This window comes from Acomys minous, assembly GCF_964271855.1.
Source record: "Acomys minous genome assembly, chromosome: 2".
Lineage (NCBI taxonomy): Eukaryota > Metazoa > Chordata > Mammalia > Rodentia > Muridae > Acomys > Acomys minous.
Genome location: NC_140484.1, coordinates 47,134,891 through 47,245,872, shown reverse-complemented (window position 1 = coordinate 47,245,872; position 110,982 = coordinate 47,134,891). Strand labels below are relative to the sequence as shown.

General features: G+C 40.8%; 4 protein-coding genes across 16 annotated transcripts in view; all 4 read right to left on the bottom strand.

The window, feature by feature from the left end:
- Positions 1 to 4,855: 4,855 nt before the first annotated feature.
- On the bottom strand, positions 4,856 to 36,435 carry LOC311588337 (uncharacterized protein). 6 transcript variants are annotated; one of them, XR_014776158.1, is made up of 9 exons: positions 36,040 to 36,435; positions 26,882 to 26,990; positions 21,322 to 21,437; positions 16,068 to 16,211; positions 15,281 to 15,334; positions 15,063 to 15,182; positions 12,383 to 12,497; positions 5,957 to 6,111; positions 4,856 to 5,839 (listed from the first exon to the last, which is right to left on the bottom strand). XR_014776158.1 is itself a non-coding variant. In XM_084765921.1 (7 exons), exons 2-7 carry the CDS (start codon positions 26,939 to 26,941, stop codon positions 6,068 to 6,070), a joined length of 537 nt encoding a protein of 178 aa, XP_084622047.1. In that variant the 5' UTR covers positions 26,942 to 26,990; positions 36,040 to 36,435; the 3' UTR covers positions 4,864 to 6,067. The 6 variants fall into 6 exon arrangements, 1 of the variants encoding a protein (XP_084622047.1); XR_014776161.1 differs by lacking the exon at positions 21,322 to 21,437 and having other exon boundaries at positions 4,868 to 5,839; positions 36,040 to 36,150; positions 36,271 to 36,435; XR_014776159.1 differs by lacking the exon at positions 21,322 to 21,437 and having other exon boundaries at positions 4,865 to 5,839; positions 36,271 to 36,435.
- Positions 36,436 to 38,726: 2,291 nt separating this feature from the next.
- LOC311592211 (membrane-spanning 4-domains subfamily A member 12-like) lies at positions 38,727 to 63,468 on the bottom strand. Of its 5 annotated transcripts, none has more exons than XM_084772295.1 (8): positions 62,875 to 63,433; positions 62,691 to 62,759; positions 60,423 to 60,514; positions 56,936 to 57,085; positions 52,656 to 52,712; positions 48,656 to 48,772; positions 39,611 to 39,664; positions 39,108 to 39,233 (listed from the first exon to the last, which is right to left on the bottom strand). In XM_084772295.1, exons 3-8 carry the CDS (start codon positions 60,474 to 60,476, stop codon positions 39,123 to 39,125), a joined length of 543 nt encoding a protein of 180 aa, XP_084628421.1. In that variant the 5' UTR covers positions 60,477 to 60,514; positions 62,691 to 62,759; positions 62,875 to 63,433; the 3' UTR covers positions 39,108 to 39,122. The 5 variants fall into 5 exon arrangements, 4 of the variants coding, with proteins under 4 accessions (XP_084628424.1, XP_084628421.1, XP_084628422.1 ...); XM_084772296.1 differs by having other exon boundaries at positions 63,008 to 63,433; XM_084772297.1 differs by lacking the exons at positions 39,108 to 39,233; positions 39,611 to 39,664 and adding exons at positions 42,740 to 43,389; positions 44,842 to 44,957 and having other exon boundaries at positions 62,875 to 63,081.
- A 4,091-nt stretch (positions 63,469 to 67,559) lies between these two features.
- On the bottom strand, positions 67,560 to 99,004 carry MS4A13 (membrane spanning 4-domains A13). 4 transcript variants are annotated; one of them, XM_084772290.1, is made up of 8 exons: positions 98,800 to 99,004; positions 93,604 to 93,720; positions 91,477 to 91,617; positions 86,964 to 87,020; positions 82,420 to 82,539; positions 79,253 to 79,319; positions 73,997 to 74,092; positions 67,560 to 68,142 (listed from the first exon to the last, which is right to left on the bottom strand). In XM_084772290.1, exons 2-8 carry the CDS (start codon positions 93,652 to 93,654, stop codon positions 68,105 to 68,107), a joined length of 570 nt encoding a protein of 189 aa, XP_084628416.1. In that variant the 5' UTR covers positions 93,655 to 93,720; positions 98,800 to 99,004; the 3' UTR covers positions 67,560 to 68,104. The 4 variants fall into 4 exon arrangements, with proteins under 4 accessions (XP_084628416.1, XP_084628417.1, XP_084628415.1 ...); XM_084772291.1 differs by lacking the exon at positions 79,253 to 79,319; XM_084772289.1 differs by lacking the exons at positions 67,560 to 68,142; positions 73,997 to 74,092 and adding an exon at positions 78,152 to 78,786.
- Positions 99,005 to 106,698: 7,694 nt separating this feature from the next.
- LOC311609525 (membrane-spanning 4-domains subfamily A member 12-like) overlaps positions 106,699 to 110,982 on the bottom strand; it is a gene marked incomplete at both ends in the record, with an annotated part of 7,452 nt that continues 3,168 nt past the window's right edge. Inside the window, 3 exons of the mRNA XM_084802700.1 lie at positions 106,699 to 106,729; positions 107,377 to 107,447; positions 109,585 to 109,641. Of these exons, the coding sequence (XP_084658826.1) occupies positions 106,699 to 106,729; positions 107,377 to 107,447; positions 109,585 to 109,641 (159 nt within the window). The remainder of the gene's footprint in view (positions 106,730 to 107,376; positions 107,448 to 109,584; positions 109,642 to 110,982) is intronic.

Below are 110,982 nucleotides of genomic sequence, written 5' to 3'. Positions count from 1 at the left end.
GCATGGGAGATCTTTCCATCTTCTGATATTGTCTTCAACTTCTTTCTTTAATGTCTTACATTTTTTTCTTTGAATGCATGAGTCTATTTTACTAAGAGGAAAAGAAAGGTATCTTATTACATTGCATTGGTCTTATAGATGTCAAGACAGTCTCATAAGCCACCCCAGTGCTTTGACTTAATGGGGAATTCCGGTGTTACTCTTCCCTTTACGCTGGTCTCTTCTGAAACCATAAAGTCCTCTCTTAGGAGGGGAGTAGTGCATTGTTAATCTGCCAGTGGTGAGCTTGGTGTAAATGAAGAATAAGGAGGACATGTGTAGCTTAGATGCACCTCAGGAGCAAGTAGAAGGGGCACTATGACATGCCATAAAATAAAGAGCTGCCCACCAAGAAGCGCGCAGATGCTGGTTCTTTTCCTCGGTTTGGCATGGGCTGCCTGCTTTGGTAGGTGATACAGGTCTAAAGTTTGACCTCCTTATGAGAGGAGTCAGCTTCTGGTATAGCCTTTTAGAATCAGCATCTCCAAGTGACATTTCTTCCTTCTCAGAAGCTCATTTATAGATTTTCCTGCTTGTGATCTCATTCTATAATCTCTTTAGGCAAATGCGATGTAGAGTAGACCCATCTGGAAATGCATTTCAGCATTGATTATGCTGGGGCTATGTGTAGCAGGGAAGTTAAAGCCTTCCTCCCATCAGATCAAAAGCTACTGAATCAGCCCGGAGAGGGGACTGAACACAAGGACTCTGAAGACATTCTTGCACTTAGCACCTCTATGAAATGGCACAAGCTTTTCACTGGCTTGGTTAGAGTTACCCAAAGATATTTTATATTATTTGTGGCTATTGTAAAGGGTGCTGTTCCCCTGACTTCTTTCTTAATCTGTTTGTCATTTATGTATAGGAGGGTTATGGCTTTGCTTAAGGTCTTTATCAGCTGTAGGATTTCCATAATAGAATTTTTGGGGTCACTTATATATACTATCATATCATCTGCAAATAGTGATACATTGACTTCTTCTGTATCTCCTTGATTTCTTTCAGTATCTCATTAAACCCATGAGTAAACGGAAGTTTACTTTTGTTTTCTTCTAGCACTTCTGTGAGTTTACTACTTCTTTTTAATTGCAGACCTGGGAATGGAACCCAGGGCCTCATACATATTGGAGGAAGTGCTCTACCACTTGAACTACATTGTAGGTCTCATTTTCATTTTTTGCATTTTGATTTTCTTGAGAAATATTTGATTTCTTGAAAATAGCATAAGCTGTAAGTCTAATTTTATACCTTTCCAAAAGTCTACTTGGATATTCTAGAACATTCTATCAGCCAATTCATTTTTATTTCAGTGTACTAAAATGCCACTTTAGTAACAGCTCAATTTCTATGTAATTTTTTTCTCCTATACCATTGATAGGATTGCCTATGCAGGTGCAACTTCAATTGTGTTTTCATTACAGAGGTTTTATACTATGCTTTAATGTTTGGAAGGATCAATCTTCTTTGAAATTAAACACATTTTTCTTCATTTTTCTTGCTATTCTTGTGAATTTGCTTTTTAAAGAGGTTTCCTATAATTTGCGTATCTCCATAAAATAACTTAACAGCCTTTAAAAAAGATAAATGACATAAACCATGTGTACTGAGGGAAGTAATTAGAAATGTAAGAACTGGCCGATGTAAATGACCAAGCGCTGGGTCACACAGGTTAGGATTTTCTCCCTTTTATTGACTTCCTGGAAATGGTGCCAAGTGTCTTGAAGGGACCAGAAACCTTGGGGGAAGGAAAAGACTCAGAAAGGGTGGAGATATCCAAACCAATGCCAGCAAATGCACTGGGCTGGAAGGGAGGCTGAATACCACGGCAGTAAGAGTGCATAGGGGAGACTGTTCATTTCCTGGTGTACAGAAGGCGTGGAGAGATAGGAAAACGGCCGACCAACCGAGTTTTCAACACACGAACCCATAGAGACAATTCATGTTCAAACCATGACTTCTCTCAGGGATGCTCACATCTCTGCCAACGCTAAACATTTTCAGGGATAGAGAATTCGCTGGCGATGTATGTGAAAGAGTCTTTGGAGAAGCTGTGTGATGGATCCTGGAAATGACATCACAGCAAAACTGAGAAGCAACAAGACAAGCTCCAAACACAAACCTTATGTATGTAGTATCCAGAGTAGTTTTTGCTGTTATAAAATATTAAATAAGCATGTTTTTAAATAAAAATGAGACATGAGATATAATATAAAATAGGAAATACGTGCCACACAACAGATATAATATGGAGAAGTTATTATATGAGCATGGGGAGAAAAGGAAGAGGAAGAGAGGGATACCACAGGAAGAAAAAGATAGAGACAGAGGGAGAGAAGAGAGAGAGGGGGGGAGAGAGGGAGAGAGAGGGAAAGAGAGAGAGAGAGAGGGAGGGAGAGAGAGAGAGAGAGAGAGGGAGAGAGAGAGAGAGGGAGAGAGGGAGAGAGAGATAAGAGAGGGAAGGGTAGGAAGGAGAGAGGGAAGAGGGCTGAGAGAAAGAGGGGGCCTGTCCTTTTTTTAATATAGTGAGCAGAGCCATGCCCAGTGGCAGGTAGGCAATGACATCATAGGTAGGCAAACTGGGGCAGAATCCTGACACATGCTAAATGAAAGACATGAATATTTTTTAAAACAAGTTTTTTTTTTAAAGGGCTAGTGGAGATAAATGGGTTCCTGTGGGGTTGGAGCGATAGCTCAGTTGGCAAGGTGCTTTGCAAGCTTGAGGATCTGAGTTCAAGTTTCAGAACCCAAGCTGAAAAAGAGTTGGGCGTGGTGGCATGTGCTTGTAATCTCAGCTTTGGGAAGGGACAGACAGGTAGACCCCTGGGCTCACCAGCCAGTGAGCTTGGCACACTTGGTGAGGTCTAGTCCAGTAAGAGATCTTGAATCAAAAAACAAGGTGGATAACATCTTAGAAATGACACCTGATACTGTCTTTTGGCCTCCACACTCATGTGCACAAGAGCACATACAGATTTGCACACGTATATGAACTCTTAGGTCAGAATATGGCCTTCTTCCCATATACTGTAAACCTCAATCTAGGTGGGGTTATGGAGCCTTCTAGGGGCTGTAATATTAAAGAGCTTCCTCATTCTAAAGAGTTGTTAGTGGTGCTGGTAGCATTTTTGGTCACTTGCTACTTCTTGGTGCTGAGCTACCATGCTTTGTTCTGCCTGCTACAGGGACTCTCAGGAAACCCAAGGCTTCTGGACTCATCTTCCACCAGTTCTCCATAGTGGGGGCCTGAAAGTAGGAGGGAGTCCTTTTTGTCTCTTGTAAACTCTGAATTTCAGGCTGGCCCATGAGCCTCCTTTAATGATGGGACGACAATGCCTTGAAATCCACTGATCTTGTCATGACTTTTTTTAGAGGTGGCCAACAAATCTCACCTCTATCTCAAAGCCCAACAGCAGGAAATGACATTCTCCCATAGAACCCGCAAACTTTATAGATTTCCGTCTCACCCAACCTTGGAGAATAGAGCCATGCAAATGCCACTTTCCCATTGCGGAATGTCCAGGTAATCTCCATTTGTAAATACCTGCCCATCTGGAGCCAGCATAATAATGCAGCTTAGAGGGAAAAGGTGCCTACCTTTGCCTCTGGGAGCTCTTCCACAAATTGCCACAGACTGAGTGACTAAGAACAAAGGAATTATACTGCCGTACTGTTTTGGATCAAGATGCTATCAGAGTCAGGCTCCCTCTGGAAACCACTACCAACATGTTCTGCAAGCCACATGCATCCCAGGATAGCTATAGAACTTGGCCCAATGTATTTGTAGATGGCAATGCCATGTTGCGATTTTCAAAAGTTGGACATTCTGCTAGAAGGTTCCTTTCTACATCTCTTCCTGGATTCTGACAGTTTTCTGCCAATCTTGGGCATTTCTTGACTAGTAGATGCATTATCCCAATCCTTCCCTTTCCACAGCTCCTTCCCTTTTGTGCTCTTCCATCACCTCCTTTCTCTGTTTTCCTAACTCTGTGTTCAAATCACCACTTCTTTTATAAGAGAAACTGCCATGCTGGATTAGGTCCCACCCTCATGAAATTTTACTTCATTCCCTCTGTAAAGATTTTATTTCTATTAAAATTATTTATTTGCTGAGCATGTGGCACACACCAGTGCTGGGAGGATATCTGTGGACATAAGGGCAGCCTGAGACTACGTTATTGCAGTATATTTAACCCCTTGCAAACACCAAGATTGTGAACTGTAAAAACCTGGTTTTTGTCTGGTGTGGTTGAACCCTAACATACACCTTACATCCAAGAGCTTTCTGTTCATTATGAAGAGGTAATAATGGTGTCATTTCACACATCTTTAATCCAAGAGCTTTCTGTTCACAGGATTTAATAAAATTAACCCTAGGTCAAGAGGCAGAGCTAGAAAGCAGCTGACAGGGATTAAAGAGTAGGAGGGACTTTGAGTTGAAGGGTATTTAAGACAGGTGGACAGGAAGAAAGGGCTTTTAGGCCCTTAAGCTTTGAGTTGGCACATCTTTGGCCTTGGCCTTGGTTTTGTTTTCTTGTTTTTTTTTCCCCTTTTACTCCTGGGCTATCAGCTGAGCTGGTGAGTTTTTTGGTTTTTTTCTTCTGAGATGTGAGCTGAGTAGGAAGGTCAGCTGGGTGCCTTCTCTGTTTCTCTGAGCTAGGAGGTTTTCTCTTTAGCATCTGGCTCCTGAATCTGTTTTGGTAAAATCAAATGGTTGGGATTTTCATTTTTTAAAAAAACAATGCTACACAGTGAGACTTTGTCTCAAAAACAAAACAAAAATTATTTATTCTGTGTTTGTACATTTAATGGGTATGCTGTTGTACACATGCGGAGGTCAGAGGACAATTTGTAGTAGGTCTTTCATTCTATACCATGTGGATCCTAAGGATCAAACTTAGATAGTCAGACTTGGCAGTAGGTATCTTGATCTACTGAGCCATGTTGTTGGCCCCAAACTTTACTTCTAAATCAAGTCATATTTTGAGATACTGGGTGATAAAACTTCAACATTTTTAAAAAAAATTTTTTTTATTGAGGGATACAGACACATCACAATCTCTTACAGAAAGCTTTCAGGGACTTTTTTGGGCTTAAAAAATTACTAAAAATGATCATACTTTTATCTCTCAGAGATGGGCTCTGGTCATCAGTATTGGGAAATAAACATTCCTTCCGTTCTCCTGAGTCACCATGTTTACAATAATGCCAGCTAATAAATGATGTCAGCCTGTTGATGGATTGCTAAGAGTTAGCAATGAATTGTCCTTAGCTCTTTTAGTGACAAACTATAATGTAACCCTCTCTTCTACTCTGTGGGCGAGGGACCACTCTGCTTTATAGGTAAGATAGCAGTACCACAGACAAACAGTGTTGCTTTCACCACAGCAACATTATGCCTCTTCCAAAGCTAGAATTTTCTTCTCTGTGATGAAAAGGTCGCTTCCTTCATAACGTTTTCCATCCACTGAGATAAGCAGAAGAGTCACTCTACTTCCTTTTGTGCCCCAAATATTAGGGGTAGAGGAGGCTGGTAATCTACAGTGTGTGTAGTGATTAAAGTAAGAATAGCCCCCATAGACTCATACATTTACATGCTTAGGGAGTGGCACTATTTGAAAGGATTAGGAGGTGTGGTCTTGTTGGCGAAAGTGAGTCACCTTTGATGTTTTACAAGCCCAAGCCAGGACCAGTGAATTTCTCTTCCTGTGGATCTGGTTGTAGAATTCTCAGCTCCTTCTCCAGCTCCATGCCTGCCTGTGTGCTGCCATGTTTTCCACCATGATTATAATGGACCAAACCTCTGAAATTGTAAGCAAGCCCCAATTAAGTTCTTTCCTGTATATGAGTTGCCACGGTCATGGAGTCTCTTCCCAGAAATAGAACATTGACTAAGACAGTGAGGGAAGAGCCAACTTACGATCAGATTGCATCCTTTATTAAGGAACTAGGAAAAAGAACTGGCAAAGGATGTCATTAGAGTACATGCTCTGTGAGGCATCTTGTAAGACAGAATTGCAGGATTCTTCACTTAGTCACATTCAAATTCTGATGAGGATTGTGAAGATGAGAGACCTAGGGAAAGTTGAGTGACAGCAAATTGGTTGTTAGTATCATCTTGAAGATAAAAGGCTTGTTCTGAGTTATCAGGTCAAACCTAGACTAAACAACAATTACTTAAACATAAAAGCCTAGAGCATGGTGAGCTGGAACTCTGGAAAGACAGCATGTACTGTGTCCTGAGGGAGACGTCAAAGGCGTGCCAGACCCATGGACCTATGACATATGAGGTATTGCTGAAATACTTATTTGATTAACTTGCTTTTAGATAGAGTCTCACTATGTAGCCCAAAGTTGCTCTAGAATGTATGCTCATTCTGCCTCAGCCTCCTGAGTGCTGGGAGTACACGTGCATGCATAGCGTTTACCTCACAGGTTTCCGCCAGTTGTAGCCAACACATTATCCTAAACCATTACACTATTCAAAAGGACTTTAACCTTCCACTCTATTCTGGCAGCTCTATCAGCGTCAGGAGTCCTAGATGCCACGCAGAAGGCATCTTATGCCGGCTAGTTGTAACTGTTAACTTGACACAACCTGGCGTTACCTGGGAAGAGACTTTCAGTTGAGGAATTATCTAGATTGGTCTGTGGGTGGGGTGGGGGGGGGTTGTATTGATCACCATTTCATGGGCCAGGCCTTGGGCTGTGTAAGAGTCAGGCAAGCTGGTTGAAATCAGCAGGCACACAAGAGCCCACCCTTATTATCTCTCTACTTTGGACTGTGGACCTAGTGCTTTAGGTTCCTGCCTAGACTTCTGTACAACAACGGGCTGCAACCTTTAATTCTAAACCGATTAAGCCCCTTTCTCCCTCTTAAGTATCTTTGGAGTAGGGAATTCTTATCAAAGAAACAGAAGTTGAGACTAGAACGTCATCCTAAGTGAGATGGCGTTACTACTGTTTTCCTGAGCAAAAGTTTTAAGCTTCCTTTTCCCGTGTTCTTTAAATGCATTGGGAAACATGCTGAGTAAGGGCATACAAAAATTCTCCTAAAAACATGAGCACTTAAGAAACCCTCTCCTAATCTATAATCTACTGTAATTAGAGTTAAGTATTCAAAACTATGTTCAACAACTCTTGAATGGGAACTATAAACAAAGGCCAAGCAATCTATAGGCCCTGTTGCCTGAGGAAATTGATTATAAAACTAGTATACATAATGTATATAAACCTTCGGGCTGTCTGTCAAACTTATTTTCCTTTCTGTCTTCTGCATTGCTTAAGTTTAGATATGCATCACTTGGTCTATGGGGTTGCTTAACTGCTTCTTCTTGTTTGATGCCTTGTTTTCTTTTCCTCTTCTCCTTCTAGAATGGCCTGGAAACAGGTGGGTTCCCTCAAAATCACCTTGCCACTGTAATTCGTCTAACCCCCTTACGTCAATTCCTTCCACTTTGCTCTTATTTAGTTCCGAGATAGCCTGGGGGCAGTTGCATTCATGAGAGGGAGAAAGAGGTTTCCTGTTTCTCCAGAAGAAGAGCCAATTTCTGAGGAATGTGACCAGGAATTATATTGCCAGAGCCATCTTGGGAGGACAGAAGAAAGTCCTGTATCCACCATGCCTAACGTCGTTCTAACTTTGGAACTGTTGTTGTAAGAGATGCAGTCTTTCCTGATGGGCTGAGTAATTTGAGTCAAGGGTGGGCACCTGTAACTTGCTATGGAAAAATATTCTAATGAATGTAATTACATTAGGGAAAAGTTTGACTGAGACATATTGCTGCTAAAAATCCTTCCAGGCCCCATGGTCCCACAGTCTAAAGTAGACACTTTTTAGTAATTTAGCTAATCCCCTCGGGATCTGGTCTCTAGTTACTGTTCAGCCTTACTTCAGCAGTTTGTTTTCATATAGTACCCTTCAGAATCCTAGCAGCTGTTATTCTTCTGCGTCCAGGCAGAATTTTAGGCTGGATATAAGGATATAAGAATGCAGATATTTTTTGAGATTAACGATTTATTTTGAAAAAAAAAATAGGCACACTGAACAGATATTAAAACTATCACCATTACAGCCTATGTACACAATCTATTATCATTTTCAGTGCTTAGGTTTCTGCTCTTTATCTAACAATGCAGTATGTTCTATTAATTAATTTTTGTAAGATTTCTTAACTTTGATTTGATTTGGTAATTAATGAATTCAAAAAATAATTTATTTTTATTTGCATGTACCTATGTGTACCTGCTTGTCTGTATGTGCACCATGTGCATACATTGCCCACAGAGGCCAGAAGAGGATGTTGGGGATACAGGTGGTTGTGAGCTGCTGTGTGTGGGCAGCGGGTAGTAAACTGGGTCTTCACAAGCAACTGTCTTAACTGCTGATCCATCTCTCCAGCCTCTGCTTTGGGAGATATTTTTATAGGTGGTGGTGAGAGTTCTTGTAACTATATTCCTCAGATTTGCTGTTTTCTTTCCTTTGCCAATCAATTTATGCATTAAAATTTTGTGCTTTTGATATTGTAACCCATAGACCATTACCTAACCTAGGTGACAAAGAATTATATCTAGAGTTTCGTAGTGTTAACTCGCAAGCCACGATCTGTTTTGCATTTTCAATTAACTTGTGTAGGTTGTGTGGGGTAGTAGTTTAGTGTCACTCTTTATTTGGGTTAGCCTTCCTGCTCAGATGAAAAGGTGTCCTGGGACTTGGAAGCCTGGAAGCCGCACAGCTCGAAAGGGAGGGTATCCCAATGGAAGGGCATCCTGAGACACAGGAGCCCACAAACCACCCAGCTCTGAGGCGAAGCCTCCTCAGCAAAGGTATTGCAGCTCCCAGGAGAGTGTACCGGAAGCTGAGCCGAGGAGCTCAGGAGCCTCAGCCCCAATCCACTTCTTCGCCTTTCTTCTTCGCTTCATTGCTTCTTGGCTTCTTCCGATGAGTCACACCAGGCAGCAAATCTCATAAAAGAGATTCATTGGGAGGGTCCAGGGGGTGACGGGATGAATGCAGGGCTGGCTGCCCCTGCTCCTGGGAGAGGACAGCAGGGATTTCTTAGGGGGCGGAGCTTCTCTGGGCAAAGATTTCCAGGGTAAGGTTTGGTGAGTTTTGAAGTCCCGAGGTTGGGGAGCTTAGGGATTGGTGGGTTTTCCTGCTTATGGACTGGTGGCTTTTCTTTCACCCCTCTTTTCCCTGCGTTGAGCCCATGGGTTAGGGCAGGACGATCTTCCTGGCCAACAAGCAGTTTTGGCGGAGATGCCATCGCTGTGGACCTCCTCTGGGAGGCTGGAGAGGAGGCGCTGCTGTTTTTGACAGGCGCTGCCATTTTGAGAGTTCTTGTGGTGGGGTACGTCGGCTGCAGGCTGGGGCCGGAAGGAGATGCTGCGCCTTTGACCAGCCCCTGCAGGCGTGCTGCTCAGGGACTACAAGTTGTCCCAGTACTATTTGAAACGTATTCATCAAATTGGTCAGTGTTTTTATCACAGCAGCAGAAGGCAAACAGCTGTCTTGCTTGTTGGCATGCCATTGTTCCTAATAGTCACTTCAAGTGTAAAATGCCTGTTTTTTTTTTCTCTTTAAAGTGTTTCTTTTAATGTTCTTTTTTCTAAAAAACAGTGATCAGTTTTCTTAACCCCTGGGCCCCAGCCCCTTCAAACGTTTCTCCCAACTGTTCCTCCCTTAGTTCCCCAACAACCTACTTAAACAGGCCCTTCTCCCAGCTTTCCCAACACTAGCAGCTCCAAACTATAACAACTGTTCTAGCCTATTTGCTCAGCTCAGCTTTGCGTGCCTCAGCTGTCACCAACGGTCTTGTCTTCTCACGCTGTAAGCCCAGCTCACTTTCAACTGTCTCCTATTTTCACTCTGCTCAGTATTTTCTCTTCGCTAGCTCTACTCAGCCGTGTTTCTTCGCGCACCAACTGTCTTCTCTGACCGTGCTCTTCTGCCACTGGAACCTAGACTATTCTCTCTGAGCCACTGCTGGCTTTTTATATCCTCTCCTGTTCCCAGAAGTCCAAGAGGCAACAGACACTGAAAGACACAGGGTCAACTGGGGATCCTTTAAAGGGCTAGACACACAAAATAAATCCCAGTACACTTCAGTACTTAAAAAAAAAATAGTTATTAATGCTTATTCGTAATGTAGCAAATTAAACTTGACCTTTTCCATTTTGTCCATATAGCTAAAGGTTTGTTGGTTTATTTTTATTTATTTTTAAGAGAACACATTTTCTGGTTTGTTTTTCTCTGCTCTCGTTTTCTTATGTATATGCGCATATTGTATGGGGGTATACGCATTTATTATTTTACTCCAGGCTGTTATTTTCATTAGCTCGCTGTAAGCTTGGTTTACAAAGTCATTTTCTATTTTTTTCTCAATAGCAGAAAGTTGTGTTTTTGATTTGAGACTTTAAAAGTATATTATTTACAGCTACAAATGTTCTAAGAGTTCTTTAAAATTTTTATGTCCTTTCTCCTTTCCTTCCCTCTCTTCTCCTTCTGAGACACTCCATCATGCGCATTTTGGCACCCCTAGTGGTATTTCTCAGGTGTCTAATGCTCTGTTCATTTTTCCGCATTTGTTTTCAACCTGTGCCAATGATAACTGAAGCTGACCTACCTTTCTTCTTTCAGTTCAAATTGTCGTATTAAAATTTTCAGTTTTACTGTTGTAGTCTTCTACTCTGGGATTCTGATTTTTTTTTTTTAAGAGTTTCGGTTTCTTTATTTTATACTAGGTATATTGCTATACTTTCAGATTTTTTTGAAGATTGTTTTTGTTTTTGTTTTTAAACCTGAAAATAGAGTCTTCTCTCATACAATAAATCCTGACCAGAGTTTTCCCTCCACTTCTCCCAACACCTCTACATCCTCTCTCCCTTTGATCCACTCTCTCTCCAATTCTCTTCAGAAAAGAGCAGTTCTCCAAGAGACCACAACCTATTAGAATGGCTAAGAGCAACAACAGAAGTGACGGCTCATGCTGGGGAGGATGTGGAGCAAGGGAGCACTCCTCCATTGCTGGTAGGAGTCCAAGAGTATACAGCTACTCTTGAAATCAATATGGCGATTTCTTAGAAAACTGGGAATCAACCCACCCCAAGATCCAGTTATTTTTGTTCTCTTAATCCACTTTTAAAGTAGCTGAATAAAGAATTGTTTAAGTCTAGAGTCTAGGCTCCTTTAAAAATTAGTTTATTTTTCTCCAATGACTAGATATAGAATTTTTTATTTGTCTTTTTTTTTTTTCCTAGATAGGGTTTCTCTGGAACCAGGAACTCGATTTGTGAACCAGGCTGGCTTTGCACTTACAGAGATCCACCTGCCTCTGCCTCCCTGAGTGCTGGGATTTCAAGTGTGTGCCACCTTGCCTGGCTGGATACAGGGGGACCTCCTCCTCCTCTATATGGTCATAGGCTATCAAGTCTCATCTTCGTAGCCTGCTATCCTTCCTCTGAGTGTCACCGGGCCTCCCCATCAAGGGAATGTGGTCAAATATGGGGCACCAGAGTTCATGTGAGAGTCAGTCCCCACTCTCCACTCAACTATGGAGAATGTCCTGTCCATTGGCTAGACCTGGGTAGCGGTTTGATGTTTACTGTCTGTATTGTCCTTGGTGCAATAGGTCTGGATCCTTCTATTTCCCCATTTTCCCATACTTCTCTCACCGAGAGTCCCAATAGGATGTCCTCTCTTCTATCCCAATTTCCTGGTAAGTAAAGACTTTCATGGGACATGCCCCTTGGCTTAGTGTCCAGATATAAGTGAGTATATACCATTTGAGTCTTTCTGCTTCTGGGTTAACTCACTCATTATGATCATTTCTAGTTCCATCCATTTGTCTACAAATTTCGGGAATTCCTTGATTTAACAGCTGAGTAGTATTCCATAGTGTAAATGTACCACAGTTTCTTTATCCATTCTTCTACTGAAGAACACTTAGGCTGTTTCCAGGTTCTGGCTATTATGAATAAGGCCACTATGAACATGGTGATATAGACTTTCTTAATTTCCTTAAGCCAATAAAATTTCCAGTCTTTGTTGAGGGGTTTTCTTTCTCTTCAGGCTCCTATGGTGGTCAGAGGTTGATATTGCGATGTTGTTCTCCACTTTGTTTGTTTGTTTGTTTATTTATTTATACACAGGGTCTCTCATTAAAGTTGACATTGGTGTTTCATCTAGATTGGCTGACTAGCCATCTCTGTCCCCCAGGAAGGGTCACAGACACATACTACCACACCCACCTTTTTCACATGCATGTTGGGATCAGAATTTAGGTCACCATATTTGTGTAGCAGGCACCTTACCCTCTGAGCCATCTCCCTGGTCTGAATTACTCACTTTCATCCCAGGAGTCTCTACATGCTTTTATGAACCAGTGGACCATTATGATTGCAATAATCAACTCTGAGATGGTACTTATAATGGAGATCTGTAGAAGCATCATGCCAGCCATCTGAATTAGAAAAGAAACATTCCTGACGTGAATACGTCATTTAAAAGCTGTACAAGAAAAGCATCTCCGGGTCAAGAATACATCATTTATCCTTTCAACTCCAAACAGCTATGATTATTTCAAGTTAGTTGCTTCCTTCTCCATGAAGTGAATTTCTTGCTAAATACTTTAACTCTGTTAACAGCTCCCCAGCTTTACCCATGAGGAGACTGGAAAGTAGAGAAAGCCAAGTGGTACATAGTTTGCCTCCCTTTTTCTCAGTCCTCCCCTTAATTGTTTTTTTTTTTTTAATTTTATTTATTTTACATCTGGACTTATTAACATCTCTCCTCCCCTCCAAGTTCTCCCTGCCTCCCCTTCCCAACCCCTTCCACTAATCCTCCATTTCTCTTCAGAAGAGGGCTGACGTTGATGGACATCAACTAGCAGTGGCATATCCAGTTGCAATAAGACTGGCACCTCCTCTTCTGTTAAGGCTAGACAAGGCAACTCAGTAGGAGGAAAGGGTCCCAAAGGCAGGCAACAGGGTTAGAGACAGCTCCTGTTCCTACTGTTAGGCTTCCCACAAAAAGATCAAGCTACACAACTCTAACACATGTGTGGAGGGCTATACTTCTAGTTTTTTATTTTTATTTATTTATTTTTTTACTGTGGGTCTCTGTATTTGTTTCTGTTAGTTGTTGGGTAAAGTCTCTCTGGGCTAGATGACAATTTATGACTCTCAGTCCCTTTTAATGGGGCTGATTATATGGTTGTGGTTTATGTTCTTCTATTCCGTGTATTTGGAATTTGTTCTGTTTTCTTTATTGCATCCTGCTCTAACTATTACTGCATGAATTTGATCTCAGCTCGTGGGAAGAATGAGATCTTATCCACTGGAATAGGTCATTCTGATAGAGGCAATCAGATTCCTTTGGGGTCCCCCTTTCTTTCTTCCCCTCCCCAGAATGAATTGTGTTTAGAACATTAGAACATCCTTTCTTTTTTTCAATAGCTAATCCTTGTTTGGATTCCAATAGGGAAGCATTTAGTCTATTGTATATTTTAAATAGGTAGATGCATTTAATCCACAGAGATCATTGTGCTGGTTAGTTGTGTCAACTTGACATAAGATAGAGTCATTGGAGAGGAGGAAGCCTCAGCTGAGAAAATATATCTATAGAATTGGGCTATAGGCAAGTCTGTATGAGATTTTCTTAATTAGTAATTGATGTGGGTGGGCTCAGGCCTTTGTGGGTGGGGCCACCCCTGGGCAGGTGGTCTTGGGTTCTATGAGAAAACAGCCTGAGCAAGTCACGGGGAACAAAACAGTGGGCAACACACCTCCATGGCCTCAGCATCAGCTCCTGCTTCCGGGTTCCTGCTGTGCTTAAGTTCCTGTACTGACTTCCTCTGATGATGAACTGTGATGTGGGAGTGTAAGCCAGATAAATTAAACTCTTTCCTCCCCAAATTCTTTTAGCCATGGTGTTTCATTACAACCATAGTAACCCTGACTAAGATATGTTCTGTCCTTCTTCAGTGTAACCTCAGTTTAACTTAAACTAATTATATCTGTAATGACTTCATTCATTAAAAAAGGTCACATTTGCATATATTAAAAACCATAGATCAACCTATAACTTTGCCTCGAGTCCTTCCAAATTCATGTCCTTTCGATGTAAAATATATTCGCCTCATTTCAACGCCTCCCCAGATTTAACTTATTGCAGCATCAATTCTGAGTCCAAAAATCTTTCTGAGTACCATCAAGTCAAGAACCCCTAAAAGCTTCTTGAAATTAGTTTATCCCATAAGTATATATGTTGTAAGAGCCAAAGGACCAGGACCTTGCTTTGCTGTGAGACAGTGTCTTCTAGAAATGATGGAGAAGCTGCAGCCATGAAGTGTCAGCAATATGGTTATCTAAAAAGACCTGAAAAATGATGACACCAACTAACATGCCTATGAAGATGGAGGACATTTCACAAATCCAACTCCCGAGAGGCAGCCGATGGCTGTTGAAGGAGGAAAAACCAGTTTTCTCTGGAGATGGACCCCTTGATAGATCATCTAGTCAGGTGGTCAGTCCTAAACACATGTATGAACTAGTGACACTAAATGTACTTAATAATTTATAAACAATAATAACTGTAGGAGAAGAGGTCATGAAGCCGAGAGGAAAGAGGAAGAGAAGAACTGGTGTAAGAGGTGGGGTAGATATGATGTAAATATAGTGTACTCATGTGTGAAATTCTCAAAAACCAATTGTTTTTGAGATAGGGGTCTTGATGTAACACTCAAGTTGCCTCTAGTCTCAACTCTTTCTGCTGCTATATGGCGAGTGTTTCATTGTGTAAATATTATATTATTTTATTATGATATCATAATAACTTTTAATACGTACTTTAGCAAGTTCTTTGCCTTTTACCAACAATTACGTGACTTCTAGACTTTCTTGGCAATTTCCAAACTATAATTCTTCTATCCATATGTATTTTAGAGCACTTTCATCGTGCCATTCATAGTAATTTTTTCATTTATATCTAATGCTAATATTGAGTTGTTATTAAAGTCAGTACTCACATTTGACCAAACGTAATTAATTCCTATTGATTCAAAAGCTGGAAATTCAACTCCAAATATAACTAAGCCAATCAGAGTCATGAAGATACTTAGGAAGTTCACTACAATGGCGGACACAAGCTGTAATAGATGATTAAAGAAGAAGGTCACGGACAGGATCAACAGGCTGAAAACACTGTTTACTGTGTGTGTACACACTGAGTAGCTCTCCCACGTACCTGACATGATGAAACGTTACCCTGGATCATGCTGGAGCATCCTGAGTTGATGAACTGTGGGAAAAATATTATATTGAAACACCTAGTGCTCAGAATGACCCACCCCCCTCAGCAGATTCTCCTCCTAATGGCGGTGTCATTCTGATGTTTAGAGGAAAAATAGTGGATCCTTGCCTTGTTTTGACGGTCAGTCAATGACCTGAAATGTTAGAAAATAAGGTAGCTGGTATGGCAGCTCGCATCCACAGGAACATCCTTTTCCCAGAAATCAACACATTTCTTCTAGATTGAGTGCATCTGTGAACTAAACTAGCTAGTGGGAAGTCATGGCTTTGGGTGTCCCTGAGTATAATTACTTTTAATTAGGCATGTTCCTGGTAGGCACTTTGGTAAATATACTTCTTGGACCCCAGGGCTCTTCTTTTATTTTCCCTTATGTAGCTTCTTCAAAAATTGGTCTATTTCCCTAGACATTAAACTCATGCTTTTGGGGTTTCATCCTGAGTGGGAAGGCTTTACAGCTATTATATACCAGCCATGCTCTTTATGAGTCTTTTGAGAAATACTCCTTCCATATTTTTTCTACCTGTACACCCAGCATGTCAAGGCATTTATCAAAACAGGCAACACACACACATGCACACATACATGCACACATGCACACAGCTCTTCCAGGCTCAAATGAGCATTGTCAATCACTGATTGAGCCTAGTATACTGTTGACCACAGCATAGTTAATCAATTAGAATCAAATAAATAGAAATGAACAATGCCACAGTTTACTCACAAATAATCCAGACAGAAACAGGTAACATATGGTAGTCACCATAAGGGTACGACCAACACTAAAGGTGTCATCTTCTAGAAGGAACAAAAAGATCCAGAGAGTCCCCAGTGCACTGTGTATTAGGCCAAGCATTATTTGTGCAGCCTGTGAGGAGAGAGAGCCAGTGTTATTATTTGAGGAAAATTTACTAAGGATGGTTTCAGCCTGGGTAGCCGGGAACTCCTAAACATATTCCATATGCTCTGTATATTAGTATTTTAGTCAAGGATCTCCAGAGAATAATAAGATGCAGCTCTAGTCTCTGTAGGATATTGATGTAGTCATGGACACACTGTATGCCATTTCACCATGTTGCCAAATCTTTTGTTTCAGGATGGTGAGTGTTCATTGTCTCTGAGCATTGAAAGAATTACATGTCAGGGAGGAACCAAGGTGGAGACAGATGCGACAGCCACTGCTGAGTGGTTTGGGTCTTCTTTGCTTGAGCATGATGGATTTTATTTAATAGCAGCCTTCAGGGATAATCATTTTGATTTTGTAAGTGGGTCTTGTTAAGTGAAAAGCAGAGGGCTATTGATCTGCCTTTCTCAGAAGGATGCCATGGCTAAAATGAGAACCGCTGGCCACAGGATCGGAAAGTCCTTTCTGAGCCCTGTTCTCTTTTCTATGGCTGGTTCCATAGGCAGATGTGAGTCATAACATTTCTGTTTTTACTGATGAAACCAACTAGGGACTTTTGACCTCCCCTTAGTTCTTTCCCTCTTCTCTTCTGGTCTGTGACTTGCACTTTGGTTTCTCCTTGTTCTGTCCATTTCCATATCTGGTGTTAAGCGCTGCCATTGGAGACTGAACCACCTTAGACCTTACTTAAAAGAAAAAGAGATAGTATACATGAGGTTCAAAATCTAGCCAAGTACCTACTGAACAATGACAAAGATGGAGAAAGAGGTAGATCGGTATTGGGCTGGTCAGTTTTTTTGTCAACTTGAAACGAGCTGGAGTCTTCTGGGAAGTGGTACCCTCAGCTGAGAAAATGCCCCCAACACATTGGTCTGTATGCCAGCCGTTGGCATTTTCTGCATTTATGATTGTTGCAGAGAGACCACCTCTGAGCAGGTGGTCCCAGGAGGTATAAGAAAGTGTGTTGCATGAGCTGTGAAGGACAAGGCAGCAAGCAGCGTTCTTCCATGGCCTCTGTTTCACTCCCTGCTTCTAGATTCTCTGCCTTGCCTTTTCCTGTTAATGAATTGTAATCTACAAGCCAAACAAAGCCTTTCCTCCCTAAATTGCTTTTTGTTATGGTGGCTTTCTTCCTCTGCAGCAATAGAAAAAAAGAAAACCGAGGCAGGTGTCTACCACCTGAGTCATCCTCATCCTATCCCCTTGATTGCTAACATCCTTCTCTACTGAGAACGAACTTTCTTGGTGACTGACATGAGGTGCAAATATATTCTTTTTTTTTTTTTGCTTAGAGATTTATTTCAAATAATGCTTCCCTAGTGTCTTAGTTACTTTTCTTTTGTTGCTGTGAAAAAAAAATACTCTGACAAAAGCAACTTAACAGAGAAAAGGCTTATTTTGTCTAACAGCTCAAAGGCATGGCAGGAAAGCCAAGGAGACAGGAACTCAAAGCAGCTGGTCACATTTCACCCCTAGTCATGAAGCAGAGAGAGAGAGAGACATGAACGCATGCTTTGCTCAGTCCCCTCTCTCCATTTATACAGGACAGAATCCTGCCAGGGAATGACTCAACTCACAGTGGCCATGTCTTCTCTTCTTAATTGACGTAATCAAGATAACCCTCCACAGGTGTGCCTAGAGGTTCCCCTCCCCTCAAGGTGATGATTAGTACGATCTCACCTAGACGTGTTACCAGTCTTACTTCCTCTGAGTTCCTGACCAATCTACTCAAACCGTTAGCTGTAGCTATGGATTAGTGTCTGATCACACATCTTGCCATCTAACCTATATAAAATAAGCAAGCAGGTGCAATGCTTGAAATTGTACATCTTGGGAAGGATTTCCTTCATGTTTCTTCTTTAGGGGCATCCCAGTCAGGGACTGTAGTACTGCAGTTACTTAATTTTTGGTGGTTTTTGGATATTGGACACAATCATTTGTAAACAAGAGATCAACTACATTTTTCTGTTTTAACTGATCATAGTGCCATCAGGCTTTGAGTGGGGGCTGGCTGAGAGGAAGTAGTAAGAGCAATAGGTATTTGGGCTGTTTCTTCATGTCTTGTTTGCTTAGATCTAAATATATATATATATATATTTGGTGATGGAGTTTTTGCTGTGAATGTCCAACTTGTGGCTTGGTGGATCAGCTAACATCTCATTCACAAAGAACAACTTAGGTTGTGTGGTAAGTTGGTGGCCCATGTTTAAACATTCAGTGTACATTTAGGTGTAGTAGAAGACCAAATGTTTCTCAAAAGGACAGGAGATATATTCAGAAAATGGCAAGATTTTGTTCCATAAAATGCTATAATAAATTTGTGGGAGTCTGCCAGAGGCATCAAAAAATACTTCAGTGAGCCACTAATATTTCAAATACTACTGGAACTACTGGATCCAAAGGGATGCTGGAGCTTGCACAGACAGGCAATGCTAGTAACCCCTAACCCAGGTCATAAAACTCATGTATAAAATTTCCCTCTAGGACCACTACTGGTACTGAAATCTGTTATTTAATGTTCTCCAGAGGAAGAGAACCAGTAGGTTACATATATATATATATATATATATATATATATATATATATATATATATATATATATATGGGATGGCAGATTGGAGACCCAGGAGAGCCAGTGTTCTAGTTCCAGTTTGAAGGTCAGCATGCTGGAAAATCAGGAGGGTGCAGATGGTTGAAGTTCACAGTTTGGCTGCTGGAAAATTCTGCTGGCTTTTGAGAGTTGAAGAAGTCAGCCTTCTCTTCTATTGGAACTTTCAGTGGGTTGGACAAGGCTCACACAATGGAGGGAAGTCTGCTTTACTCAAAGCCCACTGATTTAGGTATTACTCATACCCATTAGTGTACTCACAGAATAGCCAGGATGCTATCTGACCCAATATGTGGTCCCCCTGTGACTAGTCAAGGTGACGTGTCAGAGTAAACATACCAGAAAGACAAGAAGATAAGAAATCCTTTTTTTCCCCCCTTGGGGATAGCAACAACCTGCAGACAATATAAAGCCACTGCTGGCAACTTCTGTTTCTGTCTGATATAGAAATGAAGGCGTGAGGTGGATTTCTATGGCTTGCCTACTCCCATGATTTTCAGTTTTAGCTTCTCTTTGGGGCACAAGCCACTGGCTTGATCTAAGTTCAGTGAAGGACCAACAGGAGTTAGTAGGAGGAACTAATTCAAGATTCTAACCCCTTGTTCCTCTCCGAGGTTGTAGATCTCATTGGTAAGTCAGTCTACATCTTTCCAGAAACACTGCAGTATCCATTCTCAAGGTCATGGAAAGAGAAAAGGAATAAGCTGTCATGACCTACAATAATATGGGACTGGAATGGGGTAGGGAACCACCAGTTCTCTGGCCTTACTGTATTTATGCCCTGTATTTTTATAATATACCATCCAATTCAGAAGAGCTGAAAACGGCCACATGTTTGATATGTTTGTATTTTCTAGGTGCAAGTTCTGATTATTTCTTTTATTTTTGAGATTATAATATACTTACATCACTTCCCACTTCCCTTTCTTCCCTCCAAACCTTCCCATATAACCCCCTCTTTCTCTCTCATTCAAACTCATGGCTTCCTTTTTGTTTATTAATTGTTGCTACGTGCAAATACATACATGTATATATGTATATATTCATAAGTATAACCTGCTCAATCTGTATAGTGTTACTTGTATATATGTTTTCAAGGTTGATTAACTATTACTGAATGACCAGCTCTTCTCTGGAGAAGCTCACCTCTCCCATTCTCAGCATCCCTTCATTGCGTCTAGTTCTTGGTGAAGGGCTGAGACTGTGTGGGCTTCCACACATCAACATGACTATTGGCGTCCTTGCTCTGCTCCTGTTTACATAGCCATGTTGGTGAGACTGTATCAGTGTATCTTCTGACATTACTAGGAGACCCAGTCTCACAGAAAACTCCCGGGTTCCTCTGGCTCTTACAATCTTTTCACCACCCCCCCCTCTTCCGCAATATTCACTGAGCCTTAGGTGTGGGAGTTGCTTTGTAAGATCCATTGGGATCTTTTCTGAATATCCTTTGGGACAGGACTCCACAACTTTCATTTTGATTGATTATGGTTTTCTGTAACGGTTTCCACATGTTGCAAATAGAAGATTCCTTGATGAGGGCTGAAGACTAAACTGTGGGTATAAGGACAAATATTTGGAATGTAATTAGGGATTTAATAAAGTTGCAATATATATTCTTCTTCAAGATCCATGACTTTATTAGCCCCAGTAGTTGCCTAGATTTCTAGTACTAGGCACGATTCCCCACTTGTTGAGTGGGTTTTTAAAGTCCAGTTAGAGAGCTGTGGCTACCACCAAGGTATTTATGCCAGGACTGCATCCTTGGCTGCTGGACATTGCTGTGATTTATAGGTACAATATCTAGGTAGGACTGTTGGTTGCTTCCCTCCTTTCAAAACTTGGATAGCGTCTTCTGGTGCTGTGAAAGTAGCCCTCAGGGAGGAGGCATTCAGATCAGTTTCAGCTCAGGGGTCTCTGGCCTTGTGTTTGAAGTGCACTGGATCTCCTGAGGGTAACCAAGGGCGACAGCAGCAAATAAGAGTTTCTTGTGCCTGGTGTTGGGACTTTTGTTAGATGGTCTTTGGCTCTTGGAGAGTGCATTATCAGTTCAGGTGAAAAAAATTTCATTTAAACTATATTATATGTATGTCTATACACAAACTTATTTGCATTACAGCTTTTGTTTTTGGGCAAATAGTTATCTGTATGATTTCTTGTGATGCTTTCTGATATCATAACTGTTATTTTACTCTATCCCCCTTCTTTTCCCTAATTAGAGCCCCCTAACTTACATCGTTTCTCTAATTGGAGCACTTGGACCCTGTACTCAATATAGAGAACTCTGTTGCTCCTTCCGCTCCCATCCTTTCTTAGTTTTCTGGTTTCTGCAGCTACTCCAGGATATGCACTCACATCTGAAGATTTGAAGCTAGGAGCCTCCAATGAGAGAGACCGAGTAACATCTGGTTTTCTACATCTGTATCACCTCACTCAATATGATCTTTAGTAGTTCCATCCATTTACCTGAAAACGTCAAGATTTCATTTTTCTTTACAGCTAGATGGTATTCCACAGTGTATATGCATCACATTTTCACCCATTGGTTGGCTGAAGGACATTGATTGCTTTCAATTCCTTACCTATTGTGAATAGAGCAGTAATGAGCATGGCTGAGCGAGTATCGATGGAGAAGAATATCAAGTCCTATGGGCATATGCCAAGGAGTAGTATAGCCGGATCAGATGGTAGATATATTTTCAGGGTTTTTTTTTTTTTGAGAATTTCCCAGACTGATTTCTATAATGGCTGTGCCAGTTTGCAACCCTGTCAACAGTGAATGAGGGATAGAGGGTCCCCTCCAACACTGCCCTCCTGCCTCCAGCATTTTTTTTTTTTGCTTGGTTTGTTGATTTTTGCCATTCTGACTTGGGTAAGATGAAATCTCAGTGTTGTTTGGATTTGCATTTCCCTAACTGCTAGGGACAATGAACATTTTTAAAGATTGTTTTTTAGCTTCTCTGATTTTTTTTTTCCTTTTGAAAACACTCTGTTTGGGTCCCAGGCTTAGTTTTTGAATGGGTCATTTGATTTTTATGATTCTTTTGCTTTTGAGTTCTTTACATATTGTGGATATCAATCTTTTGTCAGTTTATAGCTGGCAAGGACTCTACCCTGTTCTGTGGGCTTCTTCTTTGCCTGGTTGAGTCTTTCTTTAGCTGAACAAGGGAGTTTTTTAGTTTTATGAAATCTCACTTGTCAGTTGTTGGCTTTATATCTCAGGCAAATGGAGTCCTATTCAGGAAGTCCTTTCCTACACCTGTACCATGTAGAATATGCCCTGTATTTTCTTCCAGAAGTTTCAGTATTTCAGGTTTCATGTTTAGGTCTTTGGTACACTTACAGTTAATTTTTGTGCAAGGTGATAAATATGAATCTAATTTTCATTTTTTTTTCTCGCTGTGGACATCTCTCTTTCCCAGAACCATTTATTGAAGATGACTTCTCTTTCCAGCTTATGTTTTTGTTGTCATTATCAAATATTAAGTGGCTGAAGTTACATATACTCATGTTTGGGCCATCAGTTTTGCTTCATTGTCCTACAGGTCTGCTTTTGCGTGAGTACCATATTGTTTTTGTTTTTTTGTTTTTCAATTTTTACTATGGCTCTGTAATATATCTTAAGATCTAGAATGGTTCTTTTGCTCATGATTCTTTCAGCTGCCCAGATTCTTTCGTGGCTCCAGATGGATTTGAGAATGGTTATTTCTATTTCTGTGAAGAATGAGATTTTTTTCCCCCTGAGACCGCATTTCTCTGTGTAGCCTTGGCTATCCTGGACTCACTTTGTAGACCAGGCTGACCTTGAACTCACAGAGATCCACCTGCCTCTGCCTCCTGAGTGCTGGGATTACAGGTGTGCTCCACCATGCCTGACTTGTGATTGTATTGAATCTGTGCATGGCTTTTGGTAAGATGGTCATTTTCACATTGTTAATTAGTGATCTGTCAGCATAGGATGTCATTCCATTTTCTAGTGTCTTTCTTTCTTAAGAGATTTAATGTTTTCTTTACAGAGGTTCTTCACTTTCCTGGTTAGTCTTTTTCCTGGATAGTTTATTTCCCTTGAAGCTATTATTAATGGGAATGTGTCCATGATATCTTTCTCTATATGCGTGATGTTGGTGTACAGAAAAGCTACTGATTTGTGCAAGTTGATTCTGTATCCTGCCAGATTGATGATTTGTTTATCATGCATGGAAGCTTTTTGGCAGAATTTTGGGTATCTCTAATGTATGATATTATATCATCTATAAATAGGGGTAGTTTTTACCTCTTTTTTCCCCTCTATTTGTATCTTTTTAATTTCCTTTTCTTATTGGTCTAGCTGTAAACTTAGGGTATAACATTGAAAATGAGTAGGGGTAGTGGACACACCTGTCTTTTCCCTGGCCACAATAGGGCTGCTTCAAGGTTTTCTTCAGTTAGGATGATGTTGGCTGTGGGTTTCTCATATGTAGATTTTATTATGTTCAGTGTGTTATCTCTAGATTTGCATTCTTTAGGGTTTGTAATGAAGGCATGTTAGATTTTTGTCGAAGTCTTTTTCTGTGTTTATAGAGATGATCGTATGGTTTTGTCTTTAATTCTACTTATGGTTTATTTATTGCCTTATATATGTTGAAACACCCCTGCATTTCAGGGATAAGGTCAATTTGGTCATGGTAGCTAGTCTTTTTGATGTATGTATGAATTTTGTTTGCAAGTATTTTATTGGGCATCTTTGAGTCTACGATTATTAGAGACATTGGCCTGTAGTTTTCTTTTCTTTTCTTTTCTTTTTTGTGTCTTTGGCTGATTTTGGTATTAAAGTGATATTGGCTTTGCAGAAAGAGTTCAGTAGTGCTCCTTCAGTTTCTTTTTTTCTTTTTCTTTGACTAATTTAAGAATTTCTTTGACTAATAGTTATAGATATATATTTTTGACTGTCTGGTAGCATCGGTAGAATCCAGCCCTTGACTTTTTTATTTTTATTTTTTAACTTGAAAGGCTTTTTACTACTATTTCAGTCTTTTCATTTGTTAAGGGTCTACTTAGTTTCTTCGCTTCTTGGTTTAATTTGGTAGTTTGGATAACTCTAGACATTCTTCCATTTCTTTTAGGTTTTCCTGCTTAATGGATGACAGGTTTTTAAAAGAATTCCTTATAACCAATCTGAATTTCTTTCTCATCTGTTGTAATGTTTCCTGTTCATTTCTGATTTGGTTATCTCTTTCTTTTGTTTAGCTGGGCCAAGGGTATGCCTATCTTCTCAAGAAAATAGGCATTAGATTCATTGATTTTTTTGTTATTGTTTTCTTTGATTCTGTTTCATTGCTTTATGCTTTGATTTTTATTGTTTCTTGCCATTGGCTTGCCATTTGGTTTGTCCTTGATTTTCCAAATTTTTGGGTTGCATCTTTTGGTCATTTATTTGTGGGCTTTCTGTGGTTGTTGTTGTTTTTTGTTTTTTGTTTTTCAAGACAGAGTTTCTTTGTGTAGCCTTGGCTGTCCTGGACTCGTTTTGTAGACCAAGCTGGCCTTGAACTCACAATGATCCAATTGCCTTTGACACCCTGAGGGCTGGGATTAAAGGCGTGCCACCACACCTGGTTTCTTATTTTTTAATATAAGAGGTATACATTTCCTTAGTAGGATTGATTTCAGTATGTCCTGGAAGCATTACTGTGTTGTCTTTTCATTTTCATTTAGTTGCACGAACTTAAAAAATTCTTTCTTGATTTCTTATTTGACCTATTATTCATTCAGCAATGAATTGTTTAATCTCCATGGTTTGTGTAATTACTAGAGATTTTGTTGTTGTCAATTTAAATTTTATTTCATTGTGGTCTGATACAAGGAGTGATTTCTATCTTTTTGAATTTGTAAATATTTATTTTGTGTTCCAGAATGTGACCTATTTCAGAAAATCTTGTGTGCTGCTGAGTAGAATGTATTTTCTTTAGTGTTTAGGTGGACTATTTTTATAGCGATGTAAAACAGCAACTAATTTTGATGTTATTCTGTTTATTTTTTGTACAGATACTTGTCTACTGGAGAAAGTAGATTATTGAAATCACTTACTATTGATGGATTCATGTTTATCTGTATCTTTAAGTCCCATCACTCATTTTTTAAAGAGTGAAATTTGGTGCACTAGAGTTTGGTGCATATATTTTTAGGATAGTAATGTCTTCTTCATTATTCATTCCCTTGATTAGAATTAAATGTCCCTTTTAATCTTTTATTAGTTTTAATTTTGTCAAATATGATAAGCAATGCCTGCTCACTTTCTGGTCCTATTTGACTGGAGTACTTTTATCCATTCTTTTATTTTAAGGTGGTGTCTAGCTTTAAAGCTAAGATATATTTTTAGAGGCAATGGATAGAAGGATTTGTTTCTTGATCTATTTGTCTGTATCTTTTGATTGGAGAGTTGAGTCCATTGATGTTTAAATTTTTTATAGAAACATTTGTATTAGTTGGTGTTGCTGTGTTCTCAGTGGTACCTAATTATGGCTTTATATTTTTCCACAATCTCTATGCTATGCACATTCCTATTATCAGTCCAAAATATTACTCCCCATTTTTTAAAGGTTTGACTTGTTAGATATAATTTTTAAAGAAAGTTTTTTTTTCTCTTTCAATAATGGCAGGTAGTCTTACTGGCATATTAATATAGACTGCATGTTATGATCTTTTAGGCCTGTTATTCTGGTGCATTTTTCTTTATATGTGAGTTGTTTTTCTCTTTAGCTTCCAACTTGCTTTCTTAGATACTTATACTTACTATTTTAATTATGATATGCTGTAGAGATTTTTTTTTCTGTTCTTAACTCTTTGGTGTACACTTCTTGTATCTGTATGGATGTGTCTTTAGTTTGGGGAACTTTTCTTCTATGATCTTGTTGAAGAGCTAGTCTATTCCATGACTCCTTTTTCTCATCTCTGCTTATAATCTGAAAGTTTTAAAAATGACATTACACATTTCTACAGGTCTGGTAGGTTTTGGAGAGAAGATATGGATTGGTCTTTCATATTGTTTGCTTTTTTTGTGATGAGATCTGGGCATGAGGACTTCTTTTGTTAGCTCTAAGTCTTATATGGGCAGAACAGGTTGGGACAGAGGAGATGATGTATGTATGGGTTGGGTCTAGAAGTTGAAAATGTCTTGGGTGGAATGGAGTTATGTGGATTCAGGAGAATGGGCTGGTGTAGAGGATGTGCCTTCTGGTCTGAGCCTCAAGTGTAAGTGTGGATCTAGATGTAGAAAGTTTGGATGTGGTGTGGGAGAGACTTGTGGACTGAGGGTTAGCTGGAGTAAGTTCTGGCGGAGCCGTAGAGATTGGTTATGGCATGGGTAGGGGTGGCCAGATGCAACCCAAGTGCTGGATGTGGGACTCAAGCTAGGTCTGGTGAGTTGGGGAGAGTACTTGTATGGGGAGTGTCACTGGGCTAGATTCTGGGGAAGGATGAGGGTGATCTGGCTGGGGAGAAAGGTAGGATATTGATGTAAGTTTTAGTGCTCTTGGCTTGGACCCAAATGTTGTTCAAGGTTCCATATATATGGATGGGTATTATGTATAACATTCTAAATTTGATGAAAACTGAGAGGGATTCTCCCAGGGATGAGTGTCGGGGACCACGTTGACAACACAAGACGTCAGAGGATATACAGCTTCTTTCGGCTTTGCATTTGAGATCACTACCTGCCTTATTGTTTTATCATCTACAAACATTGTTTGAAAGCATTTCAAACAAGGGTTGCCAGCAAAGGCAGGAAACAACCTCTTTAACACCTGTGACCTCAGAGTATGTTTCCTAAGACCCTGGGTAGGCTGGGATAATGCTGAAGTATTCAGGAATGGTGTGTGCATACATGTTCTGTAGGTGCAATTAGCTCTGCTCTAATTGTCTTCATTTCAAAATACATTTATCCACATTTTGACCCTTAAGAAGCTCATTGTGAATGCCACCAATGCTTCTCCATGTTTTTATTAGTAAAAAGTGACACTGTTTATTAATCAAGATAAGACTTAGTGCTTACCGCCAATGCTTTTGTCTCATCTCTTAAGGTAAAAGTTATTGGCACTGCAGTTCTTGGCATGTTGACTTAGATGTGGCATAAAACTTATAGAGAATGAATAGCTCCTTTCCTGTGAAGAGATACAGAGAAAAAGTAATGCTAATTAATTTTGAGGAAGGCATTTAAAACAAAAGTCCCTATTTGACTTCCACATAATTTAAAATAGTTTTATTTTTAAAAACATAAATCAGTTGACATAGTTATATAATATGTAGTTAATTATTTTCTAGAAAAAGCCAAGAGCTACTTCTCAGATTCTTCCTTCACTGCGATCTTTAATGAGATATAGCAGATACTTTTAAAACTAAAGAAAAACAACAACAACAAAAGCAGAAAAGTGTGTGTGTGTGTGTGTGTGTGTGTGTGTGTGTGTGTGTGAAATTCAAAGGTTATCAGACTTTCTAGATATGGGTCCTGAGAACTAAATTTAGGTTCTATCCAAGAGCATCTTTCATCTCCAGAGTAGATTAAAACAAGTTATTCTACTCTCATTGTCTTTATCTTTTCTAGGCGCTGCCTGTTCTCTCTCCTAAGTCCATTTGGGTCTTGGGTTCTTGACTGCTCCTTTTTCTCTCTCTTAAGAACATGCCCTGTCCATCATACAAGTAGATAGCCAATTCTAACTAAGCCAGTGGGTGTTCCATTTGCAGCCAACTGCGTTTAATTTGAAGGTAACCCAGTCTCATTCTTGACTTACCCCTTGAACAAGAAGCAGCAGAGCTACCACGCTGCCTTGTGAAAGAAGAACAGAAGGAGGGCAGTATGTTGTATTTGGCATCAGTGGTGAAGTTGCTAAGGATGAGGCTAGGGGCTTTTGACAGAGAGAAGCTGCAACTAACTTCATTATAATAACCAGATAGTCTCTCATCTCCATACCAGACAGATTTATACCATGTCACCTGTAGAATCTCCCTTCACTCCATGAGAGAAGTATATCTCTCTATCTCATTGATAATGTGTTGAACCATGCATGTGATATGCTTTGACTGAGAATGACGTGTTATTCCTGAGGCAAAGCTTCCTTCCTTCCTTCCTTCCTTCCTTCCTTCCTTCCTTCCTTCCTTCCTTCCTTTCTTTAAAAACAATACTGGGAGTTTATTTTACCTGTTTTTCTCATTTCCCTTTGCTGTGAAGATATTACTTCTTGGAATTTTCCTGTTCTTTTATGTGGATACCAGAAAGAGAAAACGAGGAGAAAGCCCTCAGTCTACCATCAGCATTGAGCAAAACTCTAGCAAGTGGGGCAAGAAGTTTTGGCTTTTCTGACCCTGAAATAGCAACACTGACTAACACTTTGGTACTAATGTTCTAGGCCATATGGAAGGATGACCTATGGAGAACCACATTGTCAAGAGACTGTGGAATTCCAGGAAATGAACACTTAGAAAAATAGGGGTTCCAGCCAGGTGCAGTGGCTCATGCCTGTAATCCCAGCACTCAGGGAGGCAGAAGCAGGAAGATCTCTGTGAGTTCGAGGCCAGCCTGGTCTACAAAGCAAGTCCAGGACAGCCAATGCTACATAGAGAAATCCTGTTTAAAAAAAAAAAAGAAAGAAAAGAAAAGACAAGAAAGAAAATAAAAATAAAAATAAATACGGCTCCTTTGAAAGTACAACACTAGCTGGTGAGGGAAGCAGGTAGATACCGTCTACAGATCTTCTCCTTCCTCTTTTCCAGATCCAATCCCCAAGTCTCATGCCTTACCCTGCAGCGGGACACTCATAGTGACCACCCTCCTTCTCGGCTCCCATCTCTAGAAGAACACATACATCTTTTCCTACAGCCTGTCTCACCACCCCATTCCTTTGTCTCAGGAGCCAGCTTTAACAGGCATTCCCTGGGGACCCGCTGGCCACACCAATCCAGGGAAGCAGGTAGCCAAGCTTCAGAGCTTCACTCTCCCTCCCCATCTCCAAATCCAGCCCCCTCCCCAGTCTCAGCTTCCGCTCTATAGCTGACTACCTGCTGTGAACCCTTGTTGTCTACCTCCACTCCCAGGGGACTAGCAGATCCTTGTGGTACACCTACTTTCCTCACTCCTGTTAACCCCTTCAGTACCCTCAGTGCAACTCTATTCTTACCAATACCTAGAAATACATTCTACCTGGGACCCCCAGTGGCCACACTGGCAGGATCCCAGACCTTCCTACCGGGTAACCCACAGCCATCACATTCTCTTAAGAACTGTAGAGGGCAATAGCAACCGAGGAACAAAACACCCAATGAACAAAGAGAAGACCAGATATCAATACTTAGAAATAGGATCATCCCAGATTCCTAGATGCCAGCATAAAAACACTATCAATATGCCTCTACATAGACATCTATAGAACTCAGCAGCCATACTACAATGGGCCCCAGGAAATGGAATATAGCTGAAACATGAGGCAAGGACTTCAAACTAGCCAATATGAATATATTAGGGGGTTCTTAAGGAGGGAATGAATAAACCCATTAAGGAATTTATGAAAATAAAAACAGTGGAATAAAATTAAGGAAATAGTTCAAGGCTTGCAAGTAGAAACAACATCAATAAAGAAAACTCAAACCAAGGGAAAACTGGAAATAAAAAGAAAAACTAGAAACTTGAATAAGAACCTTAGAGGAAAGCCTCACCAGCAGAACATAAGATATGAAAGAGAAAATCGTAGGCACTGAAGACAGGGTAGAAGCAATAGACTGAGCACATGTAAATTTTGGAGAAAGTTCTACAGGCTGCTGAGAAGAAGCTTTCATGTTTAGCGAAATATTCTGTAAATGTCTGTTAGGATGATTTGGTTTATAACCTCAGTTATCTCTACCATTTCTCTCTTTAGTTTTTGTCTAGGTGACCTGTTATTGAAAAGACTTGGTTATTAAAATCTCCTACTATCAGTGTGTGATATGGTTTAAGCTGTGGTAGTGATTCTTTTACAAACTTGTGTTGGTGCACAGATGTTAAGAACTGCAATGTCCTCTTGGTGGATTTTTCTTTTATAATTATGTATTGTTCATCTCTATTTCTTCTGATTAGCTTTGGTTTGAAATTTACTTTGTCAGATTTTAAAATGGCTACACCAGCTTTCTTCTTGGGTCCATTTACTTAGAATATATTTTTTCTATTATTTTGCTTTGAGGCGATGTCTATTCCTTGATGCTATGGTGTATTTCTTGGATGCAGTAGAAGGACAGATCCTGTCTTTATGTCCATTTTATTAGCCTGTGTCTTTTTATTACGGAATTGAGACCACTGGCGTTGAGAGATAAATAGGAACATTGTTGGTTCCTGTTATTTTGTTGCTGTTGTTGTTGCCCCATGTGGGCATGCACTTGCGCGAACACACACACACACACACACACACACACACACACACACACACACACACGTGCACTCATGTGTGTGTGTTTCTCCTCTTTTGATTTGCTGGCCTGCGATTATATTGACCATATACTTACATATAAGGCAAGTCCCAACAAATACAAGAAAATAGAAATAACACCCTGCATCCTTTCTGACGACAGTGGACTAAAGCTGGGCATCAACAACAGGAACAGGAACAACAAAAACCTTACAAACTCAGGCAAACTGAATGACTTTCTCTCTCTCTCTCTCTCTCTCTCTCTCTCTCTCTCTCTTTCACCCTCTCTCTCTCTCTTCGAGGCAGGGGGTTTCTATGTTGCCCTGGCTGTCATAACACTTGCTCTGTAGACCAGGCTGGCCTCAAACTCAGAGATCTGCCTGCCCCTTTCTCCTGAGTGCTGGCATTAAAGGCATCAGCTATCACTGCCCGATGTGTCTCTGTATTTTCAATTGTTAATTCTGTGCAGGAAGAAAGCTAAGTGCTGGTAGGATTTTGGTATTGTAATTTCTATGACCCATCACTAGGTTTTCCATTTGTAAATGCTTCTCCTTCCATTCCTTCCTCAAACATGAAGCTCAGGCAGACTGCAATGCCTTAAGGCAACCAAAGAGGTGGGCCAGGCATTGTCTTACTGCTGATGGGTTATAATAAAGGTCTGATGGCCAATATCTGAGGCAGGGAATATGGGGCTGGAACTTCCAGCCATGTGAAGATGCAGGAAAGATTCAAGGATAAGGGGAAGAATCAAAGAGGATGCAGAAGAGAAGAAAATGGTTGGGAACAGGAGCAGTGAGATAAAAAGTTAGCTATGTGACAAGACACAATACCAGGAGGCCAGGTTAAGCTAGAAGTTAGCTGAGGGTCTGCCTCAACAAAAGCCTAAATCTTTAAACTTTATAGAAGTTTCTTCATCTTTATTATTAACAGCTAGTGGGTCCTAGAAAGTCCTGCAATAGTCTCTACTGAATAAAAAATGGGTCAAGACAGAAATAAATAAATTTAAGATTTTTCTAGAATTTAATGAAAATGAATACACAACATTCCAAACTTAAGGGCACAATGAAAGTGGTGCCAAGAGGCAAGTCCATAGTGATAAGTGGCTACATAAAACACTGGAGCCATTTTATACTAGTGACTTAATAGCATATCTGAAAGCTTTGTAATAAAAATAAAAATAAAAAAGAAATCACACCTAAAAGAAGTAGACAGCAGGAAATAAACTAAGAACTGAAATAAACAAAATAGAAACAAGAACAACAACAAAACAATATAAAATTAATAAAAAGATTTTGTTCTTTGAGAAAATCAATTAGGTTGACAAAACTTTATTCAGATTAACTGAAAGCTGTAGAGAGAATAACCAAATTAACAAAATTAGAAATGAAAAGGGGAACATAATAATAGACACTGAGAAAATCCATAGACTCATAAGGACATACTTTAAAAGCCTTTACTTCACCAAACTGAAAAATTGCAAAGAAATGAACAATTTTACCAAAGTTAAATCAAGATAAGATAAACAATTTAATTAGACCTAAAACCCATAGTGAAATAAAAGCAGTCATTAGAAGTCTCCTAACCAAAACCAAACCAAACAAAAAACAGAAGCTGGATGGTTTTAGCATAAAATTCTACCAGATTTTTAAAGACGACTTAATGCCAACACTCCTCAGAGTATTCCACAAAATAGAAACTGAAAGAACACTGTTAAACTCATTTTACAAGATGACGGTTTCCTTGATACCCAAGCCACATAAAGACCCAACAAAGAAAAAGAATTACAAACTAATTTCTCTTATGAAAATATATGCAATTTCTCAATAAGGTGCTTTCAAGCCAACTTGAAGATCACATCAAAAAGCTCATCCATGATGACTGAGTAGACTTTATCCTTAAGATGCAGGATGGTTCAACAAACAAACATCGATAAATGTAATTGTCCATATAAATGAACTGAAAGTAAAACCCACACAATCATTTCATTAGATGCAGAAAAAGTTTTTTTCTAATGGCTGAGAAACACTTAAAGAAATGTCAATATCCTTACTCATTAGGGAAATGCAAATCAAAATGACTCTGAGATTCTATCTTGCACCTATCAGAATGGCTAAGATAAAACATACAAGGGACATCACATGCTAGCAAGGATGTGGAGAAAGAGGAACACTCCTCCATTGATGGTGGGAGTGTAAACTTGTACAACCACTTTGGAAATTAACTTGGTGGTTTGTCAGAAAATTGGGAATAGTTCTACCTCAAGACCCACCTATAGCACTCCTGGGAATATATGCCAAAGTTGATCCACCATACCACAAGGACCCTTGGTCAACTATGTTCATTGCAACTTTATTCATTATCACCAAAAACTGGAAACAACCTAGATGTCCCTCAACTAAAGAATGTATAAAGATTGGTACATTTACACAACTATTAAAAACAGTGATGTCATGAAATTTGCATGCAAATGGTGGAATTAGAAAAGATCATCCTGAGTGAGGTAACCCAAACCCAGAAAGACACACTTGGTATGTACTTACTTATAAGTGGATATTAGCCATAAAGTACAGGATAATCAGGCTACAATCTACAGACCCAAAGAAACTAAGTAACAAGGAGGGGCCAAGGGAAGGGGTACTCTTTTTTAAATTTAATTAATTTATTCAGATTACAACTAAATTGTTATCCCATCACTTGTATCCTCCCATTCCTCCCTCCTGCTTTCACCCTATTCCCCTCCCCTAGGTCTATGACAGAGGGGAACCTCTTCCCCCACTATATGGTCATAGGCTATCAAGTCTCATCTTGGTAGTCTGCTTATTCTTTCTTTGAGTGCCACCAGGCCTCCCCACCAAGGGGAGGTGGTCAAATATGGAGCACCAGAGTTCATGTCAGAGTCAGTGGGAAGGGGAACTCTTGAATCTTACTGAGAAGGGGAAATAGAATAGACATCAGGGCTTGATGGAGGGAGGGATCTGGGTGAGGGTCAGGGAAGGATGGAGGGAGAAAGTATAGGGAGAGAGAGCTGGTATCTCTGAGATGAGCTAGAAACATAGGACAATTGAAAAGCCCAGGAGTTTATGAGTCTTAGCTAAGACTCCTAGAAATGGGGGATATAGAGCCTGAAACAGCCATCACCTGTAACCAGGCAAGACTCCCAATGGAGGGGCTGGGACACAAAACCTTAGACCCACAATTTCTCCTGTGAACAAAATATGCAGGGGTAAAGATGGAGCAGAAATTGAGGGGATGGCTAGCCAATGAGTGGCCCAGCTTGAGACCCCTGCCCTGAGAGAGAGAAAGAGCCCACCCCTGACACTATTAGTGATATCCTGTTATACTTCCAGACAGGTAACTAGCAAAACTGTCGTCTGAGAGGCTTCATCCAACAACTGATAGAAACAGATACTAAGACCCACAGCCAAACATTTGGCAGAGTTTAAGGAATTACACGGGAAGAGGGTAGAGAGGGCTGAAGGAGCAAGAGAGGTCAAGGACCCTACAAGAAAACATCCAGAACAAATGAACCTGTTCACATAGGGGCACACAGAGACTGAACCACCAACCAGAGAGCATGTATGGGACAAACCTAGGCTCTCAGCACATGTGTAACAGTTGTACAGCTCAGTCTTCATGTGGGACCCCTAACAGCAGCAGGAGCTGTAGCTGACTGTGTTGCCAGCCTTTGGATTCCTTTCCCCTAACTAGGATTCCTTGCCCAGTCAGAGTAAGAGAAGATGTGCCTAGTCCTACTACAACTTGATACGTCAAGACAGGTTGATATCTATGGGAGCCCTCCCTTTTTCTGATCCTCTTCTGAAGAGAAAGGGAGGACAGGAAGATGATGGGTAAATAAGGTAAGAGGGAGGGCATAGGAAGTGAGGAGGGAGGGGAAGCTGCCGTCCAGATGTAAAATAATTAAAAGATGGAATCTTGAAATTCACAAATAAATGGGTGGAATTAGATCCCCCGTCATCCTGAGTGAGGTAACCCAGACCCAGATATGTTATGTATCAGCTTATATGGGGGATGTTACCTGTTAAGTCTTTGATAAACATGCTACAGTATGTAGAACCACAGAGGATCCGTGTATAGTAAGGGACTAGTGAGGAGATATGGATCACCCTATGAAAGGGAGGCAGAATAGTTTTGATGAATGGGGGTAGCCTGAAATGAAAGAATCAAACAGGGAGGCAGAAAGGGTTGTTGGGGATGGAATATAGGGTGGGACAGCTAAAACTAAGGATTGTTTGAGGGGTGGTATATCAGCCTAATACAGTAGAAGTTTCCTAACACATATACATATATACGAAGGCAATTTAAATGAAATAGCTGAATAACGGGGGAGACAGAGCCCAACTGGGCATCTCTCATCACCAAATGAAGCTTTTAGTACTGGGAATGGGCTACACCTAATTGAGTTGTTGGCTGAAAGGATCCCATGGGAACTACCAAGGCTGTTGCTTGCTTTCCACAAACTGACAGTAAGATCCTATTGCTGAAGACAACACTACACAACCCATTGAACATGGGGAAGTCAAGCTGGTGCCTCCCTAGAGTCTTCAGCCCTGTGTTAGCATCTTTGGTACAGGAATGTAGTCTGCATACCACCAAAGAAGAAAGGCAAACACTAACCCAGCCACAAACCCTTCAATCCTCAATGGCGACCTGCCTGCAAGATATGCTGGTGCAGTAGTGGCACAAGGTTGGTGGGAGTAACCAACCAATATCTAATTTGATTCAAGGCCTACTCTATGCTGATGAGATAGAACCCACACAGGATTCTGCTTGGGTGATCAAGAACTTGAGGTTAGATAGGTCAGGGACCTATTGGAAAACCAAATACTCAGATATTACTTATTGTTCTATTAAAAAAAAAACCAAAAAGCAAAACACAAACAAAACAAAGCAAAGCAAAAATGATTACTACTGACATTTCACTATACTCATAGATCAGTGACTTATTTAGTTGTCATCAGAGATGCTTCCTCCCACAGCAGATGGAAACAAATCCATAGACTCACAGCCAGACAATAAGCAGAGTGAGAGACCCTGGAACACTCATCTCTAAATGACATGTCTTCATCAGATCCTTCCCTTCAGAGCTCAGGGAACACTTTGGAAGAGGAGGAGGCTGAAAGTGTGTATGTAAGAGCCAAAGGGGAGGGAGGTATCAGGGCCTTTAGATATAATAGGGTGTCATAAATATGAACTCACAGACACTATGGCAGCATACACAGGGCTTCTACAGATCTGTAGCAGATGGGTTCCTAGAGCTGAAGAGGACACATGCTTCCATTCCTAACTCTGAAGCAATCTCCAATTGATAACCACTTACAAATGAAAAATTAGTTTGTCCAAGTGGGTTTCATCAAACTTGGATGGTATGTGTGGAATGGTAATGTTTAAAATCTAAGCTATATGAATATATGTCTCTATAAAAGAGAGAGAGAGAGAGAGAGAGAGAGAGAGAGAGAGAGAGAGAGAGAGAGAGGGAGAGGGAGAGGGAGAGGGAGAGGGAGAGGGAGAGGGAGAGGGAGAGGGAGAGGGAGAGGGAGAGAGAGACGGGCGGACGGACAGACAGAGAGAATTACTTTAGGGATCCTGGTGATGCAGACTCCCAGGTTCAAAATCACACTCTTAAGGGTGGTTGAAAGTGTTAAGTATAAGAATAAACAGTTTCAGACCAGAAGTCAAACCTGATGGATCGTGTAACTTGCAGGTCTTAGTTTGTGATGGTGTGCACCCAGTATGGGCAACTTTCCCACTGTTGTTTACTTACTTAGATTCTCCCAGATAAAGCCGGACTGGCCGCCTAGATGTCTGAATCTCGCCCAAATGCATAGATGAGCTTGGATGTCTCAACCCAACTGCTGTTACCAGAAAAACATTCCTAGCGATGGGAGAACTCAGGATGAGAGACTCAAGGGGGCCAGGCTCTGGCGACCCTTGCCCTCTCTGTGTGACTCTGTCTGAGTCTTAACGGCAGCTGGGCCAAGGCTCCCACACTCACATCATGCCCTGAGCCCAGGGCCAGGGTGGCGTGGTCTTATGGGCAGCGCCCTCTGTGAGGGGCTTCGCAGCCTAGCAGCCAGCGGAGCCCGGTGGGCGCTGCTTCCTGGGTGGTACCCCTTCATCCCCGACTCGCGAGGATCTAAAGCTGCGGTTGTGGTCAAGACTGTGGTTACCAAGGCACTGCACGAGAGGCCCACGTGGGTACCAGGGACAGGGGCATGACGGAGTCCTGTGGATCCCACAATTCGTCTGAGGATAAAGGGAACAGATGCACAGCTTTCCTGGCAGAGTGAGCATCTTATTCTGTCCTTGTTGACCGTGCACATCAGGGATGGGGGGCGGGGCGAGTGAGGGAGCAGTTGTGTTAGCCTCCACCACTGAGTGGTGCCAGTGCCGCTCTGAGAAGTCCCTCTTTGAAGGGCACTCTGTCACTGCATGGGAGAAATTTGGTTTTCCCTTTTCAGCAGGTATCAGTTGCAAATAGTTTTTTGGTTAGGGATGGAATTTTGCGCTCACTTCCCCTCTTGTGTGCTGGGAGTTTGTGTGGCTTGAATTTTGTGCATGCTTTAGTTGATTAACACAAAATGGACTCCGTGTTTCTCTCTCTCTCTCTCTCTCTCTCTCTCTCTCTCTCTCTCTCTCTCTCTGTGATGACTTGGCGTTTTTTGTCTTTGTCTTTGAATGTTTTTCTTTTCAGAGGAAGAAAGAACATTAAGTTGGGTGGGTATGGAGTTGGGGAAGATCTGGGATGACTTGGGGGAGGGCATAGGATGTGATAAAAATCTAGTGTATGAAAAAGTGCTGCAAGCAATTAACTGCTAAGAGTGGAAGATTAATTTTCCCAAGGATGAGCCCCCTTCCCGGTTATCCAGTACCATGTGGTCACCCTAGAAACATACATGTAGGCAGCACTAAGGGGACTCAGAAGGCTTATTTCTGTTTATTAATTTATATGGGAGGGTTCTGGGGGAGAGAGTGGTAAGGACATGGGAGAGGTGGAGAAATTATGTAGTTATATTTTATTTATATAAAGACAATTTCAGAAAGCCCCCAGAAGAATCTTCTAGATGTGGTAAACATAACCTTTTCAGTGTTTTCCACTTAATTTTTGGTTGAACAGTTTCTTCTTTGACAGAATGGGTATGTCACATATTTGTGGTACAGAAGTTTGAAGATCAAAATTATTTGACAAACCCACTCCCACACTACCTATGTCCCTCATGGGGAGCTTTATATTAGTGCTTTGACATATACGGTAGGAACAAATAGTTATTTCCAACAGATGATGAGTCATCGATAGTAGCTGGGAATAATGTCTTTGGTGTTTTGGCAATTGATAAATTTGACAGATTTTTAGATAGTATTTTAAATTTATTATTTGAAAATTTCATACATGTATGTGGCATGTCTTGATTGTATTCATTCTCTCTCTCCTCTCCAACTCATTTGAGGGTCCCAACATATCTTCCTTCAAACTTCATTTTCCCCTCTCCCATATGACTTCCTGAGTTCAACAAGTGCTGTCTATGCTCATATGTATAGGGTCATTTACTAGGGCATGAGCATCCGACCAGTGTCCACATCCCCAAAGAAAAATGACTGTACTTCCTTCAGCCACCATGAACTGCCAATATATCCTCACTTAGAGGCAAAGCCATGGGAGTGCCTCCCAATTCATCCTGGGATTTTAACTGGCTTCATTTTATATAGACCTTGTGTGGATAACCATAGCTGCTGTGAGTTTGTGTTTAGCCGCCCTGTTATGTCCAAAAGATAGTATTTGGAAGTTTTTACCCATATCCTCTGGCTATTAACACTCTGTCCTCTCTTCTGCTATGTTTGATAAGCCTTGCATAGAGGAGGTTAATATGGATGAGCCATATCCAGCTGGGCATTCACAGCCTCTTATTCTCTGCACTTTGATCAGCTGTGACTATCTGCATTAACTTCTACATATTGCAAAAAGAATTTTTCCTGACCAAGGCTGAGAGCAGTTCTATGGGTATAAATAGAAATATGTAGAAGGCAGTTGGATAGCATGACCATTTCGCAAAAACAACAGTGGCCTCCATTTTAGGGCCTAACAGTGCATTTTCATTGAGGACCTGTATGTGGCCGGCACTGGTCTCAAACAACAGTGAAGAAACACAGGTGGAATACCTCTTTGGAGAACTTCCATTAGAGTGAAAACAATAATAATTAAGTCCAACAAGAAAACTTTATGTCAGAATTAGTACAAGCTAAGGAGGAAAATATGAAGCTTAGTAGGGAGACACATAGGGTGCATGGGAATGGGAGGTGCACACAAGGGCCTCAACTGTGAGGAGGATGTGCGGTCAGAGGCATAAACAAGTGGAAGGAGAGAAGACTGGGGATACGGGGGCAATCAGAGGGTAGTATCCAGTCTGTCAGGAGGACAGTCTTCCAAGGCATTCCAGGAGGAGGCCCATGTAGGGAGTGAGGACAGGGAGGCAGGGAGTGGACATCTGTCAGCTGTCGATGTAACAGCAGTAGCTGCAAAAGACACAAATCCTTGCCACATGAAAGGTCGGGCTTAACAGTCAGAGTTGGGAGAATTAACAAGCCAGAAAGAGCAGGCAGAAGCTGCCAAAGATGACTGTAACCACTGGGAACATCCACAAGTTTTAACAGTTTGATAGCCTTTCTTTGGTAGGTCCTAAATTTTACCTTGCTTGCGTGCCCACATTCAGCCAACTGGGGGCCACCTGGGTTCTCAATAAATTCTGGCATGCTCAAGGCTTCAAGGTACACTTTAATCATGGAACTTGATGGAGAAGGAAGGCACTGGGCTTCAGAGCTGAGATGCTGTCTCTGGCTATGAATCATTCGTTAGTAGCTCAAGACTTGAAGAAGATGGAAACAGGAGATGGACTCAATGGTTTCACATGCCCAAGGCAGGAAGTTCCTGCAGAGTTCTCTTTGGTGAACTGCAGTCTTGGTCTGTAAGAGTTTGCTTTAGGCTGGCACCCCAATGCCCTTTGAACAGCATAGACCTGTGACATGTGTAACTTCTCACCCCAAGCCTACTGCAGACTTAGAGATGGAACACTGCTTCTTGGTGAGCATCCTTTGCCACTGACGAGTCTTGGAGGTTTTTCTTTTTAAATTGCTATTCCCTTCTTGCACATAAAGTTATCTTAGTCTCTCTGTTATTGTATGGCACACTCCATTCTTGGAGAGAGGGCAGACAAGAACTCAGTTGAGAATAGGAGACAGCCTCTACCTGTCTACTGCTTCAGAAAGAACTATTAAAGTAGTCTAGAAGTTTACCCCATTGATAACCAAGTTAGATAAGAACTGGGTGTGGTAATTCATACCTGTAATCCCTGTACTTCGGAGGCTGAAGCAGGAAGATTGCTGTACATTTCTTCCTGTGACAAACAAACACATAAATCAAAACATGTTAGACTCCCTACCCAAACTAGATGAATTTCTTGGATGAGCATAGGGGTAATTTTTCTTTGTTCTGTAGATTAGTGTTTTATTACGTGGTGGGAGGAATTTCTTTTCTGGTCTAGTCTATTTGGTGTTCTGTAAGTCTGTTGTATGTTTAAAGGCATCTCTTTATTTAGGTTGGAGAAAGTTTCTTCTATGAATTTCTTGAAAATATGTTATGGTCCTTGGAGCCTAGAGTCTTCTTTTTCTTCTATTCCTATTATTCCTAGGTTTTATCTTTTTATGGTGTCTTTGATTTCTTGGATGTTTTCTGTCAGCAATTTTCTTGATTTAATATTTTCTTTGACAGGTGTATCAATTTCTTCTATTGTATCATCTGTGCCAGAGATTCTCTCCTTCATCTCTTTAACTCTGTTGGAGATGCTTGCCTCTATGGTTCCTGTTCTCTTCTCTAAGTTTTCCATCTCCAGGATTTTCTCAGTTTGTTTTCTTTATTGATTCTATTTCCATTTTCAGGTATTGAACCATTTTTATTAATTTCTGTTGCCTGTTTGTGTTTTCCTGAAAGTATTTGATGGCCTCTGTTTGCTTGATTGTGTTTTCCTGTATTTCTTCGAGAGTTTCATTTCCTCTTTAAAGGCTTCTATTTGTTTAATTGTATTTTCCTGTATTTCTTTGAGGGATTTATTTATTTCCTCTTTACATGCCTTTATATTTCCAGAGAACACTTACACTGGTCAATAAACACATAAAAACATGCTAGACTCCATTACTGATGATCTAAATGCAAGTCCAAGCTGCACTAATACACCACATCAAGATACCACTTCATACTCACTAGGGAGAACATATCAGGGAAAGAGAGACAGTAGCAATTGTTGGTGAATATATTGAGAGCTTGGAACCCATAAACTTTGTTAGTAAATTGTGCAGATACTTTGGAATAAGTTGATGTGAAATAGTAGATGTTCTTTCACAGGTTGCCTATGTTTTTCTTGTATCATGTGATTATTCTCTTTGGCATATATCCATATAAAATTTAAAACGTAACTCCATAGAAACATGTCCATAAATAGTTATAGACACATTATTCATCACAGCTCATTTTAGTTCCTTTTTTGTTTTCTATGATAAAGCACCCAGACAAAAAGTAACTTCTGGGGGAGGGGGAGGGGGAGGGGGAGGGGATTATTTTGGCTTACAATTCCAGAGGGATGGAATCCACTGTGGTGGGGAAGGCATGGTAGCAGGAGTTTGAGACTGGTCTGGAAGAGGCACAGAGAGAATAAAAAAATGTGGCCAGGTTGTAAAGCCTCTACATTCACCCCCAGTAATGTACTCCCCTTAGCAAAGCACAGGCTCCCAAAAAGTGCCACACTGGGAACCCTGCATTCAAACATGAGCCTATGGGACACACTTTATATTCAAACCACAACAGCACTTCAAACGAGGACAACTGGATAAATAGCAGTTAGGTTCTGGGGATGCTCTTTTCTCTGTCTCCTCACAGGAGAGCTGGAGTGACAGATGTGTGTGCTACCATTTCTAGCTTTATGTGGGTTCTGGGAGTTAAAACATGCTCATGCTTGTATGGCAAGGACTTTACCTACTGAGCCTTATTCTCAGCTCACATCTCCCTATTTTTTTTTTTAGATAGTTTTCCTTTTGTTTGAAAGACAACTCAAAGGCCTTCACATTCTTCCATCATCTCTCCCCAGGGTATGTTCATTCATCATTCACTACTTTCTTGCTTGCTATGAATTAAGTGTTTTGTTGGCAAATGTCTGCATTTCTACATTATGAACCGCCATTCCTTCCGTGGGTTATGGCCTTTATCTCATCTATTATTACTTTATCCTCCATGTGTTCAAACATTGTTCCTCACTCTGTATGTAGTTCTTGCTACATTTGTTTACTCACTTCGCCTCTCTCAGAGCTGTGGTTTCCAGTTTATGAGGAGCACAGAACAGATGCTAGTCATTGTTGTGCAAACTCCAGTTCAAAGAAGTAAAAAAGAAAAGAAAAGAAACTCTTGCCACATAGGAAGATCAGAAGCAACACTCCTGGGTATCAGAATCTGAGAGTACGTAAGAGATCAAGAGAATACAGAGTACATTGTAGAAAAAAAAAAAAGCATGCAGCATCAAGTAGCCTGCAACAGAGCAATGGTGTTTTCCTTAAACAAATGGTCTCTCTCTCTCTCTCTCTCTCTCTCTCTCTCTCTCTCTCTCTCTCCCTCTGTGTGTGTGTGTGCTTGCACATATGTGTGTGTTATGTACACATATATATCAGATACCCTGCTGAAGAATGGATGTCCCAAAGAAATTATTCAAGGGGAGAAAACAAGGAAACCTACACGTCTGTTCTTGGAAGACGGGATATACAGATATGCTGACATAGATGCCACAGACTATCCAGCCACATTTAAAATCGACTGATATATGAGTAGCAACATAAGTCTATCTTAAGAGTGTGCTACTGGGAAGAGAAAGGTGTGTGCATATATGTTCTGCTCAAATTACATGCATGACTGTAGTAAAATGCCATATACTTTGCACCATGGATCAGTTGTTTATGAAGACAGGGAAATGGGAGCAAGACGTGGGATTCAGAGAATGTAGGTGGAGGGAAGGGGTTTTGGCTTAGGTTTTAAGTGTCCTCTAATGGTCCATATGCTAATCAACCTGTGGTGACTGTGAGGCGGCAACATCCTGGTTGTTGTTGTTCTGTCTTTTTCCTCTCCCTTTCTCCTCTTCCTTCCTTCTTCCCGCTTTCCTCTATCTTTCTTCCTCCCTCCCCTATTTCTCCACTCCACTCCCTTTCCTCCTTCCTTGGCTTCTGTGAGCAAGCAGTCTTGCTCTGCGACGTTTTCCTCAGCATGGTGCTCTGTTTCACCACAACCCCAAAAGGAATAGATGTATCCAAATGTGGACTGCAGTCTCTGAAACTGGGCGCCCAGATAAACTTTTCCTTTCTAGAAGCTGTCTATCTCAGGCATTTTGTCACGTAAATGGAAAGATGAGCAACACAAAAGGTCTTTACAGATGCAACATAATGCTGCTAGAAAGATAATTTATCTTAAGTTTATAAAATTCAAGGCGTAAATGAGTAAAAGAGAAAAGCCGTGGGAAAAAAGACAAAACATTGCAGAAGATGGACTTTCTAGTAGAGGAGTTCTGTGGGCATTCATTTATGTAGTCTCAGTCGCACAAAGCTATATCTAATGGCACTATACACTCCACACTATAGATAAATTACGGATCCTTTAACAATGGCTAAAAAGGTGAGGGGTGGCTTATTTTCCTTCTCACCATGAAGGTGCTTAGAGTCAGCATTACTTCACCTCATCAACATTAGGTGCAGGGCCCATGCTAGGAAATTGGTGTCCTTTCATGGGATTCTTGGGCATAGAAGAACCCTTTACCTCACAATGGCCAGATTCAGCCCCAGATTAGTTTATGACAGTGAAATAAATTTATGCTGAATTTCCCACGTGGAAAAATAAACATATTCATTGCTATCAATTTTTAATAATGAAATGGAGGACAGGAAATACCGAGACAGACTTAATACAATTTCATTTTCCAAGATGTCTCTTCAGCAAAATGAAGTTCTTCACTCATCATTGAACTTTTCTCCTTGACTGAGGCCATGATACTTCTTTTGACCTGTAGGAAATGGGTTGCTTTCCACTGTGAACCTGAGGTAAGTTAGATGGTAGGAAATTGCTTATTAATGGGATTGAAGATAAAGAACTGTACAGTTTTAGTAGCATTTTGAAAGAAATCTAAACAGAATAGTCTTTTTTTTATTGAGAGTCTTAAATAAATAAAATTAGTAGAATTTTTTTCTTTTCCTTATTTGTGTTGCTCCTGGAACCCATTGTCGTATACATGCCAGCAAGGGCTTCATCTGAGATACAATTCCCAGACAAAACTGTGGTTTAAAATAAAATATTTTAAAAATTATTTTTCTCCTTTCCTTCTGCTATTTATTTCCCCTTCCTTTGCCTGTCCTCTCTTTTCCTTTCCTATATATTCTGCTCCTCTCTATTTAGATTTTATTTGGTATGAGTAGAAAACCATTTCAATTTATGTTCTTTTTCTTGTCCCTTTGTTCAGAGAATTATGAATATGTTTTGTGTTTAAATAGAGCCATATATACTTTTAAAAAGATTTACATATGTGCTTGAGTGTTTTGCTTGCATACATAACTATGCACCATGTATATTCCAGGTGCCTGGAGAAGACAGAGGTGAGTTGTTGGATTCCCTGGCACTCGAGTTATGGATGTTTTTGAGCCACTGTGTACATCCTGGGAATCAAACCTGGGTCCTCTGCGAAAGCAACAGGCGCTCCTAACCACTGAGCCAGCTCTCCAGGTCCAGGCGTATGTTTTAAAAGTCTATAAGTGTTAGTATTCTAGGTGAATTTCAACTCATTTCAATACTTTAAGGAAAATGTATAGAAAGGCAAGTAGTGATCCAGACGTAAGTACTCTCATTTCTCTGGAGTGACACACGCCACCCACATGTTAAAAGGAAGTGGCTTTTGCTGTACAATTGCAGGGGTGGCCTCTGAGGTGAGAGAAAGTGGAAAATCTGAGGAAAAGTTTTATCTGATAATGTCTTCTACGTTCTCAATTTTTGTTAACATTCATCCCAGACAGAGATTACTTACGGAATTCCATCTACAGATTAAGATGGGATACTGAACAAGGTGTGTTAATGGAGGAAGAGGCAAGCGATGACGTGGAGGTAGCTTGTGAAGGTGGAGAGTGGGAACTAGGGCCAGTTACGTAATGATGAATATGAAACCCGGGGTCTCTGTCACTGCACTTTATCCCACGCAACTTCTTTTTATATGCCTCCTACGGTCACCAAGCCGAGAGACACACTAACGCTACCTACGTCCTCCACTGCTGAGCCACATCCTCAGGCCTGCTCATTCCATACAGGGAGATTTACTTAGCGTCAATTCTACAGAGAACTGTTTCGTACAGAAACAGTATTGCAAAAACTGTTTCTACCTACTTTTAGTCACAGTTTAGAGACGGCACTACGGATGCTTAATGCTTTCTAAGTTATCTGAACAGGGCACACATCACAGAAGTCGGTAGCTCCTGTTCACTGAAGGAGAAATGACAGACTCACTGTTTTTATTCTTCTGTGTGTCTTGCTCTATAGGTCCACTCGGTTACTATGGAGGCCACAAAAAGCTCCACGATAACAAACAGGAACAGATACTCCGTGAGCATTCTACCACTTCTCTACATCCAGAAAGAAAACACACTCTTAACTCAATGTTTTCCTTATCTTTGAAGGTTTCTAGGACCCTCTGGATCCTTCTTCTATTTCCCCATTCTCCGTATATGCACACAACGAAACATTATAATATATACTCCCGTTTCTCCCTCCAGCTTCTCTCGTCATCCCCGGATTTTCCCTCTCAACAGCATTCACGGCGTTCCTCCCCATCCTTCCGCTCTTACATTCTTTATAATTCTTCTGCAAGGTTTCTTGAACCTCAGTGGTGGTGAGGTTTGTACAGATGTCAAGTGGAGATAACATCTACAGAACAGGCCGTTCAAACACTGAACAATAGACATTCGTTTCTTAAAGCAGCCCATAGAATCTTCTCCAAAGTCTATCACATATTAAGACAGAAAACAACTTTAAACAAATATAAGAAAATTGAAATAAAATCCTGCATTCTATTTGACTACAACAGAATAAAGCTAGATATCAGTAGAGATAAAAAAATACAGGAAGGCCGGGTGGTGGCGGCTCTCGCTTTTAGTCCCACCCAGTGCTTGGGAGGCAGAGGCAGGTGGACATCTGTGAATTCAAGGCCAGCCTGGTCTACAGAGCAAGTTCCAGGGCAACCGGGACTTGTTACACAGGGAAACACTGCCTCACAAAACCCCAACCCCACCAAATCCAAACCAGACCAAAATCAAAACCAAAAATTATAGGAAGTGTATCAACTCATGGAGATTAAACCACATCCTGTTGAATAATTAGGTCTTTGAAGAAAAAAAAACTATGCCTATTGAATGAATTGAATGAAAGTAAAAACAATACACAAAAATTGATGGGGCATGATAAAGGCACTCTGAGGAGGAAAGTTTATAGCACTTGGTACCTACATCAACAACATTATCTCAAATTAACTATTCAATAATGTACCTTAGAACCTTGCAAGAAATGAGAACAAAGAAAATTCTAAAACAGCAGATAGGAAGAAATAACCAAAATCAGGATGGAAATTAAGAAAATAAAAACAAACAAGCACCAATACAAAGAATCAATAGAATTAACAGTTGGTTCTTAAAAACAAAATAAGAGAGATTGACAAACCCTTAGGCAAATTAAGCAAAGGAAAGGTGGAGGAGACCTAAGGTAATAGAATAGAAATGAAAAGAGAGATATTACAACAGTTTTCAACAAAACTCAGAAACCACAAAGACATGCCTTAAGAACCTGTTCTCCACAAGATTGGAAGACCTTAAGGAAATGGAGGAATGCCTAGATGCATTCAACATATCAAAATTAAACCAAAGAAATAGTTGAAACATCTCCACAACCAGAAGCAAGACGGAAGAGGTAATAAAATATGTCCTAGAAATTACCATGGATTGACCTCAAATTCCACCAGAACTTCAAAGAAGAATTAGCATCAATACTACTCAAATTAGTTCTTTGGAATAACAAAGGAAGGAAGGTTTCTGCTTTTGTCAGCTTTTATTGTCAACTTGACACAACCTAGAGAGGCTTCCTAAGGGGAACCTTCAACTGAAGAATCACCTCAGTCAAACTGGCCTGTGGCCATGTCTATGAGGAACTGTTTTGATTAATGATTGATGCCACAGGGTCCAAACCACTGTGGATGCCATTCTCAGCAGGCAGGTGAGTGTAGGTTGTATAAGAAAGCTAGCATGGAGCAAGACAGGGAGTCTGAGAGGGAGCAAGCAAGCAAGCAGTATTCCGCAACAGCCTCTGTATCAGTTCCTGCCTGAGCTCCTTCTGGACCTTCTCTCAGTGATGGACTGTGACCTAGAAGTGTAAGTTGAAATAAGCCTTTCCCCCTCATAAACTGATTTTGTTAGAGCTTTATCACAGCAACAAAAACCAGACTATAACATTTTCTAAACCCTTTACATTTTAGCACTAAAAACTGGAGGAATTACCTTGTAGGAAAAATAAAAATAAAAATATAAGCTGTTTATTATATCTCATACCCTCAACAGATGAAAATTCATACGTATATTTGATCATATTACAATTAATAGTTACTGAGGATGGTGAATACATTTCTGCTAAAGTATGATGGGAATCATTGTATTTTCTTCCTTGTTGTGGGTAGCACCAGCATATTTTCTTTGGAATGATGAGCCTCTGGTGATGAGAGAGTTGAGGTACATTTTCTTTTGAGGTGCAATTTAATAATCTTATTTAATGGGAAAGTATATACAATGACAATTTCTCCTCTTATTTACTAAATGATAGATACTAAAAGGGAACTCTGCATTTTCTATGTTAATATAATGGTCTCCTCATGTGTCACTGAATTGATTTTTGTTAAGGCTCTATTTAGTGTAGTGAGGAGACTTGGAATTTAGCCTTGATCAGCATAATTGCTCTTCAGATGACTAGACCCATGAGCTTGAGCAAGTAGCTAAACATTTTGAAGCTTGCTTCTTTATTGAGTCAGAGATACACAGATATGTATCTATATCCATATTTGTTTATTGTAAAGTTTCTCTCAAAGAAACATAGAAATAAGAAAAATGTGACAATGAAATACAAACCAATATATACTTTGGAAGGAGTTGATTAACCATAACTCTTGCCAGGCATGGTGGCACATGCCTTTAATACCAGCACTCGGGATGCAGAGGCAGGTGGGTTGCTGTGAGTTGGAGGCCAGCCTAGTCTACAAAATGAGTCTAGGAAAGCCAAGGCTACATAGAGAAACCCTGTCTTGAAAAACAAAGCAAAAAATAAAACAAAACAAAACAAACAAAAAACCATAACTCTTATCTGTTGAAGTAAGGAGACCTTTCTGAATTAGGCTTTCAAGTTAGAAACAGGCAACATCTAATGGTGTCAATTTAAAAAATGTGGTTTCTAGGTCTTGGTTAAAAGTACAGCTGTTTTGGCTTCTGGTCAAAGCCCTGGTCAAAGAACGGAGGGACAGTATAGTACACAGATGAGACTTCAATATCATGGCTCAAATTCCCACATAATTTGCTCAGCATCTCTTCCTTTTCTTTGTCCTCATCCTTTCTTTTCAAGCCAACAAACCTAAGTGGCTAAGAGTGCCTATGCTCATAGTCCCACCTGCATAGGACAAAAAATACACAAACATAAACAGCCGAGAAGAGCTCTGCATGGTCCCTCTAAAAGGCAGATGCAGAAATAAAAAATGTCTACATGGCTTGTGCATGTGGAACTGAGTATATGAGCCTTCCAAATTATATTTCTGGCAGAGATAAGCTTAACTATGTATACTATAGCACTTGCAATAACCAAGAGTCTATGGCCAAGAGTCCACATAAATGCCATTTCATTCATGGAAGAGTAAAATGTTACTCTAGCAAATTTGATCTATAAATAAACAAACAAATATCCTGGGAAAATTGGTCTTAGGGATGTGGGTACCTAGGGAGAAACAAACTGTCAATCATGAATGTATTATAGCAACCAGGAGGAAGCAGGATTAACTATAATGCTTCACCAATAAAATATCTGTATTAATATTTGTGAGACTTTATTTAGATTATGAGGCTTTGGAATATAGCATGTAGCTTGCATCACATGGATAGTAGGTACATATCCCTGAGAGTAAACTGATTAGAGGAATCTTGGTTGTTTGACTGATACTCGAATGCTTTGATCCTCACTAAGGAACTGAAGGCATATTTCAAAAATCATGATGAAATTCTTTCAGAAATCTGGTACTTACATGTTGCCACAAGGAAGATTCTAAACCTGAAGTCCACATCAGCTCCAGTGTTATTATAAACACACCAATTATTGTTGTAACGATGCTTAAGATGTTCAGTGTCATAGTCCAGATCAGCTAGAACAGATTGAAAAGTGTTGTCCAGTAATTGGAAACTATTTCATAGCCATTTCTGCTAAGTGTGTTCTTATAGAAGAACTATGGAAATTCTAATCTTTCTGGAATAGTAAGATCACTGACGAGTTGTCAGAACTAACGAGTTGTCAGATTAGTAAGGCTCCTGGTAAGATCACACAGTTTGGGGGGAATAATACAACTTTTGATATGACACGCATGTATCTATTTCTCTACTGGTAACTGACTGAATGCCTAGCCTGTGCTGTGTTGGTGGATAGAGGGACAGAAAACAGGTAGTCTCTGCATTAGATATTTTTCAGCCTACTGAAGAAAGTGGAGTGCAGAATAAATGTAAATGGGACATTAAAAATATGGCCATGATATGGACAAATTCACCATGCCACACAGCTTTATATTACCAGAGAGCTAATATTCTAGGAGGTTGCTATGGTTCTTGGACATCAGGAGGGCAAGTAATTGTGCTTTATACACATGCCAGAGAGGTTATATATCATTTAATATTACCATCGAGAAGAATCTTTTTTTTAAATACTTATTTCCTTGTCCGTAATTCACAATAAATTCATTCTAGTTAATAAGGCCAGAAAACAGGTACGGCAGTTTAAATCACTGGATTCTGAAACCTATCTCAAAGAACAAAGCATCCTAATGGAAACTGTTATATGGTGTTCACTGATGTCAGTTCATTTACTAGTTTGCAAAAAGTCTCCCTTACAGAAAGACAACCAATTAAAGCTATGAAGAATTCTATCTCAAGTTGCCCAGGAAACTGTCTCCCTACAGGCTAGCTTTCGTAGTGCTGGGTGGTGTCATTCTATGTGAATTAATAGAGAGCAAAGATATCAATAATCTTACCCAGCACTGGATTTTACATGGTATAATACCAACCTTTCGGGAAAATTATGCTCAGTGGTGCAACAGTAGTGTGACTGTTATAGGGGTGGCCGACTGCTTTCTGATTGGTTCTGAGACCTGTTCCATAGGATGGATTCCATGTCTGGTTTTGTAAACTTCATCAAAAGCTCATGGATGGGGACATTATAGGCCATAGAGGGGAATCTATTGCCCCTTTCCTTTTATTATATAGTCATGTTGTCAAGATGATTTCTAAACATGTATGTTTTATACCACCCTAAATTGTGTTGATCTCAACCTTGATCAGAGCAGCTTTTTTTGTAGTGAGTCATGGTTAATTCAGAGACTCATAAATGGTAAAAGTGTTGAGAATAAATGGGTTACTTCTACCAACCTGTTCCCACTTAGGGAACATAGGAAATATGTTGGAAAAGAGGGAAGAAAAAAAATCTAAGAGCTAGAGGGTATGGGGGAAGAGGGAGGAGCAGGTGAGACTGGGAGGAGAGGAGGGAGGGGGTACAGCCTAGGTGTAAAGCAAATAAGTAAATACATTAATAAAAAAAACCTGTACCAAAACAAATCCCCTGCAGCACTTCCAAAAAAAAAAAGTTAGAGGATAAGGAGAGAAGAGAAGCACTGTTTTCTGTATTTGGCATGTACGGTACATTTATGACCTCATAGCAGCTGGAGTTGCCTACATAGGACCTGGCACAAGATCAAGCCAGGCAGAATTCCAAAATTAAGGGAAGGCATCCGAAGGCTTTGCCTTAGCTGAGGAGCTGTTGGCAGCTGGGAGCTGCTGAGGGAGTGAGAGTCACTTTTCTTTGGGGATGTGGCTTCTGGCAGGTTGCCCACACCCCTGTGGATAACTCCACACCCATGTACACCATTGCACTAAGTGAAGTCAGGGTGGGTGGTGGTGGTGGTGGTGGTGGTGGTGGTGGTGGTGGTGGTAGTAGTAATAGTAATAATAATAATCATGATGATAATAATAACAACAAAAGTGACATGAAGGTGAGAGGGAGATGGATTGAGAGAGGTTGCCATAGGAGGAGTCAGAGGGAGGTAGTTGGGGGGAGCAGATATGATTAAAATAAGTTATATACATGTATGAAAATTTCAAAGTATAAATAAAAATATCACTACAAAAGGAAAGACAACAAAATCAAAACATTCCTCAGTTTATTTTTATACCCCGAAGGTCCAACATTCTTGTTTGGTTTTTTTGTAACTTAATGTATTTCAGTCCTTAAAGTTGAAACACTTGCTGAAACTTTAGTGATCTGGAAAAGTGATGGTTCAGGGATCATCATTTTTTATTCAAAAAAGAGTTTTTATAAGGAACTGTATTGTAAGGTCACTTGGAGAAGGTGTTTTTTAAACATCAAGTTTTACTGGGAAAAGTTATCGGATTATGACAAACAAGAACAAGTCTGGTGGGGGGTGGCACAGAAATGCAATTGGTAAAGGTTTGGTAGTTTTTTTTTTAAAAAAAGATAAGCACTCATATACAAGAGGAACAAGAAAACATATCTGTATCAAGTCTTATGAGTAAGTGTTCAGAGTAGCTTTATTTGAAAGGGCTCAGTACTGGGGACAATGTGAATTCCTGTAACACCTGAGTACACCAACAAACTACACAGATGCCCAATTGATTTTTCTCCCATGGGCAACTTATGTTCTGCAACACTGACAAATTAGATTCCTAATTTATTCTAGATCTTTTGTAGACATTTTTTGGATACCGTAAAATGTCTTAGCGTGTTTCTGACGTCTGTGGATGAAGCACACATTCTGACTCTCTACTCTTGCAGCTCCTTATATCTTTACCCCCTTGAGCTTTTATATTACACAACACCTCTGATGTTACGTTAAACAAATTTGCTGGCCTAGCACACATGCACGCTGTTACTGACTGTTCTGGTTTGCTTTCTGTTGCTGTGATAAACACCATGACCAGAAGCAATTTAGAGAAAGAAAGAGTTTTTTATCATCTTACAGTCCATCGCATAGGGAAGCCAGGGCCAGAACTCGAGGGCGAAAACATTGAGTTAGAACCATGGAGGAACACTGCATACTGACTTGCTCCCTCTGGCTTACTCAGCTAGCTTCCTTGTACAGCCCAGGCACACTTGCCTAGGTATGGTACCGCCCACAGCAGGCTGGGTCCTTTTACAGCAATTAGCAATCAAGACAATGCATCACAAAAGTGCATATGGTCCAAGCTGATGAAATTCTTCAACTGAGGTTTCTTCTTCCCCTATAATTCGACGCTCTATCAAATTGACAATAAAATCCAACTAAGATAAAAACAAAACAAAACAAAAACCTCAAATGACAGCACATGCTGGTAAGGATGTAAGGAAAAGGAAACATTTCTTCTTTGCTGGGGGAGGGCAAACTTGTACAGCCACTTTGGAAATCAATCTGGTGCTTTCTCAGAAAATTGGGAATAATTCTACCTCAAGACCCAGCTATACCACTTCTGGGCATATACCTGAAAGATGCTCCCCCATACAACAAGGACATTTGCTCAACTATGTTCATAGCAGCTTTATTTTTCATAGCCAGAATCTGGAAACAACCTGGATGTCCCTCAACTCAAGAATGGATAAAGAAACTGTAGAACATTTAAACAATGGAATATTACTCAGCTACTAAAAACAAGGAAATCCTGAAATTTGCAGGCAAATGGATGGAACTAGAAAAGATCAACCTGAGTGAGGTAACCCAGACTCAGAAAGACATATATGGTATATACTCATTCATAGGCAGATATTAGTCACATAATACAGAATAACCACACTACAATACAGAGACTGATGCACCAACCATGGACCATGTATGCTGTGGATCTTTCTTTGGATTAATGTTATGTTTCTCATACTTTAAATATCTCCCTTTTGCAATGACTTCTATTCTCTCACTTTTTTTGTTTGTTTGCTTTTATTAAAATTTCTTTCTTTGAAAATTTCATACTTTCACTGATGTCAGTCTTCTGACTTACCATACAATCTGAAGGCTTTCTCTGTAATGCTACTGAAAAAGTCCCTGATAGGCTGAACTGGAAGCAAAGACAATATTTGTTAATACTCAGTCATTGTGGCTACACATAAATTTCAAGATAATCTTAGATTGTTCTAACATGAGGGAGGGATATTATCTTAGTTTCTTAGTACAACTATAGAGAAAACAACCCAAGAAATAATTTGATTTATATTAATAGAAACAAAAGCTATGAAAATTCTAGCCACTGATGTTACAATTGTAGCGGAAATGGAATTCAGGGGCACCTGGAAACAACTGTAGCATCTCACTTGCATAATTGTTTTGCATCAAACAGATTTTGTTTTCCATAAATGCTCATTGTATGTATTATCATGGCTGCAAATGTATCAAATAGCCCTTTTACAGTATAGACTCTTATTGTGAAAGAATATTATGGGTAAGAAAATAGTTTAAAAAATTTTTATTTATAATGTACCAAATGCCTTTTAACAATGCAGACTATAGTTGCCTCATTCTTTCAGGTCCTTGGAACGCAGGTCCAGCAGACAAGATCTGCACAGGTTGGCTGAAAAGTCGAAAAGTGGTGCTTAAACAGGGACCTGAATGAAAAGTTACAAGAGGACACAAGGGCCCCCTGTACAAGGAGGTAAACAGGCATTAATAAGGGGCTGAAAGTTGGAAAACCAGCACCATATATTGAGATGACATATCATTCCTTAAAAAAGAGTGATGCCACAATGTTTAAAGCCCTGCTACAAGACTGTTGGTGTTTAGTAACAGAATATAATTCTGGTTCCCTGAAAAGGGCACTTTACAAGAGTATGGGATCAAAATAAAGAGAATATAGTGAAAGCCAACAGACGAGGAGAAAGTATTCCAATGCAATTCTGGGTGACTTAGGTATTGGTCCGTATCACGATACGAACAATAGATGGCAATGAGTCAGAAAGATTTAACAAAGGCCATGGTGGATTCTTTACATGAGAATGAGCTAGATAATGAAACACAAGAAAAAAAGTTTTTACAAGCTAGAAAGGTTCCCCCCCCCCCCCCCAGTGCAAGGTTACTAGGGATTGAATCGACAAAATTGAAAGTTTTCTTCAAGGCTGTCAAATACAAATAGCCAAAACACTAATAATGTAACATTTATATAATTCCTGATTGTGTCATGGTTCTTCTTGCTATAGGTAGTATATTGTATATATGTGTAATGTACATGTAAAAAAAAGTATATGTAAAAAAATAAAAATAAAAAAATGTTTAATAAAAAAAGAAAAGGAAGAAAAAATGTTGGCTCCAGTGAAGGATGACTGCTCCTGGCCATCTGTCTCCCTGCTGGGAAGATCATATTGTTCTCTACCTGAGAACCGTAGTGATGATTAGGACACGTGGGAGAAAGGTGAAGCCGATGAGCTGCCACTCCTGAGAGAAGTGCCTTGTTTGCTGGACATGAGGACGCATGGCATAAGTTAGTTACCAGATTATGGAAAAAAGACAGAGGAATTTTCTACATTTAGACAAGAGCTTGATAAGCTATATCAAGATTTTTTTTTTCCCTCATGGCTGGTATCATGATACGAACAGTAAATGGTAATGAGTCAAAGGATTTAAAAAAGGCCATGGCGGATTCTTTTACAGGCAGTCAGTTTGTCTTAAGGTTGATAGAAAGGCAGAAATACTTATTTTAAGCAAGTGGAAAATAAGAAAGCTAATGTAGCATGCCAGACTGCCATTTGCCCCTTTTAAAAGAAAGGTGATATTAGTGATTTCACCCACTTCTGTGCTGATATTGGGCCTTTGCATCCTTGATGGTTATCTCTGGCTACAGGCCTTCAAGGGCTGGGAATGCTTTGACTACTGGCAGCCATTCAGCATGGAAAAAGGACTGAATAATAACAAATTTGTATTCCTCATTAAAAAAGTAAGAGCCCAAATTCTTGTTAAATGACTTAACATTAGCCTCACCTATTTTATGCCCCTGTTAAAAAACTATTAAAACAACTAACAATGTTCCGACATACACTGCCACGTCTTTTCAGGGATTTTTGCCAGCAGTTTGCTATAACTCACAGCACACATATTCCATATAACCCCAGGGTCAATCTTTCATGGAAGGAGCTAATGGAAAAAGTTATTTAAACATAAAGGAGGCGGATCAGGGTGGTGTGATGACTGCACCCCACAAAATCTTATCTTCTATTTCATATACTTAGAATTAAAAAAAAAATCTGAGCAAGGATGGCCTTACTGCTGCAGAATGTTTTTGGGCCCTTCCAAAACAAGACAGGGTCATGGTTCGTTGGAGAGGGGCTACGTCTGGCCAGCTGAATGGCCTATCTTCAGTAATTCACTGAAGCCGAGGCTGTGCTTGTCTTTTTGGTCAGGGTGATGAAAAGCCAGGGTGGGTACTGATTTGACCTGTGGAAGAAGGACTGGGAGGTTCCAAAGCATCTACAGAGGCCATGCCCGAAGAAAAGGAAGACAATGTAGCGACAGAGTTGTCATACCCAAAGAACAGTTCTCCTACCAAAAGTGACTCAGATGAAGAAACCAATGATTGAGGGAAAAGAATTGATGAAATCTCAGGGGAGGGGTATGGCTGAAAAAATAGCTGTTTTTTGCCATCTTGTCTCTGTTAAATGCATTTGTTGTTCCGAGACCCACTGGGCTTATGTACGTGATCCTCCTGTGCTTCACTTTGTTAACTGGGAAGAGAATAACATTTCTATTTATGTCAATGACTCTGCGATCCTGGGTGCCCCGATTGATAGTCATATTGTTCCCCAAGGAAAGATGGTCACATGATGATTTAAGGATTAATGGCCAGGCCTTACATCATAAATATTAATTACTCAACATTCAAAGTTAGATAAATTACCCTCCTCCAAAACTCTTTTTTTTCTGTCTTATTGCAGACATTCACTGTTATGGGTATTCCTACATAGTTAAAAAACCAATAATAGTCCTGCTTTTACTAATAGGGATTTTTAAGAAATCCTGCTATGTGTGGCAAATTTAACACATCACTCAAATCCCTTATAAACCACAAGGTGTATAGAACACACACATTTGTAGAACATACACATTTCACCCTTAAGAAAGACCTTTAAAAAAATAAGAATGAGGGAAACTATTCCCTCAGATACTTTTGCTATTACCTTATTTAAAGTTTTAAAATTTGCCACATTGGGGCCACCTATTACTTGAGCTCCCAGAATTTTCAGGATGCTCAGGCCGTTGTCTTGTCCCATATAATATAAAGAAATAGACCACTGGGTACCAGGGTGAAAATTACCAGACATTTTCTAAGCAGTTGTCTGGCATTTCAGGATGATGAATGGCGGAAGGGATAGAAAAAGGCCTGGGCCCTGGGTCCTGGCGACAACGTGGCCTGCGTAGTGCTCTTGCACCTAGTGTTGCACTCAGCATATGTATTTCTGTACTTCTCTTAGGATGTTCGTGGCTTCAAAGAAGAACAAACACCCAAAAATTAAAAAAAAAATTGATTGAAAGAGTACTGCATGGTGAACGAAGCCTTGGGGAACTGGGAGAGAGGTTCCAGAGAAAAAGGCAGAGAGCTGTTTACCTCAGGTGCATTATATTTCCTGTATTGCTCTCGGATGTGATTCTGTGCCTCCTGTGATGAATATTTATATTCAGTTTATAAGATATATTTATTCCTGTTGGATGTCAGAACATAGCTATAGAACTCAATCTTGTCAGTGTTCCCTAAACCTGGATATGGCCTCTTGCCTTGCTTTTGTGCTTTCCCAACACAATCTATAGCACCTGCCATGCAATTGCATCTAAACTGGTCCACCCTGAGAAAGTTCTGGGAAGGGGATGCTTTGTTAATACCCAATATGTGCTTACTGACATTTATTTACATGTTTTTTTGAACTCAAACAATCTTCCTAGTGCCATTGCTTTCTTTGTTTTATTCGAATATAAAAGTCCATGGAAAACAAAGTACAGCTGTCTACAGCACCAGACTATATAGTTGCCTCATTCTTTCAGGTCCTCAGATCCCAGGTCCAGTAGACAGGATCTGCACAGGTGGGTTAAAAGTCAACAAATGTGGAGTATTATAATGAAAGAACATATCAAGTAATAAACTAAGGGTTTTAAAAACATATTGCTATTGTCCTTCTGGGTAGATGTAGGAATGTTTTCCTAGGGAACAGGGATTGGGCGCTCTCTCTGGCATGATGCTTGGATCAAAATCCATGAAATGTAAGGAGTACATTGGTAGTTACTATTAGAGATGAGGTCACTCACCAGCAAAGAGGCCCAAAGTGAATATCCTGTAAGTCCCATGAGAGGGACATACCCATTTCTCAATCCAAATACAATACTTTGAGAAAAGAACAGGTATGTCCAGAAGTATCCTAGGCTCTGTACGATCAGACTAGTCATTAGTTGTATGGTCTGAAAGGAAAAGACACCACTCTTTGTCACAGTTCCAGCTAACACCTAAAGAGGAACATACCTCAAGACAAATCCGAGAATAAAGAAGAAAGGTGATGCACTCCCCCCCACCCCCGCCCGCCCCCGCCCCCGCTGTGATAGAGACAGTTTGCAGAACTTTACGGTGAGGACGTTGACTGTAATATAATGTTCTGTGTATAGTCCTAGGCCATTTTGTTATGTTTGATTAGCCATAGTCAAGGCACAGAATTATTCTGTTACTATAGAGACATCCCAAGTTCTACCATTTCTTGTAACTTTCCCACTAACACTGGTAGCTGCTGTAAGGACTCATCTGTTTCGCATGCTTGCATCATTTCAAGTGTTCAACAAAGGCCATGGTTCCTAACAAGCCTTCTGAGGCTGGCCTTTTCAGTGTAATAGCATGGAGACTCAACAAGCTGCAGTATATTTGTGTGATTTATCCCTCTTTTTATAGTGGTACATGGTATCTGTGACTCTGCCTAGTTCAACTATTCACCTGATTAGCATTTGGAAATGAATACTATGAGTAGCTGTAAATTGCTGTGTAGACTAGTTTTCAGTTCTCCAGGATAAATGTCCAGGAATATTTTTTTCTGGGTTTAATAGTACATGAATTTTTGTTATCAAAGAGACTGCTAGAATACAATCCAGAGTATCAGTACCTTTTTTTTTTTCATATTCTCACCGTCAATGTTAAGAGGAGATCTCAGCATTTGGCTTGGCCACTGTTTTTAGTGCACGCAGAGTGTAAGGCCGTACTCTCCTGTTCTCACTCTTCAGGGCCTCATGATGTCCTTCTGTATGCTTATTTGCCCCCCTATCTATCCCGTCCAGTGAAATGTCTCTATATTTTCTATTGGCTTTGGAAACAAGGCTTTTAATCATCGATTACAAAACCTGTTACTTGGTCTTGGCATCATGGTTACGTTAACACTAGCCTTGTGTTAGTTTTGTCACCTGGGAAGAGAGCCCCAAGAGGATTGTATAATAGATCAGGTTGGGCTGTGGGCATGTCTTGGGGGTTTGTGTAGGTCAGGGTGACCCGTGGGCATGTCTTGGGGGTTTGTGTAGGTCAGGGTGACCTTATGGGCATGTCTTGGGGGTTTGTGTAGGTCAGGGTGACCCGTGGGCATGTCTTGGGGGTTTGTGTAGGTCAAGTTGGCCTGTGAAAATGTCTAGGGGGGATTGTATAGATCAGGTTGGCCTGTGGGCATGTCTGGGGGGATTGTTTACATTAGTCCATGTAGACAGCACTCAGCACCCGATGGAGAAGAGTGGAAAGTGAGTTTGAGTTAGTTAACACTCAGGCATTTACTTTCTTTCTGCTTGTCTTTGTGGGTGTGATTAGTCAAGTTCCTGCCTTGACTGTGACCTGGAATTTTTAGCTGAACAAACCCCATCTCCCTTGAAGGTGTTTTTTCAGGACATTTTATTACAGTACAGAGAGGAGGCGAGGCTAAGCCTCCTTTAGTTCTGCTGAGTGGAAAGCATTGCCTGCTCAACTCCATGGGGAGATTCACCTTTTCTGGGACTTCTGTCCTTGGCAACATGCTACAACCTGCTTCTGCCTGCTCTGAATCCCTGTTGCTCATTATACCTTATTTTCCATTCTGACTAATTTTTTTTAAAGTACGGGAGCAATAGCTTTTTAAATATCCATCGAATTTCTCAAAAGGTTTAGAGTCTTTTTAAAAAATTTTTATTAATTTATTCTTGTTACATCTCAATGGTTATCCCATCCCTTGTATCCTCTCATTCGTCCCTTCCTCCCATTTTCCCCTTATTCCCCTCCCCTATGACTGTTCCTGAGGGGGATTTCCTCCCCCTGTATATGCTCATAGGGTATCAAGTCTCTTCTTGGTAGCCTGCTATTCTTCCTCTGAGTGCCACCAGGTCTCCCCATCCAAGGGACAGGTTCAAATATGAGGCACCAGAGTTCATGTGAAAGACATACCCCACTCTCCACTCAACTGTGGAGAATGTTCTGTCCATTGGCTAGATCTGGGTAGGGGTTTAAAGTTTACCGCCTGTATTGTCTTACAAGGCTCATTATTTCTATTTATACTTGACCTCAATTTGTTTTCTTATGTGACACTGACCATTGAGTTCTTTTTATGGAAAAAAGACCCAACAACTGACTGAATAGTGGCGGTTCACTTCTGCTATTGTCCTTGGTGGGCTGAGAAAGCAGCATTAGTAGCTTGAGCCCCCCCTGGACTACATATCCCTCTTCTCAAAATCACAAACCAACAGTTACTATCCCACAAATCCATTGGCTATATCTGTGGAGTCTTATTCTGGACTGTGTGGTCTGCTCTATTTGTCTGTGTTTTTCTTATTAAAAAAAAATAATATTGATGACTGTAGGCAGACAGTGTTTTAAAAATCAACTAGTGTTATTTCTCCTACTTTAATTTAGCTGTTTTTGTTCCTTCTCTTTTCCACATAATCTTTGGTAATTCATAACTATCTACAAGATATTACTAGGATTTTAATAGGAATTATGCCAACCCCACATGCCAACTTAGGGATAACTACCATTTTTACTGTGTTAAGATTTGTAATCCATAACTGTGTCTTTTTATTCTTGTAACCTAATTTTGAGTTTTTCATTAGCATTTAGTTATTTTCAAAATACAAGTTCTATATATGGTTTCTTCAATATATGTATTTTCTTTAATGGTGGCTATATTCATGTTCATTATTATCTTATAGAAACACAGTTCATCTTACATCTTGTGACTGCTTAACTTATTTGTAGGTACACTGTGCCTAAGTGTGTGTGTGTGTGTGTGTGTGTGTGTGTGTGTGTGTGTGTGTGTGTGTGTGTGTGTTTTGATTGTTTAGGACTTTTCTCACCTAATTTTTAATCCTGTGTGTTTAACTTTTAATCTGGCTCCATCATTCAGCAGTATGAGTGGATGATGCAAAATCATACAGCCAAAGGGTGTAGTGGGTGGGATTGCCTGGGCAAACAGTAGGGAGTCTGTGGGATGATGTGGACAGCACACCACCTCTGTAACCAGCCGTTTTCAAGAACTCCGTAGTCTGCAGATTCCTTTGGATGTACTGACAATTTGCTCACCTCATTTAGGGCATGATAAAAAGAAAAAAATTCTCTCTCAATTTCCAGACTCTGTATATATTTTGATGCCATGTTACCAGCACAAGCCATTGTAACTGTTTTGCCTTAATTTGAAGAGTTCATAGTGGATATAGAGGTGGTTCACACCTCCTACCTCACGTGGTAAGGAGAGGCAACCCTCTCACTATGTGACTTACTCAAAATACTCAAGTAGCATTTTGCTCTTACCCCCAACAATCTCAGTTCCTGTTTTATCCACAGACGATTCTGTGGCATTTTCATCAAGGTGTGACAGAGGGATGTGAGGATATGTTTCTCTCCTGTGAAAAATGTGGAGAAAAACAATATAAATTAGATTAGTAGTGATTATTATTATTCTCTTAGGTAAGATTCCTAAGTCTGAGGGGAATCCAATTCTACAGCTGACATCCGTTCTTTAAAAGATACTTGATTGCTCCCGGACGGATTCTTTTGCACCAGACTAACAGTATCTTTAAAAAAATATTTTATTAATTTATTCATATTACATCTCAATGGTTATCCCATCCTTAGTATCCTCCCATTCCTCCCTCCCTCCCATTTTCCCCTTACTCCCCTCCCCTATGACTGTTCCTGAGGGGGACCTCCTCTCCCTGTATATGCTCATAGGGTATCAAGTCTCTTCTTGGTAGCCTGCTATCCTTCCTCTGAGTGCCACCATGCCTCCCCATCCAGGGGACGTGGTCAAATATGGGGCACCAGAGTTCATGTGAAAGTCATATCCCACTCTCCACTCAACTGTGGAGAATGTCCTGTCCATTGGCTAGAGCTGGGTAGGGGTTCGAAGTTTACTGCACATATTGTCCTTGGCTGGTGCCATAGTTTGAGCAGGACCCCAGGCCCAGATCTGCCCATCATAATGTTCTTCTTATAGGTTTCTAGGACCCTCTGGATCCTTCTATTTCCCCATTCTCCCATGCTTCTTTCACCTAAAGTCCCAATAGGATGTCCTCCCCTCTGTCCCACTTTCCTGGTAAGGGAAGAATTTCATGGGACATGCCCCTTGGCTTAGTGTCCAGATATAAGTGAGTATATACCATTTGAGTCTTTCTGCTTCTGGGTTAACTCACTCAGTATGATCATTTCTAGTTCAATCCATTTGTCCATAAATTTTGGGAATTCCTTGTTTTTAATAGCTGAGTAGTATTCCATAGTGTAAATGTACCACAGTTTCTTTATCCATTCTTCTACTGAGGGACACTTAGACTGTTTCCAGGTTCTGGCTATTATGAATAAGGCCCCCTATGAACATGGCTGAGCATATCAGACTAGTAGTATCTTGACAAAACTAATATTTTCCTCTCAGGAAGCTTTGCTCATTTATCACACTTGAGTTAGATTATGCCAAGTACTCAGCAATAGCTGCTCCAATCACACCAGTGCCTCCAGCACCAGCTCATAAGCCCACATTGCTGCACTGGGAGGTTTAGAGCCTTGCTACATTTGATTTAGCCTATTACCTGTTATTGGTGTCATATGCGTTCAAGTCTGTCTGGGGTGGGGGGTAGGGTGTGTCTGACTAGAAGGATCTGTGTCACATGCTTACACTAGATACAGAGAAGGCTGGAAAACAGAGTGCTATAGGCTTCTTAAGTTATCGAACAAGACAACCAGAGTCAAGTGTTCAGCAGGCAAGGCAAGGATAACTCTGTTTCTGTCACTGACAGCGAGGGTTAGGGTTCCTGTGTCCTATGAACCGCATGACCCTCCTTCAGTTCCTATATCTAACACCCATAGAAACTGTTTTTATTCTGGCTGGTCTGAACAGAAATGGACATCTAAGATACTTAGTGGGGACACAGGGTAAACTCTTTCCCTGATGATTGGGCAGAGTTTGTGATTGAGAAGATGTAAAAGCTAGAAGTCGTGACATTACTTGGTTCTATCTGTTCTAAATGACAGAACTGCAGTGGACAAGACTTTGGGTACGAGAAGAAGGGCACCCAAAGAAAACCATGGATCGAAAAAGATCAGAATTTATCACCTTGTGACCACCTTCAGTCTCTTAGTTCCATTCTTTTGGAAGTCTGGCGGCCTATATGCTATGTAAATACTATTACATATATCAATTTTGCTAAAACAAATAAGAGATAGTTTATGCTTTTTTTTTTCCAGCCAAAAGGTTAACACGTTTGTTTTGAGCGGCTTTCTAGTTAGATATGGATTTGACAATGTCCACCCCCATCTCCTGTACCCTTGCCTCCCCAATCCCACTAATTTCTCTATGTCTCTAATGTCTGACCAATCTTTTCCCTTTTCTGTCAATCACTATATATAGTTATATCTAAAATTCAGGATATTGTCTCTAGATCTTTCATTTACAACCTTTTTCTTCTTATATAAGCCACAAACGCTGAAGGCTTCATTTGCCATGGTAACAGCCATTGACATTTGACAAGGAGAAAAAGCACAAAGGCATAGAAAGAAAAATTTAGAAAATTGGAGTTAAAAACTTACCCGTTACTAGGTGACTTTTAAAAAACGTAGTAAACTCCTTCAAAGGCTCTTCTCAGCGACAAGAATCACCTGTAGGGTTGTTTTGTGGAGAAAAAAGAAGCTAGTATTGAATTAAAACTCACCAGGAAGTAGTGTCCACCGCCTGTTCTTAACGTGATCTGTTCAAGGGTCATGGAATACCTACTCTGTTACAATCCCAAGGTTAGAGGGGGGCAATCCTGAAGGAGTTGTCATTAGGTCCAGATCTTCCTGCTCTGGGATGCCTACAGGCAGCACCTGCCTCAGTGGCGCTGCCACCTCCATGTGTCCCTCATTACCTCTTGTGGATCCAACGCAGCGCAGCTGCGGTTGTGTCCCGGAGCAACCGCAAAGGGCGCCACGTGAGGAGGGCCACGCAGTCGCTAGTTCCGCCGACCCCCTGGAGGTTCTACCTCCAGGCCCCACGAGATACACGTGGGGTTAGGGGATGGGGCCAGCAGGAGGGGCTCTAGTGCAGACACCCTTTGCTGACCAGTGGTAGGCACACTCTAGCTATTAATCTGCAGAGTGTCCTAGCCCGACTATGTCTGATTCCCTGCTCCACAGCTTTCCTGACCAAGCAAATGCCTCCTGTTGTTTTCCAGTGAGTAGCTGGAAGCAAGTCTTTCTTTTGTGAGTCTTCTCAAAATCCAAATTCTGAACTCGACAAGGAAGAGTGCTGTTGGAACCCTAGATCTGGCAGGACGTGTCTTCTCCCGTTCATACTTGCTCTGTGTACTTACCATGTTCAGAAATTAGATTGCACAAATCTGTCATCCACCCTGGGACAAGAAACTCCAATTAAACCATCCAAAAGAAGACATACTGGCTGGAGACAGACTTGTAGAGAAAGGATCCAGAGGAGGAGGAGAGGAGTTGGGTGGTGGTGGTGGAAGCTGACTAAAATTCATTATATAAACATATGAAACTGTCAAACAAACAAACAAATTATCCATGGGGAAAAAAGGGTTAGTGACAGTCATGTTTATGAGGCCAAACGTCATTTATGATATGGGTCCCCACCCACTGAACATTTAGTGTAAAGGTGCTATATCTGGCACCTGGCAGAAGTGAGTAACTAAATGAAAGGCCATCCATTCCAACTTACTCAGAGTATACTGAGTTTCAGAAGCGAAAGTGATTTGCTTGCCTGCTAACTAAAGGAGTGCTCCTCGCAGGCAGTTTGTCGAGGCTTCCAGTATCAGGGATTTCATATATTATCTAGTTCATTGGACAACGTCCTGTTGAGGACAAATATGAATGATGCTGTTTGTGTATTGGGAGTAAGAAGTGGGGGGAAATACAGATTATCCCCACCCCAACCTTTACCTTGTGGGAAGTGTGAGATGAGAGATGAACCATGTTAGTATTAGGAAGTCAAAGAGTCCAGCTTAGGAGGTAAGGGGCAGACGAAAAGATAAGGACGGCCCCGCAGACCCCTGAGCTCTAGGGAAAAAAATGTAAAATGATGCCTACATTGCCAAGGATTGTGCGTTTGGTTGCTGGATTTTGCAACATGCAGGTGACTGCTGTCATTGAAGAAGGTGGCCTCAGAGGACAGATAACAGTTAGGCTTGACCTAGAGTGGAGTCAAGGGAAATGACAGGTGATTCTTGAAGATACTATGTACTGACTTCTGGAGCTCTGGTCTTCAGAAAAGAAAGGTAGTCATGTGCAGAGAGAGGAGAGCAGGCGAGTTGTTTTTGTTTTTGTTTTTTTTAAACAGAGTAATGATGAAAATTTTTATCAAGGCTGGACTGTGTGTGTGTATTTTATTTATTTTTTATTAATTTATTCTTGTTACATCTCAATGGTTAGCCCATCCCTTGTATCCTCCCATTCTTCCCTCCCTCCCATTTTCCCTTTATTCCCCTCCCCTATGACTGTTCCTGAGGGGGATTTCCTCCCCCTGTATATGCTCATAGGGTATCAAGTCTCTTCTTGGTAACCTGCTGTCCTTCCTCTGAGTGCCACCAGGTCTCCCCCTCCAGGGGACATGGTCAAATGTGAGGCACCAGAGTACGTGAGAAAGTCATATCCCAGGGGAGTTGTTTTAAGATGAAACGAGTAACTTGAGTAAGCGCTGGTGGGGCTGACTGCGAAGGGGTGCAAAGCCAAAGCCAGTTAGACACGGACGGGGCTGCAAGGCTTCTGACTGTGATCTCTAGAATCCACGTTCTGTCATGCACAGACCCTGGTACAGCCTCAACTTGTTCACGGGACACTTCACCTTCTTGGCTCATCACTCAGCTTGCCAGGGGGGCACTCCTTTGCTAAAAGCTTGCTCAGTGTCTGGAAGCAGGAGCTCTTGGGTAATAGAATGTAGGGTAGAGGTTCTGTGTAGTTTATGGAAGCTTCTAATTCTCCACAACTTAACAACTAGTTCTATATGGCTATGGGGTATTTGTCACATGTTAGCTTGAATTGACATCTATTTATTTATTATTTTATTTTTTTGACATCTGTTTTAAGTGTAAAATGCACACACAATTCTGAAGACTCCACATGATATAAAGCATGTTGCTAATAATTTTTACCTGCATCATTTAGATGCTTTTGATGTATTAAGTTAGACTGTGTTATCAAAATTAGACATATGTTTCTATTTACTCTCTTTAAATGGCTACTAGGGCAATTAAAAAGTATATGTGTGGCTTTTTTTACATTATCACTAGATAAAGCTGTCCTGTATCTTTCATGGTCTTGAAAATCACTCCCTTCTTTCAAGTTTTCTCACCTTCCAATGCTCTTCTTTGCCTCAATTTCTTCATTTTATCTTTAAAATTTTTTTTATTCCCTCTTCTCTTTCCTCTCTCAAAACTCTTCTTTTTCTCTTTCAAATTCATGGCCTCTTTTTTTCATGAATTGTTACATATATATATATATATATATGTGTGTGTGTGTGTGTGTGTGTGTGTGTGTGTGTGTGTGTGTATGTGTGTTCCTAAATATAACCTGGTCAGCATACACACTATCTCTTGTTATACACTTATATACACTGTTACAGTATATACACTGTTACTTGTATGCATATTTTCACGGCTGAGCATTCAGTATTAGACTGCCAATTGGTGTGCTCTTCCCAGAGGAAGATTATTTTTCTCCACTCTCAATATTCCTTAGTTGTCTGTGGTTCTTTGTATGGGGTTGAGGGCCCCTGGTCTTTCTTTTGTCCACTTTGACATGTCCGTTGTCACCATCCTTGTTCAGCTCCCTTTTGGGCAGTCACCTTGGTTGTGACATTATGGGTGTGACTTCTGACATTATGAAGAGACAGAATCTCACAGAAAACTTCCTGACCCTCTGGCTCTTACACTCTTGCTGTTACCTTACCCACAATGTTCCCTGATCATTAGGCATGGGAGTCATTTTCTAGATGTATCCATTAGGACAGGGGCCCATAACTACGTTTTGATCAGTTGTAGTTTCTTTAATGGTCTCTTTTACGTGTTTTTCTACATTTATATAAAATCACCATGAGATAAAATTGTCTCACCCCTCATCAGAAAAGCTTTGCAGTGGATGAGTGTTATTACAGAGACTAAGTGACTGAGAGATATATAACACACTCCAGTGCCCCCAAAGGAACACAGTGGAAGAGGGGTCAGAAACACTGTAAGAGCCAGAGGGCCGGGAAGATTCCTGGAGAACGGTGATTTTTAGACACAACAGGAATGTTGCATCTGTGAATTCTCAGCATCTGTGGTGATCTGCATAAGACTCTCACAAGACCAAACCTGCCAACATTTCAACACCACAACTGAAGAGCTCTCAAGGCTCCAAGCCCTGAGGAGATGCAGGTTGTCAACATCTATTTGGGGACTAAGAAACAACTTTATTTAGGCATGGGCCACTGGAACTTGCTCAGGCTCTATTGGTCAGCTCTACACTCAGGTACGTGTGGATAGCACTGAATGAACTCAGTATGTTATACAGTTTTTAGAAAATAGAGGAATGAATTTGAGAGAAAGATGTAAGGGAGGAAACTGTGGATAGCAAGGGGGGTAATGTGATCAAAATGTACTGTAGTGATGTGTGACAGTCTCAGCCTTCATGCTCTCTTCTTCCTCCTCTTCTTCCCCTCGTCTCCCTCCTCTTTTATCTCCTTTCCTCATTTTTCAACCTCCTCTTCACTTTCTTCCTCCTCTTGTTTCTTTTCCATCTTCTTCCTCTTCACCATTCTTCTATTATTCCTTCATTTCCTCCTCTTCTTCAGAAGAGGAATAGCCACTCTAACTTTTCCATTTGAAATGTCCTCCTACCTGTTAAGGCCCCAAAGTCCTAATCTCCTGTTTGGAGTTTTCACAAAATATCATTTTTTTTAATACCAGAAAGAACATCCTCTCTTTTGTTATATGCCCCTTTTCCATATGACTTGTAATACATGAATCATTCACAGTTGTGATTTCGTAACTGCTAGTTCCTCTCCTAAAACAAGACCTATCACGAGGCGCCTTGTGGATCTTTGGCAGTTCAAAGTTTAACACTTGCATTGCATACAGTAGACATTCAGAAATGTGATAAGGACTGAAATTTGTAGAACCAAGAAATCTGAATTGATAGTTATGGAGAACAACCAGTGTAATTCCTTGAGAAACAGGGGAGAAAACACCACTGTGGATGCAAAAACACCACTGTTCCTTAGCATCGCTTGCATTGCTGAGGACACTTTTCTGATGTCACGTTCCACATTAGAGGAACAAGTAAACTGCATACAGCACAGCTTCCTGGGAAATGCTCCTCAGTGTAGGAAAGCAGTTTGCTTCGTGATGGGCGTGAACATTAACTCAAATAATGAGAAGTAGAAAGCAGGGGAACGGGAAGGGAAAAAGGCAGCAGAGACATGCAGGGCAGAGAGGAACTTTAATGAGGACAGGACAAGCCATGGGACAATAAAGGCACTGAATTGTTGACACTTTGATCCTTGCTTTGTGGATGTACAAACTAGCTCGAGCAGAAGAATGCAGACTGTGGAATGAACTTCCCACCCACAGGGACAGAAACTATAGTTCTCCTCTGAATTACGGATTGTGCTCCAAGTTTCATAGCCCACACTCTACAGGTTACTAGAGGTTTTTATGGTCAGTCGCAGATGATCTGCTGGGGGAAAGCTGACAGTTGTTCAGAGCAGCTAGGTAGCAAGTGCTTTCCTGTGATAGTCTTCTACTTACTTACATAGGACAAGCTTTTTCCCCTGGAACCCAGAAGGTATGTGAGCAGACACTCCTTAAATACCAAGAGGTGACTTTCAACCCATTGTGAATTTCCTTCTGCACAAAATACATGGGTTATGCAGCAGCCTTGTTATACAGAAGTATCCTTGGCACCTATACCAAGTGTCAGCAGCCATCAAAGTTGCTCATGTCTCCAGCTGTGAGAAGCTGCCCCCCTCGTCTTCAGAAACAGACTCTAAAGTTTCCTCTTGACTTCTTTTCTGGAAAGAAAAAGCAGTCACTTACAGCTGATGTCCAGTGTTTCACATCATGTGAATAATAGAGAGTTAAAAAGACTCCAGACCACAGTGGTACTTATAGGGTATGACCCCAAGCACCATTTGTTCTCTTTCTGTTCTCATTCTCAATCCAATCTACCTTATTTTTAAGGCTCTACTGTATAACTTCTGATATACTTTCTGATATGTATTTTCCCGTGTGTGGCTTTTTTTTTTTTTTGCCTACATGTGTGTTTGTGTACCACTTGCATGCCTCATGCCTGAGGAGGCTAGAAGGGGGTGGGACAGGAGTTACAAATCATTGTGAACTGCCTTGTGGGTGCTTGGAATTGAGTCTGAGCCTGAGTCCTCTGGAAAAGCAACTGGTGCTCTTAACTACCGAATCAACTTCCTTCCTGATTTTTCTCTTGATTATTTATTTATTTATTTATTTATTTATTTATTTATTTATTTATTTATTCACTTTACATCCTGGTCATAGCCCCATCTTTCCTCTCCTCCCAGCCACGCCCTCCTTTCGTCTCCCCATCTCCTTTCCCCCCCCCCCCTACTCCTCAGGAAAAGGGAGCCCCCTCCCATCCACCCCAGCTCATCAAGTCCCATCAGGATTGAGCATGTGCTCTTCCCCTGAGGCCTGGCAAGGCAGTCCTGTCAGGGTGACGTGATCATAAAGCAGGCATCAGAGTCCATGTCAGAGACAGCCCTATTCCCCTTACTAGAGGGCCCACATGAATTCTGTGTTGCCCATAGGCTACATCTGTGTATGGGGCCTTGGTCCAGTCCATGCACGGTCCTTAGTTGGTGCTTTAGTTTCCATAAACCCCTCTGGGCCCTGGTTAGTTGGTTCTTTTGGCTTTGTTTTTTAAGCTCATGGGCTGCTTGAACTCAACACATATGCCATCACTCCCAGAATAATTTTAGCTTCATGTGCCATTTCCCAATGACTGGTCATTATTTCCCTTTACAGTATTATTTTGACTTTTAGGTAATCAATTCTTTTTTTTTTCTTTTCAGTCTTTCCGGCTAAGCTTGCATCCATGAACACTACAGTTCTATTTTAGTTTTGTTTTGTTTGAAACTTCATATGAATAGAACTAAAAGGTATGTATTTGGGAGAGTCTGCACCTTAGTGGGACCATAAATATCACCACCTGTCTGGCACCAGCCTCAAGACACAGGCTACTATATAATTTATTTTTTATTTAATTAATTTACTCAGATTACAACTCAATTGTTATCTCATCACTTGTATCTTTCCGTTCCTCCCTCCCTCCCACTTTCACCCTATTCCCCTCCCCTAGGTCTAAGACTGAGGGGGACCTCCTCCTCCACTTATATAATTTACTTGTAAAAATAGTAAAGGTACTACCATACAAATTTATCAAAGTACTTTGGGACTCTGGGAGCACAGAAGCATATGCAAATCATATAAGACCCAAGAACTTATTAAATACACCAGAGGATGAAAGAACATGACACCTTACTGGTACCCAGTGCTTACATCACCTTACACTGTGATGATGAAGACTACCAACCTGTACTCCGACTTCCTGTGTATGTGCCAAGGGAAGGACAAGAAGAGAATTTTTGATTGTCCCAGAAGCTTTGAGTTGTTGGTTTGGTCTCCATTTTTGATGTCGCCTTTTCAATGGTCATTTATTTGTTTACCTTTCACACTCATCTGGATCTGCTGTCCCCTTTTCTGTCCATTAATCTATCTAGACTTGGTGCTGTTCTTTCCCCTATGGCTTCCTGGTCCTATACCTTGCTTCTAAAGTTTGACTCAGCTCTGAAGCTTGGCCTAACTCTGACCCTGGGTCCTGACTCTGTAGCAGCAGTGTCTTCTGTAGACTTGTAACAGGGCCAGTTATCTAACCCTATGGAGATACTAGGTCTCTTTGAAATTCCAGGAACTCTGCTGTAGCCATTCTATAATGTATTAAGTGTGTGTGTGTGTGTGTGTGTGTGTGTGTGTGTATGTGTGTGTGCATGCATGTGTGTATATGTGTATTATTTACAGTATGATATGTAATGTATGATCTGAGAATTAATATTAGTAGTTAAGGTTAGATCAAGTGAACCTGTGTTTGCCATGGTGGGATGCCAGGAAGCTGAGACTGCTTGGAAAACTGCTACTAATGAAATAACCATTCTTTGTGTGAAATTATTGCTATTCAATAAATTCTGACATTATGGACAGATACAAGCATATTTATCTACATTTATTATACAGCATGCTTACACTTAAACCTCAGGATTCAACTTCCTTTTATATAAATTCTCTTTTTGTCCAGGCATCTTATTTAATGAGTCATTGTTGTCACCTTTTATACATATGTCCCCCAGCTTTTTGAAGTCTGTATTGACACATCCATATCCACTGGAAACAGTGAGAGTCGTGAAGCCAGCACAGCTGTTTGACACAGTCCCAGCAAAGCTGAGCCAAATGCTGCAATTGCTGTCATACTGACTCTTACTTTTGGTTTTGATCTCTGTGTGTCACATTCTTTGGGGGCTTTCTGCATTATGATTTATTTTATGTCTTTTCCCAAGAAAATTATGTCTGAATTTCTTTAGGATAGTCCTAAACATACTACCCCTTCTGCTTTCAGGAAGATAACCTTATTTTGCCTTGTTTGGAAGTCTTTGTTATGTCCTGGGGATTGTGATAAGCACAAAGATGCTGGAAATTTCTTTATGAGGCCATGACTCTAGAATCGTCTTGTATATCTACCAAGGTACTATCAATCTCAAATCATTTTAGACTACAGAAGTATTTATGGCATATGGCATTCTATTCTTCAGGAAAGTGAAATATTAAACAGATAGAAAAATATCTGAGCCAGTCTAGACGAGTTCTCAAGCCTTGAACAATGCATAGTGGTTGAGGTATACTTTGTGAGTTAGCCTAGCTTAAAAGTTTCAAAGCTCTCCTAGGCTGACTTGTTCTATTCATTTGTTTTCTCCTTGATTTTTAGTTAAAAGACCTCACTGTAAATGAGTGTGAGCCAGTCTCCTTAGGACTGGCAAATTCTTATGTTTGTTTTGTATTAACTTTATTTGGGTATTTTTTGTTTGTTTGTTTGTTATTTTGGTTTTTCCAAGTCAGGGTTTTGCTGTATGTATTCCTGGCTGTCCTGGACTCACTTTGTAGAGCAGGCTGGCCTCGAACTCACAGGGATCCACGTGCCTCTGCCTCCGGAGTGCTGGGATTAAAGGTGTGCACCACCACGCCTGGTTCTTTATATTAACTTTATATCACCTCTATATGTTATCAAAGGCAGTTTTAGGCACATTAACCTTGCTACTAAGTTTTTATTTTCTAGGGGCAATATACTGTAGACTACTTATAGGAGGAAACCTGTAATCTGATCCACTGCCACATCTATTGTTTTTTGAGTTTGCCTAGGGGGAGCTGTGCCAAGAGAACTCTAACACTACCCAACTTTTTTTGGGCTTTTCACAATCTTCAGGGCCAGATAAGGTTATTTCTTTGAGAAGAGAAATCCTTTTCTGGGGAAAAGACATTTATGAATCATAATGTAAAAAGACCCCCATGAATACAACATGTAGAGATTAGAAACCCAAAATGAAAGCCAGCTTGATAGCAAAAGCAGCATTTGGCTCAGCTTTGCTGGACTGTGTCGAACAGTTGTGCTGGCGTCATGGGTCTAGCCATCTTTCACTAATCATGGTTGCACTAGTGGGGATCTGTCAGCTTCTGGAGCTGGCTCCCCAGCACTGCCACTTTCTTTTTCAAGCATCACCTTCATTCTCTCCACCAAAACTACAGCTCCTGAGTGTTCATTGTTCTATTGCTCGTGAAGAGACACCATGACCACAACAACTCTTACAAAGGAAAGCATTTAATTGGAGCTGGCTTACAGGTTCAGAGGTTTAGTCTGTTACCCATCATGGTGGGAAGCATGGTGACACGCAGGCAGACATGGTGGTGGAAAAGGAGCCAAGAGTTTTACATCTGAATAAGAAGGCAGCAGGAAAAGAGAGTGGATCTGGGTCTCACTTGAGCATCTGATACATCGAAGCTCATCCTCAGTGACACACTTCTTTCAACAATGCCACACCTACTCCAACAAGGCCATGCCGCTCCCTATGAGCCTATGGGGGTCATTTTTTATCCAAACAACCTCACAGATAGTTTTTGTTCCTTGTATTTCTGTTGTTGTTTGAAACTGGGCATCTTAGATACTTGTTAGATACTTTAGATAAATATTAGCTAATTTAAATCAGTGGTTCCCAAACTTCCTAATACAGTTACTCATGTTGTGGTGACCCCAATCATAAAATTATTTTTGTTCCTACTTCATAACTGTAATTTTGTTACTAGTCTGAGCTGTACTGTAAATATCTGAGTTTTTCCTTTGGTCTTAGGTGACCCCTGTAAAGGGGTCATTGGACAGATTATAAAAATGCCACTTGGCTGGGCTGTAGTCTAGTGTGACTAGTGTGTACAAAAGACTTTAGGAAACAGAACTATCTGAGGGAAGACCACATAAAGGCACTGAAAGGCAAGGAGAGCGCTTTAGAGAAAACTAATCCTCCAGCACTTTGGTCTTGAACTTCTAAACTATAATTGCAAGAAAGTAAATTTTCTCGTTTAAGCTACATAATCTGTGGTTCTTTGCTGTGGTAGAACTAGAAATATAAGACATGCCTTTAGTCACTAAAGTCTTCTTAGTGTATTTGAGAAATGTTTGTAAAGTTTGGGTCATTCCATGTCCCCTGGAGGGGGAGACCTGGTGGCACTCAGAGGAAGGACAGCAGGTTACCAAGAAGAGACTTGATACCCTATGAGCATATACAGGGGGAGGTAATCCCCCTCAGGAACAGTCATAGGGGAGGGGGGATAAGGGGAAAATGGGAGGGGGGAAGAAGGGGAGGATACAAGGGATGGGCTAACCACTGAGATACAAGAATAAATTAATAAAAAAAAGGAAAAAAAAAAAGAAAAAAGTTTGGGTCATTTATGTACACTCTAGATTTCTCCTTATTTTTGGAGGTTTTTGAGCCAAGGTGGGTAGCTCAGTAGGACTGTCTCTTGTTTCCTTAATGCATGCAGAACTGTCAACATGTTTATATTTTGTTTTCTCAGACACAAGGATGAGGCTTTCAGCATAGTCCACAGTAGTGGCTATCTTCTTTAAATGTCTTTGTTGGGGTGTCTGTCAATTTTTTGTCTCAACAGTCATACGGTCTCCTATGATCTTACCTGGACTGAGTGCTTTGGTCTTACCTGCCTCTTTGTACCAAACTCTCTGCTGTTTCAGTAACACCCGCCCTAAGGAAACTTTCTATGTCATGCCTTGAGCAAAATCAGCCCCCCAAAGCAGTGAGGCTGCTGGTGCTCCAAGTCTTACCAATTACTTTACAATTTATAATTTACTTTATACTGTGGTTTGAGGTTCTGGATTGTATAAAGGGAAGCAAGCATCCCGAGCATCTGCATTCACCTCTGCTTCCTGACTGTGGATGCAGTGTGTGTTCTCTAGGTGTGTGTGTGTGTGTGTGTGTGTGTGTGTGTGTGTGTGTGTGTGTGTGTGTGATTAATTTGAATATGTGGAGATGATGAAAACAATATTAAAGAAAGAATCAATCACCTTTTCTGTGTTAAATAAGTTTTTAATTTTACAGTTTCATATATTACTCTTGTCATTTTGTTTTATACCCATATTTTATAGCAAAAGAAAACAAAAGGTAAAGCAAATATTACACAGTACATTGTTATTAGTTCCAGACAGTGGTAGAATGCCACATATCTCCTTAATTTTGCTTACTAGAAACCAAAAGCCCTTGAATTGGTAGAGAAAGCTCTTACCAAATTTGCACAGCCATAGATCGAGTATGTGAGGGCGATCCCGAATTCCAGGGGGTAGGAGACCAGCAAAATACGGGACACCTCCCTCCCCAGCTTCTGAAACCAGAAAACAGGGAGAGACGATATGTCATTATCTTTAGTGTGTGCCCACCCAAGAGGACCCTAGAGTAAAATTAAAAGAGAAGGACATAACAGCAGGTGGCTTTCTTTTCCTGTTTGACCTCCCTGAGCATTTTCAGGTGTTTGCTTTCAACTTTATTTGTCGTACTTTTATTTTCCCCAGTGCATTGTCTGTGGCCTCTGCACTTCGTCTTCTTCACTTTGCCTTCCTGTCATTCTTACAGCAACGTTTTAGTCTCCTGAATGTATTCACTATCTAAACTTTTCAGCGAATCTGGTTATTTATGGTTATTGTGGTTATTATTATTATTATGCTGCTGCTGCTGCTGACAATGATGATGATGATGGGGATGGTGGTGGATGTGATGTGTGTGTGTGTGTGTGTGTGTGTGTGTGTGTGTGTGTGTGTGTGTGTACACATTCATGCCATAATGCTTATCTGGAGGTCCAAGAGTTGGTTTCTTTCCTTACACTATGGGTTCCAGGATTGAATTTAGATCATCAGGTTTGGGAGGAAAGGCAAGTTTTGTTTTTTTTTCTTTTTGTTTTTGTTTTTAGTCTGCTGAGCCATCTAGTTGGCCTAGTTAAAATGTTATTAGTTTTTGTTCTATTTTCTTGTGTGTGTGTGTATTTTGTATATGCATGTATGTATGCAAATGTGCATATGTGTGACTGTATGTGTACATTGTGTGTGTGTTTGTAGAAACTCCTCTGAGATTGATGCTATAAACCATCCCTAATGATTTTTCCACCTTATTAAGCAAGGCAGAGCCTCTCAGTCAATCCCAGAACCCTCTGGTGTGGCTGGTCTTGCTATCCAATTTGCTGTTGAGATTCCCTGTCTGCTTTCCCAGGCTGGAATTACAGGTGTGCTGCTAGGCCCACCTAGCATTTGTGTGTGTTCTAGGGATCTGAAATCTTGTATGCATACTTGGACATTTAACATTCAAGCTAGCTCCCCAGCCCCCAGGCCTATGTTGCCTCTCAGAGGATGATGGTAAGCCTCTGTTGCTGAAGATATTACACATTTAAGTACATAGGACTCAGGTTATTTAAAGTAGGATAACCTGAAAGCCTTTTTCTTGTACTTTAGTTTTCATAGCACCACAAGTCCTATGTTAGATGCCATGTGAGGGATTTTTCTGTCCAGCTGTGATAACTATGAACAACATTGATGACCAACACGGCAAGATATCCTTAAAGGTGCAATAGTGGCACTTATATGCTGGCTGTAACCAATAGCTGTCTAATTGGTCTTAAGGCCTACTCAACAGGAGGAAAATCACGCCTGTTACCTGAAACTTAGCCAGTTTCCCCAGGGCTAGAGAGATCATGGATCTTACAAAAGAACCCACTACCACCGCTTTACTAGAGCAGCATAATTTCAAATTGTGTTTTAAAACTCACCCTTATACCCGTTATTAAATGTAGTTACCACTCCTCATCAAAACAAAGCTTCTCTTTACAGTAAATGGAAACCATCACAGAAAAACACAACTGGATATAATGCAGAGAGCAATGGATCATGGGGAGTTCGGCCCAGTGGGTACATCTACAACAAAGCTTGTGCACCCAATGCTAAGGAAGAGGGGCTGGAAAGATTGTACGAGCCAGAGGACCATGGGGGTGTGGTGTGATGTGAGACTGTTTTTGCCAGAAATGGCTGCCTAAACAAGACCTGAACAATGCCAAGTACAAGTGACATGTTAATACTGAACGATGAAATCTCATGGGATCCTATCCTTAGACAAGAAACTACAGACAGCTAATGACAGGTAATAAAAGGGAGAATTAGCCTCTCTTAGTGATGAGCCCCTTAATTGGTTGTCAAATACACAGAAGTCAGCTATTAAATCACACACACACACACACACACACACACACACACACACACACACACATAACAAAAACGGACTTAGCAGCTTATATTATATATTTGTGCATTTCTCTTTCTATATGTAATGGTAATAACCAAAGAAAAAGGCTATCCATTTGAGAGAAAGTGGGGGGCGGGGCATCAATGGTTGGGTAGAGAGAAAAGGAGGACTCGATGCAATCCTACTTTAATTAAAATATTTGAAAAGATTTGTTTTTATTTATATGTATGTTTGTGTGTGCACACATGTTCATGCCTGCTGAGGCCAAAAGAGTGCCTCAGATCCCTTGATGCTGAAGGGAGGCTCATAATACCCTGGTTGTGAGCCACCTAACACAGCTTCTAGGAATCAAACGAGGCATGCGCAAAAGCAGAAAGTGCTCTTAATTGTCAAGCTCTCTCTCTAGCCATGGTAATTCCACCCCCCCCTCTCTTGAGACAGAGTTTTGTGGAGCCCAAGCTGGCCTCGAACTTTCTGTGTATCCCAGGATGACCTGGAACTCACGATCTTACTGCCTCGCTTACCAGAGTGCCTTGGTGTCAGGCAGGCACCAACACGCTGGCTTGAGTGTGGGATTTTTTTCTTTTCTGGTGCTAATATTTGTGATTATGATTTTTTTCTGGTGATATTGGCTTTATTGAATTCAGCTCAGATCTATCAGTTGGGAGACAGTTGCTGTTTCTTCTACTCAGGTATGTTGCCAAGATGTCCGACAGCTAGCGGCGTCAGCTTTCTCAGGGCCTCCATTTCTCTCCTCAGCATTCCTTACCACGGAACACCACATAAGGCCTGGGTTTTCCTGTACTCTGAGGTGTTCGATGATCCAACTCCACCCGCTGCAGTCTTCAGTGCATTCTTCAACTGTGCTGTTTCTCCCAGCTTGCCTGCGCTGTTAGATACCATTTCCTACTAAGCTCACCTATCATCAACATCCTGGTCAGGACCTAGGCTATGTGATCTTCTTTGGGACACCTCCTAAGCCATCCAGTGTTATTGTCATCCCTTCCACAGCGAGCTGAGCACAGAGCAGTGTAATATTGATGACATGTAGTTACTGTCTGTCTGTCTGTCTATCTATCTATCTATCTATCTATCTATCTATCTAATCTATCATCTATTTTCCTACCTACCCACCTTTCTATTGCCTATCTATATATCTGTGTGTTAATATAGATTTATCTATGTATATTTTTATCCTGTATATAAATGCATATATGATATATCTATATATTATCTATCTTTATGTTATCTATGTATTAATGTGTATCTATTATCTATCTATATATTAATATGCATGTTATGTATCTATTATCTATCTACCTACTTATGTATGTATCTATGTTACTGTCACCCATTCTTCTGCCATTCAAACCTTCTATTTATTTATTTACTTATTATCATTTCTTCATATTATATTCTGATTGTTATTCTCTCACCCTTCCCCCTCTTCCACCCTATCCACTTACCCTAGGCTTCTGACAGGGAGGCCCTCCTCCCTCACCATCTGACCATAGCCTGTATTTCCTTCCTCTGTGTGCCCACAGGGCCACCCCACCAAAGGGAAGTGATTAAATCACGGGCACCAGAGTTAAGGTCAGAGGCAGTCCTCATTCCTCCCAACAACCTTGGAGAATGAATTGCCCATTGGCTATATCCGAACAGGGTGTCTGGGTTCTCTGCATGCATTGTCCTTGGTTGGTGAATCAGGCTGTGCAGTGCCCCTCCCCTTACCAGGGCCCAGATCTGCAGGCCTTGATGGTTTCCCTGTGGGGCTCCTGAACTCTCTGGGTCCTTCCATGCCCATACTCTTTCATCCAACTCTCAGCACTCCACCCAGATCCTGGCTTCAAGTCTCAGTATGTGTCCTGATCTGCCCCATGGTGGAGTCTCTCAGAAAACATCAATGTTGGGCTAATATCCAATTGTAAGTGAGTATATGCCATGTGTATCTTCTATGTCTGGGTTACCTCACTCAGGATGATCCTTTCTAGTTCCATACATTTGCCTGCAAATTTCAAGATTTCCTTGTTTTTAATAGCTTAGTAGTATTCCGTTGTGTAAATGTACCACAGTTTTTTTTATCCATTCTTTGGTTGAGGGACATCTAGGTTGTTTCCAGATTCTATTACAAATAAAGCTGCTATGAACATAATTGAGCAAATGTCCTTGTTTTATTGTGGAACATCTTTCGGGTATATGCCCAGGAGTGGTATAGCTGCGTCTTGATGTAGTACTATTGCCCATTTTCTGAGAAAGTGCCAGATTGATTTCCAAAGTGGTTGTGCAAGTTTGCACTCCCACCAGCAATGGAGGAGTGCTTTTGAATCACTTCCCCCTGGCGAGGCTGCCTTGCCAGGCCACAGGGGAAGAGGATGTGCTCAGTCCTAATGTGACTTGATGAGCTGAGGTGGGTGGGCAGAGGGATTCCCCTGTACTGAGGAATATGGGGGTGGGATGGGGGAAGAGGGAGGAAGGATGGGGCTGGAAGGAGAGGAGGGAGAGGGGCAGCTCTCTTTTGGCACAGGCCTCAAGTTAAGACAGACATTGGTTGTCCATTTTCACAAGTTCTCTGTCACCATTGTCTCAGCAGATCTTGCAGGCGTGTCAGGTTGCTGTTGGAAGGTTTTGTGGCTGGGTTGGTGGCCAGGTTTCTCTTTTCATAACCTGCAGAGTACCCACCTTCCTGCACCAAACAGACTACAGTGTAGGGGTGAAGGCTCCATGCAGGTACCAGCTCCACCTCTCTCTGTTCGGCGAGCTGTGTGGATGTTGGTTTCGGCAATGGTGTCCCTGCTGTCAGTTGTTGGAGAGAGACCCTCTGTTCTAGCATCCTCCTGGGCAGTTTAGGGCTCTCTATGGGACCACCTCAGCTAACGCAGCCCTTCTTCCCACCACTGGAAGCCTCTCCTGGCTACGGAAAGATGGCCAGTTCAGAGTCCATATCCTCCATTACTAGGACTCCTCACTAGGGTCAGAGATTCCAGAAAGTTTCCACTGCACTAGGTTTCCTCATGGCCCCCTGGATGCCCCCCCCCCAATTCCAGCTGTCTCTCCACACACTCTCTCTCCATTCCTTTCCCAACCTTATCCCTCTAACTCCCAACCCCACTCTCCTCCAGTCCACCCAAGGAATCTATTCTATCTTCACTTCCCAGAGAGGTCCATGTATCCTCCCCAGAGCCCTCCTCTTTACCCAGCCTCTCTGGGTCTGATTATCATGTACTTAACTGTTAATGTCCACGTATAAGTGAATACGTACCGTATTTGTCTTTCTGGGTCTGGGTTACATCACGCAGGTTGATTTTTTTCTGGTTGTATTCATTTGCCTGCAAATTTCATGATTTTTAAAAACAGCTGAATAACACTCTATTTTGTAAATGTACTACATTTTCTTTATCCATTCTTTAGTTGAGGAACATCTAGGTGTTTTCCAGTTAATGGGCCTTCTGAATAAAGCCACAATGAGTATACTTGAGCAAGTGTCCTTGTGGTCGAATGGAGGGTCCTTTGGGTTTATGCCCAAGAGTGGTATAGTTGGGTCTTGAGGTAGATTAGTTGCCAATTTTCCAAGGAACTGCCATATTGATTTCCATAGTTGCTGTACAATTTTACACTCCCACCGTCAGTGAAGGAGTGTTTCCCCTTCTCTGTTGGGGGATGGTCTGATGTATTTTGATGTTAATTACTGCTTTCTGTCTGTGATCCATCTTTTGCTTAATAAAAAGCCATCCCACCTGGGCAGGGCAGAGGAGATAGGTGGGGCTGGGAGAGAGAGGAATTCTGGGAAGAAGAAGGACTGCCACGAGAAAGAGGAGACCTGAAGGGAAGAGAGGAAGGCCGCCATGGGTTAGCTGGAGGAGAAGCACATGGCTGGTGGCGTGGATGGAGAAGCCAGCCCAGATGAAGAACCTTAGCAAGTATTTGGGATTATGGATGGGAGGGAGCTTGATAGAAGTTATTAGAAGCAGATGGCATGGGATTGAGGCAGGGATCCCATGCCTGCCCCACTATGGGAGGTAGTTTAGAAGATTGGTATCTGCCCTGCCCCAGGTTAACTAAGGTTATTTTAAAATATAACAAGTGTCTGTGTCTTGACTGATTGCTAGCCAGGCCTACAGATAGTACAGGTAATACAGATAAAAATTAAAAAACAATACTTCTCCAGATCCTCACAAGCATGAGCTGTCACTTGTCTTATTGAACTTAGCCATTCTGATGAGTATAAGATGGAATCTCAAAGTAGTTAGATCTGCATTTCCTTGATAGCTAAGGATGCCGAATATTTCCTTAAGTGTTTCTCTTTACTGAAAATTGGATTATTTGGTTTGTTAATGTCTGGTTTCTTGAGTTCTGTATCTCTTTTAGACATCTATCAGATGTGGAGTTAGTAAAAAGCCTCCCCCATTCAGTAGGCTGTCTCCCTGTCACACTCATGTTGTCCTTTGCCTTACAAAAGGTTTTCAGTTTCATGAGGTCTCACAGTTCAGTTAGTGGCTGAACTATCAATGTTCTGTTCAGACAGTTGTCTCCTGTGCCAATGCATTCTGGTTATTATTCTCCACTTTTTCTTCTATTAGATTTATTGTATCCAGTTTTATTGGACTTCAGTTTTGTGCAGGGTGATAAATATGGATCTATTTGAATTCTTCGTCATCCAGTTTTACCAGCATTATTTGGTAAGGATGCTTTCCCTCCCCTCTCCCAGTTTGTATTTCTTGTTTCTTTATAAAGAAATCAGGTGTCCATAGATGTGTGGATTTATGTCTGGGTCTTTTTCAGTTTGATTCCATTGATCACCATGTCTGTTTTTATGCCAATACCATGCAGTTTTATTACTATAGCTTTGCAGCGGAGCTTTAGATCAGGGATGGTGGTACTTCCAGCAGCAGGTCTTCTATTTTTCAGGATTTTTTTTTCTGAGACAGGGTTTCTCTGTGTTGCCCTGGCTGTCCTAGACTCACTCTGTAGACCAGGCTGGCTCGAACTCACAGTGATCCACCTGCCTCTGCTTCCCGAGTGCTGGGATTAAAGGTGTGCGCCACCACGCCTGGCTATTTTTCAGGATTGTTTTAGCTATCCTGGGTGCTTTGTTTTCCTATATGAAGTTGAGAATTGTTCTTTTAAGGTCTGTAAAGAATTGTGTTGATATTTGAATTGCATTGAATCTGTAGATTCCCTCTGATAAGATGGTTATTTTTACTAATTTAATCTTACTGATCTATGACCATGGGAGATCTTTCCTTCTGATGAATCTGAATTCTAAGCCAATAAAACCCAAGCAAATCTCTTGTGTTATCAACAAGGTTATTCACATTTATGGTAGTATGATGTATCACATGTCTGGGGTACAAAGAAACAAGACTGATGGACAGTTAGTGAGACACTAAAGCAAAATCTACATAAGATGCAAAAGCACGCCATTATGAGATAGCTATGTGAGGTCAGAGATAACTAGGTATTTATGGTTTAAACACATGTGGCAACATCAGAGCCCCTTTCCTGGTTTGGTGAAAGGTTTAGTGGTCCAGGAATGTACTCTTTTTGCACTAGGATGGAGGATGGCTTAGTCAGTAGAGTACTTGCAGGCAGGACAGAAAAAGTGAGCTCAATTTCCAGAACCCGAGAAAGAGAGGTGGGGCAAGTGCAGGTGCAGGGGGGAAAGCTAGGGTGTACACTTTGTGTTGGGGTGACAGAGACAGGTAAATCCCCATAGCTCACTAGCCAGCTAGCCTAGCCTGCTTGTGGAATTTCAGGCAGTGGCCCTATCTCAAAATTAAAAATGGACAATGCCTGAGAAAAAACACCTGAAGTTATTCTCTGGCCGTCACATATGTGCATGCAACATGCATGTATACATACATACAGAGGCACACAGCTCAGGAATCATCTTGGAAGAGGGGGCAATGAGCTTGTTAACAGCCATAGCTCACAGAGGTCCAGCATCATCTTTGTGTCTTCTGGACAAGCCAGGGCCACAGGACGCACAAATTCACAGCACCTGTGTTTTCTTGTAGCAGATGCCAGTTGCACACAAGGTCAAATGAATCAACATTCTACCATGAAAAGATTGGGGTGAGGCAGCTCAGGAGTCTCTATCCCTAACTAAGGGACTACTTTACAGTTGACAATTCTAGGCAAGGAGAATTAGTTTTCTTTAGGGACATAGCCCTAGGTAGCTTAAATATACTCCAGTGGACAGACTGACACCTGTGAATATAAGGGCAGCCCAAAATAGGCTCCACTGGTTATTGAAATAAATGAAACAGAAAAGTGAAACTGGGAACGGGAGATGAGAATGGATCTGAATGGAGTTGGGAGAAAAATGGGTGGTGAATATGATCAAACAATATTGTGTGAAATTTTCAAAGAATAAAATATTATTTCAAACATAAGTAGAAAGATGTTTCTATAGACTCAGTTACTTACTGCTTGTCCATAATTCCTATATGACACAGTACGGAAGCGAACCAATTCCACTATTGTCAGGCTTGCTGCAAAGACCGAAACAAGTATGCAGAGTATGTTCAGGGACAGGGCGCAGAGAAGCTGAAAAGAGACATGAAGTAACCATACAACATCAGAATAAGTATTTTGGATGTTTTTGTGTGTTCCTTTATTTGTCATTTTTAACTAGAAAAAAAATGAGTTAAAACTTCTTTATAGTTTGTGAAGCTTTCAAAGTGTGCTTGTGCTTGCCATTTTTCTGGTTTACATGAAATCTTATTAATTTAGAGGAGACATGAATTCATTATCACATTCTGCCAAATTTTGAATTCCATCAATTCTCAAACCTTTATATTTTATAATCCTGTGAGTCAGCTGTAAGAAAGATTGAGATGTTTGACTGAAAGATTTAAAAAATAAAGAAAACTGATTAAGAAATGGTGACTCTGTAGAAATAAAATCTAATAACAGTTGATATGTTTGAATCCTGGGTTTTAAAATCCTGCGCCAACAGGACACAACAAGAACATTTGCACAAACATATTCATAATAGCCAGAACCTGGAAACAGCCTAAGTGTTCCACAGTAGAAGAATGGATAAATAAACTGTGGTACATTTATACTATGGAATACTACTCAGCTATTAAAAACAAAGAATTCCAGAAATTTGTGGACAACTGGATTGAACTAGAAGTGATCATAATGAATGAGTTAACCCAGAAGCAAAAAGACTCAAATGGTATATACTCACTTATATCTGGACACTAGGCCAAGGGGCATGTCCCATGACAGTCTTCACTTACCAGGAAAGTGGGTCAGAGGGGAGGACATCCTATTGGGACTTTAGGTGAGAGAAGCATGGGAGAATGGGGAAATAGAAGGATCCAGAGGGTCCTAGAAACCTACAAGAAGAACATTATGATGGGCAGATCTGGGCCTGGGGTCCTGCTCAGACTATGGCACAAGCCAAGGACAATATGTGCAGTAAACTTCAAACCCCTACCCAGATCTAGCCAATGGACAGGATGCTATTCACAGTTGAGTGGAGAGTGGGGTCTGACTTTCACGCGAACTCTGGTGCCTCATATTTGACCACGTCCCCTGGATGGGGAGGCATGGTGACACTCAGAGGAAGGATAGCAGGCTCCCAAGAAGAGACTTGATACCCTATGAGCATATACAAGGGGAGAAGGTCCCCCTCAGTCATAGTCTTAGGGGAGGGGAGTAAGGGGAAAATGGGAGGGAGGGAGGAATGGGAGGATACAAGGGATGGGATAACAATTGAGATGTAATATGAATAAATAAAATATATTAAAAAATAAATCCTGGGCCAACCTATCAACATCTTTGGACAGACATCAGAATTATTTTTAAAGGATTTTGAGATTTTATTTATTCTTTGTTTATGGGTGCTTTGTCTGGATTCTTGTCAGTGTATCACATGTGCATAGTGCTCATGGAGGACAGAAGAGGATATCAGATGCCCTTGGACTTGAGTTGCAAATGGCTGTAAGCCACCATGTTGGTACTAGAGATTGAACATGAGTCCTCTGTAAGAGCAGCAATGTTCTTAATTCCTGAGCCATATGTCCATCCTTAGATTCTTATGTGTAAAAATTTAAAATTAGCACATTTAGCCCTATAGAAGCTACTAGAAGGAAGACTTCAACCCAAGGAGGCCAACTATACCCAGGAAAACACAGGAAAGAGATAACTTCACTTTAGCAAAACAAAACTAGACAAGCACACAAACACACTACCACAGCCAACATCAAAATAAAAGGACCTAACAGTCACTGGTCATTAATCTCTCTCAACATCAATGGTTTCAACTCTCCAATTAAAAGACACGGACTAACAGAATGGATGTGTAAATAAGACCCGGCCTTCTGCTGCATACGAGAAACACACCTCAAACACAAGGATAGGCATTACCTGAGAGTAAAGGGCTGGAAGGACGTCTTTGAAGTAAGCAGACACAAGAAGAAAGCTGGAGTAGCCATTCTAATATCTAATAAAATAGACTTTCAACCAAAGCTAATCAAAAGAGATGAGGAAAGACATTTCATACTCATCAGAGGAAATTTCAAAAGGTGACATTGCAATTCTGAACATCTATGCCCCAAAAGTGCACTCACATTTGTAAAAGAAACATTAATAAAGCTTAAACCACGCTTCAGTCCCACACATTAATAGTCGGAAACTTCAACACTCTCTTCTCATCAAAGGACATATCAATGAAATAGAAGCTAAACCATAAAATAATGACACTAAGAGATATCATGAATCAAATGGACCTATAGAAACCTACAGAACTTTTACCCAAACACAAATGATAATACCTTTTTCTAAGTACCTCATGGATCCTTCTCCAAAATTGACCATATAGTAGGTCACAAAGCAAGCCTCAACAGATACAAGAAGATTGAAATAATCCTATCAGAACACCACAGACTAAAGCTGAACCTCAACAAAAACAGAAGTAACAAAAAGCCTAAATCTATCAAGAAAATTGTCCATTTAGATTTTCAAATTTTGTGGCATATAGGCTTTTGAAGTAAGACCTAATGATTCTTTGCATTTGCTAGGTGTTTTTTGTTATCTTTCTCTTTTCGTTTATGATTTTGTTGATTTGGATAGTGTCTCTCTATCTTTTAGTTAGTTTTGTTAAGGATTTGTCTATCTTGTTTTTCTCAAAGAACCAGCTATTAGTTTCATTGATTCTTTGAATTGTTCTCCTTGTTTCTAATTTACTGATTTCAGCTCTGATTTTGATTATTGCCAGCCAACTACTCCTCTTGGGTGTGTCTGTTTCTTTTCTTTTTTCCCTAGGGCTTTCAGGTGTGCCATTAAGTTGCTTTAAGAGATGTTTTCAATCTCTCTATGAAGACACTTAGTACTATGAACTTTCCTCTTAGCATTGTGTCCCATTTGGGTATGTTGTACCTTCATTTTCATTGAATTTTAGGAAGTTACTAAAGGACATTTTCTCAACTATATTCATAGTAGTTTTATTCATAATAGCCAGAATCTAGAAACATCCTAGAGGTCCCTCAACCAAAGACTGGATAAAGAAACTGTAGTACATTTACACAATGGTATACTACTCAGCTATTAAAAACAAGGACATCTTGAAATTTGTAGGCAAATGGATGGAATTAGAAAGAATCATCCTGAGTGAGGTAACCCAGACCCAAAAGACACGTTTGGCATATACTGACTTTTAAGTGGATATTAGCCTGACATAGATGTCTTCTGAGACTCCACCCATCGGAGGACTGGGACAGATACTGTGGGACTCACAGCCAGACTCTGGGCAGAGTGCTGAGAGTAGTATGGAAGAGTGGGGGGAATGGAAGAACCCAGAGGGGGCCAGGAGCCCAACAGGGAGACTATCAAGGTCAGTAGATCTGGGCCCAGAGGGGCCTGAACAACCTGATGCACTAACCAAGGACAATGCATGCAGAGAACCTAGACCTCCCTTTTAAGATAAGCCAATGGACAGCTCATCCTCCCTGGATGCGTGGGGGTGGGGCGGGGGGAGGGACAGTGGGGGACTGCCTTTGATATGAATTCTGCTACCTGCAATTTGATCACTTCCCCCTTGGCAGGCACACAGAGGAAGGGGATGCAGGTTATCCAGATGAGACTTGATAGGCTGTGGTCAGATGGTGGGGGAGGAGGCCTCCCCCCTCTGTCAGAGGTCTAAGGGAGGGTAATAAGGTAGAAGAAGGAGGGAGGGTGAGAATTGGAAGATAAGAGTGAGAGGATAACAATAAGGATATAATGTGAATAAATTATAATAAAAATTTTAATTAGATCAATTGATTTCTAAGCTATCTTTTAGGTCTAAAATTTTAATGTTTTTTATTCCATCTACACCACGGAGAGATTTTTTTTTGTTGTTGGAAAATTCTCTACTTTGAAACAAAGTACAACCATATTCCCAGGTGGATAGACCAGAAAATGAAGTATTAGAGTACAGTAATGTTCACATGGAAGAGAGGCTTTAGATTCTGTAAATAATATTTAATCACACTATTCATAAGGGTAGAAATCCAAACAAAATTGTTATTTAAATTTAGATATTTTGTCAGGTAGTCATCATGATTGTTAGCTAGTGTATCTGGTCTACAGTAAGTAATCTGCTCTCAGGTTGTTATTTTTTCCCCTCATTTCCCCTCATTTAGGAGTGGTAGATTCCTTTATTGTTTGTTAAGAGACGATTTTTCCTTTATTCTAAAGATGTGTGTGTGTGTGTGTGTGTGTGTGTGTGTGTGTGTGTGTGTGTGTGCATGTGAGTGCATTTGCCTTAAGAAGCCAGAAAAGGGAGACCGATCTCTTGGAGTTACTGGAAGTTGTGAGCCAATGTGGGCACTGAGAACTGAACTCTGGTCTTTTGTAAGAGCAGCACATGCTTTTAATTGCTGAGCTATCTCTCTGGCCCCAACACTATCTTTTCACTAAATCTCTTTTTCTGTTTTGTGAAAACGTGTACTAGAGACATCCCAAGCTTTTCAACTTACCATGTATCTATTTTGATGGTTTGCTGCTCTTACTGTGCAGGCTCCTGAAATGATAAACTAGACACAAGCATATATTGGTAAATACTCATTGATAATGCTCAGCAATTTAAATATGCTTTGAAACAACTCTATCTTCCAGGCCAATAATTTTTCAGAATTATAATAGTAACAAAGAAGTAGAAGAGGTCGAGATGAGATTCCATTATGATGTAATGATGTTTTCAAATGGTGACAGGTATTGAAAGTCACAAGAGGGTCACGACAGGCATAAGCAGAGGACACTGGGGAGGGTTTAGGTTGTGGTACATGACGATGGCTTCTTAAGCCTGCCTAAACCCAGGACCAAGTTTGGTGATATGATACCTATTATAAAACTCATTTCGGTGTTATTCCAACTTCTCTTGTTCCTGGTAAAAAACCAGGGACTATAATGACTGTGAATACAGCCAGGTATGGAAAAAGTGTCCCATAAATTCATTAGACACTATGACTGTGACAAAATAACCTCTTTATTGAGAGGCCAGAGTCACCATAAAAGCCACAGGATGCCCATGGTTTTGCTTTGCTTATTTCTATATTTATGCATGCATGCATGCATGTCTGGTATATGTGTGTAGTTTATGCACATGAGTGTGCAGGTGCATACATCTAATTATACACATGTAAAAGTCTCATCAGGCATCTTTCTCCTCACCTTATTGCCTTGAGGAAGGGGTTCTCAGTGAACTGGAGGTTTGCTGTTTCAGCTGGGCTAGCTGACCACTGAGTGTTTGGAATTTGGTTGTCCCCACCCCACACTGCTGTTGTTACTGCTATGTGCAGCCGTGCCTGGCTTTTATGTGGATTCTGAGGATTTGAACCCAGTCTTCATGACTGCATGCAGAGAAAGCACTCTATACACTGAGTAATCTTCCCAGCCACCTTGTCTTTGATAAAAATTATTTTAGAAGGCATTCTATTATGTCCTTACAGGATTCTGTTTTCTTAGCAGTACAAAGCACTTCTGTGTTAATTAAAATTAGGCTCTACCACTTCCACGAAGTACTCTGTCTTTTTTATTTTTAATTTTTACTTATTTTTATTTATGTGTATAAATGTGTATGCATGCATTTCCTGGAGCGGTCAGAAGTGGACATAACATATCCTGGAACTGAGTTGCAAACCTTTGTCCTTCGCCACAACAGGAAGTCAGTCCTCTAAGCTGCCAAATCATCTCTCCAGCCCCTCTCTTTTCTGTTTTAGTGATTTTAGGTTAAGTTTTTGAAAAGTAGCAGTCATGTTCCATACTTTTAAAAAAAATCACATTAAGAGTTGCATATTCTTTCCCCCTTCCAAGTTATCCATCCAAGTTGATGTTCTTTTTCCCCCCTCAAAGCAAACAAGCCAGCAAACAAACAATAACATCACTCCCAAACAAAGAGGCAAGCAAAGCAAAACAGAATAAAACACGGAACCAAAAGCACCACAGTGAGAGCACACAAAACCCCATGGAGTCTGTTTGGTGTTGTTTGGCTGTTCTTGAGCTTGAGGCCTGCCCAGGAGTGTGATTGACACTCCAAATAATTGCTGTGCTCTACGGAAGAGAATTGAAGTCCTCTTTCCCAGTGGGTGCCACCTACAAACTGCTCCTTGGTTGGGGTGGGACTTAGTGTGCACTTTCCCTTTCCCATGCTCAGATTTTTGACTGGCTTGAGGTTACGTAGGTCGCGTACATGCCGTCACAGTCTCTGTGCTTCTTCAGTCACTACATTCATGTGATGTACAGACATGTAGGCAAAACTCAAATACACAGGAAATAAATTAAAAACCATTTATAAAAATATAAAAATTTATATGATTATCTTAAAATATTTTATTTATTCTTTGAAAGTTTATACATGAATAGAGTGTATCTTATAAAAATTTTTGTTGGAGTGTTTTGGACAAAGTCTTTGAAAGTTTATTATCTAAATGACAAGTTTTATGTTGATTACATTTTAAAGATATAGATGATTTACTGAAAGCGTTAGTTGTGCTGTGTGCTTGTGTGCGTGTGTAGGCCAGAGGTTAACTTGGGTATGCTTCCTCAGGAGCAGTGCATTTCTTTTTTTTGGAGAAAGATTTCTTAGTGGGATCTAGGATTCCTAATTAGATTTGACTGGGTGATGGGTGAGTGCCAGGATTCTGTCTCTGCCTCCGCAGAGCTGAGACAACAAGTGCACATCATGCTTGGCGTGTTAAGGGTGCTGGGGTTGAAGTCAGCTTTTCCTGCTTGGGCTGCGACCACTCTGCTCACCAAGATGCCTCCTTCATTGCCCCCTGAAGTGATTTTACAGCATGCAGTGAAACACAAAGGGACACAAGTCACTTCTCTGAGCTTTTTCTTATCTTTTCTGTTTTCTTCTTTCTTCCATGTGCTTTTTACTTATGAGCCAAATGCACCATTTCTTATTGACGAGGCAGTGGATTGCTGATTACCATGGCCTGTTTGGGTTTTGTCCTTGGGCACTCTGACTCAGCTTATAGATAAAGGCAGATGCCCTAGACGGCATTATATCTTACCTCTTCTGAAACAGCCAGGAGATCATCTTTGTTAAAGAAAAGTAGTTTTTTTTTTATTCCAATTGTCTATTTCCACGTCTTTTATTCTAGATTTGAGACAAGTGTTTCACATTCTACCATCCACCATCCCTGTGCTTGAAGTCCCCCATTGGCTGCTTAGTCATTAACCCTTTTCTAGATGATTTTAATTTTTGACCTTCTGAGATCTCTCCTAAATCACGTAATCTTTAGTGATTTATGTGTCTGTCCCATTCTACTTACCCTGTGTATGTGATTCTTGGCATTTTCCCTTGAAGCCTTTATAAAAATTACTTAATATACATATTAATCCTCCTGTCTTTGTTGGTCCTTTTAAATCTCAGTGTTATGTATTCACTCTTACCACTACTTGCTGTCATCTTTCTGGAGGATGCTCTCTGGCCTTAAGCTCTAGCAATGTTTTTTTTACCTTATACATTCTCTCAGGCCTTCTGCTCCCTACTGTATTCTTTCATCACCAGCATCAGTCATTACAAACACCCCCCTATATCCATTCTCAACTCTGGTGTTACCCCCCCCCCCCAACACACACAATTTAAAATAAAAATTGAGTCTTTTAACCAAAATCCTGATGAAATGTAGTTTTACTCCTGCTTCACATCTGCACCCACGCAGGTGAACAGGGCTTGAGTAAAGACTTATCTCACTATTCAGTCATGTTCTTAAACCTCAAGTCCTTAAAACTATATAAGGATCAAATCATTTTTCCATAGGCCAAATATACTCCCTCACTTTTCCCAAATGGCCACTCCACACTCTCTCATCCCCTTAAGTAGCTGCTTCACATGCCTACTCTCACTTTCAGCTCATGTCTTTTTTTCCTGATACATTGAGATACTTATAGCTTTTGTAGGAAATCTTCCACAAGCTTCTCAAATCCAATGACAATGTTTCCCCCCTTTGTTATCTTGCCTTAGCACCATGTACATTAATGGTTATAATTCTTTGCATTTACATTCTATGCACTGTAAGATGCTTAGGAACATCCTCAGCTTTTGCTCTTTAGATGTAAAAATGCAGAGCATCACCAGACGCAATGATATCTTTTCTAGGGAGTGAAATTAATACTAACTGGAGAACATGTCCATAGATATTTATTCACTAAAATCCATTATTTCTTGGCAACATAAATATGTGATTGGTATGATATCACTTATTTTTTTATTCTGGTACACACACACACACACACACACACACACACACACACACACACACACACCAGCAAAAGACATGATAGAAAAAAAAAGGACATGAAGTTGGAAAGAAGATGTGTTGGAGGCAGAGTTGGAGGGAAGGGGTCAGGTATATATGATAAAAATGCATTGTACACATGTATGGAACTATCAAAAAGTAAATGAAAAAAATAAATATAAAAATTACTCAGCTCTTCCATTTTCCTAAACCAAACCTAGCAAGGATTTCATGTCATCATTTTACTGAAACTACTTGTCATGTTTACGAATGGTTTCTGGGAGTCAGTTTTCAACCTTTATTTTACTGACAGGTTGACAGGAGGATAGGGCTGATTTTCCTTTACGTCTTGTGATATATTTTTCCCTTGACTTGTAGGGATCCCCACACTCAGAATTTTCCTTCTTCCCTGTGGCTGTCTAGAAATTACACTGGAGTGCAGATAATAGCAAAACTGAAAACTAACCATGCTAATGGATGTGGAGGTAAAAAAGCTAGGGATATAGTCCACATGGTGGTCGTCATCCTCTGTCATGTCTACATTTCTTGGCTAGCACTTGTAGATTAAAGGTGCTCAATACACATTTATTGAAAAAGGAAATTAGATTTTGAATAAGTCAGTAAATGACAGTTAGTTATACTAGTCTTCTGAAAACCTTGTTTAGAAACTGGCCCCCTACCGTCTCCTTTCCTAATCAATATTATATACTGCGTTAATAAGATCAACACAACAAATACTCACAACAAATCCCCATAAAGCAGTTCCCATTTTGTAAGTTAAAGGTTCATAAGTCCCGAATACTCCTTTAATTTGTCCCATGTACAACAGCAACAGGAAATACCACATGAGTACATGATAGATGCCGATCATGATCTGGATAACCTGTGAGAAGGGAGAGCTGTTAGTATTGAAATGATGTAATAGAAAACACAGTTTCAGTAAACTCGAGAAGCAGTTAACGTCTTTACAAAAGATGAATGTAAACTGGTCATGCACTAACTATGGAGTTCTCATTGGTCGCACCAGACACAGGACCTGTCCAGGAAGGACAAGCCAAGACTTTGTGAAGAGCTCTCCTGGTGTATGAGGGACAAGCTCAAGTTTTCTTATTGAAAAAATGATTCTTAATTCAGAGCTTGCCATTGGGTTTTGGGCGGTCTCATTCATACTATTAAACTCAACAACCAACCAACCAGCCAACCAGACTGCAGAGGACGGCAGTATGCGTGTGAATCTGGGAGAGCAGATTAAGATATTTCCCTCTATTCCCAGGAGTGGTCTGTCACCATAGAGATAAGAATTCTCGTGAAACAGCTTGGACAGCCAGTCTGCATGGCCTAAAAATTCAGAGGAAAACTTGAAACCCATAAAAGAGTTTTCTCCTTGCTGGTGACAAAAGCATGTGATTTTCCTAACTTCTTGGTGCTTGTTAATAGAACAAGGTAAGCTTTAATCTCATGGGTTTATAATTGAACAGAACTGTATATTTCTCCTACGGTACAGACATGAGTACAATAATTAAAAGAGATCAATGATAAGCCACTTTTTTCCCTTTTCTTTTCTTTTTCTTTTTTTGTTTTGTTTTGTTTTTGTTCTTCGAGACAGAGTTTCTCTGCGTAGCCTTGGCTGTCCTGGACTTGCTTTGTAGACCAGGCTGGCTTCAAAGTCACAGAGATCTGCCTGACTCTGCAATAGACCTCTTTTAAACTAACAAACGCATACATACTTTTATGTTTGGTAATTCATTCAGACTGCTGGATCTCCTTGGGTGTGGTGATTCACTTGATATGCTCCTACCTTAGCACACATTTGTTTATGAAGGGCTGGGAGACGAGACAAAAGCTATAGATGAATAAAACCTTCATGTTTCTTAAAAGAAGCTTTTGCATCTTAGTTGTTCAAATACATTCCTTTCTAGGTACAAGGTCACCCTCAAACTACCATTATTTAAAGCATTGAGTTTTAGTGAATCAGAATTAAGTCTTACTGCTGTGCTTGGAGTGTGGGGTGCTTTTCATAGAATCACATGTTGAACCCCTGTCTGGATGTGGGGTGCCTTTCACAGAATCACACGTTGAGACCTTGTCTGGGTGTGGGGTGCCTTTCATAGAGTCACATGTTGAGAACTTGTATGAATGTGGGGTGCCTTTCACAGAATCACATGTTAAACCCTTGTGTGAGTGTGGGGTGCCTTTTTACAGAATCACATGTTGGGCTCTCATCCCTGGCTGGTGCTGATGTTTGGGAAGGTTGTTGAATTTTTTTCTAATTATTGTTATTAATTTGTTTATTTATTCACTTTACATCCTGATCATAGCCCCCTCCCTCCTCTCCTCCCAGTGTCACAGTCACTCCCTCTTCAACCCCCCCCCCCACCCATTCCTCAGAAGGGGAGCTTCCCTACCCATCCACCCCAGTTCATCAGGACTGAATGCATCCCCTTCTCCTGTGGCCAGGTGAGGAAGTACCATCAGGGGGAAGTGATCAAAAAACAGAGTCCATGTCAGAGACCGCATCCCCAACCCCACAGGAAGCCTGGCCTGCCCACTTGTTACTGTGCTGGGGGTCCTACTTATCGAATCTTTAAGAGGTGGAGCCTTGCTGGAGAAAGTTATCAGAGGTGGGCATCGGTGCTTTGTAGCCAGGCCCCATTTCCTGCTTATTCTCTGATTCCTGAACACAGATGCAAGGTGGCCAGCAAGTCCAAAGCCTCCTTTTCCCACAGTTGTGCCTCTCCTGTCCACTGCCGTATCCTCCTAGCCAGGATGGACTCCATCCCTTCAGTAAGGATTTGCCAAAACAAACCCCCTTCTATTCAGATAGGTTGAGGGAGCTTTTTCCTCAGTAACAAGAAAGCATGCCACTCACCCCTAAAACCAGAATATTTGCTGCAGATATTTTTGACTCTCCACTTCCCATACTTTCAGAATTTCCTCTGGTTGATTTTTGTTTCTAATCGTCGGTGATATCTTTATTATCAGACTTCTACAGAAGAACACAAAACACATATGCATGCTCTTTCTCAGAGAAAACTCAATCTGATTCTTAGTTTTGACAACTTTCCCAAACTCCGATGCCACAGCAGTTTTCTTTCTATACTTTTACTTCTCACAGCCCTTAGTGCACATTTGTCTGTTCTGAATGACAACCTGCTAAGTTAAAAAGACTCTTTCTATGACTAGGGAATGGTAATGTATTGCACATGTTATCTCTTGCTACTTAATAGAATTTCTAGATGAAAAAGAATAAAGTTCAACTACAGAATAGAATTAGAGAATTTCAGTAAGGCCCCAATGATTTATTCACATTCACAATTAACTTAACGTCAATCATATTCTGCAATTTCTTCCTTTAAATTTTATTTGAGAATTTCATATATGATATAGTATGTTTCAAATTCTCTATCTTTTCTTCCCTTTTACCCTTCTTGTATCCTTCATACCCTCTTGAATTCATAACCTCTTCTATAATTATCGGTGATATGTATATATGGACATAAAAGTTAATAACAAAGGTAATGACATATGGCTGATCATGCAGTGGTTTTTCCTCAATCTTTTCTGAAAGAAGACAGTTTTGACAAAATGATAGTGCAGCTTCAAGTCTAATGACTTGGTTATTTTAATAGATCTTTAATTTCTAAAATTTATCTTCTTGGCGTCTATTACTACAACAGGGGAGAAAGTATGTTCCTGAAGTAAGTTGTGTGCTTTCAGACACTCTCTCTGAGGAGCAATCAAGAGTTGAGACTTGCAGGCAGCCAAGTTCAATTTCTCTATCGTGACTGGATAGCCACACAGTCACAGAACTTGTGTAGGGAAATGATGAGGTGTCATTATCAAGAACACTGTTAACCACCGCTCTCAGACAACAGGAACAGAAGTCATTTTGTGTGTATGGATAAAGTTATGCCCATTTGCAGCACACCACTGGAAGCACTGAGTGGTAAGCTGGGGAGTAAAATATCTGGTGTCTCTGCAATCCTTATGAGGTTCACAGTAAAGTCATCCAAGTGAAAAACTCATAAACCTGCTCGTCAGAGAAAAAGTATGTGCGCGTGTGCTTAAGGTGCTCAGTTTAATTGTTAGAAGAAAAAAAAACTGGTCATGGAATAAACTGGTCAGGATTATTTCTTTAAAAATAGAACCAACTATATGGCAACTCTGCAGCTCAATTAAGGACCCTGATTTTTATAAAATTAAATAAGTAATCATTTATTTGTTTGTTTTTATTTTCTGATGATCCCATTACTAATCTAGGAGTGAGTAAAGAACAAGTCTGCTTGCCTGAATCTTTTAGGGAAAAAAATTTAAAGACATTGAAAGGTCAATCCTCAGCTTTATACGGAAAAAACAAAAAACCCAGAATAGCTAAAACAATCCTATGCAATAAAAGATCCTCCAGAGGAATCTCCATTTCTGATCTCAAGCTGTACTATAGAGCAACAGTAATTAAAACAGCACGGTACTGGCATAGCAATAGGCTAGTTGATCAACGGAATCGAATTGAAGACCCAGAGATGAATCCACACACATTTGGTCACTTGATTTTTGACAAAGAAGCCAAATCTATTCAATGGAAAAACGATAGCATCTTCAACGAATGGTGCTAGTCTAACTGGATGTCTACATGTAGAAAAATGCAATCAGACTCATATTTGTCACCATGCACAAAACTCAAGTCCAAGTGCATTAAACCTCAACATAAAACCAGAGACATTAAATCGGTTAGAGGAAAAAGTGGGGAAGAGCCTGGAACACACTGGCACAGGAGACAACTTCCTGAACAAAACACCAACTGCCCAGGCCTTAAGGTCAACAATGGGACCTCCTGAGGCTGAGAAGCTTCTGTAAGGCAGGAGACACTGTCAACAGAACAAAGCGACAGCCTACAGACTGGGAAAAGATCTTCACCAACCCTACATCTGATAAAGGTCTAATATCCAAAATATATAAAGAACTCAAGAAATTAAACACCACCAAACCAAATAACCCAATTGAGAAATGGGGCTTGGAACTAAACAGAGAATTCTCAACAGAGGAATATCAAATGGCTGCGACACACTTAAAGAAATGCTCAGCATTGTTAGTCATCAGAGAAATGCAAATCAAAACGACACTGAGATTCCATCTTACATCCATCAGAATGGCTAAAATCAAAAGTTCAAGTGACACCACATGCTGGCAAGGATGTGGAGAGAGAGGAACACTCCTTCATTGCTGGTAGGAATGCAAACTGGCACAACCACTTTGGAAATCTATCTGGTGCTTTCTCAGAAAAATGAGAATAGGGCTTCCTCAAGACCCAACTATTCTACTCCTTGGAATATACCCAGGAAATGCTCCACCACACAATAGGGACATATGCTCAACCATATTCATAGAAGCCTTATTCATAATAGCCAGAACCTGGAAACAGCCTAAATGTCCCTCAGTTGAAGAATGGATAAAGAAACTGTGGTCCATTTACACTATGGAATACTACTCAGCTATTAAAAACAAGGAAATCCAGAAATTTGTGGACAAATGGAGGAAATTAGAAACGATCATACTGAGTGAGTTAACCCAGAAACAGAAAGACTGACACAGTATATACTCACTTATAATTGGACACTAGCCCAAAAGGCATGCCCCATGAATGCCTTCACTTACCAATAGGTTTTGAGACAGATGTGAGGACATCCTACTGGGACTCTAGGCAAGAGAAATACAGGAGATGGGGAAATAGAAGGATCCAGAGGATTTTAGAAACCTACAAGAAGAACATCATAATGGGTGGATCAAGGCCCAGGGATATCTGCTCAAACTATTGCACTAACCAAGGACAATACAAGTTGTAAACACCGAACCCCTACTCTGATCAGCCCAATGGACAGGACATCCTCCACAGTTATGTGGAGAGCAGGGACTAACTCTGACATGAGCTCTGGTGACCCACATTTGATGACTTCCTCTTCGTGGGGAGCCCTGGTGGCACCCAAAGAAAGAATAGGCAGACTACCAAAATGAGACTTGTTAGCCTGTGACCATAAAGTGGGGGAGGAGATCCTCCTCAGACATGGACCTAAGGGAGGGGAATAGGGTGAGGGTGGAAGGGTAGGAGGAACAGAAAGATATGAGTGATGGGAGAACAGTTGAGTTGTAATCAGAATAAATTAATTTAAAAAATAAAGCCACAAAGATTAAGAAAAAATAAAAATAAAATATTTTTAAAAAGACTTTGAACATACCTAGCATGTTATTTAAAATTTTCTAAAAATTATGGCATTTGGGTATATTTTTGTCAATGAAGACATTTATGTTAGTGTTTGTATTTGCTTATAACTGAGATTTTTCAAGTTCTCTCTTAAATGGCACTTACTATAAAACATCAATTTCACTAAATTTATGTTTCCAGTGCAAACAAAAACAAGAACAAAACAAACCCAAGTCATTTGGTTGTTTTTGTTTTGTTTTGTTTCATTTTGTTTTGTTTTTTTAGCTCAATGGTCACATGCCAAAAGTAGCACAGATATTTTGGAACAGTTAGAGAGAGACCATGCCTGTTGTTTATCCTCAGTGTCTTCAGCAGAAATAAAACCCATTATTGTCATCATAAAGTTAAAGTAATTAAAAATGATTTAAAAAATAATTAGTTTTTAATTATGGGCAGTTTCATTTATATGTATGATGCATTTTAGTCCTTCTTCCCTCCCTCCCTATTATTCTGTCTTATTTCCTCATCTTCTGACAAAAGTCTTTTTCTTCCCAACAAGCCCCTTCCTTATTCTCCTGTCTGTTTTGCATCTGACCTGCTGAGTGAAGTAGGTTTGCCTTCAGGAGCATGGGGAGGAGGCGATTTCCACAATCGTGGATTACACCACTGAAGAAAGTGATCACTCTTCCCTCAGGCACCATTAACTGTCAACTGTCCCTCAGGGTCCCGTCCTCTCTCATGATGAAAATGTTGATGGCGCTAATCTTGTGCAGGTGACCACACCTGCAGTGAGTTCATGAGTGCATCACCCGGGTTATGCCCTGAGGACAATGTTTCATAGCCCCTTCCCCAACTTCTGACTTTAAATCTTCCTACCTCCTCTTCCATGATGCTTCCTGAGCCTTGGTGTGTGTGTGTGTGTGTGTGTGTGTGTGTGTGTGTGTGTGTGTGTGTGTGTGTGTGTGTGTGTTGCTCACATAGGTCAGCTGCTTGTTATGGATGCTAGGAACTGAGCTCAGGTCTTCTGCAAAAAGCGGCAAGACTCATGACCACTGAGCCATCTCACCAATCTCAAAAACGATTTTGATTTTAATAAAAACAGGAGAATGAAGGCCAGCCTCTCCAGAGGACACATGGATTCCCTCACGAAGTGCTTCCTGTCCACTTGCTTTCACTGGGCCTCTTCCGTTTCACAGCCTATCAACTCCGGCAGCAACCTTTTCCTGAAAGCCAGCCGATGCACAAGGTAACTAGATACCCAGCTTACTGTCTCAACATTTTGCCCATACTTCCTTCGACGGTGTGTTCTAACTTTTGATTTTCAAAACCAACTTCAAATCACTTTGAAGAAACCAAAAAGTTCATTTCCACATGTTCGTGGCCAGTCCTGCTTAATTCCCTGGCCACATGCGTCCAGTTGCCCTGCCCACCTTTCCCTTCCCCCCTTTTCTGACGGATATTTTAAATGAATACTTTTACTTAAGGTGACTAGTGGGGAACGTTAATGTTACAGTGATGTTAAATATTTTACTTTCCAACTCACTTTATGATACATCCATAAGCAGCACTCAGTGCTAGACGAAATCTAGAAAGAGTGGATGATAATAAATAGTTCCTGGCAGCTACTTGTGAGGTCGAGGCAGGAGGATTTCTCAGCCCAGGAATTCGAGAGCAATTTGGATAATACAGTGAGACCCCACATCTCAGAAACTATAAATAAAAGTTTTTTTTAAAAAATGGTCAAAATGAGAGAGTATAAAAGATGGAGAATGGAGATGTGCCTACTCTCTCTCCCCCTCCTTAGCTCCCTTTCTCCAGACTCCGTGTCCATTTCGACACTTAGCAAAGGTAAAGCGGCACGCCGTTTACCTCACATTTTACGCGCCCCAAGTCCCAAGGATCCAGCTTCAGTCTATCAGGCCCAGGCCCAGGCTGAAGACACAGATGATGGTGGGTGGTTCTCTCAGTGCTAGACGTGGCTGCATAGCCATCAGAGGCAGCAAGCACAGAGTCTAGCGTCTGGCTGGTTGTCAAGCTCCTCAGGCCACCCGGGTTGTCAAGGGCAACAGTCCTCCCTCAGGGCAAGGGATGAGAACTAGTGCGCAGACTCACCGGGGCCCGGAGGCCATGAGTTGGGCCAACCCCTCAACCACCTTTTGGAGTTTCTGGGGAGGCTTCCGGGACATGGATCCAACATTGCCTCTTCAGGGTACTTCTTCCACCGTAGAAAGGTCGCAAAGACCTGATCCTTTGCCACACACTGCAGAAGGTTTCAACTTGTTAAAAGGCAAGTATCTGAGTTAATAGTTCACTCCCCTCTCTACCCTCCTCCAAATATAAATGGCTAAAAAAATTAATGAAGCAATTGTTTAGGAAGTGGCCAAAGTGACTGTTTTCCAGCCCCTGGGGGAGGTTTTTACATTGCAGAGGCTTTGTGTTTGATTCGGGCAGTAGTGCAGGGCGTGTGAAGAAGTATAAATAGCTGTGAAAGATGAGGAGTCAGATCCTGGAGGGCAGATGGGGAGATCATGAGGGAAACCAGAGTTCTCTGGTGAGCACAGGGCACCCCGCGGAGCACTCAGGACTTCCTGAGGGCCTAGAGACCCTAGGCAGTAGATTCTCCTTTGGCTACCCCCATTCTGTGAACGTTCATTTATTCCCGGAAGATTTAGCTAGGGGTTTTGGAAAAATTAAAATTCTGGCTCACATTGCAAATATTTAGTGGATGATAAATAAGTCCTTTTATCTTATAAATATTTTTTTTCTAAATATCTCTAACACTCCTAAACCTTAACAACTCAGAAGAGTCAATGAGCAGGCTTTAAAGCTACTGAGATATTTTCCATGCTTTTTATAGCATAAAGAACGGGCTAGAAATTGAGTGACTTTGTTTTTTAACCTCATAGCTAACTTCCTTACACTGAAACTCTGAAGACCCTTGAAATAAGAGGAAATAAAATGCCGAGATTCTCTTACTATTTGAATTATGAGTTGGTTGGTATATCATTAAGTTATTAGTTTTATTGTTTTTATTTCAGCGTGTGTGTGTGTGTGTGTGTGTGTGTGTGTGTGTGTATGCATGTGTGCCATAGGTGTGTGTTGTGTTTAGGGGTTTTCTCCTTTCACCATGGGGGAGCCAACTTAGGCTTGGTGACAAGTGCCTTTATCTGCTGAGCATCTCACAGGTCCTGGTTTGGTTTAATCCTTGAGTGATATTGTACATCAGTGTTCTCACAGGAACATTTGTGCTCCTTTGTGTTTTGTATATGAGAATGAAAAATATCAACCACACTGTGGTTTAGAAAGAGCAACAAGGTTGAATGCAACCTCAACTGTAGAGGTACGAATTTGGTAGAATTCCCAAGTAGAGCCAGTTTTGCCAAGATGGACCCTTCTTGTCATGTACTTTTTTCCTTTCATTTAAAGCATAACCAACACTCTCTGGAAGTTAATTTGGATTTGTTCATTTTGTTACATGGGCCAAAATATGTATTCAGTATGAGTATAGGCAGGCATAATGGAGTTAAATAAACAGAAACAGAAACAGTAAGTATTCCTTGATGCTTGTGAATTCCTGTGGTCATTACACAGGAAAATAACATTGGTTTTTTTCCACTTATCACCTCAATTTGAGAATTTCTAATTCATGTCTTTTTAATTTTTATCATTTGACTTTGCAAAGTTTTGTATCCTTCAATGGTGAGGAGCCGAGCAGTCATGGTCTGACCAGCAGTATGACTTACTTGTAACCTTTGTCAGCTAAAACATTTATTCAAGTAGGTCGCATTTTTAATTTATCTTGAATTGGTTCCCAGGATTCTAAAGATACTAAGAGAGAATATACTGAAACCACCATGCCTTCTATAGTATCCTTTATATCATTGTGCAAGTGTGTGTGTGTGTGTGTGTGTGTGTGTGTGTGTGTGTGTGTGATTATCAGGGTCCTGTTGAGTGTCAGCCTTGATAAGATTAAATTAAGATTCATTTTACAGATACACAAGAAAAAACAGGTATTTTTGCCTGTGTAAAAACTGGGGGCTTATCATTAAGATAGCAGGAGTAAAACTATCTAGATTAGGATTGTGCCGTGTGGGTGCAGTGCTCACAGATGCCAGAAGAGGGTGTCTGATCCACCGAAACTGGTTATGGACAGTTGTGAGCCACCATGTAGGTGCTGGGAATCCAACCCAGATCCTCTCTGTAAGAGCAGCAAGTGCTCTTAATCTCTGAGCTAACTCTTCAGCCCCACCTGGCTTCATTATTTAAAAAACAGTTTATTGACTTCTACCAGCTCAGCCGTGTTCTAGGCACACTCTTTTGCTACCACACTTGTCCCTAGGTAATCACTACACCTACAATTTAGCTTCACATTTCACCACTTCTCTGTTTCCTCCAATTATTCAATAGCACTTCAGAACATGAGATGGACTTCTAAGCTGAGTATCGCTTCATGTGCCCTTTCAGTGCTCAGTGCTACCCACAGCTAGTTTATATTTCTAATTTTACAGACCAGAAAGCTAAGTTGGAGAGTAATACAACAAAGTACACACAGCCAGAACTGGTGTGGAGAACCATCCCTGGACCGTGTGATTTCTCAACAGTGTTCTTTACACATCCCATGACTGCCACAAGCCAAAGCTTTTCTTAGGGATGGCTTGGAGGAAATAAGGAACGAAGAGTGTGAGTTCTGGAACTCCGTTTAGGTTGCTGGAGTAAGCCTCTCAGCTCCAGTGCCTACAAACTAGATGATTGTGGAGAAGACCCTTAACTTTCCCAAATCTCTTATCTTCAAACATGGGGGGGAAAACCCCAATGATGCCTGCATCACAGGAATGAAAAAAAAAAAGCCAAAATAAAATGAACAGTATGCAGCAGTCAACATATTGCCCTAAGACTGTAGATGCCAAAAGGGAGGAAAAAAATAATTTGTAAACCAGTAGTTAGCATTTCATTACAGAATAGTATTTAAATGGTGTAGAAACTGCAAGAAAACTCAACACATTTACCACACACACATACACATATATAAATATATTTTAAACACACATCTATATGTTCATTTTATATAGTGGCATTTGGCCATAAAGTAGTAGTAGTGCAATATATTAAGGCAACTAAATGAGCAAATGAACACTTTCTTAAAGTATGCCAGAATTAAAGTAGTAGCAATTATGTAACTTCTATGTTGAGACATATTTCTGTTTAGTCAACTTCTCAGGTATCAGCTCACAGGCACACACTTAGAAAGTTTAGACACATTTAAATGCTTAACCTGATTTTATTGTTTAATATGTTTATGTAATATTTATTTAATATTGCTTTTATATAATACTACATAAAATATAAATTCTATTGTTTATTTAAAAAAATGCTTGTATGTTTAACACCCATCTGATTTTATGTTCCATTGGCAGCCTAACATGTATGTGGTATAAGCTTCCAATGTTGGGGAACCATGTTTGTTTTTCTCAAGCACAAGAAACACTGCCCTCTAGAGTAGGAGCTTAGTAAATACTCTCACAGTGAATGGGTGGCTGTGGCTCCTATTCAGATAGAACTGTGTATGAGAAGTTTGTGTCTCCACCATTGTTTAATTTGCTAGACTAGTTAGCCTTGTTTACCCTACTTTGAAAAAACAGCAAATGCAAATCTTAGGTGTTTGAGACTCAATTTTACTAGCATCTTTTGATGATCCAGTTTAAAGAGAAATTGGTAAGTTGCGGATCGTGAGGCCATTTTGACATCGTAAGGCACTAGTTCTCAACTTTTCTAATGATGTGACCTTTAATATAATTTGTCATGTTGTGACCTTCAACCATAAAATTATTTTTTGTGGCTACTTCATAACTAATTTTTTCTACTGTCATGAATCATAATATAAATATCTGTGTTTTCTTAAGGCCTCTGTGATAGGGGAATTTGACCCCTAGGGTTAAATTTGACCCACAGATTGAGAACCAATGTTCTAAGGTATTTGGGCTGGAGATTCTCAGGAGTGATGATAGCTTTCAGGAAACAAATGTTGGAAACAGTGACATCATGTTGTGCAGTATAACTGCCCCAAAGGAGGGTGAGCTAGGCCTTCCAAAGTTACTATAACTCTGCTGTAGAGAAACAAGCTTTGCCCACTTACTTGTTTTCTAGCTATAAATCTTTGATTGTTTTTGAATAAAGAAAAGTAAATGTTCAAATACCACTTGTGTACAAATTAACTCTCCCTTGGATTAATGTATATTACTTCCCAGATGCAAAATTTCTCATAAACTTCTTCCATGACTGTGGGGCAGGAGAGCTGTGGGACTGGAGGAACCCAGCCTGGAGCAAGAGTCGGGTTAAGGCATGTCCAAAACCCAGAGTTTGGCAGGAGGAGGATCACTGTCCCTCTACCCCAGGCCTGTGTGTCTTGAAGCCCCAACTGTTGCCCCGTTCCCTCCCAGGTCATGTAGCTGGTAGCCAGATTAAATTTCTTCTCCTTTTATAAGGTCCAGAAGCATCTGGAATTCTTCCTTATGCAAACGAGGCATCCACAGTGCCTTGGCTCGGGCCCAAAGGCCCTACCCACCTCCCAAGGGTTTAAGTAGCCTTTGTTTCCCCAATTAAACAAGCTCTCTCACTGAAGCTGTCACCTGAGAGTCTGCTCTCATCTCTGCTCACTCCCACTGAGGTCTCTTTTGGTCCTGGCTGTTCTGCCTTACTTCCCCTCTCAGGATCTGGTTTTGGTCTCAGGCAGATCACACAGGAGATGGAGCCTGAATGACACGGCATTTATTTCTCTGCTCTATCTATCTATCTATCTATCTATCTATCTATCTATCATCTGTCCACCCATATATCTATATTTATACCTATCTAATCTAATCTATGTGTCTATACATAATTATATTTATATGTCTGTTGATCTGTCTATTTACTGATGTTTTACATTTTAAAACTTCAAATACAGATAAGCCTCATCTATATTCAAACTATTTCCCTCTAGCACTATCGTATTTGCTCTTCAACTTTTGTTTGCCACATGTCTCAAGACAAGGTCACACACCTCTCCACCAGAGTTCTGTCATCTTAAAGCCATGTTAATAATGGACCCCACCTTGCTGGGTGGCTATACCGAGCTCACTGACATAGATATGTGTTCAAAATGTGACCAACGCATATAGAGAGTTATTATCATTGTTACCACTAGTAAAGAAAGGAAAGATATAAAATATATAATATGCTTATTTTGAAAGTCAATCTTGCTAAAATTTTTGTTATTTGAAGGAAGTACTACTTTACTAGTTATTTTATATGTCTAGGCATACAATATTTGACCCCTTCCCCTATTCCTCAGCAAAAAGGAGTCCCCCTACCAACTCAACCCAGCACATAAAGTCACATCAGGACTGAGTGCACCTTCTTACCCTGTGGCCTGGAGAGGCAGCCTGGCCAGGAGGAAGTGATTGAAAAGCAGGCAACAGAGTCCTTGTCAGAGATAGCCCCTGTTCCCCTTACCAGGGGACCCACAAAAAAAAAACCAAACTGCTTATTGGCTACATCTGTGTGGGGGACCTAGGACCAGTCCATGCATGGTCCCTGGCTGGCGCTTCAGTCTCCACAAGCTCCCCTGGTTAGTTGGCTCTGTTGGTCTTCTTGCTGCTCAAGGGTCCTCCTATCATCCCTCCCTTCCCTAAGTCTCCAACCAGTGCCTGGCCCAACCTGAGACCCACACCATGGGAGAGAGCCAACCTCTGGCACTATTAATGATACTCTGCTATGCATACAGACGGGAGCTTAGCATAGCTGCCCTCTGAGAGGCTCCACCCAGCAGTGGATCAAAACAGATGCTGAGACTCACAGCCAAAAATAGGGTGAAGCATGGGAAATTTCCCTTCTTATTTACTTCTTTTATGTTGCTGTATTTTTCTGTCTGCTCATTCCATATGTATGTGTTTTCATATGTATGTGTTTTTTCCCTAAGCTGATTTAAAAACAATAAAACTTCAAAAACTTGGCCATTTTCAAGGAACACCATCTCAATTACTCTTCACAGCGTTCACCTCTTAATCCTCATCCAGCTTAGATGCCACACTCCACTACTTGAGTAATATTTTTGACAGTCCCTTAAGGAACAGTTTCTTGTTCCTTGGTTATTGTATATTTATTATAAAATTTGGGGATTTTTTTTGACATATTAGCACTTGAGTACAATGGTGTTCTGACTACTCAACCCTCATCCTCCCTTGGCTCCCTCCCACATTCATCAACCCTACCTCTTTCCCACACGTCCCTTTCCATATCTATGTGTTTCTGTTTTGTTCTGAGACCCAGTGAGCCTTTTAGCCAGAGCCACCTGCTTGACCATGGGCTTGGAACTCTCCATTGGAGCCTGGTATGCTTACCAGTATTTACTCAACTGATGGCAGTGACTCCCCATTTCCAAAAATTCTTAAGTGGTCACTAGTCCAGTGGAGAGGGAGGCGGCCACGGAGCACTGAGTCCCTTCCCCATCCATGGCTGGCTGTTGATAGGCCTATTCTTACAGAGGGGTATAAATGCCTTGCTTCTGGCTGAGTCCTCTGCTATTTTATCATACTGTATAAAGAATCTCTTATTAGTAGATGGCATCAAATAGAAACTTTTTCGGTACCCACATCTTACTACCCAAGCCCAGCTGTTTGAAATGCAAATCTGTGCTTTCATCTCTCAAAAACACCCTCAGTGGTGGAGCCTGGCAATCTTCTCTTTATATGCCAATTTATTCTTTACTTTCATGACTTTTAAACCTTACTTAGCCTAAGTTCAATAATCTGGTTCTATCCCTGCCCTCAGTCTTGGGACTGACTTCACATTTCTGACAAAGATAACAGAAGCCATCTTGTGGGAAGCCTCCTTGATGCCACTTCCTATAGCTACCTTCAGCAACTGAATTTTACTCTTCCATTCTGCTGTGCACGTAGAGAAGACCTTTGTGGTCATTTACCACCTCTGACCCTATATTCTTTCTGCCTTCTCTTCCAAAACGGTCCCTGAACCTTTGGTGGAGGGGATGTGGTACATATGTTCCATTTATGGCTGAACATTCTGCATTCCCTTGTTCTTTGTACTTTAACTGGCTTATGTTCCCCTCGACATTTTATTGTGGAAAAGATATTGTGAATCGAAGGCTTCTAATGCTCAGAGCATTGCAGAGTCAGTTCTCAGCCCACTGTCCTTCCTGTTTGACAGGGGCAGTGATGGGAATCGGAAAGAAGCACCAGGTGAAGACCCAGTGATTGACAGCAATGAGCCCTCGAACGAATTCCCAACACAGGCGCTAAATAGATTTGCAGGCACCATAGACAGCAAAACAACAGCTGCATAGGAACTTTTTTTTAGGAAAGGTTTACTCCATGAAATTGTACCAGTGATTTGTCATGCTTGTTACTGCCTAGGAGCATAAGCTGTCATACGCGGGAGGAGCTGGGGAAGACTCCTGCATCAAGGGGTTGGCTGCACACACAGTTGGAGCAACCAAAACAGACTAGAAAGGGCAAGAAGAAAGCCAAGCAGAATTGTTAGCACAACCCATTCATTCACTTCTTTCTGTTCCAGCAGGGTGGCGGGAGAGCTCAGTGGTCAGCCCATAGTAGGGTTTGGCAGACACGTGAGCTTGCTCTTCTCCATCATGTATCCAGATTTTTTTTTTAAACAAAGAAGACACTCATCTTACCCTGTTGCCATGGAAGATGGTTTGGTTAGCAAAGTGGCCTGTGGCCCACGCTATGCTGAATTCCAACAAGGAAAATATTGCTAGGACACCTGTAATTCTTCTCCCAGTAAGCTGAAAGCAGAAATGCATAGAACGTTAGGCTGAACAGGAGGGTCTCCTGTGGATTTCAGAAACGTCCTGATTCATGGAAAATGCTGTCTAGCTTATGTTCAACGCATTCTGTGAGTGACTTTTCTTTATAACAGCAAGAAGACTGTTGCCAAGAAGGAAAACAAAAGCTTATTTTCTGATATTCCTAAATAGTCTATTTGTTGAAAGAAAAAGTTTTAAAGAAAAATGAAACAAAATTTGTTTATCTCTAAAATAAGCATTGATGATAACAGAGAAATAATCAGGAATTGATGGTATACAAACAGACAAGCTTTCTCTCTGTTTTCATTAAAAAAAAAAAAGCCACTTATAACTTGGCGACCTTATTTATGCAGAGTTTCAAAATGCTGAAAAAGAAATTTCGAGTATATTTTGGAGCTGCCAAGACCTATCCATCGTTCCTGTGATGGCCACAGGGTGACCTTTTTGACTTCATCTCTCTGCAAATGTAATGTTCTCACTTTGTGTCTTAGCAATCACATTCCTAGGACTAGGGCTGGAAACGGAGAGGATTTCCTCAACAGAGCTGCTGAATACTTAAACAGGAGACAACAAAGGATGCACTCACAGTGAGAGAACAGTCATGTGGTCGATGGCAGGATACTTACCACCATGGATGTTCAGATCGCACAAAGGCAAAGATAGCACTAACAATGTTTATCATCTGGGTGCTTTTCATCTAACGGAGGCAATAAGAACAGTAAATCATGGAGAAGACAGATGAATTTAAAGGGATGGTTAGTCTATCCGATTTAATGGTTCTTAATCTTTGGCATCTTGTTTTAGTTTTTAAAAATTAATTAACTAGTTAATTTTTATTTATTTTTAATTTATATGTATTTGTGCATGTATGTCTGTGTGAGGTTGTCAGATCTTCAACTATAGACAGTTGTGAGCTGCCATGTGGGTGCTGGGAATTGAACCTACATCCTCTAGAAAAGCATTCTGACGCTCTTAACCACTGAGCCATCTCTCCAGCCCCATCTTGTTTTAGTTTTAATTGTGCTGAGGATTGAAGTCAAGGTCCGATGCACCCTAGGCTAGTGCTGTACCACTGACCTATATCCCCAGCATGAGACAATATTTGAAGTTGATACAATGTCTTTCTTCTGTCCTTCTGAGTAGTTGTGACAATTACTCTGTATCCTAGGTGTCAGTTTCCCCTAAGAAGCTGTAAATATTGTAACTGGCAGGAATATAATAAACATATAAATATAATTTGAAGGAGAAGTTCACCTGTCACATTTATGTAGCAGCTTTGTTTACAGTAACAGCTCTACTATACAGATGGACAATGTGCAGAGAGCGAGTGACTTTGGAACACTCAGTCCCACATGGGCTATCTTCACCAACCTCTTCTCAAGGCTCAGGGATCTATGGGGAAGATTTTATTTGTCCTTCCTCCCTCCCTCCCTCCCTCCTTCCCTCCCTCTCTCCCTCCCTCTCCCCCCTGAGAAAGAACACAAAGTTGGGTGGGTAGGTAGGTTGTGAAGATCTGGGAGGAGTTGGAGGAAGGGAGAGAATATACTCAAAATACATTGTATGAAAAAAATTAAAGTAAAAAAAAAAACCCACTCTGTAAAAACAAACAAGATTTTTTTTGAGATTTAGTTAATTTTATTTTTATCTGGATGTTTTGCTTGCATGCACTTCTGTGTACCATGAGCATGCAGTGCCCAAAGAAGGCAGTGGAGAGCTCTGGATCCCCCGGAACAGAGATCACGAGTCACTGTGTTAGTGCTGGGAATGAAACCCAGGTCCCTTAGAAGAGCACTCAAGTCAGCGCTCTTAACTGCTGAGCTCTCTCCAGCTGCAAGAACAAAATGTCATTATTCTGTGATAGGGACTTTGTTGTATATTCAAAATGATGCCACTTTTTACTCTTACAGCCACCACACATGAGATGGTCCTAGTACCTGACCTTATGCGTTCCTACCCAGTTGTATCACCCCCAAAGACAGAATCTCTTTCTACACAACCTCTGAAGGGCTGAATCTATACAGAGAAGGATGCTTGATTTGTTTTTGGATTACAGTAGATGTGTCTAATCAGGGCTAGGCTGAGTTTAACTCTAGCACGATCTGCTATTTTATCTGGAGAACATGGAAAATATGATTCCGTGCTCCCATCTCCCCCTTCTTTGTTCTTGTGCATAACCCTATATAGTTTTGAAACCGTTTCTGAAATGGTTTAGGAAAAAAAATGTCTTTTTCTTGATTTGCCATTAAACCAGGGGATTGCAACAAGGGGCGTGCTGTGGCTGGGAGGATTGAACCTCAGTCTCTGTGATCATTTCTGTGGGCTCTTTTCATGAGAGCATTTCAACTAGATGCTCTTAGTGGTGATTTAAAGAACTGACAACAGAGGTGATCTACATAAGACTAGGGGTTACACACCAGAGAAAAGTGAAAGTAGATGAAAGAGCTGAGAGATGGCAGTGAACACCCAGGACTTTGTTATTGAAGTGGTGTGTAGGTGCTTTTTGACTCCTAGCATCTGCCTTGGTTTTACCCGAATGCCCTGTGACCCAACAGAACCAGGGAGTCATCAGTTAAAGCCGAAACACTTTACCAATCCCTTCTTTTGTGCTTTCAGGAGCCTGAATGTGGTGCCCAGTGTTTGCTGATAGCAAACTGAGCCCTCCAGCTCCACTCCGCTTCTCCAGTGCAGCAACCACCCAGCAGGGGGCAGAAAGCTCTTTTGAGAATGAGCTTCCACCCATACTATGTGAATCTATGATTTCCGTTTTTCCTTGCAAGTAAATCAAACCAATCCGTAAAAGGATTTAAAAAGTAGGAATACGTTTTTAAACTTACCAGACAGCGAGAGAATTCCCTGAATGCTGATATGGAGAGTGAGCCAGAAGCAATGACCTAGAGAAGGAGCCAAAGCCGTGTATGGCAGGTTTTCTTTAAACAAGAGGTTGGTCTGGTTGTGTTTGTTTGGTTTTCCTCGCATACAGCTCAGTGGTTTTGTTGTTGTTGCTTTTTCAATTAACTCTTGGGGATACATAGATTATTTCCCACCCTCATTCTCTGTCCTGTAAAGAACTCCTGTTATAAGTGACTCCGAGTTTCTTTGGATGACTGAGCCTCCCCAACCCCATCTTGTCATTGGTCTATTGACGTCATGTTTCAGATCATCCCCTTTCAAGACTCTCCATCCAACACGTTGCTCCTTGACCTGCACATGCGTTAGGAATGAGTTTCAGCTACAGTGGAGTCGAGGCTGAAGTGGGGAATGACACGCCCCCTTCCTTCTACTCAGTCAGAGCCATTATTTCTCAAAACTCTCTAGCCCTTCCGCGTAGCACTTTTCAAGAACCGAGCTGTGAGCAGGCTGGGGACACCCATACTGCACAGGGAGAGGTGTCCTAGCAGTCTACTCACAGAGATTCCACCCCAGAATGGATGTCCACCAACAAAAACAGTAGAGGAAAATGCCGAAGACGTATAGCAAGATGCTCTCTGCAACATCTCTAAAGCCAGTATGCATCAATCCAATTATGATTTGGAGTCCCTGAAGAAGAAAGCCAAGAGGTATTTTAAAATCACTCCTTCATTTCTAGCCTGTGAAACTTTATGACCACAGTCACTCCTGTTTATTTACTGTCCATTTTGCCAGGATCCATTCCCCCAAACAGTGAACATGGTGATGTTTACTGAAACAACTGGGGAGGAACGGCTTCTGGTAAAACCCTTGTTTGAGGAATCAGTAAGATTCCTCATTGGATAAGCAGATTTGTTGTCTAGTCTGATGACCAGAGTGTGATACCTAGACCCCATGTGGTGGAAAGAATTGGGTCTTTCAAATTGCCCTCTGATCTCCAGGTATGTGTGTATGCATGCATGAAAGCACACACACACATGCACAAGTACATGCATATATATGTTCAAACATGTAATAAACATTTTAATGAAATCTTGTTTGATTTCTGAATGGTCTACAAAGAAGTCTTTATTACATATGACTACTTAAGCATCTCTCGGTATCACCTGTGAGCCTCTTAGTTTGTAAAGAATGCTGTGACTAGGGTGGCAGTAGCTGTCTTGCACAAGTGCATCAGTTCCCTGGCCAGGCAATGCTAGTCACGAGAAATGGAATCCATGGAGACAAAGTCAATCTTAGAGTATTAATAATATGCCTGACAATGCTCTAAGCATCTTGTAGGTATTATTTCCTGTCACTGTGCCAACAACTAGGTGGAGACACAA

Coding starts and splice junctions, on each gene's coding strand:
- LOC311588337 (XM_084765921.1), bottom strand. CDS start 26,941: ATGCCAAGAACTGCAGTGCCAATAACTTTTACCTTAAGAGATGAGACA. Junction 12,498..15,062: donor TTAATTACGTTTGGTCAAAT/GTGAGTACTGAC, acceptor TTTCTAATTCAG/ATGGCTGGCATGATGCTTCT. Junction 6,112..12,382: donor TAGAGACTCCTGGGATGAAA/GTGAGTAATTCA, acceptor AACTTTCCCTAG/GTCTCTCATCTTCACAATCC.
- MS4A13 (XM_084772289.1), bottom strand. CDS start 93,654: ATGGGAAGTGGAGAGTCAAAAATATCTGCAGCAAATATTCTGGTTTTA. Junction 91,618..93,603: donor CAAATATTCTGGTTTTAGGG/GTGAGTGGCATG, acceptor CCCTTCTCACAG/GTTATCCAGATCATGATCGG. Junction 79,320..82,419: donor ATAGGAATTATGGACAAGCA/GTAAGTAACTGA, acceptor TGAAATTTGCAG/GCAAATGAATACAACCAGAA.
- LOC311592211 (XM_084772295.1), bottom strand. CDS start 60,476: ATGAAAATGCCACAGAATCGTCTGTGGATAAAACAGGAACTGAGATTG. Junction 57,086..60,422: donor AGGAACTGAGATTGTTGGGG/GTAAGAGCAAAA, acceptor TTTTCCTTTCAG/ACCATACAACTAATGACTAG. Junction 52,713..56,935: donor CACTTTGGGCCTCTTTGCTG/GTGAGTGACCTC, acceptor CTTTGCTTCCAG/TTCAGCCTATCAGGGACTTT.